This window comes from Semicossyphus pulcher, unplaced genomic scaffold (genome assembly GCF_022749685.1).
Source record: "Semicossyphus pulcher isolate SPU_LCO1_2020_fin unplaced genomic scaffold, fSemPul1.0.p SCAF_10, whole genome shotgun sequence".
In the NCBI taxonomy this organism is placed as follows: domain Eukaryota; kingdom Metazoa; phylum Chordata; class Actinopteri; order Labriformes; family Labridae; genus Semicossyphus; species Semicossyphus pulcher.
The window spans coordinates 10557157-10659982 of record NW_027211604.1 but is presented as its reverse complement, the minus strand read 5'-3'; the positions used below and the strand labels follow the sequence as shown (position 1 = coordinate 10659982).

The following is a 102826-nucleotide window of genomic DNA, read 5'->3' as shown; positions in this document are numbered from 1 at the left end:
ATCTAAACCCCCAAATATTTGACACAGCAAACCTGAGGTAGGTTACACAGAAGTGCAATTCTTCATTGTCTCTAAAGCTGCTACTACAACTGTTATGATGCTGCCTCTGCTGCGTGATGTTAACGTAGCGCTGTGTGAGCTTCAGACTTTGTTCTTCTTGGTTTCACAACAAAACAAGCTCTACATTGATCTGTAGATGCTGCTCTAAGATTATTATGGATGTTTATTTATTGCAGATGTGTGTATATCAGATGCTCTCTGAAGCAGCGGCAGTTAAGACAGGGTGTTTCCAGATACTTTTGAGTGGTTGCATGAAGCCAAACGACAGATCAGGAGACAACATCTGGTAACCTATTCAAAGATATTCAAAGGAAATTTCTGCATCAGAAAAAACAACAAGAGCCGTGAAGCCTGATAAACTGGAAGCTCTATTACAGTGTTACGTATCTTTGTTGCACCTTATCCTTGGAAAAGAATGGCACAAGTTAATACAACCCCAAAGAGGTTCTCAGGAAAAGTGTTCAATGAAATCCATCATGGAAAACAGGTAACGGTAACAATGAAGAGCTTATTCACACCCGCAGATTTAGTTTTCTGTGGGGTCCTCGAAGAAGTAGAAAAGGGAAGGGAACTGCTAAATAAATGGATTTAAAAGGTGCATTTAATCAACTAAATAGTTGATTAAATGCACCTTACACTGCAGAAGACACAAAGAATAGCCCTCCGTCAAGGCACAATATGTTTTCTGATGTAACAATGCTGTTGAACATATATTTGGACTTTTAAGGTGTTGCAGTTGCAGTAATATCCTCGAAGATGTTTCAGCTACAAACACAGCACACAACTATCAGAGCAGTTTTTGCATAATGATTTGCAGTCTTCCGGAGAAGTTAAAAAGCTGCTCGATCTGCCTCGTTTGGCTGCTTCTGTCGTAGATGTGAGACTCTGTGTTAGCTACAGGCGGCTACAGCTGAGCTAGCAAAGCCTTCACTACAGACACAGGTCTGTGAACTGATGTTACTTTGTCACTCAGAGAGATCAATAAAGTCCTCAGATGCATGCATGAACAGCATGAGAGTCCTCTGTTTCATTCACACATTTTCTATCCTACAGATTGCATGTTTGATCCGGACTACAATTCCATTAATAATGTTTGCCACAGATTCAAGCCCCTATGATCAGGGACCTGTCAACACTATCATCTGCTCTCTTGTCAAATAAAAGAGTTTCTGTTGCAACACTGAGTGATACTCACTTACACCTGTGTCAACCACCTTTAAACCAAAGTGTGAAATCTGTCAAGCTGTCGTCAGTCCCTCTTAAAAAAACTCAGTTGACAGCAGCATGTTCAAATGCACAGTGACAGGAATGACGTGCAACGCAACAACGTTTAAATATAAAACAAATGAATAAATACATAAATAATTTGAATTCCCTGAAATGATGAGTCGTATCAGAAACCACGTGCAGCACGGTGGCCTGGCAGTAAGATAAGCTCGCGCCGTGGTCGGAAGGTTTGCATTACAGTCTAACAGTATAAAAATGTTTCGTCCGAGGTTATGCAATAAAATCCATCCTGCGTTGAGTCTAACGTGGCCAACCAATGCTCTGAACGTGACAGTTGGAAATGACAGGGAAGAAAGTATAAAAGCTTTAGAAAAGTTAGAAGACGGAATATTCCTACAAAACAGAATTGTTGCGTGTAAAATGAAGAAATGCTACAGCACAGGACTGTCGTGCTTTCGGCCACAGCCGAGCACACGTTCTCACAGTGGTTGATGTAGCGGCACGCATGATTTATACAGTAGTTTAAAGATGTGGAAAGAATATTGGCAGGAAATGGGCAGAACGTCAACTGTTGCATGACTTACCAACAGACAGGATCAAATTCTAGTTAAGATTCTTTTCAGAGACAAGTCTGCATCCAACCTTGAACAGCAGAGATAGAAATTCGCAAATGAGTCAGCAGTGTTTATAAATCAGGTTTGGCTGCTGAAACAAAAGCAGATACAGTAGATACCTAAAATATAAACACCAATAATACAAACGTGGGAAAATAAATTCCACTAAAAGAGCATAAACTCAAAGAGTGTAAGAACCCGTTGAGGTCACAGTCAGTGGTTTGTGGCGGCGAGGCCAGCGTGCAGCTTCGGTCTCTTTAGTGAGAGAATAAGTTACATGTCTGTCACCTCCTCGCTGCCACTGTCTTCAACACCAGCATGGAAATGTTGTCAGAACTGGCACTTGCAGGCTCAATAATCACTGAGCATGTAGAGAGGGATTTGCAGGCCTTTGTACTGACCCATCGTCTTGTCTGTCTCTCCTCAGAAAGTCCAAACACACAGTCAGGTTGCTAGTCCACTCACACACGGGATGAACCCAGTAACTAGGGACAGGATACGAGTGAAGAAATGTGATGGACAGGAAGAGGGAGGCGGCTGACATCATATACAGAGACAGAAGTTTTTCCCTCCTGTCTCCTGTTTCAGTCAGGCAGAAGCAGACTCCTAATGACCCACAGGGTCCTCGCCCAGAGGGGGCTCTCTGGTCCCTGGTGATGAGGGGCTTTTGGGGTTTAGGCCGGGGGGAGAGGGCAGGACAGTTGGACGGGTCGGACGAGTCATTCAGGCTTGTGTCAAACAGCTGAGAGTTGCGAGGGCTTCGATGCAGGCAGATCCAGCAGAGCCTGGACGGTCACGCCCACTTTCACCAGGCCGCGCTCCTCCAGGATGTGATGGGGAAGACACAGCTTGTCCTGAGGGAGCAGAGAGACCTCTATCAGTTACATGTAGAGACAAGAGAGGCTTCTCCTCTCATTATCTAAGAGATTGGTTCGCCAAATAAACAATTTCTCAATTATATTATTACTAACCATGAAGACTGACGTAGTTTTGTCCATTATCCCCATAGGTATATTCAAAATAAACATTACATTAAAACTATTGCTAGTGTTTCTTGGGAAAACCTGTAAGGAGGTTATCTGGAAGGTTGCTTCACCCAAATTACAAAAAACACCACCTCCCTTTTGTGGAATCTAACCCTTAAGATATTTTTAGTTTATCCATTATCCTCACCGATTATTTGTTTGTCATCTTAAAATGACACTACCGGAAAAAACTACTCCACGTTTTTCTTTGGAAAACCTGTGACTTTCTCACGAACCCTAAAGTTTCACTCAGGCACATTTAAGGAGGAGGAAATCCAAATTACAAAAAAAAATCACTTTCACACTCCTTTTATGGAATCGAGCCATGATGATGGTTCTGGTTTATCTGTTACCCTCATAGCTCTCTGACAGTGTTATGCTGATTAATTATAGATAGATAATAGACATAACATTTACAAGGAAACTTCATGAATGACTTTCCTGAGAAATCCTGCACTCCTGTAAAAGCCCCACTCTTCATTCTTTGGAAGACTGGTTTTCATATCATGTGTTTCTCATCATTTACTTGTAACACCCCAAAGGCAAGATTTACTTCCTGATTTACAGTAGCCATGCAGATAGTTTGAGTGCAGTGTGTTTGAGATATTTGTAAGAGCTTTATTCTGGAGCATCATAATATAGGATTCAACTATCTCTATATCAGAGCTAATTACCGTAATACTAAACAAGCAATGTGGACTTGAATCTCGAGTACCAATGACTTTAAAGCACTGAAATATTTTACCTTAAAGTTCAAATTGTCAGGTTGTGCAAAGTCAAAATGTTGGGGCAGTTTTAGGGTAAACCAGACCTGTGAGTGTGCGTGAGAGAACTCGTAGCGAGTCAGTTAGCATAAGATTAATAGCTCAACCGTTCATCATTGTTAGATCAGCAATCTAAAGGAATAAAAGTATTAGAGTAAAGTCAACACGGAGCGGTAGGTCTATGTAATGCATGATGAGAATGATGGATGTTAATATTACCTGTGTCACGCCAAGCTTCTTACAGGCATCCAAGAAGTTCTCCACATTCCTACGGCATTTAGCCATGCTAAGCTTTGGCTAGAGGCCAGAATATCAGTCATGTTAGTGATAAGAAGCAGGACAAACTCAAAGATTTCAGAAAGCTGTTATAATATAAATGTTCTGTTGAAGAGTTTATAGCTACTCCTAAAGATTAACTACACGGAAAGCTACAAAAAAGCTACTTTATGGCATCTGTGATTTGAAATAAAAACAATTAATCAGGCTTCAGTTTCCTTACCACCGCAGGAGACGGGACATGGATGCTGGCGACGGACCGAGGACAAATGTGATTGGCCAAATGGCAAAGGACAACCCCGTCCATCAATGCAGCTCCGACATCGTCTGGGAGCAACACCTTCAGTCTGGACTCAATGTTCTGCAAACAAATACACAATGACCTGATGACAGCCTTGACTTCTAACAACAAAAAGGAATATTTCAGACATTTTTTCTGTTCTTTATTTACCAGGAGGTCACGACTAAAAACAGCAAACTGTGAGCAGAAAATGAGCAGAGGAGAGCATCCACGCCCGAGCGTCACTGTAAGAGTCAGTCATATCTGGGCCCTTTCACATAATAATATCAGTACCAGTAAAAGCTGTTTATGTGACCACTCCTGAATATAATCTTGTCTGTGGTTTTCTGAGTACACCTGAATATTTGCTATTTTTGGCCCAGGAAGGCTATATCAGTGTTGGCGAGATGTAAGAAAGATCTCTATTCTCTTACCTTTTACCACTTCCTGTATCTCTATCTCTGTACCTGTGGGCAGGGACGGGGATTTGAGGGATGGTAAGTGTTCTGGTTTCCGTTTGTACTACGTTTGTAGTCCGAGTTATATTGACCAATCATGTATCAGCAGGCTGTGGTGGTGTGGAGAGCAAAAACAGGCGGAACGTAATGCGCCATAATTAGGGATGCACAACATTATCGGCACGTTATCGGTATCTGCAGATAACGGCTTGAAAATGACATATCGGCATCGGCCGATATGTCATTTTTCTGCCGATATTTTCTGCCGATATTATCCGCTGATATAACAACGCTTTAATTAAGCCTAACTGCTCGATGATTTCCCAAAATATGAAAAGAAAATGTTACATACACATAAATATGGGATTTTGTACATAACTAGTTTTCTTGTATTGCCCAGTGAATGTGTACATTTTAAAAAGCGCTGCATTGTGTTATTTCTGCATCTGCCAGTGGGCCAATACAGTAAGAGTAGGCATGATATCAATTCCACTACAGGAAAGACTTGATGTTGGGTGGAAAAAATCATGTGCCTAATATATCGGTATCGAAATCGTCAAAAAGGGTTGGAAAATATCGGCATATCGGCAAAAAAATCCAATATCGTGCATCCCTAGCCGTAATGACATCCCAACTCCCATCAGCCCATCTGACAACAATTTAGCTTCTGATTAATCTCTTTAAACCGACATCTGCAGCAAGTTCAGCCAACAATCAGTTCTTGATCCAACATTCTAATTGAGATAAATTCCTTGACGCGGTGTCACAAAGGCCACTCAGCGCTTAGATTTCCCGACTTCCTCGAATTAATCAGAAATGATCGTTCCGACATCCGTTCAACAAGCGAGCATTTTAAAAGTTTTCTTCTCCTCTTGAAGACAGACCTGACAAGGCTTGGATTTTTACTTCTTACTAATCTGCATCATGATGTCGAAATTTTGGCAAAGGTAAGACCCGCTTATTAAAGTAAATCACAGGAAAAACGGTCTCTTTTTCTGGAAACAATGCAGCACGCGGAAAAGGAATTCCTTACTGGAAGTTATTTATGGCTAACCGCTGGCTACACGCCCGGCATGTTCGCCATTGTCCCCAGAGGCTGTGTCGTCATCAGACTATAGCCAAGATTGCCACATCCCTTCTTCACCTCCCTTTCCTACCGTAGTTTACTTCCTTGTGTCTTCTTTCATGATAGTTAGTTGACTCTTGTTTGCACTCCTTGTCCCTTCTCGATAGACTGATTAAATTCACCTAATCACTCCTTATTCAAAGACTGCTCTCCCTTGCTTTCACTCGTTCACCTTCACATGGGGCGACAGTTCAGTGTGATAAGAAGTCTTTACCTAATGATGTCCATGCATGCAGTTTCTTTTATGTAACCCGCATTCAGCTCCCACCCAAACAATTCCCTAAAAATAGCAGTCAGTGTTTTATCTCAGCAGCTATGACAGTGATTTACGGGGGTGATTCTTGGTGGTGCCACAACTCTCTAAATTGTGAAAGAAGTCAGTGATGGGTTTGCCAGCACAGGGAGGGTCTGATCTGGAAACCATTGCCTGTGCATGCCTCGGCTTTCTTTGGCTGATGTTGCTGCTTCTAGACTTTAAAATAACCTCCCAGTGTGTGTCCCAATCCTGCGATCAAGTCTGTCTGTCTATTATCCATTGTTCTTTGTAAACACTGTTTCGAAGAGTCCTAAACCATCTATTAAATGTTTGCTTGCCTCAGAACAGCAGGTAGAAAATAACAGCAGGGTACAGGACAATAACAATGTTGTCTGTTGATTCTGCTTCCTCCCTTCTTCCTCCTGGTACCTTCAATGACAAAGCTGTAAGTCATCTTAATCTCTATTAATGGCTGCCCTTTGTTCAAACGTTCTATTATTGGGTCCCAGTTTTGCATCATGTTGCTAATTATAACAGAAACTACTCTGCAGTTTTGTTTTTGGACTCTTTATCTAGAAAATGGTGCAAAATATCATTTATTCCTGGAAAAGAGACGTGTTATGGTGCAAATGCATACGACACTACACAGAGTCCTGCCTGGTGTGTTTCACCTACAGACATGTGGCTGTTATGAGCCATGATATGCAGCTTTAAAGACAAGGAAGAAAAAACTCGGCTGATAGGACTGATGTAAAGAATGCAGGATTTTAAATACTTTCAAAAATCAGCTTTGCAAATGTTTAGTCTAATCTAAGTGATATTAAAACTTGTTGTTCTCGTCTGTCAACACACCATTTGTTTTTTAAACAAGTCCTCAGAGCGTGACACCGCTAATGCCAATCAGTGCTACATTATGAGTGGCAATAAAACCAGCCAATCATAAAGCAGCGCTACTGTAAAGAACATAGCTTAATACCACAAACTACGTCTTATAAATAAACTTTTCTTACTAAAGAAAACATTAGTAGGAAAAGTTTGGATGAAACCCAGCATACTCTGACTCATCTTCTGAGAAAGCCAAGTACAGTCCAACCTCTGGACATTTGATTTAGATGTTTAAAAGGTGAAAACACTTGAACAGAAGAGGATCTGGCAGGCGTCCGCCGCTGCATGAATCACTACTTTAGAAATGTAAAGGCGTAAACAAGCAGTGAGGCCTCTGACCTGCCGTAAAAGTCCTATCTGCTCCATTTCCTCTCTCAAGTGCTCCATCTTCCTCCTCATGGTGAAACTGGGGTCTGTGGAGTTGTACTCCTGCCGGCTTCCTCTGGTGAAGGCTGGAAAAATAATTAAAGAGCACTGTTCTCAGTTCCAAGTAACGAACATGGAAATTTAAAGAACATGTTAAAAACAGATTGCCGGTCCTAGAGGGTCAGCCAGAGGCCGCCTGAGGTCAGCTTCAGGTCAGCATGGTAACAGATCCTCACATCTCACTCCTACTGTCAGTGGAAGTCTGCCAAATCGAGAGATAAACATTTTCTTCACTTATAATCTTTTGTTGCAATTGCAGCCTGCTTTTGCATGGTTATGGATACAAGTAACACACACATAAAAGATAGCACACACATTATTTAAGTTTCTGAACTGTGAGAGTTTTCTGCTTTTCCTCTTCTTAAATTTGGTTAAAATTAGAGATAGACCGATATGGTTTTTTCAGGGCCGATACCGATACCGATTATTAGTAGTCAAGGAGGCCGATAACCGATATTGGAAGCCGATATTCATTTGCAGTAAAAGTGAAAATATTGGCGTCAAAATTTTGAATAATACAAACTCCAACACTTAACTTTGTTTAAATGCCTTTAAGCATATGCATCAGAGCCAAAATAACACAGTTTTGAATTGATCTCTTATCGGCCGTCGGATTAAAAAAAAAGAAAAAAGAAAAAGAAAAAAAAAAAGGCCGATGCCGATATGCGTCAAAATGCCGAATATCGGCGCCGATAATCAGCCTGGCCAATAATCGGTCTATCCCTAGTTAAAATGCATAGATGAATAGTTTGATTGATGGTCAGATGGTCTAACCTTGATCATATCTATTATGATGAACATTTCATCTCACTATTTTCTGAAGTCTTACGAAACAACCAATCACAATCAAAAAATGATCAGCTGACTAATACATAGCAAAAAAATTGCATTAGTTACGGTTACAGAAAACATTTAAATACTAGGGGGGGGAATCACCTGGTAACTCACTTGGTAACTCCCGATATGCGTTACAATAAGCAATACGATACGCGCTACGATACGCGCTACGATACACGATACGATACGCGATACGATACGCGATACGATATGTGATATGTGGCCCACGATAATGATGATATCACAAGGAAAATTGTCTGCAACTCTTTGCCCATGATGGTTGCACCATGTCGAGGTGTAAGCAAGCCAAGCCGCAGCACATCAACTCAGATGAGCCTGCTTCTTTGGGAAATGGTAATCTTCAAGTTGATTCTGTGATAATTGATATATTGCAAGACAATCATATAATGTTACATCACAATACATGACTAACTTCTTCGGCCAATGAATTCCCGTCCACGTTACCCTTATTCATGTCATGTCATGCCGTCGCAAGGACTCATGAAGTAATGACGCGGTGAGTCACAATAGCAGTGAAATCTGTTTGGAGCACCGTATATTTGTAAATTAAAACATCAATATTTGGCGCCAGCCTATCAATAATTGTATTGCACGTATGGATATTTTGTCCCACCCCTATTAAATATGAGCTTCACCTCAGCCAACTACAAAAGTTAAATGCTTATTACACATTAATGCATGATTGATGTTGATCTCATGGCGTTCATAGGGGGCATTTTTCAGCATAAAGTCAGAGTTTATTTAAATAGATCATTTAAAACAACCACGGTTGATCAAAGTGCTGCACAGGCTTAAAACACAATATCAAATAGAAGAACCAATATACGTAAAATGAACAATAAAAACACAATAAATAAGATGAGATATGGTTGCATAATAAAATGTCAAGCTAAACCCGAATTAAAAGCCAACACAAAGAGGTCGGTCTCAAGTAAGGATCAAAAACTTTCAAGGGTCTGAGCGGTTCTGAACAGGTAGACTGTTCCTGTGATGTGATCATGTCGTCTCTTCCCACTCAGAAGACGGGCAGCTGCATTCTAGACCAGCTGTAAGCGACGAAGAGATGACTGATCTACACCAACATACAAGGAGTTACAATAATCCAACTCTCAAATGACTCTCAAATTCATTTGGAGGAAGGTAGGCCTTTAGCTTCCTCAGAAGTCTCAGTTGAGAGAAGCTTGTCTTTATAACAGAGCTAACCTGTTTGTCAAATTTGAACAAGCTGTCAAAGATCACTCCAAGATTTTTGACAGAAGGCCGGCTGTAGGAGGCTAACGGGCCAAGAACGCTATCAACGTTATCCAGGATTTCAGGTTTTCCAAATATAATGATTTCAGTTTTCTTTCGTTGAGATTCAAGAAATTGAACTCCGTCCATGATTTAACGTCGTTAAAACAGACTAGATTTAAACAGATAGATGAAAAGAAATGTTGTGTTTTTAAAAAATGGACCCTTTGGGAAGCATAGGGAAAAGAGAGTGGGGCCTAGAATGGAGCCTTGAGGGACCCCACAACCAAGTGGGGCCCAGATGGATGGAAAAAGTTCTCTCTGACAGCAAACCATTTACCAGAATCTGGTGATGCAGATTCTTGAATGCAGCAGTCAGGTCCAAGTTTCCAAAGTCAACAGTGAATCATTAAAAACTTAAAAGTGCTGTGACGTGATTTTAAACCAGACTGAAGCTTTTCCAAATGCCATTAAAATCCAGGTGTGGTTGGAGTTGCTTTATGACTACTTTCTCTAAAACTTAACAAAGAAAAGGAAGCTTTAAATTGGCCTGAAGTTGAAGAGAACGGATGGGTGGATACTGTGCTTTTTGATAAAGGGCTGCACAACTACGTGTTTAAAAACAGTTGGAACAGAGCCTGAGGTAAGGGAGGTGTTTATCAAACTCACAATGCATGACCCAACAGTGTTAAAAACGTCCTTTAGCAGTCTTGGAGGAATACTGTCAAGGGGATAATTTGATAAAATGCATAAAGCAATTTTACATTTGATGCATTAAGTACATTTTCACAATGTACTTACAAAGCACTTGTTGAAGTACTTTTGAGCATCTTTAGCGCACTTTAAGTACTAATACCTAAAAAAGGAAAAGATCTAAATACTTCAATCACTGGTTAAAAAGAAAAGAAAAAAGAAGCTATCAATCATGCGCATTTATCGTTATAAATAACGATGAGATCACACTGGCATGTTATGAAGTGCACCTAAATAAAGATCACGAGGAAAAGACAAAGAGCCGTCCTGTTGTACCTTGTCCTTGAGTGCTAATGCAATGACAGAGAACAGATCAACAGTTCTTCAGAAACCTTCCCCACTTCCAGAGAAAACTGCTGGGACTCCACCTAGAAAATATTTTGGCTATGTGTTCACTTCATTATCGAGATGAGCCTCTGGTGAAAGTGGAGCACTGGCACAGTGATCAAAAACCCTTCATTTTCTTTTTCTTTTTCAGTGCAAGCCAAGTGCACCATTTATAGACTAATAGGTAGTCCCATTGATTTAAAGCATCCTCAGTAAAACAGACGTTTTAACTGCGTTTAACACGGGGAAGACCATTATTTCTATTTCCAAAATACCGTTTTCGTTTTGGTATTTACCCATTTTTAATTATTAATTGAAGGAATTCTTAGCCGATTTTTAACCTTATCTCTCACTTATCAGGTATAGTTTAGACTCCTTTAGTTCTTACAGACGTTCTCATCAGAAAAATCTGTTGTTCTCCAACCAACTACGCCATCATTTCACGTAGTCAGACATTTCAGTTCAGTTTGAATTGCATGATAGTTGCACTACAAGCAGTGCTAATGGCATCAAGATATATGAAGGATGTAGGGGACAAGGATACATCTGACAGCTTTTTGTCTGACTTGTACATTCAGCCGCATTTATTCGAGCAAGAGTATAAAAGCGTAGAAATGCAGAAAGGTTGCAACTGCTTGCACGCAATGCATCCTGGTAGATGTAGGCATTGCAGACACGGCTCTGTAAGTAGGAGAACTCAGCTTCTCGATGAGAATAGCACGCACTGATTAATTTGTTGCTTTTATTGGATATGTTTACCACAAACAAAGATTGGACATCCACGAATAAACTCCCTTCAAGCTTCTGAAAATATAAAGTCTTAAGTGTTTACATCCTGTGTCTATTTAATTATTAAGTCATACAAAGGGACATGATCTGTTGTCATGCTTGACCGGCATTTGCTCACGTGTTGGTGCATATTTAAAACACAATAACCCTGTGACAGGCTATTTTAAACCCTAGCTTTAACACTGCGGAAAGAAGGAAAAATCACAAAGCTATTAAGCAAACACACAAGCCAAGTCAATAAAGTTAGAGCCTGTGCAATACCTGATCTTGGCTTTAGTCCAAACACTGTCAGAGTGGTGCTGAAGTCACCGCTACGCAAGCCCTCCTGGAGACAAAAAAACACACCCAAAACAATCAGTGGCATTGTCAGAGGATTGAAGATGTTCTGACGTGATAAGATTTTTATCCACACGGGATGATTGTTATACCAACCTCACAGTCATCGTTTCCGCTGGAGCTTTTCCGAGCACTCTGACACTTATACTGCCGGGAGAAGATAAACAAACATTTTACATGCTGCGTGTGTGATGATGATTATGATCATAATAAACCATCAACCTTTACAGCAAAAAACTTACTTAAGGACTCTGTTATTATCTGATGCACATAAAAATGAACTTTTATGTTAAGGTAACAGTAAAAGTCTTAATGCCACCTTTTAAACCACACACAAACAAAAATGTTCTCCCACCAATGTTCGAGTAATGCAGATCATTGTGGCCGAGATTCTGAGATACCTGCCTCAGAAACGTTTGACCCCGATACAAAGGAACAGGATGGAATTTTTAGTACTCACGATATTAAACAAACCCAACGGCAGTGAATGCCACAAACAAACACAGTAAATCTGTTCACACCCACAGCAACTGCTACTGTAGCAACAGCAATTAAAAAGTCTGAGGGTGAGACTTTATCTTCAGGCAACCTTTGAGGTGTGTTCTGTAGAATATCCATTTAGAAAAAGCCATAAATCAAACCGCTGCGGTGACAGGAAGACAAGTGCACACCTTGAGATAGTCTTTTCTCAGGTACTTGTTCCTCCTGCGGTCTTCATTCTGGTTAAGCACAGGCGGGACTTCAGGCCACTTTGGTTCTGAATCTGTGTGATCTGTTTTCAGGCTGCCATCGAAGGAGCAGGAAGAAGAAGGCTGTGGAGGCAGATGGTTCAAGTTATAGTTATTATCTGAATACTCCAGATAGAAAAATCAGATGAGGAAAGAGAGGAGTGAACACAAACAAAATAAATAACAAACAGAAGAAGCTTTTGTACCTGTCCACTCAGCACCGAGGCTCCACTGCTTCCTTCATCCAGAGAAGCACTAGGATAAAAACAAAAGTGTCATCATATGACTCCTTTAAAATAACCTTAAAGACACCATGGGCATAATGCAAGAACTGTTTCATATCACCATCCTATATGTCTCTCTCTGGGACCACTTAAACTAGATATATACAAAATAAAATGGATTAAAATGTAACCTCATATAAACTGTATCTATCAGTCCCTCCAGGAAATTGCAACATTCCCACATGTTCCACAAATTTGACCGATCATCTGATTTCCTCTCGTGTGATTTAATTTTCATTTTTTAACAAGGGCAGGCTGTTATTGTTTGCTGAAATGATTAGCCTTTCAAGTCATTTATCAAGCAGGAAAGCCAGACAAAGCATGAGAATCTGTCGTGATCCGATGTGGTTCAGTACGTACCTACGAGCGGTCTGAGGCGGGGGCCTCGGTTTGCTGCTGGAGCTCCCAGAATGACTTAAGAACCTGCAGACCGAAACAGATGCAGGCGCAGTTACAGTCACTGCTACCACAGCGATGACTCATGTTGCATGATGTATGTGGATTGTTCCAGGATTACTCACCGGCAGCAGTAACAATTTATGACACGTGATGCGTGCAGTTTAACAATGGTTTACCGTCATGCTTATGAATGGCATGGCAAAACAATATAAACTAACTGGGCTGAATCCATTTCAATGGAAATTTTGGCAATTGAGCAACAAAGGTCAATCCATCTGCACAATGGATATCTTCAATATCAAAAGCGGTTGTTTACAAGCATTGTCTTCCTTCTAACACCAGCCATTATTCACACAATACCAGTTATATGGAAACATGCGCTCATTCAACCTCTTATTTGGAAACACTTTGACCCATTCAAGATAAGAAACAGCTTGGATTTCCTCATACTCAGTCATACAGGACAAAACCCTAATACGTAAGGGAAATTCTGTTTTTAATAGCATCAATTGTGTTGGTGTGTTTAACATGACCAGTGTAAAATCCAAGCTATCTGTAAATGCCGATAAATTAAGTCCCTCTACCTGTGAGCCCGGCCGGTCACTCTCCGTCGGTGGATGAGACTCTCTGCTCTGCAAATAAGGGACCGCCGTCTAGAACATCAAAGGTGCAGCAGGTGAGAGGTGAGAGAAAGCAGGGACAAGAGGCGATCAACAATCTTCTCTTCAAGCTTTTAGTCTAACCAATGGGAGCGTCACACATGACTGTTCATGTTACAGACTGAGTGTGAGTAAATGGAGGTGTAAACTGATGTCAGTGCAGAGTGTGTCATTAAATGGAGATAAAGTTGTAGCTGAAGTTCAGGAGCAGGACCACACCTCAATCACTCATTTCCTGTCATGTGCGGATATAAGCATCACCGCCTTTTTCACCTGTCCGTGCTCGTTTCTCGTGCCCCACCCTCCCTCCCCTCCTTTCCTCTTTCCTTAGGGGTCCGCCAGCCCGGGAGCTGCTGCTGATCCCCAACGAAGCCTTCCCCACACCGCAGCCATCTTCATGTATCATTATTATCCTCATATTCAAATTGTTTCACATTCTATCGTACGGTCCAAATGGTGTGGTCCTTACTCGTGAAGTATGGGATGGCTTATTTGTTAGAAACCACAAACCGATTCTGCTGCTCCTGCTGCAAGAGCTGAACAGCAATCTTCCTCAGATCCAGCACTTCCTTCAGCTCATCATCCTCTTCCTCAACTAGCTGCTCCTTATCAGAACTGGGAAAACGTCACAATCGGTTAGTGTCTTCAGACAGTGCACACAGTCTGACTCACAAGTGTAGCTGAAACAATAAATCAGGCACAACTGTCAGGAAACAAAAGCCTCATAGATATACAGATAGTCATGTGTTGGCTGTAAACTAAACGGTTGTCTTAACTCACCGGTTACACCGGTTGTGGTTTTGCAACATTTTTCAAATCACCCAAATTGATCGCAGATGTTTTAGACCGACTGGCTGCACAATGCGTGTTCATAATTGATGCTTTAATTGCAGATTGACCTGCAGTCGTCTGCGGTCACAGTAGGTTGGTATTCAAACTGAGGCAATCTGCATTTGCTTGCACAGATGCCTGCACATGGGGTTCACCCTCTACTTAAATAATTAAACAGTCAACTTACATAACCACTAGTAATTACTGCGGGCAGCATTCAACTCTGTATGGAGGATGTGTTTTTGTAGCCTGCATCGCCTGAATGGCATAATTCATTTAGAAAAAAAACCCTTGGCTTTAATATCATCAGGTTCCTTTTTTAGCTTTGTATTGTTTAAAGAGGGGGTATTATGCTGTTTCACATTTTAAGACGTATATATAATATTACAATGTTGGATGTCCAGACTAAACATGGGTGAAGTTTCAAATCTGTAGGTCAAAGTATGTTAGAGTAATACCCAGGCTTCTCAGCTCAGTCTGCAGGCTGCTGTGAACGCCAGTTTTCACAAAGTGCAGCCTCAGCAGGCTTCAGAGAGCTGGCCAATCAGAAGAAAGCTGGCTTGAAGGGGCGAGGTTTCTTAAAGGGACAGAGCTGACTGAGTTGTTTCAGGCAGAGGCTGTATGAGGGCCTGCTCAGAGCACCAGTGTGAGAAAAATGTGGAGTTTTTTTAACTGTAAATGATGCTGAGCTACTCCACAGGTATCACAGAGTGAAATATGAAGCTTGAAATTAGCACAATACCCCCCTTTAATATTTCAAAATTAAGGTGAATGAAAGATAAATCAGAGACATCAATCACAAAAAGTTAGATCAGGGGCACAATCACACGTGTGAATCATACACTGAACAAACAGTAGTTTCGGTGTCCTGAAGAAATCCTTGTTCAGGATTCTGAAACTATTGTATTATGTTCACTGTGCAATATATTTATCTCTACCGTTTGTGCGCTTATATTTATTTCTACTGTATATCTTTCTTATTTTATTTCTTTTTTTGCACCACAAGAGTTTTCTATTAATTTTGTTGTACACTGTGTGTGTATAATGACAACAAAAGCATTCAATTCAATTCAATATAAGAACTGGACGTGGCCTATTGGCTTCAAAAGTGAATAATACCCCTTTTCGCACCTGGTTCTAGTTCTGGGCTGGTTGGTACCTTTGTTTTTATGTAACATTGAGCAAATGTTTTATAACAGGTGTTCTGACATCCCAGGCCTCAATAACATCCAAATATTATCAGAATCTTGCAGTTAAAAACGTTTTGTCTTAGTTTAAGTTTTAACGTCACAAGAGCTTTTTTTAAATGATAAACATCCTGAAAACGTTTTTTGAAAATTAGATTAAAACATTTTCTTTCAAATGTAATTAGAACTTGTAGGTAATGTTAGCCAATGTTAACGTTCCCTGCTAGCTTGGTTGGTCTAAATCCCTTATTTCAAGTCTTTTTCAGTAAAGCATGAAGTTCATTTTGTGAATTATAGTCTTTGTATGCTTTAGTGCCACTGTGATTTCTCAAGACAGAGAGGCAGGAAATGCTTAGCCACCCTCTTGTCCAAATACGGTCACTTCTGGTTCCAAAACTCCAAGATGGGGACACAAAAATACCAAACTTGAGCAATACAAATGTTAGTTCACACACCAATGGGTGATGTCACATTTCCACTTCAGTACAGCCAGGCAAATAACCATTCTTGCAAAGGTTAAATTGGCATTTTTGCAGCCAGTTAGTGGGGTCAACCACGCATACATCTTTGCATTTGGTTGATGCTGACAACTTCTCGGTCAAAGTTCACCACAGTTTACTGAAACAGGAAGTGGAGATGCATGCCACAGGGAGCAAATGCTTTATTCACCGCTTTGCTCACAAGTAATGGAAGTGAAGAGGAGGCAAACGGCTGCAGACAGCTCTGTGCATGCTATTTGCTTCTAATTGTAAACTTGTAAATGTGACAACCAGCTGACTCATCCTTTTATGTTTTGCAGCCTCGTGACTCATTTCTGTGAAATGTTGTCAAGAAACTTCCACAGAACTCTTTTTATGTCTTTACACCGAAATTATTTATAAGCATTTAGACTTTAATTAGACAAATCTTGACTTAAGAATCTGTTTGTTTGCCTGCAGTCACGAGTCACAAACTCACCCAGACTCCTCTTTCCAGCAGTCTTTATCTTTGCTTTGGTGAGACATGTTAAGAACTTTCTCCAGTTCCTGAAACACACACACAAACATGCACGCACACACCATGTCAGGAACCAATAACCACACATTGATTTACCTCCTGTGAGCTGATGCTTTGTTGTATCGTGTCAACCATCCTACGCATTAACTGCTTGATTCATACCTTTATACAAGACACATGAGTGCTCTGCTGCCCATCACACTCTGACAGAGCAGGATCCTCGTCGGGGTTTGGCTCTATAAAGTCATAGAGATCCTGATCTGATAGAGGGAGGAAGCATCCGCGTTCATCACATAAACTGTCACATTTTAGGCACTTCATTCAACCACCCCCGAGTCTCTCTTATTGCTTTCAAAGGGAATATGTGATACTTATTTTCGGTAACCTTTGCAAGAATCCATTTTGGAGAGGAGTGAGAGGGCATCGGCACGGGCTGTCTCTGAAATCTGGGAGTGCAGGCTGACAGTGTCGTCGTCTGAAGGCTGCAGGAGAGGAAGAGAAGGTTTGGTTCATTTCAGAATGATTGTGTTGCAGGGTTTGTTTCTGTTTCATGTGTGCCTGGCTGCCTTTCAAACCCTGTGGGAGAAACACTCACTTATCCTGACAAACTTCTCCCTATAAATGTTTCCATCTCTTGCAATCAATGCGTTTGAGGGCCCAGCTGGACCCCCGAAGAAGATTTAGATTTTCACAACAAACTCTTGTTTTTCAGTTTTCTCCATCTGTCCACCATTTGCCCTCCGATAGCTTCCTTACTCAGCCAGTCACCTCTGATCCCCCGCCTGCCTGCACACCTGCTTCCCAATCTACCAAGTGTCCGTGATGCATTCAATTCTTGATAGAAAGTATTTGGCCTATTTGCCAAACTTGGTTGGTCATTGTTTAACATAGCGTAAAGGAGTAATTCAGAATTTTTAAACCTGGTTCCTATTTTTACAAATCTGGGTGTCGAAATGAGTGAGGAACAAAAACTTTTGGAATCAGTTCAGTAGATGAACTCCGCTGTAGCCGCGATACAGCCGATCAAAGTACGTCCACTAAAAGTGCTTGTTTTTACCACTGACAGGCTCTGATTGTTACTCCAGGTGTCCGACATTATGAAAATGATTAAAGATCGTCCATTTTTTAAAGAGTAAGATCCTTTTTGTGTAACCAGAAACAGAAACATAAGTCTCGCCCAAGGAGAAGTCTCGCTCAGAAATCTCACGGGTGGTGAGGTGTTACCTGAACAGGACGGCGGTTCAAATGCCTCATCTCCATCGCCATGGCTTTTGAAATATATTCTGGCAGTCCTCCACGTAAAAAAATCCTCTCTCCGACTCTAACTCACGTTTCCACCGTCCTGTTCACATAACATCTCACCACCCGCAAGATTTCAGAGCGAGACTTCTCCTTGGGCGAGACTTCTGTTACTGGTTACACAAAAATCTTGCTCTTTAAAAAAAGGACAATCTTTGTAGGGGTAATTTCCTTAATGTTGTTGGACACCTGGAGTAACAATCTGAGCCTGTCAGCGGTAAAAACAAGCACTTTTATACCCCTTTCCCACCTAAATTTAGAGTGTAGATGCGGGTTGTTCTGACCCGGGAAGACCAGCTTATAGATGCCGATTTTCTTTCCAGTGGAGTATACTCTTTTCTGCTGCGTCACTGTCTGACGTCACAAATGCGCCCAAAGCAGGGTTAGTAAACAGTGAAGCTGTTACGGTGGTCAGGTCTTTATTGTATCTATTACTCATTCAGTCTGTGTATCAAACTCGGCGCCGTCAAATTTGGAGTGATGTTCGAGCGCTGCTCGGACGGAGACAGGCGGAATTTGTAGCTGAGATGACAAGGAGTCGCAGAAGTTACCGACAAAGCATAGCATGGCACCAGAAAGGGGGCGGAGATTAGCGTGTCAACGCGGGTTTTGAGAGTGATAATTACCCAGGTCTACGGCAGGGTCATTTGACCCGGGTCTGAATGCCGATTGTAACCTTTCCCACTAAGCAAAAAAGCAGAGTGTTAGTGGGTTTAAGTTGGTTTTTTGACCAGTGGGAAAGCGGCGTTTGCCCCAGGGGATTATGTTGCAGCCACTGCGGCCGTATTGCGGCTCTGTTGGAGGCCATCTACTGCACAGATTACTAAAGCTTTTGTTCCTATGAGTCATTTTGACACCCAAATTTGTAAAAAATAGGGTCCAAGTTTAAAAAAAACAAACTTCTCCTTTAATAGTGTATCACAATGTAAAATTCAATTTCTGTACTTTAACATTCATGTATCAAAACATGATGCCTTCAGGTTAATAGTAAATGACATTTACATGCTCCTCATGCCATCAGTAAATGTTGAGAGTTTGAACTCTGACCTTTGTTTTTATGTAACATTGAGCAAATGTTTTATAACAGGTGTTCTGACATCCCAGGCCTCAATAACATCCAAATATTATCAGAATGTTGCAGTTAAAAACGTTTTGTCTTAGTTTAAGTTTTAACGTCACAAGAGCTTTTTTTAAATGATAAACATCCTTAAAACGTTTTTTGAAAATTAGATTAAAACGTTTTCTTTCAAATGTAATTAGAACTTGTAGGTAATGTTAGCCAATGTTAACGTTCCCTGCTAGCTTGGTTGGTCTAAATCCCTTATTTCAAGTCTTTTTCAGTAAAGCATGAAGTTCATTTTGTGAATTATAGTCTTTGTATGCTTTAGTGCCACTGTGATTTCTCAAGACAGAGAGGCAGGAAATGCTTAGCCACCCTCTTGTCCAAATACGGTCACTTCTGGTTCCAAAATGCCATCAGTAAATGTTGAGAGTTTGAACTCTGACCTCAGTTGTCGACAGCCTCTTGTCGCCATTGTCACTACCAATTCCAGAGTCAGGCCCGTGGTTCTTAGTGGGGTAAAAATCTTCCATGCTGGAAAATAAAAACAAACTGCTCAGTGGCTGTAGATTCTGATAGCCTAACATAATGCAGGATATATCGTCAAAAGAGCAGGTGTGGGTGCATTTTGAATGATTAAAGGAGAATAAATGATACAAAAGCAGGTGCACTTGTACCTATCTGTGAGCGGCTGCGGGAGGCAGCGCTTGCCGAGAGAGGGGAGGTCCAGGGTGTCCGGCTTCTTGTCCATCCTACACGCCTGGATGTTCAGGTACTTGAATATGTGAACTTTGCCCTTGAGACAAATCTGAAACAAACAAATGCACTTGAAGTGTCTCTAGAGTTTTTCTGAACACAACAAAGAGAAATATATATTTATTTATCCACTAGATGGAGCAATCGTACCACGTACATGAAAATGTGAGGGGCGTGTCACCTTGACCATACACTATACATAGTGCATGTATACACCATATACACAAAATGCACTAACCTGTGCGGGTGGGGACTGCATAGGATTGTTGTCGAGGATGATGTGCTGCAGCTGCCTGAGTTTCCTGTAGGCTGCGGGGATCTCTGTGATCTTATTGCAGGAAAAGTCAAGTCGGACGAGAGGCAAGTCGGCCAACTCTGCAAGTACGAACGCAACAAGGACAGTTTCATAAACAGATTCTTTAGAGCGTGATGCACAGCTTCAACATGCATATGTGGGAACACAATGTTTTCTTTGTTACTCTTTGGTTACTACTCATCAGTGCTACACCCTCAACTCTGAGCTGTGTCAACACTGGTTGGCTATTTAACAGATTCTTGGCTTATCTGTTATATAAGAAGTAGTATGACTTGTGATGTTTTGTGTTTGTAAAGATGAGGAGGATGGATAAGGCAGAGGCTGATCTCGCAATTCCCATAATGCAACATCTTTATTAGACTCTCCTCGCCTGGTAAACGGCAACATCAAATAAACTCTTTGAAATGTAGATTATTTTCTAATTATATGTCGTCTCAAAGTCCCTCTCTTCTACTTAAGGGTGTGGTCTTGCTGTATTTTTATTTGATTCACTTAAATTCAAATGTAAGCACAAAACGTGAAGACGTTTCTGCCTTACACCTTTACAGTTCAACTAAAGCATTCAAAGTTATTTAGATGGAGTGGTAACATGACAGCTAACACAAGACAAACACTGCAGGGGTGTTTCTCTTGGGTGAGAGGGCTGATACAGTTGCCAAAAAATGTCAAAATAAATCAACTATTGGAGAATTCTCTGGAAAACCTGAGGGAAAGAAGAAACCAAACGCACGCAAGTGATGAACCCACCCTCAGGCAGCATGTGGAGACAGTTCTTCCTGATGTTGAGTTCTCGTAAGGCGTGAAGCCTCCCCACCTGAGTCGGCAGAACCTGGATCTCATTGCAGCTCACGTCCTGCGGGGGGAGACAGAGCGCAAGAAATGGAATGAGTCAGGCAGTATGATACGCACGGGTTCATTCACACCGAGACGCACAAAGACTGCTCACCAGCTCCATCAACTCTTTGGCCTTCCCGATCTCCTCGGGGATGGACACCAGCTTGTTGTTGCTCACAAGCAGAACTTTGAGGGGGAGGCTGAACAAGTATTTTGGCAGAACTGACAGGAGATTTCGGCTGCAGAGAAAGATAAAACAATGACCTACATTTCAAACAGTATACAGAAGCATGTTACAGTGAGCATGTGGTGAGTGGGAATTGAGGAACTGCCTCTCTTTCATGTAAGCATGTTTGCCCTGTTAATGCAGAGGAAGTGGAACAAGCTCCTCATGAGAGAAATAAAACTGAACACATGAGACGAAGCAGGAACCAAACTGAAAGCGCTATCAATGCCCTACCTGATGTCAAGATAAGTCAGCATCTGCAGATTGATAATGGCTTCTGGGATGCACTTGATGCAGTTGTGATAGAGGTTGAGCGACTCCAGGGGGGCGAACAGACACACTTCAGGAGGGATTTCTGTCAGACGATTCTTGGACAAATCTGCAAGACAGAGGAACGGAAGCTGATCAAATATAAAGTATGAAACACACATGTTACAACCATTTTAATATTTCCAAGACCTGGGCATCGTCCATTATGTTTGCTTGAGACAGAAAGTCTAATCAATATGTCTCCTGACGGAGCGATAGGCAGCATGCCTCTTCATCGAACACTGGTCTAAGATTACACCAGAGTCTTAGGCCTGGATGGTCGGAGTGCTACTGGCAGTGTAATATCTCAGTATTTCCAATATCGATCTCACTGGGAGTGGCACAGTAATGGATTAACATTTGGATGAATGGGTGCAAAGTGTAAGAAGTGGCTCCACATATTTTCTGTTGGTTGGAAGATCAGAATCATGATTGTGAAATGATCATAAAAAAGGGAGATGTGGGCTGCTTTATGTGCAGAAGAGAGGTTTTCTGGATAAAGTATAAAAAATATTTAGCTATTTTAAAGGATTTATCTCTTTGAGGTTGTTCACTTTGAGTCATTTGTTATTGGTATATACGATGGCTTAGTTAACTGTCCTTGTGTAACTGAAACACATATTTTCAAACTCAGAAATGTAACATACTGACTTACATTTTACTTACTGGCCTGTTATGTGCCTGCTATATGGAAAAATAGACATTGACATATTTCAGATAAAGTCGAGAGCTAACTGCTTTTTTAAGCCAAATGTAGACAGAGATGCTCAAAGTTTAATGCTAATGCAAGCACGGCAACACCCTTACAGAGACGATACGAACATGTTAATTTTTAGCAGGTATAATACCGGTATTTGGCATATTTGGCATCGTAGCGGGTTACCATGACAACATAAAGTACAGCTGATGGGAATTGCATTACTTTTGCAAGTATTTTAAGTTAAAGTGAAAAGATTTTAATGTAAATAAATGTCTGTTACATCACTATCTATCGCTGAATGAGGTAACACAATGGGGATTGAGCCTATGGCCCACTGATGGAAGCCTTTGCATTTGCAGTATATAGTATTATTATGGACTGGGTGTCTGTGGCGATATTCAAAGAAAAAATCACAAGCGGCGCCCAGTTAGTGACGCGTTTTCCATCAGCCAGCAGTGGTTGGTCTGCCAGAGAGGGTAGGCGGAGCTAAGCGGCTGCTTTTTCACTCTCTGCAAGCGTTGTGAGTAAACAGTAATCTACTATGGCTGAACAAACAAAGAAAAGATGGATGACTACAGATACAACTTCAAAAATAAGTGAAAATCCAAAGAAAAAGAAACAAATTCAACGCTCAGATGAAGGCAAACAGTCTAAAAAGGAAAGCAACTGTCAGTGAGGAAAATATAGAGTTTCAGCCGGAGCCAACGACACTGTCTGGATATCGCCATAGGTGCCGACAAAGAGAACGAAACTGAAATCTTTTTACCAACAGATTGTTTCTATGTATCCATCCCGGGGGGGTTATTAATTACGCATTCAAAACCTGCTGGAAGATACCTTTAAAACACTATGTCAACCTATGTTGGTGCTGGAGGAATAGTCTGTAGGATTCATTATCTGGGAGCGATAAATGTTATAAAGCAATCAATCAGAAAAGTGAAAGTATTAGCATGGGTTGGAAAATGTAGTTTCCTATATTTTCAGATATTCTTTATGTGTTATTAGTTCCATGCAGATGAGACGGTACATGCCGACACTGAAGGAAGAAAGGACGCGCCGCAAGTAAAAATGTGTAACACAGTCAGACCACACTGTTACTCATGTGCTCTGCTCTACTACTGAAGCCAATTAGCTCCAAATTCACAACCAGAATAACAAGAATATGAGCGTAATCTCTGCCCCAGTCGATGAATACGAGCGCAGCCTCTCTCTCTCTCCCATGCCCAAGAGCGTCTAAGTAGAAGAGGACACTCAGGCACATACTGATGGTTAAGCTCATTACTCAGCTGTCAAAATTCCCCATACGCATTCATCACACGTTAAATCTTAATATACATCATCAACCAGACTCATGCTTCCTCTGGGGGTTTATATTTCATGCACGCCTTTTGATCGTGCACAAAGCCTGAGTTAGGGCACATTATTCCTCAGGGCTGCTGAATCACTCGCACGGGCCAGAACATCCGAAGACATTTCAGTGCACACACACTTGTATGCACACAAATCTCTCTCTCGCTCTTTGTGTCTTCTATTAAATAAACCCTCACACAACAGTATTCTATAACTGGAAACAAGCCGGTACGAGGGCAATCTATGAGAACACATATTCAGACTACTTGACATTGTGCAGACTTCACCTTCAGACACATATTGATTAAGCAGCTGCAAATTGGTGTGTGCGCAAGTCTGTGTACGTGTGTGAACGATCCTGTCTTCTGAATTATCTCCGGGTGACACCATAATTAGAGACCTATGTGGGGAGCTGCACAGCCACAGATAAAACACCTTTCAATTATTCAGTCCCACCTTACAGAAGTGCTACATCCGTACTGCTGGGAAAGCAAACACAACTGCACCTCCTTCTCCTTAATGCATGCAACTGCATTTAGCTACCACCCTTTATTAAACAATTAAGCTTCATGGGCTTTACTGAAAGCACTGAAAACACTCACTGGCCTTGTGTTGAGAGGTTTTTGTTTGCTGTGCATGTGTTAGCATAAAGAATATATGATATGTCATATCAGTAGCTTTTATTCAAACTGAATTTAAGCATATTTATGCAAACTTTTCAACCTTTAATCCCTACTCTGCGAGGATACAGGGCGTCACGAGGAGAGCAGAACTGTGTGTCAGTTGCGTCTGTGTCTTTAAATAGGCTCTGATTTCTGATGAGCATTAAATGAGCAACAACAGAGCAGACAGACTCCCTCTGTAGTCGTGTTTCTAAGCTCAGACAGGAGCCAGTAAGCAGAAGTGAGAAGCAGACCATGAGACAGTCGGCAGCACGAAGGGAAAATAGGCCCAGAGGTTAAGGGAAACAGAAATTACCACATGGGGACAGACTAAAGCTGAGGTCACAGGCTATACTTGTTTTCCATTAAGAGTAAATTGTGTTGCTCCCTGAGGCTCGGACCTTGATGCTGTAACCCAGCTGCACACGGACGACTTCCCCACCTCCCTCCATCCGCCCCACAACTGGGGATTCTCCTGTAGCAGTGGAATCATGTGGGTCGATGGGAGATCGGGGATGGGAGGAGGCAGGCTTTGTGAGCCTGTCCATCTCCATCCCCTCTCTCCCTCCTCCAACCCAGACCGTGCACCATCTGCAGCCCACAGTGGGCCTTTTATCCACCTGCTGGTCGACCAGAGCTCCCGCAGGACAGGCTGCGCAAGGCAGACGAGCCCTCCACCAGGGCTCCACTACTATAATCACGCCAAATCAGCAATCCATTCATTTATGTTGCTCGTGCTGTCTGGCTATGACTTCCCATGACACAGCAAACTCTATACGAACAGATATCCTGCTGAGGGCAGGAGGAAATAACCGACCGCAGCCTCTCTATCTGCAAGGAGTTCATGCAGAAAGATTTAAAACAGGAAATATTTGGTTGAAGATTGCATTGAAAAAATACATCCTTAGATCATCCTAAAGCAATAGGGCTAAAATATCACATATGGCATCAAATGCAGAGAAATCCTAAAGGTCCTAACTATAGCATCAGTTTCTCTACATTCTAATGAAAACAGGAAGGGAACATGACACAAACATGATTAATTGGGGTTAATTATTTGCGCCCTGCAGCAGACGTGACCACAGTGTCTGGCTGGCAGGTTTTAGGGTGTGGTGTTGAGCACAGCTGGCCAGCCGTATACCTTCTGTGGGCACAGTGTACCCCTGGGTTTTGATTGAGGTGTTCGATGGTCAGTAAGCTCATGTCTCCTACCATCAATCTGCCCCAGGGGACACCTAATTTACCATATTCACACGGCAGTCAATTTCAGCACACTGTGGGAGTGAGTGGGAAACTCTAATGCTGTATTACTGTTGGGATTAAGGATACAAACCTCATTAATGTAGGGAATCTTAGAGTTATTAATTTCACCTGATAATTCAGGAACTGAAAAAACAATTTACAGTGAAAATTCAGGAGGAGCAGTGGACGGCATTTGAATTTGTAGTCCTGTATGTCATAACCGATTAGCTTTAGCCGATTAGCTTTAGCCGATTAGTTTTAATTCAACCACTTCCTAGCTAACAATATCAATAGCTATCGTTACAATGTCTAACAATATCATTAGCTAGAAATTAATGCCTTTCCTTTTGCCTGGCATAACACTATCAAACAGTAACTTTGACATGTAACCACCTACTAGCTAACAATATCATTAGCTATCGTTACAATATCTTACAATATCATTAGCTAGAAATTTAGCCTTTCCTTTTGTCTGATATAACACTCTCAAACCGTAATTCTAGCATTCAACCACTTCTTAGCTAAAAAATTTTAATTAGCTAGGAGTTAATGCTTTCCTGTCTTATTGTTTTCCAACATTAAACTGAAATATTAGCTTTTAGCTATTTCCTAACAGGCAGTAATGTTAGCTAGGAAGTAGTTAAATGCTAACATTAGCTGTTGTCTGACGATAGCTAATGAGTTATCAAATATGTTGTTTAAACTGAAAATATGGCCTGTTGTGCATCTAGATTTTTACTCTTCATCATTAATGGAACTTGCAGCCCGAAATACAGCAGTATGACAATATCAGAGCATTTGAGAATGATGTCAGCAGAAATTTTAGGACAATTTCAACAACGATGAGATGAACAGGGGAGACAATGAGGCCTTTCTTAAGCATTCACCACTGAGTCGCCCATCTCGAGTGTCACAGAATAACCGTTAGTAAAGGGCCAGTCTGGGGTGAGTGCCCTACATGTGTAGCTGATGGATGGTGATGGAGTCGTTGGGCCGGGCAGACGCTTCTGTGTGAGGTTTGGCCTGGGGGAGTCTCTCTGGATCAGCTGTATTTGCTCAGTTACTTTGTGGGGGGATGTCTGTTGATGCTCACACGGAGGGTTTAATTTTCACTCTAGTTCTCACTGACTTGGTCCATATATAGTCCACACAAAATACCTCCCCAGTTTAATATGTTACTTTACACATAATGTAGACACTTGACAGCCTTATACTGACAACACACACAAGCAGACAGATTCATTTGTACACAATTGTAAGCATACAGAGACAGATTATTATCAATTTATAGATACATTTTAATGTTCACATAAGTTATGAATTTGTTATATTAAAAATTATCTAAAAATTAAGTTTTCTTCCAAAGTATATAGTAGAGTATGTCTCCAACCTTCAGAATTGCTAGCTGGATTTGACCCATATACTGCTCTGTAAATGAGGGCTGTGCACTAAACTACGCACTTCAACAAAGTCACACATAAATTACGTAACTGCTAACTTCTGCTCCAACAAAGTGTTCTTTAAAATATGATTACATACAGTCATTTTAAAATTTTTGTTTGCAATTGATTTGTATAAATTTACTTCATGAATGTAGGTTACCCTTAAATTAAGTTTAAGGTTATTTGTCAAGGGCACACACCAAACCAATGGTGGTTCATATACTCCAATGTGGTGGTTATCTTTATTGCATTGTTACTTTAATAGTTTTTTATTCTTAAAGATTACCACAACATTACCATATAATTAGTAACTATCCGTATTTTACGACATTATACTATAAATCATTGCTTGATTAATCAAATAAAATAGCTAAACCACACATAAAACCATAATGACAACAGTTACAAGTTGCAGCCCTGAAATGAACTCAAGCTAGCACATGAAAACTAACAATTAAATTAATTTGATGTTTTGTAACATTATAAGACTTGTCTATAAAGCTGGCCTTATTTCCTAAGAAGGTTCTTTTAACTCTGGGGCTTGTGTACATGTCATTCTTTCCCATCCAGCTCTCTTAAAATAACTTCTAATGAATCTCAAGACAAATGTGAAGTTCAATGAGCTTCAGTTATTTACGAAACAAGGTGTGGTATTTCTAACAACCACCACTGTAGAGGATAATCTCCGATACGCACTTACTTCATCATCTGTTTCATAAAGAGGAAACAGACAGAAAACCTAGAGCATATAAGGAGTTATTAAAACCTCTTATTCCCGTCGTTTTATTACACAAAGTGAGTAAAATAAGAAGCATCACGAGGGACATTCTTTATTTAGATGTGTAACTTCAGTTTTGGTCATGAAATCTCATTATCCACTCATACAACAGTAGCGACTTCCCTGTGATAGCTGCGGCTTTGTGTTCCTGCCGACAGGTATGCATATGTCTTGTCTAGACATGCAGAGGGACGTAATAGAAGAAGCCCTGAGGGGAGAAGCAGCAGTTGGGAGTGTGGATTTTTTTCATATTGAGCAGATCCCATTCTTTGTGTTGTATATTATGTATGTCACGTAGAAAAAGCTATTTCTTGGGGGCACTTCTTTTCAGTACAGCCTCCCAGCAGCGCCTGCTTTTGTTCACAGAGCACCAGTGATACTGAAAGATGGGACAGGCAGCCAGAGTGATTTAATGGATTATAAGTAAGAGGGAGCACAAAGTATGAGAAGCTCAGTGCAGTGCTGTGTTGTGATTTGTTAATTGCCAGGCCTCTTTCTGAATAAGTTAGCCTGCAGTGTGCTTGTACTTTAATGAGCTGTGACATTTAGGGTATTTACACTAGTAAATTATTAAATCTAAGTATGCCAGTGCATGATACTTGTCCTTGGCGAGATCGTCCTTCACAAGCTGCCTTCAAGGACTTCTCAGGAATGTAGCATAAAGAAGCAGTGTGAGATTCACTTGGAGTTTCAGCTCAAAACATGGAATATTAATTATGCCACCTGCTCAGCAAACTCTCCATGGTACACCATGGAAGTTTGGACATGATATTGACAGTGAATATCGCAACTTTTGGTTTGTTCTTGGCTGTCAACAGCTAGCAACAAAAATCACACGTCCTTATTTTCTTTGACCTCACAGATTGGTTGTTAAATACTAAACCAAAGCATTCGTAGATGATACAAAGATGTGAGACAAGGCGATAGATTTGTAGTCTGGAGAAAGAGTTTGTGCGGTGTTCATTTTTGGTGCAGAGTCTCGAAAAAGAGAAAAGAAATAAAATACATTCAACATCTCCTGCATGACCCACATTCCTCAGTATTCTGTAAATAAGTCATTATGTTCCCTCGGAAAGCAAACAAAGTTGTGGGTTTAAAATTGTTTGTTGATTCCTCAGAGCGACAACATACACAGCACGGCAGCTTTGTTGTATGTCTGTAAACACTCTGCATGGTGCTGCAGTGTTTGTACCCTCTGGGGCAGGGTAATGGCAGGCTGGGGCATGCTGGGAAATGAACCTGAACATCTGCCCAGGTTGATGCCCCTCTCCTCAGCCCCTCTCCAAGGTCGGGGCTCTTTCACTTCCTCATGGGAAAACAAACTGAGTGGAGACAAACTGCCAGTCGCATACAGCAAACAGACACCCCTGTGTGAGCAGGCCTCTCCTTTCACACACTGCAGCCTTCTGCTGCTCATTAGTCAGACGTGGGCCACTCAGTCAGAGCCCAAAGCCCATTTTACTTCAAAAACAACCAACGGGTTAGATTGAATTTATAATTACACCCAATTAATGGTGAGATACCATGCTGTTGGTTTAATTAATAGTCCAGCTCTAAATATTCCACAGACAAACAGCTTTAGATTTTTTAGAATTAAATAAAGAGCAAAGAACAGTTTGATCATTTCTTCTCTATTTAGAAAAATAAAGTTCCCCTGGGAGAGGAAAGGATTGACATTCAAAACCTTCAGATACTGGACAGAGAGAGCTAAGAACAGCTTGGCATCATTGGATGAGTCTTGATTGCATTATTCAATCTTGTTTCATTCAGTTGAGAGTCTCCTAATGTGATAGATCCATTCAAATATAAAGGCTGCATGCAGCATTGTAAAGCAGCATAGTAAAGCTGACATATAGTGTGCTGCTGTAAGGTGTGATCTGTCTTTGCACGTCTGAAAGTGAGACCTCCCTCCGGCACTCCTTTTATTCAAGACGCCGAAATGAAAATGTGAAATTTAAGTGAAAAGACGGTGAAGGGATTAGTTACAGTGAAAGCATGAGATGAAAGGTGTGACAGAAATGTGTCAGATCTCTTTTGATTACTCAGTGTCATATACCATGCACTCATCATAGCAGCAACAATACATTTGGACAGCACTGTTTCAGGTAGAGATCTTTATAACAGTATATTATAACAAGCGTGCATTATATTTAGAACAGCAGTCCAGAAATAGTGCATACCAACTTCCTGTTATATGTGTCTCTGAACTGAAAGGCAGCCTTTGCACAATATTCAGCACGTCAGCTCTTCAAAGCAGAGACATAAAATTAGGTGTTTCACACGGTTCATGCACAAGCGATTTAAAATGGCAGCATTGTATACCATTATATAATTCATCACCTAATAAAATTCACGTCTGCTTGGAAAGCAGCAAATGCAAGCAGGAAAGAGGTGTCATCATCTTTATACATTTGGATAAGAAAAGCAATTCTTGTCAAAAATGTCGGCTTAATATTAACCACACCTGCTACTTATTCATATTTTGTCCCAATGTGTTTAATTCAGTCAGTTTTCAAAAAGGTTGGGAGCAAAATTTTGAAGCAGAAAATGTGAAATCCCTTGGGGTAGGGGCTCAAATCAGAGGCTTGCCATCAGCTGTCCATGCTGGAGTAGCACCATATGGTATATGTGGACATCTCAGATGAGGAAACTATCACTGAGAGATCAAGCATAATTGAGATGTCTAAGATAATGAAAAAGAGTGATTTATGATCATTAGGAAATAAACCACTATGTCTCATACAAATGAGCAGCCTATATAGAGTAGCCTTTCATAAACGTGAGGCTGTTACTGACCTACTGCCTTGATTCTGTGGAGAAAAGCAGTGAAATTCAAAACCAAAGTGCAGCCATCAGCCTGCATGTGAAACCAAAAGCAGACATGCGTCTTCCTCCTTTATGACACATGATGGGCTATATGCTCATATGCACCCAGGCAGGCAGGCGTGCATGCAGGGGGGTGAGGCTGCAACTACACTGCATCTTTTGTCTGGCCGAAAATGAAAAAAGAAAAAAAAAAAGAGCATGAAGGTGTAGCCTATCACATGCTCAGCGCAAATTATATTCAATGAGCAAGATCTACAACCAAGCCTCTCGGTTCATTCATATTCTGCTCCAGCACGGCAGAAGCCCCGGTGCCAAATGTACTGCGGCTCGGTGTGCGAACCGCTGCACAGCGCCTGGTTAGGGTGCGCCTGCCGTCTCATTCATGAGTCTCCAGGGGGGCGAGACTGAAAGGTGCTGGCCAAAACAACCACACAACAGCAGCCGAGCCCTCGTGCAGTAAAGTGGTGTAATATATGAGCCCGAGTGGACAGTAATTACAAACAGGGTGTGTATGTGCATTCACAGACCCCTGCCCAGTAGACGGTATATCCCTTTAAATATTGTCACCTATATATTAATGCGCCCAAATTAGACAGAAATGCACGCACAATGCGGGCGTGCTGCGTTCAAAGACACAAAAATCCGTGAGCACATTTTTAAACAAGCACATTGTCTGTGGCTAACTCGTGGTTTCCTTCCTTTAGTCCATGCACGCACAGCCACCCACCTGCTTGTGTTGTATCCGTCAGATCGTAGCTCATCCCCGGGTACTCCCTCAGCTTCCTGCCGCTCAGGTTCAGGATCCCGGAGCAGACGGCATCCTCCAGAGCCCGGTCCAGGCTGCGGGCCGTGTGGTGCTGCTGCTGCTGCTGGTGCTGCTGTTGCGGGTACTGGCTGATGCCCGGGCTCCAGTGAGGTCCGCTCGGGTAGTGATTGCTTTGTAGAGCCGTGACAGCTCCCACACCTCCCTGACTAGACGCCATTTTCGTAAAAAAGAAATTACTCTTACAATAATAACAGCGCACAGCGGCAGTTTCTCCGCCCATGCGCATACGGGGTACATTCCCGGGACGGACGCTAGGGGATGGGCTTCTTCTGAGGTGGTGCTGCTGCTGCTGGTGATGATGATGATGATGGTGAGCAGGGTTTGGTGGCCATTTTAGGCTTTTAGCCTTCCTCCACCTGCTCACACCAAACTCCCAGCAGGGGCCCCAGTGCAGCGGACAGGGGGCAGGGGACCTTCGTGCAAACCTACATTTAGACTTCCTTACATTCGGCCAACAACGCCTGGAGGGCAGTGGGTGGTTACTGGCAGATTATGATAAATCACTTTGATAAAGACAATATCAGGAGGAGTTATACAAACAATGCAGACTGTCATACGGGGCCACATCAACCTAAATACTGCATGCCTTTACAAAATGCATCAGATAGGTTAAAGAAGATTTTAATTTCATAACTATCAATATCATTCACTGGGTATGCTACATGCTATAGAAAAAATGAAGTGCCAAGAGGCCAGACATTTGAACGTTTTTTGTCAGACCTGTAAAGCTAGGAAATTAATTAGTTAAATATGCTAATTTTTTATCCAAGGCGAGAGGTTGATTATTGATTTTATGAAAACAAAAAATGACTGAGCTAAATAGTCCTCGATGTTAAAACGATGTTTTGACAGCTGAACTGATGTAGCTCTATGGTTGCATCAACGCCATTAGGGTGAAATCTTTTATTGGAAAAAAATTTCGTTTTTTAAAAATATTTTAAATCCCTTTTTTTTTTTTACATTTATATTAACCTTTAAATGATTAAAGGGCTGAACTGAGCTCATTAATGGGCCTGATTTGACCAACAGGCCACAAATTGAATTGGTCTGATCTATAGCTTACTGAGGGCATTTCATTTCCCACACCAGAGGAGCAGCCTTCAACTGCCCAGTGGTCCTCAGGTGGGCTGTGTTTGACCTCTCAGACCAGAAGTTCACTGAGTGCTTCTCTGGTCGACAAAATTGCCGCTCTGCTCAGCCCTATGAGGACTGAAGTACAGTATCAAATATGACACTTGACCTTTAACTCTAACATTGAACAATTCTGTGGTGACCTGTTGTTGTGATGACGGCTCATTCCTCTCAGCTCCATTGTGTCCAACACTTTCAACTTGAGTAGTTTATCCTGAAATCACTTTGAGTTTGACCCAAACAGCCTGTGGGCTAAATGTTGTTGATGTTTTTATAGCCAGAAATGTTTGACTTATGACTGGATATAAATGGAATATGATGGCTGTAATTTAGGATTATTTTAAACAAACCAGCCTGTATTTGATATTTAATATTACACATACACAGCATACAACATACAACTAAATTCAAGAAAGTAACCTTACTGTTAACCGTGTTTATGTTTTCGAATTTTGGAGACCAGTTCATTCATATTTTTATACTTGCTCCTGTTTAGATATCTTATACAGTATGTAGGTTATAATAATTACACGACTATGTTTAAATTGCAGTGGGAAAAAATAAACAGTTCTCAAAATAACAACTTAATTCATACTGATTCTAGAAATCTGGCCATATTAAAAAGGAGACAATGAGTCACTGTGCTGTCTTGTGCCGCAGTGTACCACATCATCACATTGAACATGGAAAACAGACGGAAAGCAGAGAGTAATATAAAGAGATTAGAGAAAAGAGGATACAGCCAAGCATGGTTAATGGACCGTCCCCAAAGAGCCTAATGTTCTGGGACTAGGACTGAGACTGTTTGCAATATTATTAAGAAATTTAAGACCCATGGTGGGACTGTAGCCAACAGGATTGTTTGAATGGTCAAGAAAGAAACACTTAAAAACAGATCAAAGCTGATATTGAAGGTCAAGGTTCGTATAGGTTCTGAATTTAAATTGGCTCCACTTTTAAGAGGGAGACAGAGACACACCTTCTGGGGGAATCTGTGATCTTTTTTGATGAATCACATCAAACCTATTTTTACAGAAGAAGAAAATTTTAAAAAAGGACACCATGCTTACCCTGAACATTGAGGAGCCTCTGAGATGTTTTGGGGTTGCTGTTCTGCCTCAGGCTCTGGTGCTTTGAATCTATGCAGGGAACAATACAATCTGAAGACTATCAAGGCATTAGGAGCATGACATAAAGAGCTCATAGTCAAAAAGCTATAGATACAGCAGGTCATGGGGTCTTCCAGCAAGATAAAGAGTCATACAGGCATTCATCCAAAAACAAGCCAAGAATGGCCTTCTTCCTGTCCTGATTTGAATCCTCTTGAACATCTGTGTAAAGAACTTCAACTTGGCAGAAACACAGCAGTTTGACACACAAGAGAACCCTGAGATTGCCATTGCTCCTTCCAAATGCTATAAACTATAAAATTAAATATAACAATAGGCTTTTGTAAGTTTTTCCTTTTGTTGTATTGTTTCAATATTAAGCTATAAATCAAAAACAAAGTTTCCATTATATTCAATATAAAAAATAAAGGATTAATTCAACTTGAAACCGAGAAAATGTAGTTATTTTTGGGGCTAAAAGATAGTGAGTGGTATCCATACAAACTAATGATACAATTAGTTTTTGTTACGTACATTTGTATTGTTAATCTTCCTTTTGATGGCATTTTGGACCCCTTGTCTCTCTCTTCAGTCAAATCATTGATATTGGGGCCAATGTGAGGAACATTTAGGTTACTGTATTCCACCTTGCACCTAACTTTAGAAAAATATACCTACACACGTTTTCATTGAACAATCAGGCCTGTTAAAGCCCTTAAACTTTGTAAATGGTTGTAGAGAAAAACTATCCTACTGTAGGTAAGCACAACACATATGGAGGGGTAGCACTGCATAAACTGTTGAAGTAAGCATATGAAGACGTTACCGTGACAGTCAAATGTCCCAGAATAAGAGGATATCTCCTTCATGAATATGTACGAGCTGCACAGTGACAGACTCATTTATTATAGCACAGACTGCGCATGCGTCCTCCTCCACAGCTCTAGCAGGATACCTCTCCTCCTGATAGCATGTTTTGATAGAAAACAATTGTCGTCGCAAGCAAAAATGGTGAAGCAATAGCATGTCACTCAATGTAAGTCCCAGTCTAAGCTAAGATATAAGGCTATTTGCATGCATGAAGGGGGGGTTTAATAGAGTCCTGCGCGGTCAGTCAGTCGGTGCTTTGTGGAAGAAAATATGAGACTGTTGTGTTAGCCAGCTAAGAGTAGTGTATGCACTGTTATGCATCAAGAGTTAGCAAGTGTTAGCGATTAAAAGGGATTTTTGCATCTCTGTAAGTTATAAGGTTTTTGGGATTAAGGTTGACAGATAAATATAAACTGTTTTCATCATTAAACGTTGACTATGTTAGCTTACCATCTCACTTGAGTCCAGCTAAGCTAGGCTAAACATTAGTGTTAGCTGACGTTAGCAAAGAGTAGTGATAGCTTTTGTTAGGTCTAGGCCCTTTAAACACCGCTTGTGCTGCTAAAAACAACGTGTTAGTCACCTCTGCAGCAGAATACATGCAGGACATTGGTAGAATAGTGTTATGAAACTAAAACAGCGACATTATGTAAAGGAGTTTATGTAGTTGGTGGAAGCTAAGTGGGAGTGTTACATGTGTCCATCCCACCTGACCATATGTTTTAGCAGCTTGCAGTAAATTTGGGGGTATGATTTACACTAGATTTTACTTTATGAGGTTGAGATGTGCAAAGATTTAGTTTGGGCATATCCTTTTGTTTGTTTCTATCACACTTAAGCTCTATTTATTATCTGACCAAAGTAGAGGTACCATAAATGTTACAAATTAAGTCAAGTGACTCAACAGATTGTACAGATTTGTGCTGTTTTTGCTCTCCAGTGTACGTATCTTTCTATTCATTCTTCTCTAAAAGTAATGTTCACACACACCATAAAAGATGCCAGACTTTTTTGAGTGAAGGATACATATAACAGGAAAAGTGTAATTACATCACTGAATGGGTGAAAGGGTCTATCTCTATTTTTAACGAACAATAGAACTGCTGTTTGAGGTGAAACGATAAAGTTAGGGGAGTAACTTCAAAACATTGCGTACATTGCATCTTTTTTATGTTGACTTATTTATTTAATGCAGTATGAGCATGGCAGAGAGAAAGGGAAAACCTGCAACTCCTATCAAAACACTCACAAGGAAAGAACAAGAAGAGCTCAAGAAAAAGGTGAGGAGGTTAAAATATGGGTGTGATTTTGTGCTTTCTGGACTTATGACACTGCATGAATGAATGAATGTTTTTCAATAAAAAATGTGTGAAATTAATGCATAGTATGAATCACTAATATTAAATTCTATCAACAGTGAAGTACTGGAAAGTATAAGAAAACATAAACTACACTTGTTTTTGTGTGACTTTCTAGGAGGAAGAGAAAGCAGCAGAGGTTTTTGAAGAATTCTTGGCATCATTTGAGGCCAATAAGAAAAGTGGAGTGAAAACTTTTGTGCGTGGGGGGATCGTGAATGCAACTAAAGGCAAGCAGCTTGGACTTTCAGTTTAGCATTATTAGAGGACGCAGCTCTAGTGCAACTCTGTTCCTTCTGTCTGGACAAAAAAAAGAGTCAAATTGTTCCAGTAATGTTTAACTGAGTTACCTGGGCGTCATAAGAGAATTGGAAATAATTGTAAAAGAAAATCATGCCGCTGACTCAGCAAAAGTTCACCATCTTAAGGTTTCAGAGCCAATTTCTTTTGGAAGGTGTAATAATTTTCATCCACTCCGGGGACCCAGTCACCAGTACTTTATCACTTCAATTAAAAAATGAAGCCAAATCTCAGTACCTCTTTTTTTTTTTACTGCGTCACAGAAAAAATCCCTTTCATTTATACCTTAACTGCAAACAGCAGTAAGTCTGAGTATCACTTCTTTTATGTAAGTTGTTTTTGGAACCAATGTGTCCACTTAGATTGACAGGAAGGAGTTCAGATATCCTGCTGAACAACACGAAAACAGTAGAGAAAAGAGCTGCTTCCTGTTTTTACAGGCCCTAAATAACTGCTACCTGTGAATTAATGGTTGGATTGTCTAAATAGTGTTCATTGATTACTATATTTTTGCAGAGGAGGAAGCAGCAGAGCTCAAGAAAAGTAAGCTTTATCGACCTGCTACCAAGGTAATCCCTGTGTCCCAGCATGTCTCACCTGCTGACAGCAAAAAGGCGGTAAGTCCTCTGAGGCTTAAATAGCAAACTTACTATTTGCACTTATCTTTAATTTGTGTTCATGAGCTCTCATTTTGTTCAGTATTGTCAAACCAGTCTGTTGTATAAATAATGTCTGTCTGCTTGATTAACAGACATACAAGAGAAAGGCAGAAGAAAAGAAGAAGAGTAATCTGGAACTCTTCAAAGAAGAGCTGAAGCTGTAAGTCCTGATATCGTGTTTCAGTTCAATCCACTTAAATCTTTGTAGCATAACTAAGCCTATTATTCTGTTTAAAAAACATGCAGAATACAAGAAGAGCGCGAGGAAAGACATAAAAGAAAGAAAAATGATCCTGGCACTGGAGGAGGGGGAGGGGGCGGAGGATACGGAGATCTCGACGTACCATTATCAGGACGATCAAGTGAGTCCCTCCTCAAGGGACATCTTTAGTGATCTAAATATAATAGAATTATTTGCTACTGTCTGAGTCAGGCTAACATCAATCCTGTTCTGTCCTGCAGCATTATATGATGACCTATCGATGCCAATCACCACTAACCTCTACATAAGCTGCATTAGCCCAAAGGTAAACGAGCACACTGGCTGTCATTGGCTTGAAGCTGCATACACATACATTTCTCACTGTTCATTTTTTATGGTTTTTCCAGATGAACGAGGAGATGCTCTGCCAAGAGTTTTGTAAATACGGTCCCCTGGCCAGTGTGAAGATCATGTGGCCCCGGACAGACGAGGAGCGCTGCAGGACCTCCAACAGAGCCTTTGTGGCCTTCATGACACGCAAGGACGCAGAGAGAGCCTTGGCTGCACTTGATGGTCAGTTGACTTCAAATAAACAGGATTATCTTTGCATGATTGTGTGACCCACTGACTGTGATCGTGTTTTTTGTTGTTTTTATTGTAGGTAAAGTGATTATGGGGTTTGAAATGAAGCTCGGATGGGGTAAACCAGCTCGCATTCCCCCTCAGCCTCTCTACACACCGGTGGGGGTAAGGGCCACACCGCCACCCCAATCTGGTCTGCCTTTCAACGCTCAGCCGAGGGATCGCTTCCGCAATGACTTCACCAAGCCGCTGGGCATGTCCAAAGGGGAGCTGGACAAGGTAAAAAAAAAGCATCTGTACTCTGAGATGTCTGCATGACTCATTGTGTCTCAAGTGGAGTTTCAAAAGGCACGAGAGGCTGTGTTTAAAGTCACAAGTAATTGGTGTCAACTGCTTTGGGATGTTTGCATTTGGTGTGCTAGAACAGGAATTCTAGTCTCTACTAAAATGTGAATATTAAGAGAAGATGAGCCTTTGTAGAGGAAGTGGTGCTTCAATCTTTTGGATAGTTTTAGAAAAACTAGTAATAAAATCATAATTCTGCCTTCAGTTTGAATCAAAGATATAATTCAAACTGCAGCCTCTTCTGTGAATGATCAGAATAAATCCATTTCTAAACAGTCATTGTAAAAAGTTTGATTAAGTTATATAAAGTTATGATTATCTTGCATGTTTGTTAACTCATTAAATTGTCTGTGTAGAGGCATATTACAGGCCGAGGGGTATGACAGTGCAAAAAAAAGAGTAGCATAACAGTTTGACTGTGTTTACAAAATGTGAATATAAACATGTAGCTCTTAAAGATGAATTGGTTTAGTATTATAGAGTAATTTTGCTGAAGCTGTGTCACCCTCCCCCCATTTCACTGCCTGAGTGCTGTCGTGGTTTTCTATGCTGTATGTAACCTGCAGTGTTTCATCTGTACAAGTGCTCACTTTTTAATATCTTTACTATTTGGTTTGACTTCACAAACAGACTCTGTCCGAAGCCGTAGTCAAAGTGGTTATCCCAACAGAAAGGTACACACACTCTTCTTACTACGACTGACCAGCTGTTATAACACAGGTGTTGTAGGACGGAGGCTTTGGTGCACTGCTCTTGTGTTCATACAGATTCTGTCTGTCTGAGTTTAAGTCATTGACTTCAATGTATATGAGATGTAGGACATAGTAAACAACCAAAACTGTGTGCTGCATCACTTGCCTTTGTTGGTGGACATTTTTCTGCAACGTCTGGTCCCCACTGCCCTCTATTTACACAGAGAATGTAATTCATATTTTCTGCTTGCATTTTCTCACTTCTCAAATACCTCAGATGATTCATGTTGTTCCCATCATTATATTAATGTGTGAATTTTCGATATATGACCAGCAGTAGAGTTTGTACTGACATGTTTGACGCCTGGGTTTCTAAGCGGTTGGCTGAGACACTGCAGACCGATACAGCTAGAAGGCAGGTAGATTTAATAACAACTCAAGTTAGATGATGCCAAGAGGAGAGGCCTGCTTGTGGCATAAATCCAACCAGGTACTGCAGGTGCAGTGGCAGAGCTCACACTCGCATGAACAAGCTATTACATCCTTTTCTTACAGAGCCCCAATAATAGCTGCTCTCTAAAATCTCACATGAGTTTGTTGGTGTGTATCTCCGTAACAATCGCTGTATAATGGCTTCACTTCAGCTGTGGATCGGGGCTCTCTGTTTTTTAAGCGTTTAGAAATAGATCTGTGGGTTATTTTTAACCTGTCATGGACACAAGGCTTCTAGTGTATTAAAACATGCAGTTTTAGACATGAATTAATCTGTCCAGGGCCAATTAACTGCTTTTAATCAGACAGTCAGCGTGCAGGTTGCATGGGCCTCTAGTTTAGTGATCTCATGCTGTATCTGACAGACAGAGATGAGTGTGCATTTAGTGTTTGACGAAGAAACCTGCTCTGACCCGCTCTCCTTTCTCGACAGGAATCTATTATTCCTTATTCACAGGATGATAGAGTTTGTGGTGCGTGAAGGCAATGTGTTTGAAGCCGTAATAATGAACAAGGAGAAAAACAATCCAGATTACAGGTAAGTGTGGCTGTACCCGGTGTGTGATGGCTTGTTCTCGTAGGTGACCTTCTAGTGTCACTGTTTAATTTGCTCTTTCTTTGTGGTCTCAGATTTCTGTTTGACAACAAAAGCCAAGATCACGTGTACTATCGCTGGAAACTGTTCACCATCCTCCAGGTGTGTTTTCACTGGAAAGCCTCGTTTCTGCAACCTCCTCTGAAAGAACTGTTCAATACTGTTCTTTCTAATCGATGCATTTACTTTGTAAAAATGAAACTTTGATGTACCTGGCCTCCATTTTTAACCGCAGGGAGAGTCCCCGACAGATTGGAGGACCACAGATTTTCGTATGTTCCGCGGCGGCTCGATATGGAGGCCTCCTGTCCTAAACAACTACTCTCAGAGAAGTGAAGACAGGGCGGAGGTGGAGGAGGATGCTCCACCTGAAGAGGAGGAGGTGAAGAAAGGGCAGCTCAGAGCTGAGTAAGTACTTCTAGTGGGCATATTTCCTTTTATGTTTGTACTGCCGTCTGAATTAAATTTAAAACCTGTAATTCTTCTGTAAATACCCCTCAGGCACAGACAGAGGCTGGAGACACTGCTTACAGAGCTCAGTCCAAGCAGAGAAGAAATTGCCAGCGCAATGCTGTTCTGTCTGGAGCGAGCGGACGCAGCGGAGGAAGTAGTGAGACACATCACTGAATCTTTTTCCTTGCTTCAGACGCCCCTCCAAAAGAAGGCTAGTTTGCCTCCTTAATAAGCAAAGTCATTTTTGTGTAGTTCACTAGCTTCATGTTTTACTCGTGTGTTTCCACAGATCGCCAGATTGTATCTCGTATCAGACGTCTTGCACAACTCGTGTGCCAAAGTAGCCGGTGCATCATATTATCGTAAATAGTAAGCGCCTTTCCTTTACTTCAGCTTTAACACTTTCATCACATTTCCTCTCCTTCTGACCGTCTTAAAACTCTTCCGACTTTGTCTTTCCAGTTTTGAATCAAAGCTTACACAGATTTTTGGAGACCTTAATGCAGCGCAAAAGAACATTCAGGCCAGGCTGCAGGCTGAGCTGTTTAAGGTAATCACGGTCTATTTTTGATTAATGTGCGAGGCAATTAGACAACAGAGAAAACATATTTAACCTCTGTGTCCTCAGCAAAAGGTCATGAGTTGTTTCCGAGCGTGGGAAGACTGGGCCATTTACCCCGAGCCTTATCTAATCCACCTTCAAAACATCTTTCTGGGCTACGCCAAAGCAGAGGAGGAGCCGACGGAGACGGCGGAGGTGAGCTGAATATTTATCTGCTCATTACTGACTTTATTACCTTTTCCTAACGGCCTCACAACTAATTGGACAGCTGTTGGTGTTGAAAAATATTTGAACATTAAGAAGATGAGGCTCAAACATATTTGGACAAGAACAAGCTACAACAGATGTTCGCCTGTCTCTCACCTTGTAGGACGTGTCTTCTGATCTGGATGGTGCGCCAATGGACAGCAGCACTTTAGGTTCAAACACAGCTCCCGCAGACGACCTCGACGGCTGCCCCATGGGCTGGGACCCTCTGGATGGAGTCCCTGTTGATGACATAGACGGTGTTCCCCTAGGAGTCCACATCGATGACATCGATGGGATGCCCTGTAAGTCTGTAATTTTATTCTAATTTAAAGTTAAGTTAATTAAAGGATGTTAAAATGCAAAAGACAGTCTTCTGTTAAATATCAGAGTTTCTTTTATGCTTTTTGAATCAGGAGGGGCCTTGATTTGAGCTGCTGCTAACGTTAGCTTAGCTTGTTTCTGACTGCTCAGCTTGTTTTAATGTTAGGATTGCTCCAGCGTACTGAGCCATCTCCATAAAATGTTGTTCCATAAAAGGTTTAAAAGTAGACCGCCTTCTAAAATTAATATGTAGGTATCAAAGGCACAATATGTATCGGAATCGATATCAGTAAGGAACAAATAATAATGAAACATTTCTATTTTCACTCAATACACTGGACCACAGCAAAGCAAAAACAACCCATATTCATTGTGTTACGAAAACATTTTTTATCCATGTCCTTGTCCTGACCCAGTTATCTCTTCTCTCCCTCAGACGATGAGAGCACTGTTCCTCTGTCTAAGTGGGAGAGGACAGGAGACGCTGGCACATTCTCTCAAGGTAACACAGGTCAAGATGAAAACTGTATCATATTAATCTTCCCCCTCCCATCCTGCTCATATCTCTCCTCTCTCTCTCCAAGCCAAGACTGAGTCTAAGTGGGACATGGTGGTGGAGCGAGACGGTGAAGATGAAGTGAATGTAAGGTAAGGCCACTGCTACTGGCGTCTACATTTGTGAAACGCAAACACAGTATAGATAAACAGTCAAATGCTATAGAGATATGTTTGTTTCCTCTTTCTCCTGGTGACAGCAGCAACTCACAGGATGGGAACAAGGACTCGGAGAGTGACAGCAGTGACGACTCCAGCAGTTCTCCCAAATACGACAGTGCAGACTTCCAGAGCTCCCTCCGAAGTTTTCAGATGTCTGAGAGCAAAAGGAAAAGGTTAAGAGAGCTGGAGGCAAGTGCACACAAAAAAGATGCATTAGCGGGAAACAGTGTCTGCTTTGATATGAACAAGGAGGCTGTCGCTTTATAATAGAATGATACAGTGTTTATCTAATAGAAGCCTGTATGAATTACAATAAGTTTACACAGCCATAGCTCCAACACCAGTTCACATTTGACCCACATAGTTAGCTGCCTCATTATGGTAGCTTCAATCATTTGTAAATATGTCAAATTACAGTTAAAAAAGTGGATGTGTCTGATACAGGTAAAGGTGATGAAGATCCAAGATGAGCTGGAATCTGGCAAGAGGCCGAAGAAGTCTGGAATGAGCATACAGCAACAAGTGGAGCACTACAGGAACAAACTTCTGCAGAGGGTGGGCTAACAGAACGTTTAATAAGTGCAGCGATTGATTCATATTGCATGTTGTATTTTACACTTCGATAAATTGAAGGTGTCCTGATTATGAGGCAGGTTAATTTGATCCAGTATAATTTGCTTTGTTTTGTCTGCGGTTAGCACAAGCGTAAGAGATTTTCACCTTCTGCAACATAAATGTCAATAGATATCGGAGCTTTTACGGTTTTTTTAAGGCAGTAGCTCACATGGTAAATGGACTGGGCTTAAATAGCCCCTTTCTAGTCTTTCCACACACATAGGGACTTTTAAATGTATGATGCCAAACAGGGACAAGTTGGAAGTCATGCATCAATGGTCTAGTTGGCAAATAATCAAACATTAGCTTTTTACTTCTGGCAAATCAGGGTTCCCACTCTTTTTAAGAAATCATTTTCCAGGAGTTTTTCTTGACAATACAGGACAGCACTTGCTCGTAAATGGTCATATAATTTACCAGTAGGCCTAGTACTGACACATATAACCCCAGTTCAATCTGAGTGAGGCTAAAGTAAATTAAAATTTTCCAGGAAAACATGATTTATTTATGTTATTTGGTCATTTTAATCAATTCCTGGACTGGAAAACGAGTCTCTAAATTTCCAGGTTTTCCAGGACGCGTGGGAACCCTGCAAATGCATTAGGCTTCAAAAGCCCTCGTGGTTTTCCTTTGTGAAGATTATCTTGCTAAGTTGAGCTTGTTTCAGAAATAAAAAATCCAAAGATTTGGAACCAGGGTGATGCTACAAACATTCAGCATCCCAGCAGCAGCGAGGGGTTTCTAACAAAAGAGAAGAACATCACTGATGTTTAATAGAAATATTTCTTTAATCACAAACAGTATGGGGCAAAATATACAAAAGTGCTATTAGTACATTAAAATTAGACTATGAAATTAGTCAGTTGGCACAGTAAGAAACAGTATAACTGATGCAGAGCACTCAAAACCAGACACAGGATTCAGTCCAGTGTGCACCAACTACAAGGAAGTAACATCTAGCTACAGTTCTAACTGCTTTGTCTGTGTGTGTGTGTGTGTCACTGACAGCTCCCCCCTGTGGAGAACCTGCAGCCTATGAGACGTGGATGAGTTGCTTTAAGTTTCAAGCCAGTTCCATGACGCGTTTCCATCTTAAAAGTCCAGATCTAATTTAATTGTGATGCTTTATTTTCTACTGCAGGAGTTTGAAAAAGATGAAGAAAAGAATGACAGACTGACATCAAAGTCTAAAGACAAGTCAAAGGACGACAGAAGGGACAAAGAAAGGAGCAAAAGAAGTGAAGATGGGGACAGACGACGAGGAAGGAGTAGAGATCCTGATGACCAGACGGCGAAATCGAAGAGCACATCTCCTCTAAAGCAAGTGACATGACATGTTTTGTTTATGTTCCGAAGCGTCCATCATGGTTGTTATTCTTAAGTTTATCCTCTCCTTTTTTAACAGGACAAAGTCTCCCAAACGCTCCAAACGTTCTCGATCCCCGTCTCCAGACAGGAAGGCCCGGAAGTCCAGGTCGCGATCGCCACATCGTTCCCGCAAAAAGACGAAGAAGAGCAAACATTGACTCTCAGCTCTGGACTTTTTCATCCATCAGCCCTCTGGTTTCCTCCTTCAACAGACCCAACACGTCTGTTCTCTTGGTCCCAACTCACACTCTCCATGCAAGATTCAGCACTCTTTTTGTATGATGAAGTTTGAACACTGTAACTAATTATATATATTTTTGTTTTTATGTTTGTTTTTAAAATGATTACCTGTAAAGTTCTGACACTAAATAAATCACAGTGAGTGATGAATGTGCGTCTGGAGGACGTGATTGGTAGGGCCAGGTATCCAAATATTTCTACTGTTGTCATTGATTTGATGCTTCTAGGTTAAAAAATGTTTTCAATGAGCCTTCTTCCAGTTTGTGTGGATTTTTATTGGGGAAATTAATAGTGCATCATTGGATTGTTTACAAAAGCAGTAAGTATGCATTGTTACACACTAGATTTACTATAGACTGAAATGTGCTTTCATTGGACAACAATATCAAAAGTACTTAAGAGCCAGTATGTCTGACAAAAATTAAAGATACCCAGCCCTAATCATTAGTAACCCTATACAGATTCCCTGTACTTCTGATTTGCTCTCATCCACTGAAATGTTTGACAGATTTTAGAGGAAAGCTTGAGAAGTGATCTCGAGCTTGTAGGCACAAATTGTTTGTAAATAACATCCTGAACAACCTTGCCTTCAAAACAAAAGGTTACATCTCTTTACATTTAACACACTGAAATCTGTGACTGACATTAGGACAGTTAACTTAATAGAAATGTGGCGCTAAAGAAACCAGTAAGGTGTCCATACTTTTACATATGGTCTTGTAGCTATGCTCAGTCTTGACCGTACAGTTGTAAATGTCGCACACACACCTGAACAGATTGAGTTTCTGCTCAAACCACACACACTTTGCTTCTCTGGCTCTTCTGTCTTTATGCCAAACCATTCACAGTAGCTTGGTATTAAAGATAAAAAATAGAAATGTGACAGGGAATTAAACCTGTTTTTGTTTTTTTACAGTCTATTTCTTCCAACCCGTTCCCTCATCTTCTGCTTAGGGTCCCTGTTTCCCCGAAAAACATCTACAGACAGCTATTTGTGTCAGAGCAATAATCATTAGGTAGTAGGGTGATGTTCGACAGCCCTTGGCGGGCTGTCCATCATCTTGAGGGCTGATATCCAAAACAAAGGCCTGAATGTGCGGCACTGACGACCTCTGAAGTGCTCAGTACTTTTTTACATTGATGAAAACCTTGATGGCTCCAGTGAAGTCAGCAGAGAGTAGAACCTCAGTGTGATCTGTCTTTAGGGCTCCTGCAAAGGACAATACTAGTTTAAAAAACACTCAAATGACGGCTTTGATGTCATGAAATCAGTTCATGAAGACATCGAGGCGAACAAACCTGAGGGTATTGTTTCAGAGTCTGTGGAGTCCAGGCTCTTACACTCCGCTTCTGGTTTATCTGCTCCAGTTTCTTGAGGAACAATAAGGCCCGGGTGGGGTGCAAAGATGGCTGAGGTGACCACTGCGTTGTGTGCTGAAAGGTAATTAAAGCTTCAGTGTCAGAACAACCAGGAGTGACAAATGAATCAGACAAAATCTACTGTGTTTGTCATTCAAAACACAGTAGTTACCTTTAATCCCTTCCCAGAAGTCATTGCGGTCCCGTCGTACTGATGTGAACTTGCTCAGGTCGTGATAAGTGCTCCAGATGTACACATACTTATCCTCTGAGCCGCTGACTATGAATGAGTAGTCATGACTGTAGGAAGATAATCCCACAGTAAGTCAGCGTTTACATTCAAGGTCCAGCGCAACAGAGTAAAAAAGACTGTGTGCTTAATGGTGTCTAGAAAGTGTTTAACGGTATTCAAAGGAGCCTTTGTTCATGTTTAATACTGGAAACCGACAAACTATTTATGACCAAGAGAATTAAGATGCAACAGCACGACTTTCATCCTCACCTGAAGCTCGCTTTGATCTGGCTGCTGCTGTTGACGTAACCTTTATATTTCATGGATAAAGACAAGTCCCTCAGGTCATAAAGGCGAATTCTGGAATCGTTTGAGGTCACCAAAATCTGTCGGTTTGGGTAAGTGGGGGAATTTAGTCATTTCAGGGACATCAAACATATGTTTATGTATTTGTAGTGGAGATCAGATTTCACCTTATTCTCTCCAGGTAGAGGTTCAATGCCGGTGATTTTGCGTCCAACCTTGTTCCTGCCTCTCGTGGACCTCACATGAATTTGAGTGTGGTATTTCAGACGCTGAGGAAATGTGCAAACAATTCATTTTGTTAAAGCTGGGATTAAAACAGTCACAACAAAAAATGTTCCTAAGGAAATGGAAAAGGCAAGTAGCTTGACTGTGTACCTCTGTGTCATAGAAGATGCATCGGCCATCATAGGTTCCAATAACGGCATACTTCCCATTCTGGCAGAAATTAGCTGCAGTGATGAGGCGTGTTTGTCCATCCACCTCGTTCCACAGCGCCACCTTCTTGTCAGGAATGTTCCACAGCCGAAGCTTTCCGTCGAGAGAGCCGCTTAAAAAGTATCTGTCATCCTGGGAAACAAGAAACAAGTGTTACTATAAATACAGTCTGAGAACCAAAATGAATAAATGTATGACTTGTGGTGAGAGAAGTAATGCAGGGTGACAACTTACTCTGGGATGGAAAGCAATGGCTGTGACAAAATCAATGTGCTGAAAGCAACAGAGACACTCTCTCCTGGATATGTGCCACAATCTGACTGTCTTATCCATGGAAGAGGAGAGCAGGAAGAAGTTCTGGATCGACACACAAATGGAAGAGTAAGAGAAGAGAGACAACTACCACTGAGGGTGTCTAAACCATAGACTGTATAAAAAGATGGACAACATGACAGCTCCCTAAAAGTGAAGCCAAAACATCGCGAGCGCCCCCTGCTGACTGGCTGTAGTATAGGTCATAAAGCCCGCCTCCTCCATGTTAACAGATGAGACATGAGTCAAACTATAAAATCAAAATACACTACAAATACATTTTTCTCAAACATGGTTTCTGTCATTTTAGTTAGTACTTATCATGCTGATTTACGTCCAAGTGTTCATTTTTTTGACAAGTTTAGTTTTAATTAGTTATTTGATGCTGTAAAAATGATGATTGACAGCTCTGTTAACAAACTCGGCTCCTGCAGTTGATCTGTTCCTGATTAGCAGAGTAGAGGAGGAACGACGAGAGGAGACGTAACTAAAACAAACACTACAGTCATTGAAGTTTCCATACCTATGAACGTCTGCTTCAGACTAACACAAGAAGCTGTTCAGTAATTTAAGTGTGTGTTTGGGTTAGCAAAAGGGACTCCACCTGCTGATCTCTACTGCGCAGACTCTGGCTCCAAATGACGGCACCATCGCTAGATGGCAGCGCCCTTCACAGGGGCTATTTTGGCATAAATTTCATACAATGAGAGCAGATGGAGACGCGTTGTCCATCTATATGGAGTCATTGGTCTAAACTGATACATACTTACATCCATACAACCCTTTACTTCTACTTTAAAAGATCATTGAGGAGGTATTAACATTTACAATTTAGTTGAGATAGAAAATAATGCTTGCAAACTAAACAGTGCTTTAATACATTAGAGACAAAAGTAACCACCAGGGAAAACTACAGAATAGTTTAAATACAATTTACAAAACTGTGTTAAGATGTAGGATAGAAGGATGCAGAGAGGGGAGTAAAATATTACCTTGGACCAGGACAAGTCCAACAGATCAGCCGTATGACCTTTATACTTGCAGAAGGGGACTTGGCGGAAAGGGGCATTCCTATCTTCTGTCTCCGGGTCCTCTGAAACACAACTTGCCTGGGATGAGAGTACAATCTGTTATATGAAGACAGTACAATATGCAACAGTGAAATACTAAAATAGCTTCAAACTATCCAGTACTATGGCTATTTCTGGAAACACCGGATAGAGCAAAAATAGATGATGTGATTATTGTCACTCACCCCGGGATCGTCAGATTTAGAGGAGCATAAACTTTCCTGAGACGGAGAAGGTGAAACTCGACCTGCAGGAGCACAAACAAAAATAATCTAATGGCAGCCAAAGCTGAGCGTCTAAATTTAAATGATCAATAAAATCTTACAACAAAGAAATCTGAGATGCTGTTGATCTTACCTTCAGTGTTGTACTTTAATCTCATGTTATTGAAGTAGTCAAAGGCAGTCTTCAGGACCCAGATGCGGACCACATTATCTTGTCCTGCGGTTGCCAGCAGCCTCCCGCAGTGAGAGAACTTCATTGTCCAAACGGCCCCCTGAGGAGAAGACAAAAGATGCTGTAACTCTGAACGATCTTCTCTCAAACATTGATTATAAGTAACATAAGATTCTCTTACCATGTGCTCTCCACTCAGGTCCTGAACAACCTTAATCTGATCGAAGTCAAAGGGACCCTTGAAGCTATGTGCTGCCTTGAACTTGGCGGGCCGGGTGTAAGGCATGCCCTCATCGTCACTCGATGACGGGTCATCCGGATCTGTATGGAACACTTAGCCCGACCAAAACAAAACACTAAACTCAGAAAAATATCACCTTTTCAGCAGCAGGAGCAGTTATATTACAGAAGCATGAGCTGATAAAGCCTTTAGTTTCAGTCTGAGAAATGCAATCAGTCTAAAAGCATTTATCCTTTTCATAACTGTGTAGCATGTGTTCAAGATCTGAGAGCTACACATTCAACACTGAAACATTCGTTAAGGACATATGTCAAATCTTGTTAATTATCAGTTAAATACCCACATAGTGAATACATGTAGATATACAGATGGGACAAAATGACTGATTTATCAATTTGTGGATTTCCTTTATGGTTATAACAAGATACAACGGTTGTCCTTGAGCTATTTGTACTGTAATGTCCTAAGTGCCTACACCCATTTACAAATGATCTCATCCTGCCTCCACTTATCTGTGCTCTACATTTGTGTGCTCGTGCTTGCACTAAACACCCTCTCAGGAAATTTACCTTGAAATGTTTTTGCAGTGGTTCTAGGAAAATCTTAAAATACAAAAAACACACTGTGCTCTAAAATATATTTTGAAGTAGGCCCTTGAGATTACATTTGAAGCTTTTTCCTGACGGATAAAAATCTGCACAAATCTTTTACCTTCATCTCTCACACTTTTCACTTTGTTGACAGCCTTCTCTCCATATTCCTCGGCGAAATGCTTGGCCTTCTTCACAGACTTACCCAGGAATTTCTTAAACTGGGTCCTGGTTAGAAAAACAAGGGGCATCGAACGGTTAAATATACATTTGATCATGTGGTGAGTGGGAAGAAAATCAATTCCAACAACAGGAAACAAGAAGTCATTACGTTTTCTGTTTCAGTTTTCCTCCATCTGTGTCTGCCAGCGGAGCCTGAGACTTGTCATCATCATCTGACTGCGCCGCATCGTTCCTAAGAGAGAAGAAAACAACAGATCAACTTCCTCTAGAAAATGTTTTGTGACACGATTAGGTCATAAATAAGCTAATTATAGGAGCAAACGTGGTGGGCATACTCTTCAAATAAAACAACACTGCACAAACAATGCTGAGAACAACAACAAGCCTATTTCAGTAAAACACTTTTTCCCTGGTAAACTTGATTGGATGCTCACTCGGTGCATTCTAAGTGTCGAGATAAATAAATAAATAATACTGGTTTCCTTTGCCAATCAAATTTCACAGCACTGCAGCGAATAGAGACTATGTTTTATCTGCTTACGTGATGTACTCCTTGGTCCTCCTCATGATGTGCAGAGTGAGGGGGTTTATCCCTGCAGGAAGTTTCTCTTCTGCCTGGATTAGAGGGATCTCTTCCCCAGTGTCCAGATTCTTGATCATCACACTGGCCAGGATTTCCTGTTTTTAGAAAACGCAAGAGGACACATTTGCTGCATAAAAGTTTGGCGTCAGGAATGTGCAAGAGGTTGGGTTATGGCTTAGATTCATGCTGAATAAAGGCAATAAAAAGAAGCACTCTCAAAGGTTAAAAAAGGGAGAGAAAACTATGATTGTACTAAACTGTTATTGTTAACTGTATTTATTTTCCTTCTGTTATTTTTGTCTCTAAAATCTTATTTGAAAGGACTGATTGGGTTGCCAACTGTTCCTACATGTACAGGATATAGGGGAAAGTTGAGGGACTGTTGGGGTAAATACACCATCTTATAATCAGCCATTTCTTTTTGCTTTGTACTTTCTGTTCTGTTCCGAAAGTTTGTAAAAAGGAGAACTGAACAATACACAAGAGATGTCAAATGCCTGATGAATTTATATCTTGTCTAAATATAAAAAACAGAACAAAAGAATATTACAAAAAAAGCACATTAGTGCTCTTCTTACTTCATCTGTCAGTTCTCTACCAGAGTTGGAACGTGGACGCTGAGGGCCTGGTGTTTGTCCTCCATTTGGAGATGAAGATTGTTCATCCTCATTTTCCTTGAAAAAAACAAAAATAGATTCAAGTCAAAATATAAGCAAACGTTAAAGTCTGTGTAAAGCAAAAATAAATATGTTTTGAGTTTCTGACACCACAAAAGAATGTGTTATTAACCACTCAGCCAAATTTGAAAGATTAAAAGATAACGCCAAGTAAATGAAATAACGTTTCAAAAGTGTGAAAAAGTAAGCAGTATTCTCTGCTCTGAAATGCTGGGGGTGTGTCCACTGGAGGCGCTGAAACCACGCCCAATCGCAAGAATAGCTGCGCTCTCAACTGTCAATCACTACAACCTGACAAAATGGATGCAATGTCTAGCAGCTTTATTGGACATGTACTACTACCCGGTGTAAAATGCTCACTGCAGAGTGTTGGTGGTGATCCTCAACTCTCCATCTCCATCAAGGTGGCTCTTCACAAAGTGAATCCACCTCTTCTTCATCTCCTCATCCTTGGGAAATGTAAATAAGGACACTGAGCTGTCCTGCAAATTGCTGTACCCAGGGAAGATGCATTTGCGGGATGAGGGCATAGCTAGCTAGCAATGCGTAACTGCAATAAACCGTAACCGTAATCAAGTGTAATAACTTGGCAACCGAGCGGGAGAACCAGTGATGCTAATGTGCTCCGATTATTATTATATTGCTACCGCTACACGAGGGGCGGGGTCGTGCTCGGGTGGCTCCAGTGCGTCATCGAGCCATGATTTTAGATCCACCCAAAAAATCCTGAACACGAAAATGGTGGAAAACTGATTAACGGTCTAACTCAACAATTCAGTAATACATAGATTACAGCCGTTTCACGTTTTCTGCAATGATTTTCTAACGTGTATAATGTATTTGAAAACAAATCTCTAAAATTCCTTTACACTGATTTTCAACATAGATAGTTTGATTTTTAAGCGGCTCTAAATTAGCACCAGAGAGAGGTGACTCACTGACCTGTGCAGTCACCACCTTGTCCCCACTGGTGGCGCTGGCCAGATCCAAGGAATGCTGCAGCTCTTTGGTTAGACTCCTCACTGTGCTGCTGGGAGACACCAGGCCAGAAGGCTCCAGAGCCTCGCCGCTGACTTGACACATCGCCGACACTGGACAATCATACAACACAACGCTTCAGCAAAAAAAGAATGGACAGTATTTTGTTGCCATTGTACAGTAGTGCTGTCCTTTTCCGTTTTATTTGATCAAGATGGTTATTGAGAAGGATATTTTGTCGAGATGCTTTTCATCTGTTAAGTTAAAGATTGATTCCCTTTTGGAAACGTGTATTTGTTTGAAATCCTGTATATTTGTTATTAAGCACATTTTTCCTCTTTTGGAAAGAGAAAAGGTCCTTGTATCAAATACTTAAATGTCATAACAAAAAATGGTGGTTTAAATAGAGGTTGTATATTACAAGGCATGAGAGATGGCAGCATAACTTAAAAATACTAAAATTTAGAGAATGAGATCAGAGGTGTTTGCCAATGATCTCCTAACAAATCTAAGCAGTGGGGGTTTAAGGTCAATGTGTGACAAATGTTTAACATTATTTTAGAAGGGAGGTAATATCTCGATTTGCTACATTTCAGTAATTCAAGCCATTTAGCCTCTATCAATAATCCATCAATTATTTAACACTTTTCGTACTGAGTGGCTACAGATCTGTCATTTACTTTATTCATGCTTTGTGATCTGAAGAGCAAAACATCACAGCTTAAGCTGACAAAACTAGAACTGGGAAAAGCTCTAAATACTCTGCAACACTGTATTTTTAGAAATGTTACTAATCCAGAGATGTCTTGAAAGGTTGAGTTCACTTTCACTTTCAAAACCGTCTTTGGATCAATGCAACACTTGTATAAGGTTAAGAGTGCAGTTTTCTTTACCTTCCAGTCCACTTGGCCTCACACACTCCTGAGACTTCCTGGAAGGTAGACTCTGCCAAGAAGGTGGAGGCGGTCTCGGAGGAGGACCTCCGCCGGGAGGGGGTGGGCGTGAGGGAGGAGGCTTCTTGGTGCTGGCTACAATGTCTGGTTCCACTGTGAATTGTCGGGGGGGTTTACAAGGCCCAGAGGAGTCCGAGTCAGCCTGCCTGTCTGTGAATGGGACCTGTTCTAAAATATCAGCAGGTCTTTGCTCCTGCTCTCCATCAGCAACCAGACCAGAACCACCAGGCTGACTCTGCCCTACAGTGCTGGTGATGTCTGGGGGCTGAACACCTTCTTGTGACCCAACTGACGGTCCTGGGAAACCTGTGGGTTCTGGGTCAGGTAGAGAGCACGCTCCGTTTGTTGCTGCACTTTCCTGTTGTTCCTCTGGTCTCTCCACAAGCCGAGGTATGACAGCTGCTGCTGGCAGCTCAACAGGAACTTCCTGAGCAGTATTGTCTTCCTTTGGCTCCGGTTCTGCTCTTACATCAACATGTAGCTGATCTAACAGCTGAGCCACCTCACCAACATCCCCAGCACTTCCTTTTTGACTCTCCTCAATGATGCTATCAATAATCTATGAGGAAGAAATATCAACTGTTAGTTATTTTACTATAATGCAACTGTTAATTGATATTATTAAACGAGTAAAACTGCAATGAATGTAAACATCACCTGTAGGGAATCATCTTGCTGAGTCTCAGATGCGGCCACTGCACAGCTAACATCTTGTGCAGCGTTTACCGGCCTCTGTGAAAGCTGTTGAGGAGACAATAGAATTAAAAATAGAAAAGAGATTATTTTTCAACCTCCAGTCGATAAATAGAGGCGAGAACAATAGTCAGACATAAGCTTTCATTTACATCAAAGCTCATGGAGCAAAATCAGACTGAACGTATTGGTATCTTACTAACAGAATAAATGTTATATTTTAAAAAGTCTTTAAAATGTCCCACGTTTCTTCATCCAGCTAACTTCTATTTGCCTTTTTTTAGTTTATAAAGACAGCTTGTCATGAGGGTAAAGACTGTGAGTGGTGTACACACTGATTTAATCTTTGCATAAAACACTGTTCCATGATGCAATTTCCTTTGCAGCAAAATCAATATTTTCAGTAACCTTGCTGGTTTAAGGGGCAGAGATAATGTCGGTCTGTGAGCAAGGTTCAGTCCTGGGACAATTCAAATAAAATTTCAGCATGTGTTGCAGTTAAAGTATTTCTAATTTGCAAGCTCATTAAAATTTCAGTTGTAACTGTCTGTGTGGAAAGGGCAGGCAGAGCAACAACAAGGCCAGATGATTTATTTACATGTATTTCATTTACATTTTTCAAGCAGTCAGGGAGGAAGCACTAGATAACATATGTAGTAAGCAGGCCCAATGGCAAACGGTTGAATATTTAACATTACTGAACAGGCTTTGTTAATGTTTTCACACAGGGCACCAATAACTTACTTTGAAGTCACTTAAGTTAAGCACAACTTCAAAAAGGACCTCTATAAACATCACAATCAACACTCGATAGTTAAGCACTTTGTGTTTGAACAGTGATCTGTTTGACTTGGCCTCAGCTCAACTCGTAAAAATACCCACAATCATCATGGTCCGAGTCTGAAGAATTTTGTCTTGTTTAACTAGTAAAGAGCAAGTACTTCACAAACAATTAGTTATTTAACTAAATAACAACCACTCACAATCAGATGTAATCTATCTGACAAAAAACACCTTCTAACAAACTACCTCAGCAGATTCAACACAGGACTAAAACTATGTAGTTGAACTCCAACTTCATTTGAAAGCATGGCTGACATTAAATTAAGTTAAAATATGATTCCAAAAGCAACTCGGCAGAGTGTTTCTATTTAACACTGGCTTGGTCAAGGTAAACATACCTGTGGCGAAGGAATGAAGAACTTTGCAGGTGACCTGAAAAACACAGACACAGTTCAAAAATGCATGAAAGGTTATGTCTAAAGTCCAACTCACTTTCATTTAAATTGAAAGTTAATGTCTATGGCTAATAATTACTTGCTCCCATAACTAAATACAGATTTTCTCTCCTCTTCCATCATTGAACAAAAGCTTTCTTTGTCTCTAACAAGACTGAAAGCAAGACACAGACAAGGGTGGGCTTTTTATTCAGTGGATAAGGCCAAGATGTCCAGAATTGTGATTTCTAAACTTAGTCAGTCCTAAGACGAGCAATCACATACAGCTGCAATTTTCAGAAATGCTCAAATTACTGACACGATTAATACCATGCATATGAAACTAAATGACAAATGTACTACATGGTGAAACACAGGGTGGCTATCGCAATTTATATTTACTCTGCACAGTCCCACACTAGGCATTAGCCCAATTGTGAAAGGGTCATAACAAAGTCCAAGAGGCAGAGTGTCCGTTTTACCTTAATGTAATATACTTAAATCCAACATAAACAGGTAGCATATCATTTCCTGACAATAGTTTGGCAACATGACAATGCTTCCGGGGTTAATCTTGCTACCACAATGACAGCCAGCATTATATTTCGGGCGTTACAACAAACAGTGTTTTTGATAATGGTAACTGTAAGTGTCGCCTTGATCTCAGGAATATCGTCATGTGACTTGTGTTTTCGTGGACTACATGTACTAACACCAAACAGCTGCTGGACTGAAGTACTGCTCGACACTTTACAACACACTTTACTGGTCGAAATACAAAACAGACTAAACAGGTTTTGCACTGACTACAGACTTGCTTCGGAAGCAGCTTTGTTAACATAGTCTATAAAAAGCATTTAGCAAATTTAACGCTAGCTGTTATTACTAAGTTAGCTGGATACTTTAAATGTGTCCACAAAATGTTTTAAAAATGCAGGATAATGTGTTCATTACTGACTGTTATCTAACGTATTATCACAAAATGAGTGTCCTTACACTTTTGGAGATGGAGTGAAGTTAACGTCCTCGGGAGCATCATAGAACTCCTCGGTGTCACTTGTGTCTGACGCCATGCTAACATGAATTTTGCTCGCTAGCTGTTCAAAGTTAGTCGCAAGGCAGCTGTCTAAAAGCCTAACCTGCGAATTGAAGTGTTAAACACATGCGCCTGTCTCTCAAATTACTGCCTTCTTCAAAAAATATGTTATAATTCAAAGACAGGCTCAACCAGCCAGCCACTTTTCTGTCCAACGTCACGTCATAACGTTACGGTATGCTAGCAAAATGCTAGGCTAACAAATGTATTCTTGTTGTACGACTGACCAACGCCTATTGCTAACTAGCTTTCTATCGTCTTTTCTATCTGCCTCGTTCACAGTACAGTATCTTCAATGAGAGCAGACACCAAAAAGCGCGCTTTTACAACAGAATACACTTAGTCAGCCGTCAAGCTAACGGATCCAGTGAACCGCGTCATAAACAAACCAGTAACACAAAAAATACATCTAAGCTAGGTGAGTCAAAGGGCGGGGCACTGGGCGCGCTCTCTTCTTCTACTTCACTGTTATGACAGTTGACGTTCATTTCGACGCCTTCCGCACACTTCCGCACTCTACAGGACTTTTGAAGTACAGCAAGAAAGAACATTAGCTGTCATGGGACGCTGGATGCTGATAAAGGGAGTATTACGGCACTGTAGTAGGGAGATTTATGTTACATCCAAAGAATACACAAGCAACAGTATTTTTCAAAGGTTTGCCAAATGTATTATCTAAGGCTAAGAGGGTCATTTCTGAAATATGTGCAGTCTAGAGCCTTGTTTGGTCAATAAAAAAATGAGGCAGACATATGTTGGATACTGGCAGAAGAAATACACATAAAAACAGCATTTTTCAGTGGAAGACCAGTTTGACATTAACAATCATTAGAAAGAAACCTCAAACATATACATTTCTACACTGCCATTTATTGTAATTCCTCTTCTGTTTTTGGCTTACATATACACTTGTATGTCTATAAATCTATTACTGTACCGTTATATAATCTACCCTTACACCCTACTTTTTACCTCAGAATCTGTCTGGATTACTGTTGAGTCCTTCCTTATTTACATTTCTCTTCCTTTGATTTTTATTGGACCTTGCTCTGGTCTTGTATCAATATTCATTTCACAGTTCAAACACATTCCTCTTTCTCTGCCAGGATCCAATTCTTGATGTTACATTGAAGCTACTCATATTCAGCCTACACTTTCTAAAAGCCCTTTTATACTCAATATACTACTAAGCTTTACTTTGCTTCATTTGAACCATTGTACCCCCAGGGCCATTTCAATCAATAAGCACACTTTTGTAATTGAAAATTATAACAACATAGCTAATTTTAAATAAATGTGTGAATCTTTAATTAAAAACTTAAATTGTACTAGACAATTTAATTACATGGCACTGCTGGAAGCTTCTTGGATGCAACTCATGATCTGAGAATTGGTTGGTAAAACGTGCGCATAAATTAGCAGCTGCAGGTCTCATTCATTCACACATGACGAAGGCAGGCGCTTTAAAATTACCATTGAATTTGATGTTGGTTCAAAAGCACTTTGTGTTCCAGATCTATGCCTCAGTTGATTGAGCTCGAGCTGGTAATTTAACTGATGATTTGAGAGGACAAAAAGGTGGAGGTGGCTGAGGAGTGATTATTAAAAGCGCCTTGCTGCATGTTAATGAATGCATATATTATTTTGTTTTGGTCATATTGTAAATGGATGAAATTGCACTAGTGTTTTCAATATTGGATGGAATAGAAATTGCGAAAATCATCAATGTCATGTTTTAAGCGTCAACATGTAATAAGCATCAGCCTGATTTATGTTATTATTAACTCAACCCAGAACAGTGTATTTCCAATAAGGTTGCTTTTTGAGGGGTAGGCTTTGGAATGAACAGTTTACCCCTCATTTCAGATCAGCTTTTCTAAATTAGATTGACTGTTGGTGCTTCTTTTCCTTGTGTGAAACCTTTTCAGCATTAAACAAAACTTATAGAGAAATGTCATGCATCATAAACTAAAAAAAAGTGTTTTTTCTTCTTCTGTAAAGTCACATTTTTTACATGTGTCAGATATGAAACCTCGAGTCTGGTAATCTGAGGATAACCCTTTTATAGGTGATGCAAAGGATGTACTATTCTAGCAAGGAATTGATCACTCAAGACTCTATAAGTAAAGCAAAGTCATGATGGGGTGCCACAGGGCTCAACACTAGGTACTATCATGCTCATAATGTAACTACATGATCTGGGCTCATTGATTAGTAACAGCTTCAATCATTATTAATGTTGACAACAGTTATTTAGTCAGGGCCCTCTGTTGACAAAGCTTTGACTTATTTGAAGTCAGATTTGTTTTCGGTTATAAAGGCCTTGATTGAACTTATTTTAATAAATATAGGCAGGCCTAATTACATGCCAATCACCAGATTACTACAATAACTGAGAATAAAAAAGGCCCATGTTAAAAGTTCCCAACAGTATCTGGTTAAATGCAAAATTGTCTTTCAAAACTCGGGAAGTAACCTAGAAGCCAGGACTTGAAAAGTGTTCTTTTTAAAGAAATAACCGGTGTATCTCATTAAGCCGTAGACAGGCAGTATTATTATTATTATTTTTATCAGTGATTGAGTATGCAGATGTGATTTAAATGCATTAAATGCATGCTGCTGCCCCCACCTTCAAGCCCCTTGATGCTGTGCATCACAGTTCTATTACACTTATTACAGGTGACAGTTTAAGAACCCATCATTGTATCCTTTATGAGAAGGCAGCTGGACATCACTTACTACTTGAATGGAATAACTATATCTTTACCTACTTACAAAGCAATCCTTAATTAGCTAGATTTTAATGAATAATCACTATTAATAGTTAAAAATGGCGTATTGTAAAAACTTACACAAACAACAATCTTTATATTGAGGAAAACTGCATTCCTGCTTTTCATGTGTCTGCTTTGTCCCTGTCTAATGTGCTTGGAGAACAGGTCCCATCCAGTAGGATCATGTGCAAAGTTAAGCAGGAAACTAAACTGTTTTCACATGTGGGATTAGGGCTGCATATGCCAATATCTCTGCATTAACAATAAATGAAATTTCACGCTAATGTGAAATGGGTCACTTTTAGTTATGGAACCAACAGACATGTATTACCTAACGCTAAGGCTCTGTGGACTTGTTTTGCCTACTGTAGATTATATTTCTACTTTGTGCAACTTGTTGCTTGTTTTCAGTTGTTGAGGAAGCTTCTGACCCCGGGGGCCAAGGAGAATGTGTCTCTGTGTTTGAGTGTGTGCAAGAGAGAGAAAGGGAGCACAATGTTTCATATTCATTTTATTATAAGTATGCCAATTAATTAAAAAAAAAAAACAACAACTTGAAATTGACAAAAAAACATGAACATATTAGTGCTGGCACCTGCACTTATAAAGGGGGAACAAACAACACATTTCTATTGCAATTTCAATGTAGATTATTATTGATGCACATGTTTACTGCAATGTAGCCATTAACCACATCCAGTGTATATCTGCTGTTACTGTAAAACTGATAAAGCTCATGCTTCAACATGGATATCCTGTCATTGCCACATGAAGACTCAATGTCTATCACTATAAAAAGTAAACCCAAAAAGTTATACTTCTGCTTTTGTGAAAATCACCACATGTCATATACTGCACATCACTGAGTCTGTGTTTGTCCTTGTAACAGTAATTTCTAAAATGGGTGATATGTCCTGTAATTTTATACTTGCAACAGGGAGCCAATAGTTTTTCCTGTACCCACAGCTGGGCAATTTGAGGACACAGTCAACTTTTCTCACAAATATTATCCGTAGTAGATCAAATCAATACAAACCTTGTTTCAGGCTTTACAGAAAGACGACTCCTCTTTAGAACCACTTTATTTAGTAACGGAAGTTTTTAGCCAATGAGAAAAGATTGCCATACTCTCCCACCAATGGGAAGTTTGGATGCTCCAGCTCTCCCAGTAAGCAAACACCTGATTGGATAAAACTAGGAAGGAGGCTCCAGTGGTATAAGTGGATTTGAGGGCTTGGAAGGAAAACAAGGACGCTAGTTAACGTTATCTCGTTGTTGAAGGTATGAAATTTGCTTTTTAAAAGTTTACAGAATGTATTTAATATATATACGGTTATTTAAATGTATTAAATTGTATATTAAGCTAAACAAATATCAGGTTGACAGTTAGCCATAGACATTTATTGGTGGTGGCAAACCTACCTATCAACCAGACTAACTAATAAGTCACCAACTAACTCGTGTTACGTCCCCGGTGGTTTACACTGTCGTTAGTTGAGCTAACATAGCTATCGAACGATAGTGAGCAGTAACTTACTTGACAGTCATACTGTCAACTGTCTTTAGTTACTAACGTTGTTTCAAGCTAGCCTGTGTTAACGTTAAAGGGCTAGCTTGGCTAGTTAGCCTTAGCCTGTTCCCACTGGAGATGTAACGACTGTGTTCAGGCAACATGGCCAGAGAATTAGCAAAGCTCCGATCTGACAGAGTTGCCTCTCGTGACAATACAATTGTGTAGGACGGCTAAGGTAATACCAACATTTTAAACGATTAAAGCCTAATGCCTTGCTAGCATGTAAGTCGGCTACCTCGTCGTGGACTCAGTTTCTCCTCACATGTTTTACACTCGGCTTTAAAAGGACTGAGTTAACCTCTTCGACTTGTTGTCTCTCTGAGAGCTCAGCATGCAGCACTCCACAGGGGCAAACTGTCAACCTCTTTAGTTTTGTGTTACTGTAACAAGTTATAACAACAGGAACAAAGCAGTTACTATTAAAAGAACTTAACCATGTGTGTAAATCGAGGTGTTTACTAGTTGTCATTCTTTTAAAAAACAGGAGATCAATGTTAGTACGCCTTTTACTTTGTACATAACCTTAGCTGAGTTTTAAAATACAATGGAAATTGTTCTGGCAAGTAACACAAGGCAGATATTTTTAGCTTCAATTAGCCTAGTTCTGTGTAAAGCAACAAGTTAGAGATATCATGCATCTGTCACACTTCAGCATGTGATCAACTTCTGTAGGATATTTCACATTTAAAATTAACATGAAAGCAAATGCGTTCACATCACAATTAATTATCCCAATGTCAAGTAATATGGCTACAGGGTATATATTTAGTATTTAGAGATTAAGTCTAACACAATTGTTTACTTTCGGAATAAACTTGTGAACAAGGTTTTGGTGTTTACTGAAGTCTGATACCATTATAGCTTACTCTGACACTTTTTAACCTTTTTAAGTTTATTATTATATTTGCTATTTACATTTTATTGTCCTTTTCGGTGGGAAAAAATACGCATTTAGATGTGTAGCCTCCTTTTTTAAACTATTTTTAGCTGCAGGAAAGTTTTCCTTGTTTTCTGTTTATCTTTTCGAGATAGAGAACCAGATTCAGAAAACGTATTTGAATGCGCAATTGTTCTCAAAGGTTATCTAATACATCCCTGGGATATTGTCACCTTCAGACCATATTTTTTTTATTTAAAATTGTATGCAGACTGTAAACATAAAAAGTATGTTTTGATAGTGCAGGTATAAATCTGACTTGCAAGTGTTGAATAAATGGCTTTATTGTGTTTTCCTTTGCTGAGAAAGATTATTTTTCTGTTCAGACAGACATAACATGAATGTTAAAGTACTTTGTTTCTGTTTTTGAGGTGTGGCTTTGGCGAGGGTATGGAGCACCCTGTACACAGAGGGGAGACAATGCCCATCGGACTGCATGACAGGTAATAGGCAATGCCTCATTTTCTATTATTTCATCAGCTACTATATAAATATTTGCAATAAATCACTTTAAGTAAACGCATTTCACTTTTTATCTCACAAACCTTGTTAACAATTTGAGCTTTTGGATTTCTGAAACGTTCAAGGTTTTCTTCTCTCGACATTAAGAATCCCAATCAGGCAAAATAACTTTGAGTTTTGACTCAGTTCAACATTGGAAAAGTAAACAGTGCAGCACTTATCAGTCCTGGTATCAGCCCTGGTATCTGTCCTGGCTAGGAAATAGCTTCCACCTTGAGTAGGAGGTGTTAATCAGGTAATCCCAGATAAGGTTATTAGAAAGAAAAGCAGTAGGGCTCTGGTGCTTAATGATGTCTTGAGAATGTCTAATAGTCTGGAGCTGCTTTCTCACATGAACTCAGGACAGTGTCCGGAGAATGCCTTTCACACAGGTAGCACACAACAGAAAATGATCTGTGTTAGACCCATTTTCACATAATGGAAATACTGATTGTTTTTGCGTCATAACAGTTCAACATATATGTGGACGTATCCAAATGTATATTAACTATGAAGACATACACATGCAAGCAGAAAAGAGTATAAGCAGCTGCTCTCTGCAACATCAGTTTGCCCTCTTGCTCGCTGTAAATTTTATGAAGAAGGACCTGCTGTATTCACACATTGTCTCAACTGAACTTCACATCCCCCTTTGACTTTGGTACGGTATATTTTGTATAAAAAACAGTGTAGAATCAGGTACTTTTTCTTGACTTCCAACAGAATATGCGCAAAAAATACAAACAATGCAAGTGAGTTGCATTAACACTTCAAGATTACTATCAACACCCCACAAATCACACAATGGAACTTGCTATTTTTAGCATCTATGCAGCCAGGACTTCCAGTACGAGGGAAAATGACAGATGGGGGCGGATGCATTTGGCAAAGTTTTTCTCGACTCGGCTACTGAAAAATATTAGTTTGACCGTGAAGAAGCTGCAGGAGATCTGAGAGTAGAAAGGCAGACCGTCTATCTACAGCACAAGTTATCAATAACAGATACTAGAATAACCTGTTAAGTGAATAAAAGACGAATACTACTACCACAGGCATTATATATAAATAGACGTCTTTATGAGGGGAGTGTGATTTTGTTAGGAGAGTAAACTGTAAACCGTAAACTGAGGGTAACAGGTGTAGCGCTGAGCCCATAGGCTTTGACAGAAGAGACGGCACGACTGCTGCCCTTGCAGCAGAGGCAAGGTCATTCTGCCATTTACAGTGTAAGCTGGGAGGGAGACTGGTCGAGGCTGGGAAATGTGATGACAAAGTTGTTATGAGGATGAAGCTGCAGTTGGTGGAAGGAGACAGACACAGGGTCATGAGCAAGATGTAAATAATCTAGCTTTCCCAGGGGCTTCATAAATCAAGAGCGGTTTTGGAACAACCGTATAAGGTCGTCACCGTATCAGCTGGTTCAAGATTTCTTGTTTTCATTATGCTCGAGGGGAGAAATCTGTCAGTGCAGCCATCATGGTGTGGGTTGCGTGGGGTTTGTAGGTCAGGTGTGTGTCATATGCAGAAATATCCCCAACAGATTGGGCATTGTTCACACATGCAGCGTATTTACAATGTCACACAAGAACAAATAATCTGGACAAATGCAAAACCGGACAGGATGCAAAGAGGTGAACCCACATCATCTTGAGTGTGGATAGTTTTCTTTAAATATACAGTCTGTTACACGTACTTCTACAGGCTGACCATGTCAACAGTTGGCAAAGAAAGGGTGCTGTACCCAAGTTGTTAGGCTCTTTTAATATAGTTTAATGCATGACTTTTACCTCACATGACCTCACATATTTCAGAGAATTATGAATCACATCAGAGGCTGCTGTTTTCTAATCTCCTGCACGATAATCCAACAAATCTAATTGATTTGATAAAAGTGGGGCGAGACGATAGGCAAGACAACGTCTGTTTTCACTGAGATATGATGATTTTTTTCCCCTCCTCTTCTGGTTACCGCATTAGGTACAGCACATTAATTTTATATTACGTAAGTGGTCTTAATTTGAGAGTTTATGGAGAAACCTGATGACATAGGGGTTAAGGCCCCAGTATGCTCCCACTCAGAGGGTCAAATACCTTCGACAACCTCATTCCTTCAGACCTTTCCTACATCGGATATGTGGGGGCTGTGTCTGACAATTTCTATGTTTCAGAGAGCAACAATCTGATATTTACAGCCACTTCATGCAGTGATTTGGCAGCTTTGTGGGGGTGGGAACGTACGCAGCCTTTGAAGTTTTCTCTAAAGCACTTTTTTGTTCAGTTATCGGCCGGCTTTAACCCTGTGAATAATTTTGCCCTCGGATATGGCCGGACAGCACTTTGAATGAACTCTTCTTCTCCAGCATAACACAGCCCCAAAGTTGTCAACCCTGAACTGCAACGTCCCCTTTTGTTGCCGCCGTTGCCCCTTTATCTCTCCCCTAGATTCCTGTCATCTCATCCTCCAAGTACAGGTAATAAATGACAAGGGAGTTGGATAGTGGATTATACAAACTCAGGAAGTCCTAAGCTCCTTTCACGCATGAACTCTGGACAATTTCCAGACACTCAGGACCTTTCACACACGTCCCAGCAGGAGATTGTCTGTGTCAGGCGTGCAGTGCATGTATGAAAGGGGCTTTAGTTCGACCCGGATGATGGTGCTTATCCGATGTTTAGTGAAAGCTGGACCAAAATACTGATACACTTTGTCCATGAAATGATCACTTCATGGACAAAGCCACAGACCCTCACTGATGCTCTTATTTGTTAAGACTAGAAGCCTGTTTTTAAACCTATGATTATCAGCTGTTCCCAGGCGCTTTAGTTTATCGAATTCTGTAAAATCATGATTGACTTGTTGGAAGCAAACTGCCGCATGTTCTCAGACACAAGTTGTTTAGTGTATTTAGTCTCAAGTGTACAGCAGACTCAACTGCATCAAGGCTACAGACATCACAGCAAAGCTATGACTAGTTTGCAAGGTGAATAATGCTGAGGATTCAGATTCAAAACTTTATAAAATAGAAATGATGGTTGTTGCTTAGTTTACTTGGGGCCTCAGGCAGCATGTTAGTTAGCTGTGCATGGGAGCTGTTTTTTGCTTGTGGCTTGATGGGTTGAGCAGCATGCTGAAGGGGATGAATATGAGTCAGTTTGACATGCTTTTAGATGATAATTAGGTAAAAAGTTGTTGTTAGCCCAGTAGATTTATAATGGCACAGCCGACCCCAGAGCCTAATGAAAGGTCAAAACATCAGAACGTTTTTTTTCCCACAGGGACACGCACACACTTTTGGTGTATTTTAGCACTTCGGGCCTCTGCACTTTGTATTGGAAACTGACAGTTTAGCTCTGTGAATTGTGTAGCTTGAAACTGTGGAGTTTGTGAAATTGGTATTGGCACTTTCTAGCAGAAAGCAATAGTCATTAAATATAAATGTGCTCACTGAACTGTTTTTGTTCAACCTTTTATTGCGTCGCATTGAATAGACTTGGGCTGAGTATGGCCGACTGCACAACATAAATGTTCAAGATTAACGCTCATTTATCCAACTGTCTGTTATGTTTAGCCAGAGCACAAAACACGGTTGGGTCCACTCCACACATGAGATGGACTTTATATTAAGTACAGGAATGTGTGAGATATTTTCAGAGTTATCTGCTAATTTGCCTTGGTGGCTATCCCTGTCTCTAATGTTGGATTTGTCTTTGAGGGATGCGACAAAATGATAACGATGTAGCCAAGTCTGTAGCATTTCCCTACTACATCCAGTAGAGAAATGCACTTCTATATTACTCTTAAATAACTAATAACAAATAAACCCACTTCTTTAACCTAGAAAACATTCTGACTTCCACACAGCACATTTTAAACCCCTGAGGATAGCAAATGTGCTTGGTTCAAAGTAATTGAACTATATGAATTTAGTGATTGTATTTTCTCTTCCTCCTTCTGCTTTATCTTCCTTCCAAGTCTTTTCATAGCGAGCCCAGAGCTGTAATCACAGCTCCTTTTAACAAGGTGGCACTGTTGCTTAGCTACTGGGCTATACACAAAACCTGGAAGGGTGATGGGAAGGCTGGGCTTCCTCCCCCTCCTTCCACGAGAGAACCGTGAATGCAGCAGGGCAAGCAGTCGCGTTGGATGCAATCTATTGGCTTTTCAGCGCTGCCGCTAAAGTCACAACCCTGACGGTAGCCTGCACTGCCTCTGCCAGTGTATTTCTGTAGCTGCTGCTGCTGCTGCCGCTGCCACTGCTGCTCTCCCTCCCCCTTAAATGGTGTGGGCAGAGTGGGATGGAAGACTGCATTGGAAACCTTTTCATGGAAATGGTCTTTGCTGTTGGTGTTGCTGTAGCACCATTCTGGTGACAACAACATGCCGTTAAAATGGAAAAGCGGTTCGCCTGTCAGCTGGAAATTCCCAGTGCCAGTTCTTAAGACATCCAGGTCCTCACCCCTTTCGCCTGCCTACATGTGAGTAAGAGCTGTATACCATTCATATATACTGTTGTGGCAATGTATATGAACACGAATGTGTTTGCCTTCCAGTTCGGACCTTTTTTAATCTTTTTTTTTTTTTTAATTTGTGTTGCAGTTATTTTTTGTTGCAGCTTTAATTAGACAGAACGCGATTTGAACGTTGTAATGTGTCAAGAGATTTGCATTGTCCAGCATGCATTTCATGGTTCGCTGGCAGAACGCTTTGCTCTCGGGCAGAAGGACTCATTTTGCCGCTAGTCTGGACATGGCAAGCACCACATCCCCGGCTCCTGTCCTCTCCCTGTGGCTATGTTTATTTGGGAACGGGGACTCAGCAGCTTGGGAGGAGCCTGCCTTTGTCAGGATGTCTGGCGTGCCCTGGTTTAGAAGCTATTGTCATCTGCTACTGTTCAGGAGGGGGGGAGGGTAGCATGGAAGTGCTTTTCACTGCCTCTCGCCATCCTCCCTCTTTACCCCCTTTTTTCCTGAGCTCTGCTGAAATGGACAAGTGTCGTGTTTGACTTTTGAACAGCAACATGACCTACGGAGTGCGAGAACCGATATCTTAAAAATACCCCCACAGTTTTCATGCAAGCTAGGCTAGCCTGAAGGTAATTTCACAGGCTAACAAGGCTTACTTGGATGTTGTTTTTTCTATATTGGATTCACGCAGTCTCCAGCTATCATGAGCTTTACTTAAGAGCTTAAGAGATTAATTTTTGCTAGTTTTACAGAAATGTTTATTTTGAATGTTCCAGCATCACCACAAGAGAAATCAAAGCTTTAATCTCTATTTTCGCACATTTTCCTGGAATGTGAACAGGTGCAACACAACCGATTCTAAATGCACAATCTGTCTGTACATTTACCCTTTAGCTCGTAACTCCACGTAAACCTTACAGAAGTCTCTACTCAAACTGTCACTGTGTAAGCTCTCTGATGAATGCTTCAGTATTGGAACTATTGACGAGTAATCATTATTTTAGTCTTAATTTAATCATAGTCATTTGGCTGGTCCAACCTGCTTCACACACACACACAGTCCCACACATTCACACCTGGAAGCCGTCCAGTGCACCCACAGTCTTATCTGTTGGCCACAGAAGCTCCACTGGAGCAGTTTGGGGTTTAAGGGCCTTGCTCAAGGACACCTTAATGGCAATATAAGAGCAAGCACTGGTTCCTCACTCACAGTCTGTAGGTCACACAGGCATACATTTAAGTTGTTTTAGTTTCAATGCTAATACTGGACCATAGGACCTGTAATAATCAGGAAGTTTTAAACAATGAACATATTTTTGTTTTTTACAAATATCCATCTTGTTCATGAACATTTTGGAACTTCCAGTCTGCAGATATCTCGACAAAGCAATAAAGCTCCTTGAAAATAAAGCAGAACAAAATGATCAACATTGGGACCATTGATGCGAAAAATGTTTTTTTATTGCAGATCAAATTGTTTCGCTGTAGTTCTGCATGTATTTTTATTCTGTAGTAAGACAGCAAATGTTTGTACTTGCTATCTAAAACTGAAACTCTGCATGAATACCCATAAACCTGCTATGTTCTGTACATTTCTGCATCGTATACTCACCTGTATTCTCGAGATTCGCACCGGCCGCATGATATAAACATCATCACCTCGCCTACTCGCTTGCGGTGAATGTTCCTGAGTATTACCTGCTGCGTTCACACATCGGCTCACCCTGATTTCTTGCAGACATTTTATTTGGAGGCTGGCAGGAAAAAGTCAGCATAAAGTCAGAATGAAAAATGTTCCGTTCAGATATGCATCCCACCAACGTCGGGACATTTTCGTGAGTGCCGTACGTGCGTGAAAGCGGCTTCTGAGGCACAACTGTTGTATATTATCGTTGTTGTGAGTGCTAGTGTCTCCTCATGCTGCTGCATTAATCAAGACCCAGTAGACCCAGCAGTCTGTTTATTCTAAAAGTCAACATTGGTCAGACAGAAAGGTGTATCTTAGCACCAGCATGTCATCATGTGATCTCGAGGACTATGTCAACCCTTCCAGCAGCACAAGAGTGCATAGAGTGCACTTAAGTGTCTGCAAACTGTGCTTGCGTGTCTTCATAGGAGATTGTGTGCACACACTGTCAAGTAAAGCTTATTCAAGCCTCGAGACTCCACCTTACTTTGCCCAGTGTGGCTCTGCCCCACCTTACCGCTTGCTATTTTAAAATGTGAATATTGTAAGCTGTGTTTTTAGGCAGGCTGATATTGGGCCCCCAATTATAGGTTACTCTGTGGTCAGGGAGAAGTCACTCTTTATAGGCCCTTTGAGTGGTGCCTCTGTGTGTTACGGAGTCATTTTTAACTTGGTATGCTGCTATGGTAATCTATGTGTATGTATCCAAAACACCCGAACGATGGAGGATATGCGGGGAAGGTTTTTGGATTGGACATGATGAATAAATAATTAAGATTTGTTTGCAAATTGTGCTTGCCTGTTGTGAAACTAACCTAATCTATATATAGACTGGTGAACTGCATGTGGTGCATATTTCATGCTAGCGAGGACTGGTTAAGATTCACTGACAGTATGCTCCATGTAATAATCTTTAGCTCAGTAAAACGTCATTGGGTTTATCTGTTATTCCACACTTAGAAATAAATGCCACCCCTCGTCCCACATTGGTTTAGCACTAAGCACTTAATATGTGTGACTGCTGTCTTTAGTAATCACCTCTTGGAGGCGTCACAGAGAGCCAGCAGCCGTAACTGCGGCGAAGCCTGTTTGATTCCAGTCAGGGACCTTTAGCACATGTCAGACCCCTCTCCCCTCTCCCCATGTCCCCTGTCGCTCTGCTGCTGTCTGCTGCTGTTCCTTGGTTCAAGAGAATTAGATTTGTTGTTTGAGAGAAATTCAGTATTTAAAAGCTTCTCTAAACACACTGTCTGCTAAAGACTGTCCACAAAGCCACCGAGTTTATAAGAATGTCTCCAGTGTAGTGAGCGTTAAGACGGTATTTAAAGCCAGTGTGACCAGGTTGACAGATTGTGCCGCCATAAGTAAAATGAGAGCTGTGAAAGTCACAGATTTTTGCAACTGTAGATGCTTCACATGTCTCATGTGGCTGTCAGATCCTGCTGCTGCTGCTGCTGAATGGCCTCCTGTGCCTCTGCTGTGAGCTCCTTCCTGCTGTCTCTGAGGTAAAACGGCCCATTAGCTCACATACGTTTCTTTTAAACCTACTTCATTAGCAACCTAGATTAGTTTGTTCAATCAATTAAACAGTTCATCTCTTTTAAAACAAACAGAGTTCATTTGACAGCTGACCTCAAACTGAGTAAGAGCTGCGCTGGAGTAAATTTCATTTACTTTGACTTTGAACATCAACTTTCACTGACAAAAAAAAAGACATTTTTCATGGTTAAAAATACATAAAACAGCGGAATTATTCTCCCGGGTCCCACCGGATATATCACAGTGAGATTTGTGTTAATTGGACTCAGTCAGGGATGATACGCCAGCAGAGATGTTAAAACTACAATGCTGCTCTCAGCCAGCATACTATATGATTTTACTCTGAAGTGTAACTACAGCTGGATCACAAAGTCGCACATTTGGGAATCATAACAAGACGTTTAAAGAAGAACACATTTTTGCATACATATTTGAATATGTGTCTTTCAGGGCTGTTGTCACAATGATTGTTGATGTGTTTGTTATTTGTGTCTTATTCTTCCATGTGTTGGTTTCTCTATGATGAATTCAGGCAGAGAATCAGCTGGTGTGCCTCATCAGATAAACGTAGCTAAACTGAACTAGCCTGGCACCCTTCTCACTCTGCAATAGAAAGGGTTTACCAGTGCCTATGTGTGTATTTTAGTATCTTGTGTTGTACAGATTTTAGGGATATGCCAGAGTTAAAGGTCATATTAGCTTTTGCAACCACCTGCGCCCCTTTTACACCGCACGTAGATAACAGAATGCAGGAGGTCAGTTTTCAGAGGGTCAAATGAAGACATTACAAGTGTATAGCCGCTTTCCCACTGGTCAACAAACCCGCTAACCCTCGACTTTTTTTACTTAGTAGGAAAGGTTACAATCTGCATTCAGACCCGGGTCAAATGGGACTGCAGTAGACCCGGGTAATTATCGCCTCGGCTCCGATTGCCATTGATGGGAACACAAAACCTGTCGACACACTAATCACCACCCCCACTCAGGCGCGATGCTATGCTCCGTCTGTAACGTCTGCGACTCCTTGCCATCTGAGCTACAAATTACGCCCCGTCTCCGTCCGAGCAGCGCTCGAACATCGTTCCAAATTTGGCAGAGTTTGATAAACAGACTGAATGAGTAATGGATACAGTAAAGACCTAACCACCGTAACAGCTTCACTGTTTAGAAACCCTGTTTCGGGCATGTTTGTGATGTCAGACGGTGACGCAGCAGAAAAGAGACCGAAAGGAGTATACTTCACTGGCAATGGGAAAAGAGACAATCAGCATTAGCCGGTCTTTCTGGGTCTGAAAAACCTGCGTCACCTGAATTTAGTTGGGAAAGGGGTATAAGATTATGCTCTTGAAGTGCAGGCGAAATAGTCACTGATCATAGTGAAAACTGCGTATGATCATTTTCATATCTCTTTTTAAATTAGCTTCCTCAATTGTTTGCCATTTGACTGTTGAATGCACCCTTCTTGAGCGTGCCAACGTTTTCAAATGAAGCCACTATTGTGTCATTGTTTTGGTATTCATTGGTGTTTATTATCTGGGGAACACACCATTAGGCGCTCACCTGAGACGCATGTGCTCAGCTGCTGGAGAAATGAGGAACTTAGGAGGACTGTTGTGCAGCTTTTAATCTACCCCGCCCGGCTAAATGGACATTTAGTTCTTGCTGACTTGTGGCCATTTTGAACAAAATGCAACAGCCACCCAGGGATCAGTTATTTTCACTGAAAGGCCGGAGGGGAGGCGAAGGCAGGCAGGCGGGCAGTCTGGCTGGCAGAGCATCAAGCCAGTTCAGTCAGGTGAAACTGTCATGTCTGTGCTTATCACACACACACACACGTACACTGTTGCCCACTCAGAGCTAAACATTGTTGAAGTTGGGTCGAGTTTCGACACACGGTTGACCAGTCAGTGACTGGCATTATGTCTGACGGAAACAAAACAAAACATCCTGATGCATCGCAGAAGCTTGATTGAACTCCTTCGTCAGATGCGTCATATGAGATCACTTCGCTTCTGTCTTCTGTGAACGTCGGAACAGACGCTTCAGAACGACAAAAATAAGCGTGACTTGTAAAATTAATAATAGCTCTGCTTGCCTTGAAAGAAATCCTCAGGGCAGCTGGACAAATCTGGACAACCGCTACAGTCGAGCCCTGAAACAACACTTGGTCAAGAAATGTGTTATTGCAGGTTTAAAGACTGGATGGAAAAACAAATCTGTATCCAGTCTGCGGCTGAGGATCCAACACTCGTCTATAAGTAGTTCATTGTGAATCCTGATCCCATCAGCGGGTCAGGTCAGAGCTGCTTTAGTCTTTGACAGTTACATCTTTTTACATTTTGATGCTCCTTCCCTCCTCTGCTACATAGCTGCATATTGTTAAATCAGAGGTTGTATTTGGCCCGCTGAGCGCTCATCTCTTCCCCTTTTTGTTTGGGAACTGGGTACACATCCCCCAGCTTAGCCTACATATGCTGACTACTTCCACATATCTATATCCTCCACACAGTCAAGCATATTTGTAGCTTTTTCAACATAAAAATGCTAATGTTCTTTACACAGCATCCGTTCTCTCTCTGTAGTTGTCCTTTTGGTTTGCACAGACTCAGCTGGGTCGTGTTCCTTCTTCCAGCATCCTTCAGGTTGATTAAGCATTTGGTACATGTTGACAGATTGTCTGCTCCACCCACACGCAAACACTTTATGAAGCTTGTTTGGCTTAACCACTTATGGTGCGCATTGAATCTCTGTTTTTAGAAGCTTAATTTTAAGTACTCATTTATTCCACAGCCCTTTTTTTGATGAAAAACCTTGACCTTAAAGTGCTCTTTGATTTTAAAGTGTAATTACAGACTCATTACAGTGTACTGCCTGCTATGATTATTAGCAGTGATTGGAGCAATTATCAAGCGATCATGGACAGTTTGTTCTGGACGGAGTGAGCAAATAATTTGAACACATGCCTATAGTTGCAGTTAATAGAATGTGAGGTAACGGGGAGATGCGACATAATCTAGGAGCTTCATTCATATCACCTAACATCAGCATGTGTCTAGTACATTTAGTGCAACATTTAGTACATTTTCATTGCACGTTTACTGAAGCTCATAAATGTTTTTAAATGTTACCATATTTTCAGTTTTTCTTTCAGTTGGTGATCCTACTAAAATAACCATATTTCACTTTAATTAAAACCTTCAGTTTCTTGATAATTCCAATTTTAAATCCCAATGTATCCATGTGCGACTTCCAGCATTTAAAGTGACTGTTGATGCTGAAAATAGTACCTCGCAACTAGCCGCTCATCTGGTTAAGCCAGAGCATTAATTAGAGAAGTGCTAATTTTCATCAGAATGGGCAGAGCACGCAACATTTGTCAGACACATGGGTCACAGCTGTTTGATCAGTCTAATGAGAGATGATACTTCCTCTTTACCGGACCTTAATGAATGGATGAAAAAGACACAACTGGATACATCACGGCTTATTTTTGTGTTTTGTTGCTTAAAAATGTCTGCATTGGCTTTGATGATTATATTCTTTTTTTTAATGCAACCTATCCACCAGATCCGCCGCCACATTTCAGATGCACCGAAGTCTGTTTGATGGAAAAGAGAGGGTATGAGAGGAGAATTTTAAGACCTCCTTTTCTCTGCACTGCTGCTTCCCGCCGCGTATGGTGGAGGGAAAGGAAACAAAAGCTGTACCAGAACCTCTGAAGTGTTGCGAGAATTTTTTTTTCTTTTTTTCTCGCCCTTGTTAATTTTCAGTTTATTTTGAAGTGAAAAAGTGTTGCTGCTTCAAGGAAGGTGGAGAAGTTTGAAATGAATATGCAGGTGCTGAATGTAAGCATGTTTGTGTATTAGAATAGAGTTACCCATTGGATGATCTGTGGCTTGTGTCATGCTGAACCCTGATTGGTGTATGGAATCAGTGTTGCAGGGAAACGTTGTGTGCGATCTAAACTATTGAGACCATAGTTTGTATAAAAGGATGGACGATATGACAGCTCCCTTAAAGTGAAGCCAAAACATCTCTATCGCCCCCTGCTGACTGGCTGCAGTATTGCTCATAAAGCCCGCTTCTATCCATGTTAACAGATGGGACAAAATCAAAATACACGTCAAATAAATGTTTCTCAAACATGGTTTCTGTCATTATAGTTTTTTCTTATCATGCTGATTTACGTCCAAGTGTTCATTTTTCTGACAAGTTTAGTTTTAATTAGCTGTTTGATGCCATAAAAATGATGATTGACAGCTCTGTTGACAAATATGGCTCCTGCAGCCGATCTGTTCAAGATTAGCAGAGTAGAGGAGGATCAAAGAGAAAGACACTACAGTCACTAACATCTGCTTCAGACCAACACAAGAAGCTGTTCTGATGTTGAATACGCAGACGTGCGGGATCTTTTCTTTTTTTTTTCGGTAAGTTAAATGTGTGTGTTGGTTAGCGGACGTGGCTACGGCAGCTCCACCCGCTGATCTCGACTGCGCAGCTCTGGCTCCAAATGACGTCACCAGCCCAAGATGGCAGCGCCCGTCACGGGGCTATTTTGGCTACACTTTTGTACACTGAGAGCAGATGGAGACGCATCATCCATCTATATATACAGTCATTGGTTCAGACGCTGGTAGTGTTGTCTTACACTCAGCTTGTAAAGTCTTCATTGGCTGGTTTTAAGACGGCTTTAAGCAAAGTCAGCTGGTGGAAATGACACCAGAAATCTGAGGAATTGGACACTAATGGCTACAAAGTAGAGCAGAACATATCCAAACAACTATAAGTCAGGAGAACACAAAGAATGTTTGCACTATTTGTTAATTTAAAAAAGTGCTTCAATAGTTCTCAAACCAATGTTGTCTTGTATCAAATTAATGGATTTTCATTCAACTTTGAATATTGTCTTATTGAATTGTTTCATTTATTCATCCAACAAATTATTTGACACTTCTGATGACAGTTGCTTGAATTGTAAAAGACAGGGGCTGCAAGGTGGAGAAGGGGTTAGCGCCTCACAGCTAGAAAGTTCGTAGTTCGAATCCTGGTTCGGACAAAGTGGTCCTTTCTGTGTGGAGTTTGCATGGTCTCCCCGAGCATGTGTGGGTTCTCTCCAGGTACTCCGGTATAGATAAGGGATGGATGGATGGAAAGGACAAAATTGAGAAAAATGAAAAAGCAAAAATCTGAGTTTTGAATAAAAAAAAGTTTGACCTGGTTGACCTCTACGGGGCGCTGGTTTAGTTCACTTCTCAAATAGCGCTTCCCATGTACGGAGGCTCTGTTCTTGATGTCGCTGGCCTGGGTTTGACTCCGTCCCTCAGCACTGTGCTGCTGCTGCAGCATCCCTGCTGTGTGAGGCTGTGGTACTGATGCATTGTATCATATGTATCTCAATTTTGTACTTTTTTTTTTTTTTTTTAACCAAAGCCAATTTTACTGAGTTTTATGACAGTGGAACGCTCTGTAGGGCTTTCTCTGTATTGTATCTGATTATATTACATTATGTAGGTGTTTCTATTCCCTGCATCTCTACAAACGGTACTTAAGATCACCAGCGTGTCAGAAGCCTTTTTCCCAGGAGAAGAAGCTGTTCGACGTGTAGCTTTATAGCATCGCTGTGCTCAGTGATTGAGAACACTCCTCGGGTTAGGAGTCTGTCATTTCTCTGTTTGCCTGCACAAAGAGGGATTTCCCTCCTGACGTCTCTCGCATCACTTCAGACGTTTCTAGAGAGTTGCCCTTGTTTTTCCCTCCACGCACCTGGTCACCTTTTCTCACGCCTGTCTATTTTTTTTTGTGTGAGTGATTCAGATTCTGCTGCTCGAGTAAGTGCTCCGAGAGCTTCAGCCAGACCGTAGGAGTCTTTTGATCTTTCTGTCAATGGGGCAGAGGTATCCTTTTTTCTTTCTATATGAAATGTCGAAGTTGCTATTTTCTTGCTGCTCTGCCAGTTTTCACTGCTGCCTCATTGTGTGTCTTTCTTGCTCTCAGGCTCTTCCTGCGCCCCTGTTGAAGCAGTGTCACTTGAGTCCATTGTAGCTGTGAGCAACTTAAGACATGCAAAGAAACTTTTAAATGCCTGTGTGATGCAGTTCGCAATCAAGTTTTCATTAGCGCTACACACACTTTATTTGGAATTTGTGCCGATTGTTCTTCCTGTCTCTTGTGAGGAAGTAATGGTTGGATGCAGAGACCAGGAACTGACAGGTGACCCTGTTTTACATAAAAATAAGTACATCATATTCTGTAACTTGCTCCTTTTAATTGTAAATTCAATACTGTAGATAGTTATCTTGTCAGAAAAGAAGAAGCATATGTGTAAGATGGACTTAAACATGGGTCTAAGCATATTTTGCAGTACATTTCACCTCACGACTCCTTCCGTATTTTGCTCCAGAAACCATGACATCGCTCGTTCAGATGTTCCCAACCAGAAAAAGATGAGATTATTAAAGTTTCTCTCGATGCATGGCTAAGCATGACGAGGCAGCAAAGCTATACACTCATTAATCTTTTAAGACCCTTCCTCTGTCATCCCAGGGAAAAGGCCAAGTTGACTTTAGCTTACTGAACTGTCACTGGTGGAAGGATGTTTTTAAGCTTTCCACTGACATGAAGCGGCTGGATAGACTGCCACACTTATTTCTTTTATCTTTAATGCTTCTTTTTCAATCCTCCAAACTTCCTCCTCGGCTTCTTAAGATTTCCTTTAAATCATTTCTTTCTCCGAGCCCGGCTGAAAATCTAAATGGGGGATCTAAATCTAAGATGCAGTGTTTACGGCTACGATTTAGTGTCTTTATCTGAGAACGATAACGGGCTTTTATCTTAATCTATAAGTTATAACCTTAGACTTTACCTGTGCTCAATGTTTGAAGAAAAAAATAATAATTTGGATCTTTTTAAATCCCCCAATTTAAGGCTCATAAAATAATAACAGTGTACCCTGAAGGAGAGAAGCATTTTCTATCATAATCTATCATTTGATCAGAGGTTTTATAGCGTAATCATCCTCATTTCTTTCAAGTGTGATCAATATTTAATGCTGCCATTCAAAACACTTATGAGTAGAGATTAAGAGGTTAGAGTAAGCAACATCTCAGGCACTGTTTTGCAGTATTAAATGGTGAAAGCATCATGCATATCAAATAAGAAATCAGCAAAGAGAAATGTAAAACAGCCCAAAATAAACCCATAATTGGCATCATTTAAATGCGTTAGACAGGCTAATAGTTTGTGAGATTTCCCCTGATGTTCACTCACACATTTTTTTGCATTGGTCAGTGCTGAGCTACACGAACGCTTTAGTCATAATTATCTTCAAACAAGACGCCTCGGGGGCAGCAGGAGATTCTCGTCTCTCTGCTCTCCGGTGTCTTTAGAAGGGAGCACAACTTGTATGTGGGATGCTGTAGCTGTTGTCTTTTGTGTTTCGTTCCGGCAGCCACCAACACTCCTTTGTGGTTTGGACAACCCACTCTCTCCTCGCTGCCTGTCCGACTTACCACCTGACGGGGTAAATGTACCAGTACATTGCCTGTGCTGTGTGTCAGTGTGATTTGTGACCGCTGTTTAAGCCAGTTGCTCCGCATTCAGTGGTGGTGTTCGCAAACTCCTGCTAGACGTGGCCCATGATCATCTCCTACAATATACTTTGTTACCAATTCCCTTCTGTCATTATCATGTCAAATATAATGAGATGTGAATGTAGTAGACATTAAGCATGTGCAGCCTCGATCATAGAGTAGTTTTCCATTCCTCCTGTGGTCTCTGTCGCCTATTTTGTTTGTGTTGTCGATGTTTCCTCATTGGTCTTCCTTCCTGTTGCTTAGATGTTGTCCGGCACGTGAAAGGAATTACAATTAAATTCCTGCTGACCTTCTCTTATTATTTATCCATCATATACCCCTAATGTATTTGCCCTAATCACTAAAGTCTGGAAGGAAGTCTGCAGTTTACTGTACGTCAGCTGAAGTCTTCATGGTGTGTTTAATTGCAAAGATGTGAGGCAACATGCAGGGACATGGAGCCTGAGTATCACAGCGAAGAAAGTAAAGACATTGGACCATGCAACACTGGCGTAAAGCCGCCCCACTGTGTGTTTGTACACAGCGTTACGGTGCTGGGGAAGCAAAATGTGCGCGTGCTTCACATGCACACACACGGCGCCGTTTACGCAGACGTTATTACGCCTCTGCTCTGCCGCTGATGCCGGCAGAATGGTGGGGCGCCTCTGAGCGTTTTACATAAAAGACGAGGCGTGACAGAGGCGTAATAATCCTGCCTTGAACTGGCAGTGTAAAGTTCACCCAGTTATTCTGTAGATAAAGTGGCCACCATGTTTCTCTCAGTAAGACTAGGCACGTTTAATTGGATAACTTTCTCTCTGTTTCTTAGGGTCAGTTACTTCTCTAACAAGACAGTGCAGCCAATACACTGATAACATGTCAATGAAGTAAGAGTTAACACATTTTATCTGTGTATCATCTTAGAAAATTGTGACTCACAACTTTGCAAATCCATATTATTGTGCATTTCCAGCGTTTGTATTTCTTTTCACACTGCGTAGAAGAAAGATCAACTGCCAGCAATCTCAGTCACTGTGCAAAAGTTACCAAAGCAAACATTTCTGCCACTTCTTGCTTCTTCAAATTAAAAGCACAGCCAGTAGCTGCTTTAGACCCGAATGTCCGGCTATGCCAATTAAACCCTGTGTGTGTTACGGAGGGTTACATAACATGTGTGTGTTTGAAGTTCCCTGCTTCTGTCTCCCCTTTGATTGTTGTTGTTGCTAATCTCAGAGCTGAATGAAAAAGGTCAGCACTTAGAAATGACATATAAATCCTGTCACACATTATTGATTCAGCCATTAGTGTTACCTTTATCAGAGCCTTTATGGCCAAATATCTGGATGTGTCCTGATGTTAAAACACTAGTTTAACATTAAATCTGCTTTCAAAGAGAAAAAGTATTTAGCTTCCTTCTTTCTCAGTATCATATTTAAAACACTACTGATCTTTCCACAATCATCAAATTAATGACGAATTACTGTGAATGTTTCTCTAATCTGATGTGTCATGCTGTGCTGCCTATAATGAATACAAAAGCAGAGCAGCTTTTATGTAACAGATGAACAAACCATTATACCTGATTGCTCTTAAAATAGACGTGCGTTTAGAAGGATTAAAGGTCTGTAACTGTTGCATAAAGTCTCCTTCTAGTTCAAACATGAACGCTAAGGTTCACTGAAGCATGTCTTTTCATCTATAAGAAGAATTATTGATAAGCTTGATCGAGATCAGGTGAACTGTAGTTATAATGTTGATGTAGGTGAGAAATATTTTTCACAGGAGCTGCTCAGCATTGAGGAGATTCTTTAGGTCTGTATGATTGGCATGTTTTTTCTCCTGCACCTGAACGTTACATAACACGGTCGCATTTATCATATTTTAGTGTTGCTGTCTTCATGAGTGAGGATGAGAGAAGTGTAGTAAGTTTTGAGTGTGAGATAAATACCCCAAATCTGCCGCACAAGTTGATGTAAGTGGTTTGAACAGTAGCCTGTCAAACATTTTTAAGAGCATCTAAAAAGCTTTGTTTTATTCAGAAATATTGACTAACGTCCCCTCAGAGCATCGGGGACATTTATTTACCAATGGTAAAACCACTCTGCTAACCACAGGAGGAAAAAAAAATCAAATGCTCATCCACGCATGGGGCTTAGAGTTGCTTAATTATATAAATATTCCACCCAAAAACCATTAGTCTCTTACATCTGACAAGCACTGCCTGCTCATGGGCCTGTTTGAAGACACAAATTTACTGCTGTGCTGAGCCAGACATTTTTGTAAAAGAATATTTCATCAAAAGCAGGCCAATCTTCATCTGTAAAACGGCAGGCTTTCAAGTCTCACATGCCACATTCATTGACTATCCTGTCATCTCTGTATATTGCATTGAAAGTGGTTGTAATGCTTTAAAGCTCAGCTTTTATAAAGTGCCGATTTTGTGTGAGCTGTTGTGTTGCGTAGCCCTTCTGTGTGAGCATCACCTCGTGCTAAAAACAGAGCAGGTTAAGGCACTTTCTTTTGCACAAACCACCTCTATTATTCTCAGTTAAGAGTCTTTCTGTTTGGTGTTAACTTCATCTTCCTTTAAAAGACCTTTTTTTAGACCTGCTGTAAGACGTGTTGTTTCTCTGTCTTTTGTTCAACTAATTACACTCAACACCAAGGTCAGCGTTTTTTTACAGAGGCATCAATCTCACTTTTCAAAGAAGGTAAACAGGAGCAGGGCAGTGCAATCAACACCGTTCGAAAAGAGATGACAAACGCCTCGCTGATTTGTGTTGATTCACAGATATATTTTTTTACCCAAATGAGTCTCATTCTCTAATGTCAGTTTTGTCAGCACGAAACGTACCAACATCCCCAGAGTATTCCCCTTGGGGCTCTGACTCACAATTGCCATCTTTCCACGTTGGCTCTCTGTGGAGCAGTTAAGGACTTTGCATTAGATTTGAATCACACTGTCCTAGAGCACAGCAACATCACAAGAGTTGGACGACACGGATGAGAAACACTTATATCATGTTCCCACAGAGCAGATTGTTTCCTTAGGCTGTAACAGACTCGGCAGACTTCTGTTAAACTGTACAATCCCTTGATTATAAATCAATTACACATTTTGAAACAAAACCTTCCTTTACTTCAGACATCATTAGTAATGTTTTGTCTCGTATGTTTATTTTGTCTTTCTCCCAGAGTGCTGAAAACGGAGATAATGTCTGCACACGTACTGGGGTTTCATCTTTTAGTCACAGTTTTCTCTGAATCTAAGGATCTTTTCACTGCTGCAAATAGTTTAATGTCATCTAATGTCCTCATTTAATAAGCCCGATGATGCATCATGTATTCGGGCGGTTTATAGAATCCACACTCATTAGTGGCCTGCTTGAGCCAAAACGCTCCATGTGAAAAGACAGCATTATGGACTGTAAATAATTTGCCTCCACAAGAATTTCAGCATTCACCCAATGCAAAAAATACCCTAATAAAGCACTTGGATTCTGTCATTTGGTCTTCGTTGCCTATTTTGGAAACACTTTGGTCTGATGATTCTGTGTTTTGGTCCCAAAGCCTTGCTGAGGCCCCCTAGAGGCCACGTCGTGCATTGGATTGCATGGAGTGATTAAAAAGTAAAAATGTAAAGCTGGTCTTTTGTCTGGTGCTAAAGAAATGGCGATTTTATTCATCCAAGGAGCATGAATTTGTCCAATGATTTTATTTTGAAGAAACTGACTCTTAAAGAAAGCAGGATGAGATTTTTTGTTAAACACCACTTCAGCATGTACAGGACAAAATCAGCAAAGAGATAAGAGGTACGGCTTTGTCCACAGGGGGCGCCACAATCAACACAAACTGAAAGTTCCTCACAGCAGCTTTAACAGCGTCTCATTCACATACAAACATGTACTCATTAATGGTGGCACATCGCCATGCAAGGTGCCAGCCGGACCATTAGGAGGAATTTGGAGTCCACTATCTTACGCAAGGACACTTTGACTGATTAGTACACGATCCACTGTTCCTCTTGAGCCAGTGTTGTCCATGTGGAATTGATAAATGCGCACCAAAGTAAAGGTCAAGGTCTCTCTTAAATACCAAGACTCATTCTGTGGGTACAATGAATACCAGCATCAGACGTTGTGGAAATCCAGCAGATAATCTTTGATCTGATGGTAGCCAAAATTGTGAAATGAATAGACAAACGGAGTAATATCAGCATCCTCAGCCTGCTGGCGTTGCAGCAGATCGGGTCTGAGTTATCAGATTGATCACTTGCCTGATAAGAGTCACATTCATTACTGAAGTTATGGAGTAAATTGCCTGCCGCTATTGTTGGCAGCTAATTTATCCCCTGCTCCTGTTACCAAAACGTAACAGATGTCTCCGGGAATGGCTCAGATGTTATGTGCCTTTTTCTTTAAGTAAAGCCTTGTTTTTTTTTTATTGGGGCTGTAAGAAAATCAAATCTAGAGACCACTAAAGACATTTAAGATCTCTGAGTGGCCTTTATAGAAGAGGAGATGGGGTCTTACCCTGAAGGCTCCCTCGGATGCCGTGGTCACTCTCCCTAACACAATATTTCCAGCTGTTCCAGGCGTGCAGGCAGTTCTGCTCCCACCACCCAATGTGTCCTTAACTAGTGTCACTTTGAAAACGTCTCTGTCCTACTTTCCGTAAACTAAAATTAGATGGAAGTTCATGTTTTTGCCACCATTTGTGAAGTAAAAAAACCTCTTTGCCTTCTCCCTAACAGATCCCTCGTGGAGGACGACGACGCTCACATGAAAGTGGCTCTGGGCTATGGTGATATGGGCATCTCTGCTCACCTTCAGGCATCAAAGACAGGAAACACTCGATTCTTCACAAGCAACACACACAGCTCAGTCGTTCTCCAGGTGAGAGCACAAACATGTAGCTGCAGTGTCTCATGACGACATGAATTCTGGGTCAAATATGATAATAATTCTCCCCTTACTGCTCCTTTAGAGATCCTGTGAATAATGTGGGCTGTATAGGTCTTCCATATAAAAAGTGCTGACTGCACAGTGGCGAGACTGATTCAGACTCCTTACCATCACTTTTTAAAAGAGATAAAGCTCTATCTAAGTTAATCTACGCCTACTACAAGACTACAAACTGTCCTTATTGAATTCCTTTGCCGTTTAAAAACCCTCAATGCAGCAAAAATATAGCTTATAGCATGTATTACACGAAACAGTTTAATAACTCAGATAATATTCTGATTATTAACTTAAAGCTCTTGGGATATGTTTCTGTATGATTTGATAAGAAGAGTGAGCTCATAAGAATATTTTGAAACTCTGTTAATCAACTATTTAATAAGATCTGAAGTGACCTACATTCCTCCCTCACCTGTCTCACCTGTATGGATGTTTAACATAAGTTATGGATTTCAGTAAACGCAGACAGATGCCGTATTACAGCATCGACAGAAGTTGTCTGGCTGGGTGTTGGCATGGGGCTGTTTGCTGCTGCCATAGCAATGGCTGGCCTTCATCAGCAGCTCTCATTGAAAATGAATGGATGTTGGCTGCTTTGTCTGCACATTAATCTTCTGGTGTCAGAGCACAGTAAGGGAATAATAATGATATTCCCAGGCCATCTGATCTGATCACCCTGCAGCCACAGTTAGTTAGAAGACTTAGCTGGTACATGTGGAAGCAACCCACCTAAAACTCTCCCATTGATGCGAGTTATTGCAGCGTGTTAATACCACGTATTGCATGTTTTCTTGCTTTAATACCGTTGTTATGACCTGCTTAATGATAGGACCGAGATGAGGATGGGTTTAACTTCATTAAAACATCATAAGGTGTAGTCGTCTATGAAATCAGGTGTGCAGAGAAGTCTTAAGAATGTGGTGTGAGTTCACTTTGTTTGCATGTGGACAGGATTTCTTTGTTGTAGAGCACATGCCTCCATGCTGCACAAGACCCTACTTTGTTGCCCTGCCAAGAGGGGACAATACACTGTAGCTGTAGCTCTGTACATGTAATCCTGTTCCTGTTGCATGCAAGAACACAAGCAGGCCTCAATCAGTCAGACAGCACAAGTAGACAACAAGGCCATCACACACAGTTTTGAGTGCATGAGCTCACAGCTGAAAGACTGTGGCTAAACAGTATCTCCATGGGTCCATACTGGAACATAGAAGTTTGTGATTCTTTCCCCAAGTTTAAACACAGCAGGCTGCGACGGATTTGTTAATGTTATTGTCTATTTGCAAAGTTCGGGTCACCTAAGCCTCCTCAGTAATCTCTCACCTTTCTGTTCCCTGCTCAGGGATTTGACCAGCTGAGGATAGAAGGTTTACTATGTGACGTCACACTGGTGGCTGGGGACGGCGACGAAGCTTTCCCTGTACACCGCGCCATGATGGCCTCCTCCTCCGACTATTTCAAAGCCATGTTCACAGGTGGGTCGAAAAACAAGCCTCGCGGTGACCAGAACATCTGCGCAACAGTGGGTTTGCAGTTTTACTTGCACCAGTCATGTACTGTGTGGGATGTGCTTCCTGTTGCTATGACACATGCAGTGATCACCTTATATCTTCTTCTCTCCAGCAATTTAATCTCTAATAAAGCACTTTTTATTCATGCAGATCCACACAGTCACAGTTATGTCAGTGTCACTTTGCCTCCCAAGAAATTACTTATATTGACCTTGTGCCCACATCACAACAGTACCTTCTTCTATTTGCACTGTATGCAGAGGTGGACAAACCTTGAGTACATTTATTTAAATACCTACAGTGTGTGTTAAAGGAGCAGTATATAGACTTTAAGCAGGTTCTAGTCTTATAGTCTTTTCAGAACGCAAAAAGGTAATTAAACTAACAACGCAGCTTTAACAAACCAGGTTTTATATGACTATAACATGTTGAACCCAGGGAAACACTGGTGTTGGTAATAAAGGAACTTACTGCTTTGATTGAACCCATTTCAATGAACATGTTACATTTTATGACTAGAGATTGCTTAGTTATTTAGTACCTAGTTGTTTGCATTACAAAGTGCATAGTCTTGGATCCCATCAGCTATAGTCTGACGACGATATAGCCTCTGTGGACACGCTGAACATGCCGTGTGTGTAGCTTATTATGAAGGTAAATCATCGTCAGATCACGCTGATGGGAGCCGGGATGTCATTACGGCGCATTACGTCCCGCCTGCTTTTGCTCTGTGTGCTGTTTTTCCTGTTTTTTAACCGCAGCCTGCTGATACGTGATTGGTCAATATTACTCGGACACTATACATCCCTGAAATCCACGTCCCTGTCTACTGATTCTACATTTCTACGTAGAATCTGTAAATAGAGATTACAAGCGCATAATGAGCAATGAAAGTAAGGTTTGATTTGGTAAATAAAGGTTGAAATATAGATGACGGTGCTGCCCTGACAACACAAGAAGAGCTTGTTAAAGTAGGTGTGAGGGGACACTACTTAGAGCATTAGTGATAGCTGTCTGAGCATAGATGCTGAGCAATGAGATTCTCCCTAAGACCTTCAATCCTTACTCTGACCTTTAAGTGCTTTGACACTGAAAACATATGATTGACATCAATATAATGGCAAATGCAACTAAATAAAATGCTGCGTTTCTTCTTATTGAATTTGTTCTGTGACGTAGCTTTAATTTTCCAACGTTATTCCAACCTTTAAAACATCAAATAGTCCCAGCCCACCGCCCTGTCCCTCAGACAAGATTATGAAGGAGTTAAACCACTTGTGAGCGTCTGCTTTTTCTCATCCTCTGCCGTCTCCCCATGCAGGTGGAATGAAGGAACAGGACTTAATGTGCATCAAGCTTCACGGAGTAAACCGAATAGGCCTGAAGAAGATCATTGACTTTATCTACACTGCAAAATTATCGCTCAACATGGAGAATCTGCAAGACACACTTGAAGCGGCCAGCTTCTTACAAATCCTCCCTGTGCTGGACTTCTGCAAAGTTTTTCTTATATCTGGGGTAAGGAGGCAGACACTATACAGAACACAGATTTCCCTTCAGTCTTCACTAGTCGGAGGTTTTTCCTTGAACACATTAAGGCCATTGGCTAAATAACTGGATATCAGGACTTTCAAGTAATTTTTTTCTGTAAAAGGTTCATTTGTTTTTGTTTTGTTTTATTCGGACTAAAACTGAATAGCTTTTAATAACTGTCGGCAACAGAGACCAGTCAGTCAATAAAGAATAGAGCTGTGAGCTAAGGTGATCACCTAGTACTCCACCTTTTAATAATATAAAAGATTTAGAAATAAAAAGAAGAATACATTTCAGTCGTCCTAAACTATGTTTTGGTGTGTTGAGAATGTATGAGCTTGTTTTTTTAACTTTCAAATAAACTGCTTACAGGTTACTGAATGTTCTAGGAAGCAGATTAGGACAGGAATTGTAATTTCAGCATCCTTCAATGCTAAATCACTGACATTTTCAAATTAAACTGTCTGAAGAGGAGAGTTTCTCTGTTCAAGTTGGGAAGATCAAATTGTTCACGTCCTGATAAGATGTCAGTCTTAATTGCAGCTGCCCAAGATTTAGATTTTCCTTCTTCTCTGCAGGTTTCTCTTGACAACTGCGTAGAAGTGGGCCGCATTGCCAACACGTATAACCTCACAGAGGTGGACAAATATGTCAACAACTTCATCCTGAAGAACTTCCCCTCACTGCTGGGCACGGGAGAGTTTGTCAAGCTTCCATTTGAACGGTTAGCTTTTGTACTGTCCAGCAACAGCTTGAAACACTGCACTGAGTTGGACTTGTTCAAGGCCGCGTGCCGCTGGCTACGCTACGAAGACGGTCGAATGGACTTTGCCCCGAAACTCATGAAGAACATCCGCTTCCCCCTCATGAACCCACAGGAGCTCATCAATCACGTGCAGACGGTGGACTTTATGCGCACGGACAACACGTGTGTCAACCTTCTCCTGGAAGCTAGCAACTACCAAATGATGCCCTACATGCAGCCAGTTATGCAGTCAGAACGGACAGCCATCCGCTCAGACAGCGCCCACCTGGTCACCCTGGGTGGTGTCCTGCGCCAGCAGCTAGTTGTGAGTAAGGAGCTGCGCCTTTTTGATGAGAAGGCTCATGAGTGGAAGGCGCTGGCACCCATGGATGCACCCCGCTACCAACACGGCATTGCAGTCATCGGCAACTTCCTCTACGTGGTGGGCGGCCAAAGCAACTATGACACCAAAGGCAAGACGGCAGTGGACACGGTGTTCCGGTACGACCCGCGCTACAACAAGTGGATGCAGGTGGCATGCCTTAATGAGAAGCGTACCTTCTTCCACCTCAGTGCACTCAAGGGACACCTCTACGCCGTTGGTGGAAGGAACGCTGCCGGGGAGCTCGGTGAGTTTATTTCCCCGCTTGTTTGTTTTAACTTTCCTTTTAAGCAACAGCACAAGCAGCTGATTAATATTGTATGAGATTATACTCTTAAAAATGAAGGAGCACCAGGAGAAAAACAGTTGGGCTTAATAAGGCTGCAAGCATGCTGACGCTGGTAATCAAGTGTTGTGCCTACACATCATTTGCTGTTTCAACATGTCGCGCTCATAATCTCTGTGTAATTTAATTAAATGTAGAGGGTGCGCACGTTGTCATGAGCACCCTTTACGATCTAATGCAATCAAGTATAGAAGCATTTCAACACAAAGTCCTTTGTAATGTTCACTGTTCGGTGTCAGGAATCATTGAGTTGATCATTTATTTGATCATATCGCACAGTCCAATATAAAAAGCTGCAGCCTTTAGTATTGCTGTCGAGTGGATCACTTTACTGAACTCTACCGGGCTGAAAGAGAGGATTAAGTTTAAGGCTTGTATCAATCATCTTCATAATGTAAGCATCAATCCATCCCCCCGCTAGAAGCACTTCAACAACCTGAGATATTTATACCCTTTGAGCGTAGTTTCCTCCTTGATGCCGAATAACCAATCTGGAATTTCTCCACCCGTATCTGCGGACCACAGAGAGGTGCCACCCAGTACTTAAACTCAGCTCTGCGAGTGCAGCACAGAGAGAGAGAGAGAGGCCACAGTGTGAGCAGTCTCCTCTTCTGGGTTATAATTAGACCAAAGAACACGGCCCCGGTTCACTGCCTGTCTACACAACTCCCCTTTTTCCTGCTTTACGTTCCACTGCCCTTCCCCTGCATGTGGCCGAGCCTTGATGTTTGCGTGGATGTGCTCGGCCTCTGCATTATGTTTGTTTACTTCGGGGAGGTCATACGGGCGTGGTTTTATTGTTACATGTGAAATGCAAGGATTATAAAGGAAAAGCTTAACAACGTCAAGGCGGATATTTGGTGGAAGAAGCTTTTGATATTTACTGGGATTGATTTTGCTCACATGGCCGGACTCTGTTCTCCCTTTATGCCTTGTTTTTTTTTAATTGTGAAAGGTGATATTTTGGAACCAAATGATGAGATTGAAAGACCCATTTTTACACCTGATCAATACCATTTTTCATTTTGTAAATTCAAATGTCAACAGCAGAATTATATATTTAATGTGAAAGGAAGAAATAACATCTTTATAAGAGACTTTTAAGCTTTTATTTTTGGAACCTGCTCTACAGAAGCAGAAATGTTCAGGTCAGTAAAGGTGATTCTTGTTTCTTTTTTGGTTTGCAGCTCTTTCAAACACACAAAAAATGGGGTCTTCAAAAAACTGAGCAGAATTTTTTATTCTTCTGTCCTTCCCTGTTAATAATTTGAGATTACTGCGACCAATCACACTGTCTTTTGATCCCATTATGGGGCCTTGTCCCTCATGTTGCGAACCACTGCTCCGGGTCAGCGAAGTATGCTAAACAGTGATTATCACCAGATGTCACCAGCTGCCTGCTTGACCCTTGGAGCGTTCAGTTTTTCTGAACAACATCCAGGGAGGGAAATTTGTGCTAATTAGGAATGTGACCTATCCAGGTGATCATAAGAACATCAGAGAGAACAGTTTTATTTATTCTAATGGTTGCACCTGTAAGGGAAGATATCAGCCTCAGGTCTCTGTGGGTAAATAAACACCAAAAGATTTTCAATATTGAGCCTTCTTTTTTTGTTCTGCATTCATGAAATTCAACATTGAGTTTTTTAGTTCTGCTCAGTGCAGCCATTGTCTTATAAAATGTCCTCACTGCTTCTGCTGAGCGCCTGCTGGAGATTGTGCTCAGCTCAAGGTCACTTTGATGATAGTTGTCGAGCAAGCAGAGTACGGTTCTCACTCATTTTCCCCGCAGAGATTTCCCGAGCCGGCCCACTCTCCCTTTGTGGGCTTAATGCTGTATTTAATCATTTTTTCCAAGTCATTGATTAAACCATTTATTTAAACCGAAGCCTTTAAAAAGTGTCCAATCTTATTCTTGCTATTCAGCTGAGACCGCCTATTGTGTTTAATCACCGTTAATCAGTTCAGCGTCGACTTTTTCCATCGGCTGCAAACTGAAAACTAGATACTATGTGCTTTATCTGCACCCCTGTTGGTGACATGAAAAAGTACAGTAAATCCTTATCCTGTTATGCAGATGAGACTTCCCTTATCTGGAACTGTAACTAATCTATGGCCCGTGATGCTTTGCTTGGTTTGCGCTCCTTATGTTTGAAGATAACGTTTGATAAAAAGGCCAAAAAGCGCAATGCAAGCCCTCCTGCTGTAATCTTATATTATCCCACTCCATCATGTATTACATCTTTAAGATGCATACGTCTCGATCGCTCCTGCTGGTCGTCCAGCATGTCGCATCTCTTTTCACCTCTGAGCATCTCTTCTGAATCCCGGCGACCTTATTCCGGTTTTCCTCAGATTTTGCAGAAGCACCCTTGGGCTCCTTAAGATAAAGGATCTTACAATCTCCCTATTTCCTGTGCAGTCAGTGCTGGTGGGGTTTTCGGGGATGTGTACTCTGTATTTAAATCCGTGTTTTAGCTCCCACGCTGAGACCCTCCAAGGCCTCATTTGCTGCTGTTTGTCCTCCTTAGTTGTGTCTTGACCTACTTTCTACTAATACGTTCTTTTTTTTTTCCCATCTTTTTCTTCAAGCTACTGTGGAGTGCTACAACCCACGGACAAATGAATGGACATATGTTGCCAAAATGAATGAGCCGCATTACGGCCATGCTGGGACAGTGTACGGTGGTTATATGTATATTTCAGGTGAGTACGTTCAACTGTAAATAAAGACGTGTGTGTGATGTTGTGTGAGATAAAAACAGATTTCATGTCTTGCAATGAAATTAACCACAATGCATTGTGATTTCCAATTAGAGATGCGTTCCCTTCCCAAGCATGTCACGGCAGCAAACGACGTGAAATGTATTCTGCGCTCACCTCATGTGATACCTTTCCTCAAAAACCCAGCGGCATGTATTATACATCGCCGTGAGTCATAGAGAGAGGGCTGTGTGTTTCTTCATGATCTAAGGAAACAATCAAACACTGATTGTGATTGACACTTCAGCAGACAACAGTGTAAGTCAGGACACCATAGTAAAACACACGTCTGTGTTATTAATATGAGTAGCATGAATTAGTCATTCAGATTTATGACAAATAGTACACACAGTACTTTGTTGTTTCAGTGTGCTAATGCCGGATGTGTAGCGTTTGAAGTTAATTTAAAAGGGTGTGTTTTACAAATCATTCCTCACACGTCTCCGCTGAACACACACATGATGTAAGATAAAGTCTGTGAGGCCTCAGAGCTGCAGTCAAAGGGTGCTAGACACCGACATTGTGCCTATAGGCTGCGACTGCTCGCTCCTTAGGTGTCACCTCAGTACTTGTTCACTTCATAGGATCGAAAACAAATCCCGCGTTATGGAGATGAGCCCTAGTTTTTCTCAGTGTGACTAATCCAGAGCAGCGCTACAAGGGAGGAGAGGGGGAGTTTGGGGGGGTGTGGAGAGGTGGAAGGGAAATTGGGAAGGAGGGAGCAAAGTGGAGGAGTGAAGCCCGTGTAGGAGGTGCAACACTGAGGAGCCTGTGTTAATCCCTCCCTGGCTGTCGGTTCTTTCATCGTTCTACAACATGTACATGTAAATAGCCTCCGTAAACATGAAACAAGGAGATCAGAGCAGATTGTTTTCTACAGTTTGGAAACAGGTGAAGAAGAAATAAAAGGGTAAAAAGGGAGATTATTGTCAGTAATAAAGTAAACCAATGCAGTATTATATCGACGAGCAAATTAAAGAGGTGGTTTATGGGTAATGGGGATAGATTTATGTCTTTTGCTCAGGTGAATTAACATACATTAGCATTAACATTGTTGCGCTATAATACTCTACTTACAAACAGCAGTGGTATTGGGCTTACACTAAGCTTACAATGTGAGGTGCTGACGAACATACACACTGTTTAATCAGATACACGCCCTGATCTTAATTACTGTGCACACAACCAGTGCTTTCAATGTCATAATCCACAGGTCTCATTGTACCTGCAAATGTTTTATTATAATATATTTCTGCATATAACACTTAACTTACCTTATTAGTTAAACATTAAATTGTTCTGGTTTTTCACAGTAAATTGCACAACACACACGCGATGCATTTGCCTGTTTTTCTCGGGTCGTCTTGTTTTTTCAACACAAAGTGCTGCTAGAATTCTCTTTGTGTGCATGCATGTGAGAAACTCAACAGTGCATGCGGCCCCCTTTTTTTAATTTGATTTCCTATTAACGAGCTGTAACTCTTTGGAAACAGGCCAGCAATTAACAACCAACTTCATACATGATTACTATCGTTGTTTATATCAACAAAAAGCTCAACTTTTCAGAACAGTTTTAATTAGTCAGTATTTCCCTTGGCAAGGGAAGGAACTGGGGCATATTTGGGACCACATGGACCATATGATTTGGCAAGCCTAATATTACAGTGGAGTGGAGATGAAAGACACATTTTCACTTTTTAAAATAAATAAACTGAAATGATGAATAACAAAATAGTCGGGGACTCAGCTAATCTGCTGGTAGCCAGCTGTTCCTCTCTTCGCCTGAGGCTGGACTCTTCAGTACAGAGTATTTACTGCTCACCCTTTTTGATATTTTAATGGATTCCTTTTGTGTTGGTTTCATGTTTCGCAGATGCCCTCAAAAGCACCAAATAGCATAATACAAAATGTCACAATGTCATGCTTTGCACCTGCAGCAGCTAGAACTACATGTGGAAGGAAGAGAACATGTGCGTGTTACAGGATTATGCTAGTCTAGCAGTTTTCTGTTAAAAGGTCATGTGAAAGCTGTCTGTAATAGGCCGCAGTGCTTTTAATGTAGAAGGTAATGGTTAATGCAAAAGGCACAGGTAACAGAGCATTACCCGTTTAAGGAATTTAGCTGCACCGAGGCTCCACTATAGCGCCCACGGTCTCGGGGGTTAGAGTCTCGCTGTGCAAGGTGACCCATGCTGAAGTGCAGTTCTGTGTCCGTCTGTCACAGCAGATCAGGTCACTTTCTCCGGCTGTGCCGCGGCGCTGTCTGAAGACATTCTGTCAGCTGGATGAACCTGACAAATCCACTCAGCCCACAGACCATCACAGCTCAAGTGGTGTGGCAGAGTTCAGACATGAGTACTGAACCAGCACAGAGCCGCCCTGCTTCAGGTTCTCACATGAGAGTTTAATATCTGCGTGGAGATCCTGAGAATGCGCAATTCAGACCATTTTTTACTGAGTCATCGTCAACAAGGACACTGTGCACAACTCTGAGTAATTTACACGTAGGTGTCAGGACTGCAGACGGTCTCATCACCGACAGGTGTTGAACATTTCCAATTATTTTGTAGTAATTCGTTGTCGTTATAGCCGGACTGTCACAGGGTTTTTCAGGCTGATATTTTGGAGTCCTTTACATTTTTCTTTTTTTGTCTGCTCTCTTGTGGACAAACTAAATCTTCTACATTTTTACTGCTATTTTTTAATGTCAGTTATTGGACAACAATTCCACTGAAATTAATAAATATCTGCAATTAGCTTTTATAGTCCTACATCGCTGCTCATTTTTAAAATGCTAAGTCAGCTGACAAAGTTTTTATTGACATTATTTACACAAACATGAAACTGAAAAGAAGAAATTACTTTAGTTTATGATCTCCAATCTCTGTGTCTTCATCTCCCCCTTAGTCATAGACATTAGGGTAGCAATATTAATTAATATTAGTATTAATATATAAAAGTATATTATTAATATTTAAATGAACTGCGCTCCCTCAGGGAGAGAGAGAGAGAGAGAGTGCGCATGCATATGGACAGCGCGGACGGACGCGGCACAAAAAGTGGCCATTTGCGCATGAGACATGTTCAGCTGTATACATTTCAGTTTAAGTGCACGAACTGAACTGTAGACTGCAGTCCTTGTTTACAGTGACAGACAGAGTGATGGCTGAGTCATATACACGACACCTCCGCAGGTTGAAAGTGCAACAGTTATTCATATCGTATATTAATTTTTGGACAAAATTATTGTTAGTTATCTACAGAAATGACTGAATTGTCCCTACCATCCCTACCTAATTCTACGCTCTTAGTTGGATCTGCTAAACGTGACTTATGTGTGAGCGTCCCTGCAGTAATCACCAGGTTTCCTTTGTAGACGACACAAATAGACCTTTTGTCTTGTTCTTCTCCTTGAATCTTTCCCCCTGGCCATTTACAGTGCAAGATTCATGACTCTAGGTTCAAAGTCACAAGTGATTTACAGATAATTTCACACTTGTGAAGAGTGTTACACAACTGCATTACAACAGATCATTAGACATACATGTATTTGCAGGAAAGTGTTAATTATTTTCTGTTGACATGGCCTCATAAAAATGTTAATTAATTAGGATAGGAAGGGGTGACATGTGATGTCTGCAGGCAATACCCCGCTTCATGACTGGAATAAAAAATGCAGTATTTAATAGATGTCAGTGATGACACAAAATGACAATAATCAAAGTGTCTCAACTTAAAATCTTGAGTTCACTATAGAAGCTAGATGTCTGGAGTGTTGAATGGGTGCTCATACAGAGGGCTGATGTGATCGTAAGATCCCCAGACTTAAATACAAAAGGCCGTATGATGAACTTGATGTTACAATTTGAGGAGTGTGTTTTTGGTCTGTGGAGAAACTCTGCTTACTGAATATATCTCACCTGAATCGGGACGGTAAAGCACAGATCTTCTAAAGAGAGATGAGGAGCCAAGACTGCTTCAGTTACATTCACAATCCAAACAGAGCTCACTGTAGAATATTGATCCGTATGTTCCCATCATCCTACAGAAAATTCTATAATCCTCACAGTAGTTTGGTTGTGTCTTCAGTAAACATCATCTAACGCCTGTGCTTAAGTTTTTATAATGATGGGGTATTTTAAGGATGCGCTAAACCCCACTTTTCCCGCCTCACCTCTGTCTATTCTCCATCTTTCTTTGCGTCCCACATGTGGCGGATTAAACCAGCCAAGCAGGTCGCTGCTTTACAACAGGACTGAACAGGAGGGTGTATTTGTGTGGCATATGTAGCAGACAATACAAACAATAACCCAGCCCGTCCTGTGCCGTCTAAGGAAGGGCAAATGCTTTTAGCCTGTCTCTCTGGATTGGCTCAGCTGAGCAGAACCTTGTCTGACTAATGGCTCTGATTAGACATTAGGATAGTGGGATACTGATCAGACATTATTGTATCAGGGAAAGGCCAAAGCCCTTGAACTGAATCAGAATAGCAGCAGGGCCTCTTGAGAGGAATTATAAGGACCTAACGCACTGTTCCCTTGTCTGGATTTTAATAGCAGACTTGCCCCATGGACTACTTGGACAAAGAAAAGGGAGAGTCGGGCTATCTGTGGATTTGATCAGTTAAGGAGGTGCAGCATCACAGATCTGAGTCATGGCAGCTGAATAGACGGCTTAGGCCTGCACAATAAAGCCAGCACACGATCACTGGGCAGCAGCAAAAGAGGGATTCTGCCTCTATTCGCCATGCTCCGCAAATCTTCACTGCATTTGCTCCTAGTCACTCCGCCTGCGGGGGGGAGGGGTGGGCTGGCTTCCACCCAAATGCATGCTGGGATTGTGTTCCTCTTTATTTTAAGCCTTCCCTGTAGACATGTCCTGTTTTTTTTTTTTTCTTTCCCTCCCCACTTTCCCTCGGCTTTTTGTGTCCCGGCGTCTACACTCTGTTTGTGCGCGTTTTGTAATGTTGTTCGTCTTTGTGCTTTGACTGCTCATCACCAGCAATATTTCCCGCTGCAGAAAAGACGGCGAACAAACGAGGATGTCGCTTTAAAGTTTGTCAAAATACAGTTCACTCTGTGTATCGGATGTTGACTTTGAGTTAACGTTTGAGAAATGGGGAACGAGGAGAGGTGAGATTTGAAAATGCACAGCCTTTATCCTGATTCTTATTCTTCACCAAGCTACTGAGACAAATGTGACCGTCCGTGTGTTTTGGCTGCTCGACCACACGGCCTAAATAAATGAAAATGTAGGTTGGCATGGTCCAATGAGTCACCGATCTGTCTGATCTGTCTGCAAAGCTGTTTTCCTCCCCCAAATGATCAGTGATGAGGCTAATTTGCGCTCTGTGTTGTCTTTTCGCTACAGGGGGAATCACTCATGACACCTTTCAGAAGGAGCTGATGTGCTTTGACCCCGATGCGGATAAATGGACTCAGAAAGCGCCCATGACGACGGTGCGCGGCCTCCACTGCATGTGCACGGTGGGCGACCGGCTGTACGTGATCGGGGGCAATCACTTCAGAGGCACGAGCGACTACGACGACGTGCTGAGCTGCGAATACTACTCCCCCGCCCTCGACTTATGGACACCTATCGCTGCCATGCTGCGAGGCCAGAGCGACGTGGGCGTGGCCGTGTTTGAGAATAAGATCTACGTGGTGGGCGGTTACTCGTGGAACAATCGCTGCATGGTGGAAATAGTACAGAAGTACGACCCCGAGAAAGACGAATGGCACAAAGTGTTTGACTTGCCCGAGTCGCTGGGCGGGATCCGAGCCTGCACACTCACAGTTTTCCCCCCTGAGGATATCTCGGGCTCGCCCTCCAGAGAGTCGCCCCTCTCAGCACCTTGATGAGGAAAGGGGGGGAGCCGTATTCTGCTCATACCCCCGTAACCCGTCACCCACCCGACCCCCTCAACAAACACTCCTTATAGACATTGTTTGCACTTCCTCCTCGGACTACATCTGTACTGCACCCCTAAGTTCCCCCCCAACCCCCCTCCCCTAAAGCTGTGCAGTACCCCCTCCCTAAGTGATTAAACCTACGTACCGATACGGTTTGGCAACCTAATTACACGTTAATGTTGCATACTCGGTATATATTTTGGCAGGAAATACCTTGACTTGAAAAGTGACTTTGCAAATCAACTTTTCTACCTGATGTCTACAAAGTTTTTCTTATGTCTCGTTTCTTTAGACCTTGAGATGTTCACTACCACACTGACTCTCTCTTCTAGTCTATGCCAGGTTAGATGCAGGTGACCCCGCAGAGAGCAGACGTAGGGACGGACGAGCTCCAAAACACAGCCGGTTTTTAAACTCAGGGGTTGGCCAAGGCCCCATCTACGTCTCTCTCTTACAGTTTCAGTTCTTTTCCTGCTATTGCTATGAAACTGTTAACGAAATGGTGTTTTCTAAATTTAATAAACATGATTTTGAAAGTAAGTAAATATGTTGTCATCTTTACCGACTGCAGCAGACTGGTCAAAACATCTTAAACACGCACATACTGTATAATTCATGTAAAGCTTTGTGTGGTTTTAAATGTATTTTTGTTATATATATTTTTGGTTTTTAATGCATGGTTAGTAGACCGCTTGGTTTCGGTCTACTGTGCAGTGCAGAAAGACGCTGTAGGTGGTCTTGTTGAAGGTTTGGGTGGAGCCGTCTGATTCTGGTGCATGATGTGCGGCCTTTAGTCATCAGAGTGATCTTGTGTGTTAAACTATCAAACTTCCCGTTGTAACCAGAAACGGTAAGTTCTTTTCATTCTTTATGTGTGGTTAAAGGGAGGGTATTATGCTAATTTCAAGCTTCATATTTCACTCTGTGATACCTGTGGAGTAGCTTAGCATCATTTATAGTTACATCATTTTTCTCACACTGGTGCTCTGTGCAGGCCCTCATACAGCCTCTGCCTGAAACGACTCAAGTCAGCTCTGTCCCTTTAAGAATCCCCACCCCTACAGGTCAGCTTTCTTCTGATTGGCCAGCTTTCTGAAGCCTGCCGAGGGGCAGAACTCTGTATTTGAGGCACGCCTCCTACCCTGTCGCTGTGTTACAGATTTGTCGACAAAGAATAAACTTCACTGTTTCGATTTGAAATGAATGTCTGCTGCACTTGTCCTTTGGAAAAGTGAACACTGATGTCTTTCCTTCACAGCCAAAGAAACACTTTCTCCAAGACATTCTTAACCAAACAGTGTGGGCGTGTCCTTGAACTGTGCCAGGTGCAGGAAGTGCTGCTGTGTCTCGGGCCCATGCCCAAATATAGAGTTCCTCCACTGTGACATCACAAAGTCTGTCTGAATCCTGGCGTTCACAGCAGCCTGCAGACTGAGTCTATTTTAGCAGGGGATTACTCCAACATGCATTTACCTACAGATTTGAAACTTCACCCACGTTTAGTCTGGACATCCAACATTGTAACATTATAGATATGTGTTAAAATGTGAAACAGCATAATACCCCCTCTTTAAAAATTGGCGTCCTCAGTGCTCACAGGTGTGCTCATGTCATCTACATTATGCTGCTGACCAGTGTCCACTTCCAGGCCGTCTCCTCTCCTCTTGGCATCAGGACAGAAGGGACTGTCGCCCACAATCTGCCCACCTGCTCCGGGACCATTAAGGCCTTAATAGCAGCATATGGTGTCCGAGACGTCTGCTTCACGCTGCTACCAGGAACAAAAGGTTTGTGTAACCATCAGGTGAGTTTGGTCCACATCTTTAAATCCTCATTATATTCTCATTATATCCAGTTAATGAGATTCTGCAGAGGGGCTGTGATTTCCAATTGTAATGTCTGTTCCTGTGTTGTTCAGAGCAACAACATCTCAGCTGAAGTGCTGCACTTAAAGCAGGTTATTCTACATACCGGTTTCAGGTTTAGGTTTGGTGACTTTCAGTGATACATTTTAGCTTTTTAAACGTGTTACATTTCCCTTCTTCCCTCCAAACTGTCTCCTTCCCATGTTGTCCTATCTTTTATATTTGGAGAGTGTTATTTTTAGTGATTTGTGAAGCTTTGTCACATTGTTTTGAGAACTGCCATGTTAATACCTGTGACATTTCACAGGCTCTATTTTTTTCGCAGGAGCTTATTGTTAAATCCTTTTGATGGAGCCGTTCGCTTTATTCTTCTCAATTTAAAAATAACCAGTTTGTAATCCTTTAATAAAAACACTAAATGAAGAGAGGAGCAGGAACAGACTCCACCGCTGACAACGGCATACATGACAGAACATTTCATCCACATTACACTGTTAACCCTTTATACTCTGTATCACCTGCATCTGAAGGCATTCGTACGAGTCAGAGAAGAGTCACCTCTCAAACCCACAACTACAAGAGCAACTCTACCTGAATATAAGATGAGTGGACGAGACAGTGAGGCCAGTGAATGACTGATAATGTGTTGGCTGTTGACCACTTAACCGACTTTAAAAGGCAGCTAAACCTGCATTGTTTAAGTATCAATATTAACTAAAACTAGCTTAAATTTATTTGATCTATCTAGCTCAAATATTTGACTATACACAGATCAGCCATAACATTATGACCACTAACACGTGAAGGGATTCAGTGGGTGGGACATGTTGGGCAGCAAGTGAACATTTTTTCCTGGAAGTTGATGTGTTGGAAGCAGGAAAAATGGGCAAGCGTAAGAGTGTTGGCGTCTTTGACAAGGGCCAAATTGTGATGGCTAGACGACTGGGTCAGGGCATCTCCAACTGCAGCTCTTGTACCTACCAAAAGTGGTCCAAGGAAGGAAAACCGGCGAACCAACAACCAACGGCCAAGGCTCATTGATGCACATGTGGAGCAAAGGCTGGCTCGTGTGGTCCAATCCAACAGAAGAGCTGCTGTAGCTCAAACTGCTGAAACATTTGTGAATGCTGCTTGTGAGAGAAAGGTGTCAGAACACAGAGCGTCACAGTTTGTTGTGTGTGGGACCGGTCAGGCTGCCCATGCTGACCCCTGTGCAGTTCAAGGTGTTGACTTGGCCTCCAAATTCCCCAGATCTCAATCCAATCGAGCACCTGTGCGATGTGCTGGACAAACAGGTTCAATCCATGGAGGCCCCACGCCGCAACTAACAGAACTTACTGCTGACGTCTTGGTGCCAGATACGTCAGCACACCTTCAGAGGTCTAGTGCCCCGACGGGTCAGGGCTGATCTGGCAGCAAAAGGGCCTCCTACACAATATTAGGCCGGTGGTCATAATGTTATGGCTGATATTAGTGAGATGATCTATCTCTTTAAAGTATTAGACCAACGTAGGCTGACTTGCAAATCAATGCAGGACTGCGTTATGAGAGTTTTAGCCAACCTAGCGAGTAGCGCGGACTGCGTAACATTGACATTTGTACGGATAATTATGTCTCCCAGAGGATGAATCCTCATGACTCGGCTGTCCTTGACTTAACCTCCAATGCCACCATGAGGACAAGGGTAGGGACGCTTGGACAGGTGGGAGCTGGTGATCAAACCACCAACCTTCCTATTGAAATAGGACTGACTCTACCGCTGAGCCACAGCCGCCCCGTGGCCCATCAACAAAGATGGTGAACGTGGTGAGTAATATTCCTCAACACACTCCCATCATCTGTGTAAGCATGTAAGCATTTGGCTTAAAGCAGCACTGTGCATAATTACAGCCTCGCGCAGCTGTTAGCACAGCTGTACAGCCTCAGTCTTCTTATATACAATTTACATAAAGTACCTGAATTTATCATGTTTTAATTCAACTTATTTCCCCCCCAAAATTTCCATCTAAAATATACAGTCTATCCTAATTGATTTTGTTTAATGGATTTGAGTGACACTTACAAGAGAGATCATTTATTTGAGTGAGCGGAGCCCTTTAAGGAAAGACTTGAAATTACACACAAATAAAAGCCCGATCTCAGCATATGTCCAATCTCCGTGCCGATGCAGGACATGGTGTTCCAGCTCTAGAGTAATTCCTGCCTCGTGGTTGCATTTGTATCTTTATGCAAGGCAATGTCAATATTGCATGATGCAGGGCTTTGTGTATCCTGAAGACGTAGGGCTTGGATATTTAATGAACAATGTGTCCTCAGTGCTAAAGCAAAGAGAACTGGAGCAAGAAATTACATGCGTTCACCCCTCCTCCTCCTCCTCCTCCTCCTCTCCTCCCTCCTCCCCCTCCCCTCTGCTCCACTACCTGTGTTTCTCAGTGGATTTCATCACCACTGGAGGCACGTTCGCTTGATACATGAAGCAGATAAAAGTGGGTGCGTGTGGATTACGGCCTCACACATGAACGCGGCGCACATTTGTGTCTCCAGACGGCTCCTCCTCTCATCTCATCCCCGCCAGAAAATGACCCAGATTCTCCCGGCTGCTGGGTGTGTTTACATACACGGCACACTGATGACATTGTCAGTCAGAAAGCATCGCTCTCAGCCGCTCTAACTGTAACTAAAGCTCCAATCCACCTCCCATCATGATGAAATACTCCGCAGAGCCGCACATCCCTGCTGTGCTCTGACTGCATGCTTCATGGTGTTAATGGCTATTGATCCTCCCGGGTGGCAGGCGGCCAAGATATCCTGATGTTACTCCTGCTACATATTTTTATTTTCGCGCTGAATCACAAGCTGCCCTCCGTTATTAGACTCCACAAAGGTTTCGGGTGTCAGAAAAGGTTTATATCTCTCTCCTCTCCCGCCTCATGCATATTCAGAAAAGGTCAAGTCCTTGGTCTCCCTCTCGCGCTCCCTCTCCCCCGTGACTGTGTCCTGGATAATCTGTCCCTGATTCATCTCTTGTTCATGTGCGTGTTCCTGCCCCAGCTGTACTGCTTTTTTATTATTATTATTATTATAGCAGAAGTGGGAGGGGTGATTTGGGTTTGTTTTGCTCAACATCTGGCCATGTATTAGGCCTACATTTTAATTTATGCGCCAGTTGTCTCATATCTAAATCAATACCCTCATACTGTTCTGGTGCTCCCAAATCTCTGCTGGACAGAAAGCTCACCATTATTTCTCAAGTTCATTCCCCTGGCCTAAAAACAAGACAGGAAATCAATCAAACAATCAATTTATATTTATATACATTGCCAGATCTCAAGACATCTTTCGTATAGAGCTGGTCTAGACCTACATTGATCCACCAATGAGCAAGCACTTGGCAGCGGTAGCAAGAAAGAACTTCCTTTAAAGGAGCAGTTCTCCCCTGGCAAAAGCCACTGTCAGTCAAAGCTGGTGTTCTCTGTAATCCATAGAAGCAATGTTATTTGAAATTGGCGCCGTTGCTGTGAGAAAGTTGTACAAACAGCTCGTGGTTTCGCCCGTTCAACATTCCTACAACACCCAGCGTGCATTGCGCCTCTCCCTCTGAAAGGAACGGCCCAGCGAGAGATGCTAGAATGAAATACGACCATTTTCGCTGCAGGCAACGGCTCAGAGCGGGACAGAATCTGAAATACGACGAGAGTATATCGGTGGATTATCTAAAAAATCTTCAGGTCTGCGGCCTACATTTCGAACCTGACGATTTTGAATGAGACATGACATTGCAGGCGGGCGTCCTAGATTAAGGAAGTGTAGATGGCGTCCTCCGAAGGCACAGAGCCAAATTGCGTTTTTCCTACCATAATGGTATTAGCTCCCCATAATAGCATGATAGGACTGAGGTTAAAAATCTGGCCCGTGCAGAAACTCGAGCATAACCAGACTCATTGCAAGCCATCTGCCTTGACGCTACTCTCTTTCTTAAATTCGAAAGTTACCAATTGAAGTTTGTGGTATTGTTGCGGTGTTGTTGATGAAGTTTTCTGACTTTTCCATGTTTGTTTATTTATTACGTTTCCTCCTAGACTTCAAAAGGGATTGGAGACTCTCTGATGGACTGACAGCCTGTCCGAAGTGTCTCTCTACCTTCAACCCAATGCATGCTGGGATATGCTTCAATGCCCCCTTGACAACGAAGAGGGAAAAAAAGAAGCAGGTGAGGAATATAAATCGGGCCGCGGGGAGGTACAGACGGAACGATGCAGCTCGTGCGCTGAGGGCTTTAAACAGTGAGATTCTCCTCTGAGGCCACAGAGAGCATGTTACTTTATAAAGCGCGTTAACTGAGCTGACTTCAGATCAGCCGAGAGGAGCGAGCAAGTGGAACAGAGCAGTGCTCGAGGGAAACTGCTTCACCTCACAGGGTTAAACACAGCTCAAGCTGCATGTCCCTTTAGGTTTCCTGAAGTCTTAAAGATTGAGCTGAAGGCACCTGAGCAGGAACTGAAGCCTTTTACAAACCAAAGCAGCCACAAATATACAGAATAAAGAGTACATACAAAGCACATATTCATTAAAAAAACGGTCTTTATATTATCATATTAGATTATTTGATAACACAACAAAAAAAGCCTAAATGTATGTATATAAATGATTTTAGATTGGTGTTTTTCTGTTACAAAGATGCACATTTCAGGGTCATTTTAAAGAGGGGGTATTATGCTGTTTCACATTTTAACACATATATATAATGTTACAATGTTGGATGTCCAGACTAAACGTGGGTGAAGTTCCAAATCTGTAGGTCAAAGTATGTTGGAGTAATCCCCAGGCTTCTCAGCTCAGTCTGCAGGCTGCTGTGAACGCCAGGTTTCACACGGGTTTTTCTACACACTGCACTTTGTGACGTCACAAAGCGTAGCCTCAGCAGGCTTCGGAGAGCTGGCCAACCAGAATAAAGTGGGCTTGTAGGGGCGGGGTTTCTTAAAGGGACAGCAATGACGGAGTCGTTTCAGGCAGAGGCTGTATGAGGGCCTGCACAGAGCACCAGTGTGAGAAAAATTATGTTACTGTAAATGATGCTAAGCTACTCCATAGCTCCTTCACAGAGCAAAATACGAAGCTTGAAATTAGCATAATACCCCCCCTTTAATTAAAACATCACTATTTGCAAATCAAATGGCTGAACAATCACACGATGATCCAACCTTTAAAAAATGTACTATTTGAAGTATCATCATGTTCTCCACCTGCTCAAAACTTTAAAATATTTATGTTGTGTGGTTCCTTTGAAAGGTTTGTTTTTGCTCTTAATTCATGTGGTGATTAATGTTTTTAAAAACACTGACTTATTTATTTTAAGACTGCAAATCTCCACAGAGATCCTTAATCTGTTTAACATTTTTTTAATCAGTGCACAACAAATAATGGTAATTTTTTTTTATGCAAAACAAACCAAACACAAGAAGATAAATAAGATGTTTTATTAGAGTGCACTCCTCTACTGTGACTAAAATATGATCATTATAATGTGATAGACTGGTTTTTAACTTCACCAGGAAATGCTTTTTACACCTCTAACCAGAGCGCTTCACACGTCCACATCCCTCCACTGGACACTGGAGTGGATTTTTTATGTCCCCTGATGAAAAGCAAAATGTCATGACTCCTGGCCTGTGACGCCCAGAGGGATGAAAGAGCAGCCAAACGTTTGTGTGTGTTTGTTTGTGTGTATGTGACAGTGCCGATGCCCGAGTGATTGATAACTCTCCTCTCAGAGCTCAGTTTCAACCTCCTCAGCTCTGTCCTGTATAATGCCAGGTTGCCATGGTTACCCTTGCTCTTCATACAAGGAAATGGAAGAGGAGAAAAAAGGGAAAAAGATTTCTCTCGTCCTCTCCTTTTTTATGAAACGCTCTCGTCGAGTTATCCCGGGGAGTTGAGAGGAGAGCGCTGACCTGCCTGTCGAGCGCCGGAGGAAAAATGTTGTAAACTGTGACGGAAAGCAAACATTTATCAGCCTCTTCAAACACAAACCTTTACCCCCTCCTGTGATGCAGAAATGTGGCCGAGCTGATTACAACAGCAAACTCATTTTCATCCCCATTAGAGCAACTAATTTCCATTTCCACTACATTATCACTGAGAGCACGCCAGAGGTGGCTTTCATGTCTGCAGTGCTCTTTGC

The 102826-nt window shown here is 41.5% G+C and overlaps 4 protein-coding genes across 10 annotated transcripts; 2 read left to right on the top strand and 2 right to left on the bottom strand.

Moving 5' to 3' along the window:
* Window positions 1–1145: 1145 nt before the first annotated feature.
* lrch2 (leucine-rich repeats and calponin homology (CH) domain containing 2) lies at window positions 1146–31626 on the bottom strand. Its single transcript, XM_069668701.1, has 21 exons — window positions 31302–31626; window positions 21500–21644; window positions 21152–21278; window positions 20953–21058; window positions 20128–20264; window positions 19811–19941; window positions 19580–19667; window positions 17160–17256; window positions 16937–17034; window positions 16736–16803; window positions 14271–14375; window positions 13686–13754; window positions 13063–13125; window positions 12625–12673; window positions 12362–12502; window positions 11787–11837; window positions 11616–11679; window positions 7311–7423; window positions 4190–4327; window positions 3910–3987; window positions 1146–2755 (listed from the first exon to the last, which is right to left on the bottom strand). The coding sequence occupies exons 1-21, from the start codon at window positions 31624–31626 to the stop codon at window positions 2636–2638; spliced, it is 2313 nt and encodes a 770-aa protein (XP_069524802.1). The 3' UTR covers window positions 1146–2635.
* A 2959-nt stretch (window positions 31627–34585) lies between these two features.
* On the top strand, window positions 34586–44410 carry LOC138594865 (U2 snRNP-associated SURP motif-containing protein). Of its 2 annotated transcripts, none has more exons than XM_069666142.1 (24): window positions 34586–34676; window positions 35706–35790; window positions 35987–36098; window positions 36685–36785; window positions 36920–36987; window positions 37074–37189; window positions 37290–37354; window positions 37437–37602; window positions 37691–37890; window positions 38587–38630; window positions 39574–39678; window positions 39771–39837; window positions 39971–40143; window positions 40237–40399; window positions 40478–40557; window positions 40651–40738; window positions 40817–40945; window positions 41121–41301; window positions 41757–41822; window positions 41905–41968; window positions 42079–42226; window positions 42482–42592; window positions 43794–43972; window positions 44058–44410. In XM_069666142.1, the coding sequence occupies exons 2-24, from the start codon at window positions 35707–35709 to the stop codon at window positions 44176–44178; spliced, it is 2631 nt and encodes an 876-aa protein (XP_069522243.1). In that variant the 5' UTR covers window positions 34586–34676; window position 35706; the 3' UTR covers window positions 44179–44410. The 2 variants fall into 2 exon arrangements, with proteins under 2 accessions (XP_069522243.1, XP_069522233.1); XM_069666132.1 differs by having other exon boundaries at window positions 42076–42226.
* On the bottom strand, window positions 43422–55964 carry wdr44 (WD repeat domain 44). Of its 4 annotated transcripts, none has more exons than XM_069666095.1 (21): window positions 55482–55964; window positions 54450–54483; window positions 53233–53316; window positions 52516–53134; window positions 51587–51735; window positions 50546–50641; window positions 49926–50062; window positions 49533–49616; window positions 49323–49429; window positions 49181–49213; window positions 48552–48703; window positions 48332–48470; window positions 48160–48221; window positions 47897–48031; window positions 46827–46949; window positions 46533–46724; window positions 46325–46426; window positions 46122–46237; window positions 45792–45919; window positions 45560–45694; window positions 43422–45470 (listed from the first exon to the last, which is right to left on the bottom strand). In XM_069666095.1, exons 1-21 carry the CDS (start codon window positions 55556–55558, stop codon window positions 45382–45384), a joined length of 2793 nt encoding a protein of 930 aa, XP_069522196.1. In that variant the 5' UTR covers window positions 55559–55964; the 3' UTR covers window positions 43422–45381. The 4 variants fall into 4 exon arrangements, with proteins under 4 accessions (XP_069522196.1, XP_069522204.1, XP_069522214.1 ...); XM_069666103.1 differs by having other exon boundaries at window positions 47897–48013; XM_069666113.1 differs by lacking the exon at window positions 49181–49213.
* Window positions 55965–59591: 3627 nt separating this feature from the next.
* klhl13 (kelch-like family member 13) lies at window positions 59592–95294 on the top strand. Of its 3 annotated transcripts, XM_069671887.1 has the most exons (8): window positions 59592–59636; window positions 61237–61308; window positions 81381–81522; window positions 82931–83063; window positions 84421–84617; window positions 85211–86006; window positions 88698–88811; window positions 94239–95294. In XM_069671887.1, exons 2-8 carry the CDS (start codon window positions 61256–61258, stop codon window positions 94724–94726), a joined length of 1923 nt encoding a protein of 640 aa, XP_069527988.1. In that variant the 5' UTR covers window positions 59592–59636; window positions 61237–61255; the 3' UTR covers window positions 94727–95294. The 3 variants fall into 3 exon arrangements, with proteins under 3 accessions (XP_069527988.1, XP_069527980.1, XP_069527994.1); XM_069671879.1 differs by lacking the exons at window positions 59592–59636; window positions 61237–61308 and adding an exon at window positions 65742–65842; XM_069671893.1 differs by lacking the exons at window positions 59592–59636; window positions 61237–61308; window positions 81381–81522 and having other exon boundaries at window positions 83012–83063; window positions 84432–84617.
* Window positions 95295–102826: the final 7532 nt, after the last annotated feature.

What these genes read in the sequence shown, in the direction of transcription:
- lrch2 (XM_069668701.1), bottom strand. Translation starts at nt 31,626, where the DNA reads ATGCGCATGGGCGGAGAAACTGCCGCTGTGCGCTGTTATTATTGTAAG. An exon ending in AGAGGCTGTCGACAACTGAG is followed by an intron (nt 17,257 to 19,579) that starts GTCAGAGTTCAA and finishes CCTCTCCTGCAG; the next exon opens with CCTTCAGACGACGACACTGT. An exon ending in AGAAGCTTGGCGTGACACAG is followed by an intron (nt 2,756 to 3,909) that starts GTAATATTAACA and finishes CTGCTCCCTCAG; the next exon opens with GACAAGCTGTGTCTTCCCCA.
- LOC138594865 (XM_069666132.1), top strand. Translation starts at nt 35,707, where the DNA reads ATGAGCATGGCAGAGAGAAAGGGAAAACCTGCAACTCCTATCAAAACA. An exon ending in GATCGTGAATGCAACTAAAG is followed by an intron (nt 36,099 to 36,684) that starts GCAAGCAGCTTG and finishes ATATTTTTGCAG; the next exon opens with AGGAGGAAGCAGCAGAGCTC. An exon ending in AAAAACAATCCAGATTACAG is followed by an intron (nt 39,679 to 39,770) that starts GTAAGTGTGGCT and finishes TTGTGGTCTCAG; the next exon opens with ATTTCTGTTTGACAACAAAA.
- wdr44 (XM_069666095.1), bottom strand. Translation starts at nt 55,558, where the DNA reads ATGGCGTCAGACACAAGTGACACCGAGGAGTTCTATGATGCTCCCGAG. An exon ending in GCATCTTCTATGACACAGAG is followed by an intron (nt 46,427 to 46,532) that starts GTACACAGTCAA and finishes ACATTTCCTCAG; the next exon opens with CGTCTGAAATACCACACTCA. An exon ending in CTTCTGGGAAGGGATTAAAG is followed by an intron (nt 45,695 to 45,791) that starts GTAACTACTGTG and finishes ATTACCTTTCAG; the next exon opens with CACACAACGCAGTGGTCACC.
- klhl13 (XM_069671879.1), top strand. Translation starts at nt 65,745, where the DNA reads ATGCCGTTAAAATGGAAAAGCGGTTCGCCTGTCAGCTGGAAATTCCCA. An exon ending in TTTCAAAGCCATGTTCACAG is followed by an intron (nt 83,064 to 84,420) that starts GTGGGTCGAAAA and finishes CTCCCCATGCAG; the next exon opens with GTGGAATGAAGGAACAGGAC. An exon ending in TGGTTATATGTATATTTCAG is followed by an intron (nt 88,812 to 94,238) that starts GTGAGTACGTTC and finishes TTTTCGCTACAG; the next exon opens with GGGGAATCACTCATGACACC.